Here is a 144,179-nt window from a genome sequence, read left to right as displayed (position 1 = left end):
GTGGCATTCTCTGCAGTTCTGTTTGTGACCGTTCTTGCTCTCACCATGTATACCTAAAAATCTGTGGTTTTGGATAATGGCGCTGTGTGTAGTGGTCCAAATTTATTTGTCCCTTTTCTCCACTTTAAGCCATACAAGTTAGAGCCCTGTTTTAACACTGTCCACAGAGTCCATGTGTACTAGTTAGACTGTGTTTGGCTACAAGCAATAGGACACTGAAAGCTTCAAGCAATCAGGATTTTATTACCCCCCAACAAGGAATCTGGGGTAGATTAATTTGGATAATAGCTCAGAGATACCATCTGGCCCAGATTCCTATTGGCTGCTCCTCCTTCCTCAACATGTGGCCTTAGCCTTATGGTGGCTGGAGGACTACTGCACTTCTCAGCTTCTGAGTCCACGTCTCAGGTGGGAGGGACACGAGCCAAAGGACAAAAGAGAGAACCAGCTTGCCTGTCTCCTCTGTAATGTGTTCCCAAAGCTCTTCTTGGTGATTTCTTCCTGATTTTCACTGGCCAGAACTGGATCATATTGTCAGTTCGGATAGAAGAAAGCCTGGGTAGGTGGGTGTTTGGCTTTCTGGATTTTCATGTGGTGGTTAGTCACTAAGTCATGTCCCTTGGTAACCATAAGTTTGTTTTCTATGTCTGTGAATCTTTTTCTATTTTTTAAATAAGTTTATTTCTATCATTTTTAAAGATTCAACATACAAGTGATATCATATGATATTTGTCTTTCTCTCTGTCTTATTTCACTTAGTATGATAATCTTTAGGTCCATGCATATTACTGCAAATGGCGTTATTTCATTCTGAAATTTTATTATTATTATTTTTATTATTATAATTTTATTTTATATTATTATTAGGGCTATTTTACTGGTATAGATATACTCCTCTAATTTATGTAATTATAATTCTGACATATTTCTAGATACTTTGGCAATCATTATCAAAAACTGATTTTTTTCTAGGCATCTATGATGGAGGCAGGATGACCATCAGAGCAGCCTTTGGTCTAAGATAAATTTAGCTCCATTTCAGAAAAAGTTGTAGAGCATGCTGATGCAGATGCTATGATTTGGCTACCCACAGCCACAGCCCACTGCCCTTTCCTTTTTACCCTCTATCATGAGAATCCAGGAGACCCAGGTTTGATTCCTGGGTCAGCAAGATCCCCTGGAGAAGGAAATGGCAACCCACTCCAGTAGTCTTGCCTGGAAAATCCCATGGACAGAGCAGCCTGGCAGGCTACAGTCCATGGGGTTGCAAAAGAATTGGGCACGACTTAGTGACTGAACAACAACAAGATAAGGAAAAAGAATCTGATGTATATGTATATATACATACATACATATACATATATTGGAGAAGGCAATGGCATCCCACTCCAGTACTCTTGCCTGGAAAATCCCATGGATGGAGGAGCCTGGAAGTCTGCAGTCCATGGGGTCGCTGAGGGTCGGACACGACTGAGCGACTTCACTTTCACTTTTCACTTTCATGCATTGGAAAAGGAAATGGCAACCCACTCCAGTGTTCTTGCCTGGAGAATCCCAGGGATGGGGGAGCCTGGTGGGCTGCTGTCCACGGGGTCACATAGAGTCCGACACGACTGAAATGACTTAGCAGCAGCAGCATATACATATATATATGACATATATATATGAGAGAGAGGACTGAATCACAGTGCTGTACACCTGAAACTAACACAACATTGTAAACTATGAGTTTTAAAAATTCATTTATACCATTATGCTATGTCTTGGCACAACACAAAAATGAGATTTAAGGAGAGAAAGGTGTTTCAGAGGTTATCCATATGTACTCTCTTCTTTTGCAGATGAGGAAACAGATTAGAATTTGAAGGGGGGACATGATTTTCCCAGGATCACCTCAGGGTGGGTAGCCGGAGCCCCTTCTCCTAGTCATGAGTCGCCTGAGAATAAGCCCCACATACCAATGTGGAGGATGCTGGGCTCTACATCTTATCTGGGAGTTATACAAACAATGTGTTGTATGAACTCTGTCTTTCTTTTCTTCCATACCTAGGAAATAATTTCATGCAACTACCGCCATTTCAATCAAGACATATCCTATTTATATTTTCATCAATGCAAATTTTGTCTTAAGGGGGAAATTTCAAAGCTAGAAGTGAGGAAATTCCACTGTTAGTGACTCTCTTAATGACAGCTAAAATATGCTCCATAGACTACATATCTACTTGCTAAAAATGTAAATAGGAACATCTTGAGACTGTTTATTTTTAAATATTGAAGATGCTAATGTCTTCCGTGAACCACAAAGTTAATACATATAATTTTTCTAAGCAATGTTTCCATAGTTACTTTAGATTCAGGATCAACTTTGATGTTCTCATATGCTCAATTTTTTTTTCACTCTAATAACTTTTATTATTGTTTTTTTTAATTAATTCAGCACCTGTATGATATGCCATCTAGCTTCCTGTCAGTTATTAAGCAGAATAATCATTACAGTTCTCTGTTTTCTAAAAGAATGATCCAAGCAGTGTCAAAGTACTAATTTCTCCTTTGACACATCCTTTTTTCTTTTTTTTTAAGCAAACTGATTCAATAGTCATTTATTTAAAATATGGCTATAGTCACTGTTGAGAAAAAAAATCAAAACTGTATAAATCGGTAATCTGGGTTCTATTCCCATGTCTGCCAGTGTAGCTGTGACCTCGATGGACTATGGTTGTAACTTCATGTCATTGGGTTTCAGTATTTCATCAGTAAATGAGATTAGCGGATAGATTGACTCAACTGTGCCCACAATCAGTGTTTCAAAGAGAATGATTTGTGTCATCTTTTGATCTTGAATACTGTTCTCATGGTGTCAATCCCAGAAGCTGAACCTCTTAAGAATTAAGGGACAGTAGACTTATTACTGGAATTAGACCTTTCACGGGGATCCCCAGGTGGCACTAGTGGTAAAGAATCTGCCTGCTAATGCAGGTGACGTGAGAGATGGATCCCTGTGTCAGGAAGATTCCCCTGGAGAAGCGAATGACAACCCATTCCAGTATTCTTGCCTATAAAATCCCACGGACAGAGGAGTCTGGCGGCATACAGTCCATGGGGTTGCAAAGAATCAGACATGGCCGAGTGACTGAGCACACAGACCTTTCACAATTGTGGAGAGGGAGAGGGCACTGGGTAAGTGATGGTCTCAAAGGGAGGCAAAAGACAACAGAGTGCCTGACCTGTTTACTTGAGAAGCCAAACACAGGCAGGCACAGAAGAAGCCAGCTGAGGGGGAGCTGTTGGAGGAGTCTATGGGAGAAGTCGATGGGGCCACAGCAAGTGCCTGGAGATAGACTTGGGCCGCAGGGTGAAAAGTTGGTCAACAGGGTGAAAAGTCAGGAAGGACAGTTGAAGAAGCAGCAGAAAAGAGTGAGTTGAAACTGGAACTGGCTGCCACCTCTGATCACAAAAGATCCAGAGAGGGAGGCTGCTGCTAAAGCCTACCCCTCATATTTTATACCCAGTTCTCTTACAGCCAATTCTAACCTGGAACCATCAAACAATGGGAGTTCTAGGAAATACAGCTGCAGTTTAATTAAGCTGATAGCAGAATGATTTAATACAAACCCTGCCCAATAAAGGGATGGGATCTTTGTTCTGACTCTCTCAACTATTTATTCAATCTTGCTATAGTCTACATGTTTTTATAATTACTCTCAAATCCTTGGTGCAGAAAGTTAGGTAATGAACACTTTAAAGAAGTATGGCTATGAAAACATCTGAGGCTTTGGGGACCATGTGGACAATCTCAAAGTGAAGCTTTTGGTCTAGAATTAACCTGACTGCCTGCTCACACCAGCCCCTCCCTCCTCACAGATGCCCAGGCTGTGGGAGGAAAGAGTAGGAGGTTCTGCAGAAATGGGACACAGAGCCAGACGGGGAGAAGAGGCAGTGGGAGGAAGTGGCAGGTGGGGATACAGGATTGAGAACGACAGAGAGGGAGTTCAGGATCAGGGAATAGGAGGTAGAGGAACAGGAAGAAGCAGAGAAGAATGATGAATGTTGGAGAAACGACACTGAATGTACATCTGGCTGATTGTAAGATTTACCTTGGGAACTTCTGTTTTCCATTACAATGAAATAGTTTATATATCCCAAGGAATATGAGTCACAAATATTTTTTAAAAATGATGCACTACACTACACTAAATGTCCACCACCCAGCTTAAAAAAAAGAATACTGCCCACAGTTGAAGCTCCATGGGTACCCTCCTCAGGCCGCCTTTCTTGACCTGGAAAAGAAGCTTCTATCCTGAACCTAGAGCCCAGAAATATGAACCTTTCAAAAACTACAAAGAAGAGTAAATGATGTGACTGAAAAGGGAATGGGTGGGGTTCCACTGAACGCTTCTTTCTCAAAAATTGTCATGGAGTTTTTGTATAGTCTGACCATAGTCCACTGGGTGGGCTGGCAGGGGTCATTCTTCTCACCTGATTAAAGTATGTTACACTTCAATGCCTTTTGCATTTTTCCCTCAGCAAAACTCAAGTCCTAGGGTTATTCCACCTAAGCAAGCAGAGTAACCTTATTTGAAAATAGAAACTGTCTAGAAATTAGAGACATTTGCTGAGATAGTTCTGGTATATAGAAACTCAGTATTTAATAGCCCCATTGAAGGCTGTTTCTTTGTTAATGATAAATTACCAGAACCTCCCTATAAAGAGGGATATTGTTCTGTTGCCCTTTCTGGGACTTCTAGATTAGTCTCTTTGGCTCTTTTTTAGCTTCTTAGGTCTTAAGCAGCCAATAAATAGAAGTCAGTCATAAGGAAGGGCTTTTCAGGTGTTCGAGGGGGAAGGTAAACCGCAGAGAGAAGAAAGGCAGAGGGAGCTGAGGCTGTGACTCCTTGAGGAAGGAACAATATTATGCAATTTTCAATCCTTCCCTGTGTCTTACACTTTGTCTGGCACAGAACCCTTTGTTGAATTGTTGAGCTGAAATGAAACAGACTTAATTGGTCAGCAAAGCCTCCACAGCTTTCTTGTTTAACCATGCTTTTCGATCATCTACTTTGATTCAACACTATTTCCGAACTGCAAGTGGAGTTGAAATCCACAGAGAAATCTTCCCAGCATCACTGTGTCTGCCAAAGGCAGTGATGACTCAGGAGTGGCTGCAGAGAGGGCCCATCATCCTTCAAGCCTCTGAAGATAATTGCCTCCAAAGGGTCAGAGTTGAGCCAGCATTTTCCACCCTACATCTTTGTACCCAGGTTGTCAGAATGCTCTGTAGTAAACTCCTAAGACTAAGTGGACACGGAGGAAAGTGGAGTGAGTGATGAGCAACCACCAACACCAGCTTGACTTGTAGGGAAACCGCAAACTGAAAGCAGAATATTCTGAGTTTGGGCCCCAAGTCTGCTGAGGTCAATGTGGTTATAGAGCAGAGCCAGTATCATTTTGAATCATAACTCTTTGTTGTGGGGAACAGGGCTGTGCATTGTAGCATGTATAGCAGCATCTTTGACTTGCATCCAGTAAATGCCAGTAGTGCTGCTCCCCATTCTCACCTCACCAAGTTGTGACAATCAAAAATACCTCTGCATGTGTGTATGCTAAGTTGCTTCAGTCATGTCCGACTCTTTGCATCCCTATGGACTGTATGTAGCCTGCCAGGCTCCTCTGTCCATGGGATTCTCCAGGCAAGAATACTGGACTGGGTTCCCATGCCCTCTTCCAGGGGATCTTCCCGACCCAGGGATAGAACCCAGGTCTCTTATGTCTTCTGCATTGGTGGGCAGGTTCTTTACCACTAGCCCCACCTGGGAAGCCCAAAATAGTTCTGCTGCTGCTGCTAAGCCGCTTCAGTCATGTCTGACTCTGTGCGACCCCATGGACAGCAGCCCACCAGGCTCCCCCGTCCCTGGGATTCTCTAGGCAAGAACACTGGAGTGGGTTGCCATTTCCTTCTCCAATGCATGAAAGTGAAAAGTGAAAGTGAAGTCGCTCAGTCGTGTCCGACTCTTCGCAACCCCATGGACTGCAGCCCACCAGGCTCCTCCGTCCATGGGATTTTCCAGGCAAGAGTACTGGAGTGGGGTGCCATCACCTTCTCCCAAAATAGCTCTGCTGCTGCTGCTGCTAAGTCACTTCAGTCGTGTCCGGCCCTGTGTGACCCCATAGACGGCAGCCACCAGGCTCCCCCATCCCTGGGATTCTCCAGGCAAGAACACTGGAGTGGGTTGCCATTTCCTTCTCCAATGCAGAAAAATGGAAAGTGAAAGTGAAGTCACTCAGTCGTGTCCGACTCTTCGCGACCCCATGGACTACAGCCCACCAGGCTCCTCCATCCATGGGATTTTTCAGGCAAGAGTACTGGAGTGGGGTGCCATCGCCTTCTCCCAAAATAGCTCTGGACATTGTCAAATGTTCCCTGAGGGAAAAATTCACCTCCAATTGAGAATGCCTGAGTATAGAATGTGTCTACAGCAGTTTTTCTCAAAACATTTTTCTAACCTATTTGTCTCTGAAACACCTGGTATGCTTATTAGAATACAGAGTCCCACAGACCATTCCAGAATCACTGGGACGGTAGCATTTGTATGTTTGATGAGTGTTCTAAGAAATTCTTATACACATAAAATTTGTACTGTATGGTTTTCACTAATATTTGAAATGGGGATTTGTTTTGATAATTCAATAATATTTGGCCTGTAACTAAAACTGGCTTAATGAATTTCCTTTAAATACAGGATTTTGGTTAAGAAGACATTTCCATGTCTCAAGGTCAGGGCTTGTTGATATCCTAACTAATCCTTGCATGGTCCCTTAACATATTTTCTAAAATAAAATGCTGTTGTCTATTTGGCTCTAACATTCCTTACCGCACTAGTCAACATCTCTCCTACTCTAGTTGCCCATCATATCCTGCAAATCCCCTACCACTGGACACATGTATGTAAATTTGGGCAGGGAAATTCCCTGTTATTATGAAAGAAACTCTGTAAAACTTAGTCCCATTTAGTTTTAAGGCTGCAGTCCATGGGGTTGCTAAGAGTCAGACACGACTGAGCGACTTCACTTTCACTTTCCACTCTCATGCATTGGAGAAGGAAATGGCAACCCGCTCCAGTGTTCTTGCCTGGAGAATCCCAGGGATGGGGGAGCCTGGTGGGCTGCCGTCTATGGGGTCGCACAGAGTTGGACACGACTGAAGTGACTTAGCAGCAGCAGCAGTGCATGGAAGGATATAAAAACAGATCTTTAAATCTAGATGAGATGTTTTCTGAGCTTTGAACAAAACTTAAACTTTGGAGACTAGACAATCTCTGGAGATACTTCTGTGGAGACCACTTCAGTCAGAACCTTCTTTGATTCATGGAGGCCAGGTGCTGTGTGCCTGATTAACTCGGGGAAGGAGCTTATGTTATGAGGCTTGGATGTGGCGGTTACTGGGAATGTAGTATACAGACATTCTTTTGGACATCGGAGGTTGAAAGCTGCCCACTAAGGTGTGGGAGAACTGAAAGTAGAACAAAAAGGCTCTAAAAGTTAACAGAGCCTGCCTTCCTTTTGTGCTTAAGGCTGACTCTGCCAATAATAACAGGTAACATTTGTGATGCCTTTACTGCATGTTTAATGGGTATCATCTCATTTAATCTTCTCAACAGCCCTAGGAGGCAGGCACTCTTCTTATTTCCTATGGCAGATGAGAAAACTCCAGTTTAGAGGTGGAACCATGACCTGGATGCAGACCTCTCTTATCAAATCAGTCCTCTCACTAGACACCAAAGAATTAGACTTGAAAAACACCCTGGAGGGAAGAGAGGTTCACAGGCTTCTGTGGGTCCAGCAGTCACTCTAGTATGTGAGCATGGCTTTTGATTTGGTTCACAATCGGGGTTTCTATTGTATCTGCATCATATCTGCCTGCCCAGATTGCCGTGGGTGGTGGGATGAAGGAGCAGAGCAGTCCCAGGGCTGAGGCAGGGACTGGAGGAATGCGAATGGGGTCAGCTGGACCATCCCCCAGGGATGGGCAGCAAGTCAGGCACCCCAGGGCCTGTGGAACAGAAGGCAGTTCTCCCAGAGGCTGCAAGCATGAGCAGGAGCTCTTCACACAATTCAGAGTCCTCCAATTGCTTTTCTTGTGCTCTGCCTTTCTGCTGGAGCCTTCATTTTGTGCCTTTCCCCTCTAAGACACCCTCTTTCATTTGAATTTACTCACTTAAAAATGGAAAGGAAATGAGGATGATTCCAACTGATTTTTCTAGCTCTGTGTTCCCACAGGGAAAGCTGTGTCTCTGGTTCTATGGAGACCCCAGAGGAGTCTGTGAGCTGCCAGTCACCACTGGGGAGAGATTAGGTGAGGGCTGAAAGGGAGTCAGCTGTCAGAGCCGAGTGTCTGAACAGAAGTGACTGCAGGCTTGGCTGTATTTAAAACGGGAGCCAGAGAGAGAACATGTGATGTTCTTATAAGACCACAGAATCTTAAACTCCATCAAGTGGATTAACATTAGAATTATTTATATCGGTATAGTCTGTGCCTCCCTGATTCAGTTATCTTTTCTGTCCTTTGTGTTCGCTCTCTCTTCTCACCTGGTCTGAGAAACTGGTCTGGAAAACTGGTACCTCCAGAGGCAGGAACTTAAGACCTTGACAAGGGGAGTTTTCCAGTTATCAGCACATCGTTACCTGGTTATCCTGCCGGCAATCCCCAAAGTCCCATCTCCTCAAGTCATGTAGAGAATGTCAGTCAGAACATAAAATTGAGATATATCTGTCTTCAGAACCTATTGTGCCCCTAAAGTAGGACATAGGGCTTTCTGGGTGGCTCAGTGGTAAAGAACCTGCCTGCCAGTGCAGGTGACACAGGAGATGTGGATTTGATTCTTGGGTCAGGAAGATCCCCCTCCGGAGGAAATGACAACCCACTCTGATATTCTTGCCTAGGAAATCCCATGGACAGGGCTGTAGTCCATGGGGTCAGTAAGGAGTCAGACGGGACTTAGTGACTAAACAATAAGACAAAAGTAGGACACACCCCAGAGAGGACCAGCACTGGCCAGAGGTCACAGACAGACCTGCCGAGGAAGAGGGCCACCCAAAGGCTCCTTTTCTCCTTCATCCTGTAAGCCACCTGCAAAATCCAAAATGCTGCGATTGAAGGCTTTTCTAGCACTTCCTTCAGGGTCTCTTGACACTTCAGGCTGGTGCACTTATGTTTATTGTTGGGGAGGATTTAGCTCAAATTAAACCACTAATACCTGTTTTCCTTTGCAAAGTGCCAATTGGTGGGAAGGATGAGCTTTCATTCCAAGGCTCTTGTGTCCTGTGCTGCATGAACTCTTCACTCCGTCAAGTATATTCGTGCTTCCATGTTTGGGATGCAGACATGCCCGTTACACAAGGAGAAAAATGCTTAAAGTCGAAGAGAAATATAGGAGGCAAAACCTGGCTTCCACACAGGAAGTGACTTGTTTTCTGCTCACACACACACATACACACACACACACACATGAAAGTGGAAACCTTAGTTTCCATTCATCCAGGAGATAGCAGCCACTACCAGGAACCCAGACACTGGAGCTTGCATTCATAAACCAACATGCTTTTAAAGAATCATATCAATCTTGTTTATTGCAAAGGCTTTGCTCAGGGAGTGTCCACTCTGAATAGCCACTTCAAAGACAAGGTGCTCCCTGTAAGAGAACTGAGCTAATTACATGCATGTCTAATTCAAATGATCTTTTATCATGATGACAGAAGACTTTGAAATCAGTTTGAGATTCTATGGGGATTTTCCATAATGTGAGCACAAAAACGTCACAGAGAAGCAGACCTAATTACTGTATCCCAACACTGGCAGTGTTTCATTGTCCTCCCCATGCCCCCTTATAGGGGAAGCACTGAAAGACAAAATAGAGTCTCTTAATTGTTGAGTTTCCAATTTTGGAGGAACGAGCAGGGACTCAGTATGGAATTCATTTTGTATGGCCCTATTTTCACATTTGGAGATATCCACTGTATCTGAATTATGGAATACAGTAGAAAAATTCAAAAGTTTGAATGTATGTCACCTAGGTGATCGCTATTTGTTTTGTTTTTTTGTTTCCAGTTTTTTTTTTTTAATTGTTGCTGTTGCTGCTAGTTTTAGCTAGTTCTTTGGGATCACTTTTCTTTTTTAAAAATTTTTATTGTATTGATTTACAGTGTTGTTAGTCTCAGGTGTACAGCAAAGATAACCAGTTATATGTACACATATATCCTCTCTTTTTTAGATTCTTTCTCCCTGTAGCCCATTACAGGGTATTGAGCAGAGTTCCCTGTGCTGTACAGCGGTTATTATTAGTTATCCATTGCATATATAGTAGTGTGTATATGTCAATCCCAATATTCCAATTTAAGAGCTCTCTGTTTAAAACTGTGCCGTTCGGCTGGACTAAAGTTTTCCTTCGATATTGCACAGTGTCCTCTGAGCACCTGGTGTGTAAAGACTCTCTTCTGAGTGCTCGACTTCACTAAACTTTGTCTCCTCAGCCACCAGGCATGAGGTATGGACACTTCTGAATTTAGTGGAGGTATTGCTCATTAGAGGACAGTCTAGGAGTCCTGGTGCACACAGCAGTGAGACCCCACAAAGTGACTCAATGTTAATGGTTCACTCTTGGTCCACATCCTTTCCCCTCTCTGCCCCCCACCCCCTGCAGCTTTCCCTGCCTCCTATCCCAGAGATGATAAAAACAGGTTTCTAGGAGGATTGTGCATCATTCTGTGGTACCATTGACATCCTTTGGCCAAAGAAAGAGAAGGGGCCAATTTTGTGCATGATCAGGATGGAAGATGCTTCCATGGCACGATTTTTTGTAAAGCCTAAGAGAACTATCATTTTAAAATTTATCAGTCTAATGGGTTAATCGTATATTTTAGAAGACATGCAGGATGAAAAGAACTTGAAGAAAGGATGCAGGGATACTGACATCATTAATTCAAGGGACCAAGAATCTATAATTTTGCTCCAGGCCATCTTTCAGAAAAGACTTTCTTCCACCCTTGAATCCCCCTAGGTGTAAGACAGTCTGCTTGATTTCATTGTTCTGGAAACTCTTTCTAGGAAAATCCTGATAACTGATACAATATTTATGACTTCTGATGAAGGCAGGAAAGATCAGAGACTTTTTCTCATGGACAATTCACTCTTGATTCTTTTTAATTTTGACATAATTCAGAAACTTTAATTCACTGTCTGTTGGGCTTAACTGATATCTCTGTTTTAAAGAATATATAAAGTTATACTTAATATTTATTTTCTTTTCCCTTTAGGGAGTTATACTAGACCTATTCAATCTATTTCCATATATTATATATGTATATATTCTAAATATTATATATTTCCATAATGATATATTATGTATGTTTAAAGTTATCATGAAAATAAGGATGCAAATACCAGGAACTTATTTAGTCAGCAAAAACCCATTGGACCGAAAAGCCTGGTAACATAGAAAAAAAGGACAGAGTTGTCTCAGAACACTTTTGTTTGTAATTCACTTACCTGAATACAGATCAGTAATAATACTTGGAAGTGGTGAACTGGTTTTCTAATAACAGCAATGAGAAATTTATGACTGAGACTTAATGTTTCAGGATTACCCTGCCCTTCCAACCATTGGAGACCAGCCAGTGCTACAGTGAAAACATAAATATTACAGTTGCCATGGAAACCGAGATCACCTAGGAGATGATTAATACCCATAGGGCTAACAGTGGAGGCTGCATTCACATCATTTCTGGCCAAATTAATCATGATCAAACAAAGAGCAACAAACACTTTTATAAAGGCACATAAGCCCAAATCCTCTTTTGCAGACCACTTAAGTATTATTGAAACGGAGCAAGACCCTATGGTCCTTGTCCCCTGTGTCCTCTGCTTGCCTTTTGTCTGTGGAAAAACTTTAGCCAAAGAATAAGTTTAATCGGAGAAGTGAGAAAATGCAGAAACAAAGAAAAACAGTCCAACAGACTAAATAATAATCATTTAATCATTAAGCATAGTCAAGGACCTTTAGTTCCTTCTCAAGGGCTTTAGATAATATTCTGAGCTAATCCTGTGAGCCGTGGTATACATACTGAAACCTCTATCCGGTAGAAGTTAACTACATGATGACCAGACTGTAGCTATGACACAAGCTGCCACAATTCCGAGATTTGACCTCAAGAATATGGGAACAAACTGATCCTAGAACTGAAGAGTAACTATACTTAAAACAATCAGAATGATGCTGATCAGACCAACGAAGAACAACTTCATGATGACTGTCAGAGTTAACGGTTCTGTTTCTAGACATAATCCCCCCACCCCCGCAACCAACTGGCTAGAAAAGCTCTTGACCCCTGATTTCCAGGGCAGCATAGAGGGTTGATCTTTTGACAGGCGTCTGTCCTTTCTCCCCTACCCTCAGTTGCCCACATCCAAAATAAAGCAAATTTCCCTTTCCACTAACCTTAAGTGGCAAGGAGCTGGACCCCACTTTTGATTACATTATCAAATTTTGTTCTCTATAAGTAAAGAAGTCTCCTGGTAAACAATTGTATTTCCATCGACTGAACAACTATTTTCTAGTTCAAATGTAGGGGGTATTTATTAAATGGTGCAGAAAAGGAAGTCCACCTCATAAAGGAAAACTCTCAAGCTTATTTTTCCTATTATTGTTTTCCTTTTGCTATGAAACCTCATCTTTTGAGAATCAGGTGAATTTAAATTATTATGATACTTGAGGTTTTAAAAAATTTCTGACTTTTCCAGAGGTTGCCCTGCTTGAGAGAACTTTACCAGAACCATCAAATACATGATGATGTTATCAAGAAAGTTTATTATGGAAATTATTACTGTGTAATAGTAATGTTCAAAATTCTCCAAGCCTGGCTTCAGCAATAAGTGAACTGTGAACTTCTACATGTTCAAGCTGCTTTTAGAAAAGGCAGAGGAACCAGAGATCAAATTGTCAACACTCACTGGATCATGGAAAAAGCAAGAGAGTTCCAGAAAAACATCTATTTCTGCTTTATTGACTATGCCAAAGCCTTTGACTGTGTGGATCACAATAAACTGTGGAAAATTCTGAAAGAGATGGGAATACCAGACCACCTGACCTGCCTCTCGAGAAATCTGTATGCAGGTCAGGAAGCAACAGTTAGAACTGGACATGGAACAACAGACTGGTTCCAAATAGGAAAAGAAGGGCATGAAGGCTGTATATTGTCACCCTGCTTATTTAACTTCTATGCAGAGTACATCATGAGAAATGCTGGGCTGGAGGAAGCACAAGCTGGAATCAAGATTGCCTGGAGAAATGTCAGTAACCTCATATATGCAGATGACACCACCCTTATGGCAGAAAGCAGAAAAGAACTAAAGAGCCTCCTGATGAAAGTGAAAGAGGAAAGTGAAAAAGTTGGCTTAAAGCTCAACATACAGAAAATGAAGATCATGGCATCCGGTCTCATCACTTCATGGGAGATAGATGGGGAAACAGTGGAAACAGTGGCTGACTTTATTTTTCTGGGCTCCAAAATCACTGCAGATGGTGACTGCAGCCATGAAATTAAAAGATGCTTACTCCTTGGAAGGAAAGTTATGACCAACCTAGATAGCATATTAAAAAGCAGAGACATTACTTTACCAACAAAGTCCTATCTAGTCAAAGCTATGGTTTTTCCAGTAGTCATGTATGGATGTGAAAGTTGGACTATAAAGAAAGCTGAGTGCCTAAGAACTGATGCTTTTGAACTATGGTGTTGGAGAAGACTCTTGAGAATCTCTTGGACTGCAAGGAGATCCAATCAGTCCATCCTAAAGGAAATCAGTCCTGGGTGTTCATTGGAAGGACTGATGCTGAAGCTGAGACTCCAATACTTTGGCCACCTGATGGGAAGAAGTGACTCACTGGAAAAGACCCTGATGCTGGGAAAGATTTATGGTGGGAGGAGAAGGGGATGACAGAGGACAAGATGGCTGGATGGCATCACCGACTCAATGGACATGAGTTTGAGTAAGCTCCGGGAGATGGTGATGGACAGGGAGGCCTGGCGTGCTGCAGTCCATAGGATCACAGAGTCAAACACGACTGAGTGACTGAACTGAACTAAACTGAAATAAAAAAATTCTTAACAGGATGTTGAGACAAAAAAAAAAGTCTTTGTCACTGGGCATCATTGGTTGAATATTAGAATGTCCTAACTTTAGAGGACAATAAAATTATTATCAATAATGTTTCAGTCATATATTCCTCTCAGAAATTTAAATATCAGAAAGAGAAATAATAACAGAAATAGTTGTGCTTTTCAGGTAAAGAAGACTACATTAGGAAAATAGTATTAAAATTGTTAATGTCAAAGATGATTATTGAGATGCCTGTAATTTACTTTATAGTACTTTCTCCTGGACAAAGTGATATTACTATAGGTATATTAATAGTGGTAAGTAACATGGCTTCTGTAGCAGATAATCTGATCAATCACAGGGTTTAATTCAATGAAGATTTTTTCTCAATCCCTACACAGTCCAATTTTAACTGTTCACTTCATCTTAATGTCACTATTTGGCTAAAACTCAGTTTTTTCCCTGTCTATGTAAGGAAAAACTGAGTTCTTCCCTATGTGTTTCTCTCCCCTGTGAGTTAACAAAACACTTTACTCCTGATCAACAAATCTGTGGAGGTTTTCCCCACACCAATAATTCTCTGCAACAACAGCCAAGTGTACTACAGTTTAACATAATTCTGAACCTATCTACCTGGAGATGGTGTCGGGTACCACAGGTAATGTCTCAGTCTTACAAGACCTCCGTCACCTCCCCCATACACACTTTGGATGCCTGTGTTTCTAACCAACCAGCTGTAGGTCAGAGGTTCCAAAGACCCCCCTGGGGCTCGACTAACTTGCTAGAGAAGCTCGCAGAACTCAGGGAAACACTCAAGCTTACCAGTTTTTGTAAAGAAATGATAAAAGACACAGATGAACAGCCAGATGAAGTGATATATAGGAAGACATCTGGGAAGGTCCTGAGTGCAGGAGTTTCTGTCTTCCTGGAGTCAGGCTATGTCCCCTTGGTGCGGATGTGTTCAACCAACCTGGAAGCTCTGAATGCCCCACTATGGGAATTTTATAGAGGTTTCTTCATGCAGCCCTGATCGATTATTACCTCCATTTTCACCTCCTTCTTTCCTCTCTAGAATATGAGGATTGGGGTTGAAAATTCCAAGCTTCTGATCATGACTTGGTCTTTCTGGTGACCAGTCCCCACCCAGGAGTCACCCAGGAACCCACCCAGAATTGCATCATTAGAACAAAAGATGCTTTTAGTGTTCTTATCACTTAGGAAATCGTAACACTTTAAGGAGCCCTGTGTCAGGAATAAGGTCAAGTCAAAGATAAATAGTAGACTAAGAGATGCTCTTAGTACTCTTATCACTTAGGAAATGATAAGGGTTTAAAGAGCTTGCTGCCAGGAGCTGGGAGTAGAGATCATTACCTATATTTCTTGTTATTGCAATTCACAAAAAAGTGTCCATGCATTTCATGTGTCTCCTTAAGGGGATCCAAAAAAAACCTCACTCCTAACAACCCATACACAGGACATATGGGGCAGAGAAACTTGTCAAATAATGCCAGAGGGATGTAGTCAGCTAAATCCAGAATGTGGAAAACAATATGGGGCAAATGGTTTATTTCCTTCAACAAAGAAATTGCAAGAGGGGAAAAAAGGAGAAATCTAAAGATTAAAGGAAGCTTAAAAGACACTATTCACTTGTAAGGTGTGGATCTTATTTGGATCCTGATATGAGGAAATTGACAGAAAAATCTATGGAACAACTGGCGAAATTTTAATATCAAGTGAGCATTTGATAATATTAAGACATTCCTGTTACGCTTTTGGTTATGATAATGATGTTATCAGATTAAGATGAGATAAGACTCCTTTAGAGATAAATGCTGAAACACTTACAGAAGAACTGGTGTTTCTGGGATCCGCTCCAAGGTAGTGTAGAGGTGGGGTAGTTGCGGTGAGATCTTTGCCTTTTTGTTTTTTCAGTCTCTAGAACCAACTTTGTTAACTAGTATTATGATATTAGAAAGGAGCCTCCATTGTTAAAATCAGTGGCTTTCTAAAAGCAAAATGGCTGTGAAAGATGAGCTCTTATTTACGAAATCTGTGATATTCAAGACAAGGAGATTGGCTGAAACATTTTGGAGTTTCTCCTACACTTTTATGAACAGGTTCTAAAGACTTGAGATACCTTTTATCTCATTCTTCATCTTTTACTCATAGGGATGGTGCCTGAGAATTTTATTTTTCAATATCCAAGATATTGATTCAGAAGATTCTAGCTACATCTGTTCTTTTACTGAATTGTAACCGCAGATGAGTGATTCTGAAAGTATAGTTCATGGGCTTGCCTGGTGTTCCTGTAGTTAAGAGTTTACCTTGCAATGCAGGGGACACACGTGTTCGATCCCTGGTCTGGAAAGATCCTACATGCCATGTAGCAAGTAAGGCTATGAGCCACAACTTCTGAGGGCTTGCATTGCAACTACTGAAGCCAGAGCAGTGTAGAGCCTGTGCTCTGCAGTAAGAGAAGCCACTGTAATGAGGAGTCTGTGCCCATGACAATGAAGAGTAGCCCCTTTTCATTGCAACTGTGAAGACTCACCACAGCCAAAAAACAAAAATACATAAATAATAAATACATAAACCTTTTTTTAGGGGAAAAAAGTACAGTTTGGGGACTTCTGGGGACTCTAGAGACTGGAAAGAGGTCCATGAGGTCAAAATTATTTCCCTGATAATAAGGTTCAATTTGCTTTTCTCATTCTCATTCTTTGATGAGTACACAGTGGAGTTTTCCAGAGACTCCATATGTGAAAGCATCATTGCTCTGAAAACTAGAGGGAGATGTCTTTATATTTATTTAAGTTCTCAGTTTTATCTTCCAATGCAACAAATAACCACAAATATAAGACACATAAACAAAATCTCTTTGGAGTCTTCAATAAATTTAGAGAATGTAAAGGATTCTTGAACCCCAAAAGTTTGGGAACCCCTTCTTTAGATAACCATGTCTGCCTTGAGTGAAATTATCATGGAGGATGTTGAGGGGGTTCAGGACATGCTACCCCAAAATATGGCACCTTGGTGTTTTAAATATCTTAAGATGGAGAAATTTGAGAAAATGGCAGAAACAGGCAGGTCACTGCGATATTCCCCACTCATATTATTTTCCCTGAAAGCAAGAGATAACTGTCCCATGTGAAACACATCCTCCTTGTTTCTGGAGGAAGGGGGAAGGATAGGGAATACTGAGCTGAGAAAGCTGAATAAACAAACTTGTTACTTTATCATTTACTACCCCAGTCCAAACCCCTTTGTCGTGTCAATTTTTCACACATTCATTGTTTCTTTGTCTAATAGGCTATGAAGGCTTCCTGCTCTGATCAGATCTTCAGGTGTCTTCATTTTCTGGTGAAGGTTCCCATGCATATATAAAAATGTATTAAAACATCTGTGCTTTTCTCCTGCTTGTCTGCCTTTGTCAGTTTAATTTCAGACCCAACCAAGGACTCTCAGAAAATGGAGGGACACTTTTTTCTGCTATGGTGTAATAGGAACATATATATTTTGGAAAAAATTTGAACTTTATCCAACTTACAGAACAGTTTTTCCTCTTATTTGCTAATTAATGTCTATCTTGTCACACAACTCAGTAAGAGACTTGCCTTCATTATAACTTGGTAGCAAGAAAGAGACTACTTGCTCGGATCTGTAGCTGTTGGTGAGAACTTCATGGTTATTTGTGCCCATAGCGGCTTAGATCCTCTATGTAGGAATAATGAAAACCATAAAGCTAATGCTCAGGAGACTTGGAATAGAGACTTAGGAAGTTGGAGGAAAAAATAAGGCGAAAGGATGAGAAGAAAGAATGGAGTCCAAACTCAAGAAGAGAGGAGGAGGAGTTTGGGGAGGGGCAGTTCTAGGTCCTAGAGGGAATGCGGAGGCTGTTCTAGGTCCTAGAAATAGCACGTATTCTGGGACTTCAGCTCCTTCATTCCCAGGAATTCCTGGACAAGTTCTCTGGTAGCTAGCCAGCCTGGCTTTTTCTTCTTGAAAAAGAAGTTTCCAGAAGAAGAATAGAGCCTGCAGAAGTATTATTTTCCTCTGCCCCAACTTCTTGCAAAGACTGGGATAATTCAACTGTAGAACCAAGACATTCATCCTACAGTTCATCAAAGTGTCATCAATTATTAATAGTTAAATAGCATAAATTTTCATTTTAGATCTTCTTCTTTTAGAAGCTCAGAGGCTGGAGGAAGTTGTTCCAAAGAGCCATGTGTAGAGATAGGAAGAGGAGAGTCACAAAGGCTGAATTGCAAACAGACATATACTACAAATTTCCTAGGATCCTCTTGGGTTGGGTCAAATAGCCCTCCTTGCCTGGCTTCTTTTTCAAAGTGTAGTTAAGACGATGCATTCCTCTGCTTCTCAAGTTTTGAGAATATTTTGCTTTATACTAAGGGACTTAAAAAAATTTTTTTTTAAGTTCTGAGAAGATCTGTCACTGAGAAAGAAAGAAACAGAGTATACTCAAATCCATTTAAGCGTAGGTGACATGACAATAATTTTTCAGTTTCTGGATCATCTCAGAAACAGTCTTTTCAAAACTGTTTGCATTTGGTCTTCCTGGTCTCATCCAGCCTCTTCACTCTGGGTCCATTGTTTCCACCTCCTCAGCCTTCATGCTGTCCACAGAGGGTGCTGTGCATCTGCAGGGCCAGAGCAGGCATCCAGAGTGGATGGTTAGTGTCCAGAGCAAGGTATGAGCTAAAGGTCACAGCGCAGTGGCTATTCCTGTGCAGCAAAGAGGTACTTGGTTATTTGAGTTTGTAAACTCCTTGAAGGTCAAACCATGTTTATTTTGCTTTGTTTCCATAGTACTAATCACAATACCTGGTGCCCAGTAGGCTCTCTAAAAGTGATTTTTGCTGTGTCTATCTGAGGATAGGATCATGGGAGATATTGCACTTTCTAAGTTATACAGTTTCTTCTTTTTGGGATATGTGTGTTTTTTACAATAATGACTGCAGATTATTTCCAAACCAGTAATGTCATGCAAATAATTTTAGATGTATGAATAATAGTTCAAGAAAGTCTTGAAAGCAAAGGTGAAGCAGTAGCTTGGGGTGCTCAAAGCTAAGGGAAAAACCCTAGACAATGTTGAGAGATTAAATAGACAGAAACTAATAAGGGGCACAAAGAGTAAGAGAAGGAGATGTGGAAGACAGAGCTCTGGTTGGAATCAGCATCCATTGTAAAATGAGTCAGAGAGGTAAATTCAAGTTATGCCTTGTGGGGCAGAAAAGGAAGAGCGCATGAGACAAGTTCAGTTCAGTTCAGTTCATTTCAGTCGCTCAGTCGTGTCCGACTCTTTGCGACCCCACGAATCACAGCACGCCAGGCCTCCCTGTCCATCACTAACTTCTGGAGTTCACTCAGACTCACGTCCATCGAGTCAGTGATGCCATCCAGCCATCTCATCCTCTGTCATCCCCTTCTCCTCCTGCCCCCAATCCCTCCCAGCATCAGAGTCTTTTCCAATGAGTCAACTCTTCGCATGAGGTGGCCAAAGTACTGGAGTTTCAGCTTCAGCATCATTCCTTCCAAAGAAGTCCCAGGGCTGATCTCCTTCAGAGATCAGTTGGATCTCCTTGCAGTCCAAGGGACTCTCAAGAGTCTTCTCCAACACCACAGTTCAAAAGCATCAATTCTTCAGTGCTCAGCTTTCTTCACAGTCCAACTCTCACATCCATACATGACCACTGGAAAAACCATAGCCTTGACTAGACGGACCTTTGTTGGCAAAGTAATGTCTCTGCTTTTGAATATGCTATCTAGGTTGGTCATAATTTTTCTTCCAAGGAGTAAGCATCTTTAAATTTCATGGCTTCAATCACCATCTGCAGTGATTTTGGAGGCCAAAAAAATAAAGTCTGACACTGTTTCCCCATCTATTTTCCATGAAGTGATGGGACCGGATGCCATGATCTTCGTTTTCTGAATGTTGAGCTTTAAGCCAACTTTTTCACTCTCCTCTTTCACTTTCATCAAGAGGCTTTTAGTTCCTCTTCACTTTCTACCATAAGGGTGGTGTCATTTGCATATCTGAGGTTATTGACATTTCTCCCAGCCATCTTGATTCCAGCTTGTGCTTCTGCCAGCCCAGCGTTTCTCATGATGTACTCTGCATAGAAGTTAAATAAACAGGGTGACAATATACAGCCTTGACGGACTCCTTTTCCTATTTGGAACCAGTCTGTTGTTCCATGTCCAGTTCTAACTGTTGCTTCCTGACCTGCATACAAATTTCTCAAGAGGCAGGTGAGATGGTCTGGTATTCCCATCTCTTTGAGAATTTTCCACAGTTTATTGTGATCCACAAAGTCAAAGTCTTTGGCATAGTCAATAAAGCAGAAATAGATGTTTTTCTGGAACTCTCTTGCTTTTTCCATGATCCAGCAGATGTTGGCAATTTGCTCTCTGGTTCTTCTGCCTTTTCTAAAACCAGCTTGAATATCTGGAAGTTCATGGTTCACGTATTGATGAAGCCTGGCTTGGAGAATTTTAAACATTACTAGCATGTGAGATGAGTGCAATTGTGCGGTAGTTTGAGCATTCTTTGGCATTGCCTTTCTTTGGGATTGGAATGAAAACTGACCTTTTCCAGTCCTGTGGCCACTGCTGAGTTTTCCAAATTTGCTGGCATATTGAGTGCAGCACTTTCACAACATCATCTTTCAGGATTTGAAATAGCTCAACTGGAATTCCATCACCTCCACTAGCTTTGTTCGTAGTGATGCTTTCTAAGGCCCACTTGACTTCACATTCCAGGATGTCTGGCTCTAGGTGAGTGATCACACCATCATGATTATCTGGGTCATGAAGATCTTTTTTGTACAGTTCTTCTGTGTATTCTTGCCACCTCTTTTTAATGTCTTCTGCTTCTGTTAGGTCCATACCATTTCTGTCCTTTATCGAGCCCATCTTGGCATGAAATGTTCCCTTGGTATCTCTAATTTTCTTGAAGAGATCTCTAGTCTTTCCCATTCTGTTGTTTTCCTCTATTTCTTTGCATTGATCACTGAGGAAGGCTTTCTTATCTCTCCTTGCTATTCTTTGGAAAACTGCATTCAGATGCTTATATCTTTCCTTTTCTCCTTTGCTTTTTGCTTCTCTTCTTTTCACAACTATTGTAAGGCCTCCCCAGACAGCCATTTTACTTTTTTGCATTTCTTTTCCACGGGGATGGTCTTGATCCCTATCTCCTGTACAATGTCAGAAGCCTCAGTCCATAGTTCATCAGACACTCTATCTATCTGATCTAGTCCCTTAAATCTATTTCTCACTTATACTGTATAATCATAAGGGATTTGATTTAGGTCATACCTGAATGGTCTAGTGGTTTTCCCTACTTTCTTCAATTTCAGTCTGAACTTGGGAATAAGGAGTTCATGATCTGAGCCACAGTCAGCCCCCGCTCTTGTTTTTGCTGACTGTATAGAGCTTCTCCATCTTTGGCTGCGAAGAATATAATCAATCTGATTTTGGTGTTGACCATCTGGTGATGTCCGTGTGTAGAGTCTTCTTTTGTGTTGTTGGAAGAGGGTGTTTGCTATGACCAGTGCGTTTTCTTGGCAAAACTCTATTAGTCTTTGCCCTGCTTCATTCCATATTCCAAGGCCAAATTTGCCTGTTACTCCAGGTATTTCTTGACTTCCTACTTTTGCATTCCAGTTCCCTATAATGAAAAGGACATCTTTTTTGGGTGTTAGTCCTAAAAGGTCTTGTAGGTCTTCATAGAACCATTCAACTTCAGCTTCTTCTGCGTTACTGGTTGGGGCATAGACTTGGATTACTGTGATATTGAATGGTTTGCCTTGGAAACAAACAGAGATCATTCTGTCATTTTTGAGATTGCATCCAACTACTGCATTTCAGACTCTTTTGTTGACCATGATGGCTACTCCATTTCTTCTGAGGGATTCCTGCCGCAGTAGTAGATATAGTGGTCATCTGAGTTAAATTCACCCATTCCAGTCCATTTTAGTTCGCTGATTCCTAGAATGTTGACATTCCCTCTTGCCATCTCTTGTTTGACCACTTCCAATTTGCCTTGATTCATGGACCTGACATTCCAGGTTCCTATGCAATATTGCTCTTTACAGCATCAGATCTTGCTTCTATTACCAGTCATATCCACAACTGGGTATTCTTTTTGCTTTGGCTCCATCCCTTCATTCTTTCTGGAGTTATTTCTCCATTGATCTCCAGTAGCATATTGGGCACCTCCTGACCTGGGGAGTTCCTCCTTCAGTATCCTATCATTTTGTCTTTTCATACTGTTCATGGGGTTCTCAAGGCAAGAATACTGAAGTGGTTTTCCATTCCCTTCTCCAGTGGACCACATGCTGTCAGACCTCTCCACCATGGCCCTCCTGTCTTGTGTGGCCCCATGGGCATGGCTTAGTTTCATTGAGTTAGACAAGGCTGTGGTCCTAGTGTGATTAGATTAACTAGTTTTCTGTGAGTATGGTTTCAGTGTGTCTGCCCTCTGATGCCCTCTTGCAACACCTATCATCTTACTTGGGTTTTTCTTACCTTGGACATGGGGTATCTCTTCACGGCTGCTCCAGCAAAGCACAGCCTCTGCTCCTTACCTTGGACGAGGGGTATCTCCTCAGCGCTGCCCCTTCTGACCTTGTATGTGGTCAGAACATGAAACAAGAGTAAACCATAAATACTTATCTCAGGCTCCGAAATGAAGAAGTGGCTCAGTGGTTCCCCAGGCATGCCATTTGATGTTGGGCAGAGGCAGGTATCTGAAGGAACAACATCTAGAAAAAAAGGCACACACTGTGGGAAACCTTGAAACAGGCAAATGCCTGTTGTGTTCAATGATCAGGAAGGAAAATGAATGGGTGTAGCTGAGCAAGCCAGGTAGTAATAGATGAAGATTGGAGGTATTTAACAAAGGGCAGGCTATGTAGGTCCTGCCAGGGTTGAAAAGCCACTGCAGGGCATGAGGAGACAGGTGACAAGATTCATTCAGCTGCCACGTGGAAAGCAGACTACAATGAAGGATGGAAGTAGGAAGACTAGTTATGTGAGTATTTCAGATTTCCAGGTGAGATATTATGATGAATTGAAACAGTGGAGGTGGGTATGAAATGTCAGGATTATAGATATTTTTTGAAAGCAGAGCCAATAGCATTTGCTGAAACATTGGATGTGGGGAAACCAGAGTCAGTGAAGGTGGTAAGGTTGTGAGTCCAAGCAATTGGAATGATGGAGTTACCAACAACTGAGAAGGGGAAGACTACAGACAGATCAGGTTTAGAGAGAAAAACAGGAGTTCAGTTCTGATATGTTAAATTTAATTTGTCTAGTAGGAATCCAAATGGAAAAGGGAGACTGTAGGAGTCATAGACATGAGATGGTTTAAAAAGCTATCTGATCACTAAGTAAGTGAGGATAGATCCAGAAGAAAGAAGAACCAGGGACAGCCCTAGGGCACTCCAGTGTTAGTGAAGAAAGGGAAAGACCAGCCATGGAGATTTAGAAGAAGGAGCTAATGAAGCAGGAAAAAAAAAAAAAAAAAAATCAAGATATGGTGTCCAAGGAACCAAAGATGAGGGAGAGAAAAACAGACAAGTAAAGCTAGCAAATTAATAATATGATGACTGAGAGTTGATACTTCCCTATTTTCCTTGCTATTACCTTGAACTAGGTCCCAAGGTCTTTCTCTCCTTGCTTCCAATACTTCCCAAACCTCTCTGCATATCACCACAAAGCATATATTCCAAGGAAACCTTCCTCAGTGTATTTCTCTTATTCTTAGGAGGTCTTGTCATGAGTCTAGAAACCAGTTCCTTGGCCTGGTTTTTGAAGTTACTGTGAATGTGAACTCTGTTCCTTTGCAACTTATCTTCTGTTCTCTTCAGTTCAAACTCAGTACTTCAGACAGGCCATGAGTCTTGCAGGCTTTATTCTTCCTGGTTCTAAATCTTGACCGTGGCTGCTATTTTCCTCTAAATGATTTTTCTTGAGATAGTTCTTTGTTTTATACAAATCCTTCAAAGTCTACCTCAAGCTGTTTCTTCCAGAGAGCATTACCTTCTCTTTGATATTCTTTCAGGGTGTTAAGGATAATGCAGTTCTCATAATTGGTTCCCAAGGCCATCAACAGCATCCCAAGAATGCAATATAAAATATTTGCATGTATGCATGCTAAGTCACTTTAGTAGTGTCCAACTGTTTGCAAAACTATGGACTGTAGCCCACCAGGCTCCAGGGAATTCTCCAGGCAAAAAAACTGGAGTGGTTTTCCATGCCCTCCTCCAGAGGATCTTCCCAACCCAGGGATCAAACCCATGTCTCTTTACATTACCTGCATTGGCAGGTGGGTTCTTTACCACTAGCGCCACCTGGGAAGCCCATGCAATACTTGAGATTTTTTTTAAAGTCAATTTCTTTACCTTTTTAATAAAATGAGTAACATCTGAATTTTTTCTCACATAACTTGGAAGAGGGATATTTGCATCTTAAATTTCGATTTTCCCATGCTTCTGGTATTCGCTGTTAGCTCACAGGTATAAAATCTCATTAAGAGCAAGTTTCTATTTCAGGTTTATATCTATGAAATGAAGATAATTTGCATGTTGAGGTAACGCTGGAATTCCTGGGAAACTTGAGAATGAGGAAGATGTGCCATACCAATCACAAGACCTTGGTAAATGGATTATAACCTATGGTTCTCTAGAAACACTAACTGCAAATGATCATTTTGACATATAAATTCATGAAATTGAATTATTATGTACACCAGGGAACTGCTCCATTGATCAAATGGAAATATCTGCTTTATTTCAAATAGAGCTTGGGCATTAAAATTAAAAAGCAAGTATATGGCAGACAGATAATAAAAAGTTAATTTTCTTTTTTTTTTTTTTTTTTAAAAGTTAATTTTCAAAAAGGCCATTGACCAGCTCTGCAGGTACTGAATTGCTTTTGCATTTCTAAAATAGCTTTTCTATGTTCTTTGTTTTTGGAAAGATAACCTAGCTTTTGAAATTACTTTCCTTATTCATCCTAGGATTAAAGGACCAAGAATTCCACTGGACTAATTCCTTCTTCACTTCTAGCAACTGGTTTACAGGCCGGTTCATGCTTTATTTTCCAGTAAATATTGAAACTTAAAATTTAATTTAAAGTTAAATTAAAAGTTAACATTTTATAATCACTCATGTATGTTCTCCCTTTCTTATCATAGGGTCTTTGGGGAACTGACCCTTAAGTGTAGGACACTGAAATATAACCTTTATTTTTCACTCATGAAAAAAAATTTAAATTAATTCTATCAGTGTCCGCTGGGATTCTAATAAGTACCAACACTGTGCAAGACTCTGAGGCATCTTGATGAATAAAGTCTGAAGTCTAGAAAATTAGAAATATTGAGAAGAGTCTACAAAGAATATGTTAAAATCAGTTCCAGAATTTCCCAAATTTTCCCATATATAAATAATTCAATGACATACCTGAATTGACAATAACTTCTATTCTGACCAAGAGTCAACTCTTGGTAGACTGTGGCAACAAGAGTGAAAGAACAAAAATAACAAACATAAAATACATATTTTGAGATAGCCCCATTTTCTCAGATGTTCTCTCTTTGCTTCTACTATGAACCCATGGCAGTGCTACTACTCTGTTGCAGAATGGTCAGTATTCATTGTTACCTCCCCTTTAACCTGTAGTCCAAAGAGGACATAACCATAACATTATGTTAGCGAAAGTAAATAATAAAATACACAGAGAACATAACCATAACATTATGTTAGCGAAAGTAAATAATAAAATACACAGATATATTTTAAAAGTTGAAAGAGAAGAATGTGAATAATCCACAGATTAAACACTAAATAAATATTTGAGGGTAGGCTATGCTTGTTGATGGCATCACTGACTCAATGGACATGAGTTTGAGCAAGCTCTGGGAGTTGGTGACGGACAGGGAAGCTGGCATGCTGCAGTCCACGGGGTTGCAAAGAGTCAGACACGACTGAGCAACTGAATGACTGACTGAGGCTGTGCTTGTAGGACTAGGCCCTTTTGGTATAATTTTATAAACACATAATAATTTTGTGTCAGAATTTCTTAGTGCATATCATTGCCAGACCTCTAGAGTAAGAAAAAAATGGTTTATATGAAATTTATTTTGGAAGCTGCTGCATATTTTGTTAGCCAATATAAAATACAAGGTAGTATTCACATGCCAAAGTGAATATATTTCACTTAGATTAGTTCATAATTTTTTCCCTGTCAAATAATAATGAGCATGGTACGCTGTACAGGACAATTATTTATAGCCTATATTGAATATGATCCAGTTTCTAAATGTTCTCCATATTTTTTGCTCATATATATTTTATTTGACCCTCTTAGTGCCCTGAAACAGTAAGAAACTATAATAGTGAACTCATAAAATGTAAGAGCCTTTGAAAGGTATTTCCCTAACTCTTCAGCTAACTGGCTGGAAAGTCAATATGCCGTCTCAAGATATTAACATTATAACTGATAACAGAAGGTAACACATTGGGAGTTCGGAAATGCTTTAAGGAAAAATATATACTTAACGAACACAGAAAATACCTAAGTGCAGAAAAAAGTGATTTTGTTTTTAGAATAATAATTTCTGAACATCTTCTAGTTATTGATGACTCATTAGTTGACAACCTCAAATTAATGATTAATTCGCAAACCCTGAGGGTGACTGATTCAAATGAGCTGTATAACAAACACTATTAATGTGTACTAAAATGTATTTAAAATCAACTAAGAATATTTCCTCACTACTTCAGTGATTAAAAATTATAAGCTTTCTTTTATTCCAAAATAAAGTATAAATGGAATGCCTTTTGCTGGGCATGGGTTTTTAATAAGCAGAAAAAACATATGGCATTTTCTCCTCTCCCCCAAGTCCCATACTTCTTCCTGCCCTCCTCCTTATCTTCCTGTCTTTCCTCTAGTACATGTGGTTTATTGAATATGGATGCAAATGACTCATTTTAGTTCCATAGATCTTGTTCAAAGATAAAATAATGGCTCAGAAGAGCTTAATGGCATAATTTTCATGGCAGAGTTACAAAGTTAATAAATCAAACACAAGAAGTCAAACTATAAAATAGGTATTGAAAATTCTCATTCCAAACACTGTGCTTTCTCTAATGTTAGTCTCTAGTATATCACCACACCCCCAACAACCCCTCCACACACTTCTAAGATGTAATGAAAATTTCAAACTATAGATTCTGGCTGAAATTTTAACCAGTTCTAATAAACCCAAAATCTATTCATCAGATTTTGAATGTATGTTTTTAAAAAAATCTTTAATTGGAGGATAATCACTTTAGTTTTGTGTTGGTTTCTGTCATACAAAAATGTGAATCAACCATAAGTATATATATATATTCCCTCCCTCTTGAGCCTCTTTTCCACCCACCATCCCACCCCTTTAGGTCATTACAAAGCACCAGGCTGAGCTCCCTGTGTTATACAGCAACTTCCGCTAGCTGTCTATTTTACACCTGGTAATGTGTAAAGCTACCCTCTCAATCCATCCCACTCTCTCCTTCTCCACCTGTGTCTACAAGTCCTTTCTCTACATCTGCATCTCTATTCGTGCCCTGCACACAGGTTATCAGTACCATTTTTCTAGATTCCATATATGTGCATTAATACATGATATTTGCTTTTTCTCTTTCTGACTTACTTTCCTCTGTAAGACAGACTCTAGGTTTGCCTCTCTCTCTCTCTCTCTCTCTCTCTCTCTCTCTCTCTCTCTCTCTCTGTGTTAGTTACTCAATTGTGTCTGACTCTTTGTAACCCCATGGACTGTAGCTCCCCAGGCTCCTCTGTCCATGGAATTCTCTAGGCAAGACTACTAAAATGGGTTGCCATTCCATTCTCCAGGGGACCTTCCCATCCCAGGGATTGAACCTGGGTCTCCTGCATTACAGGCAGATTCTTTACCAACTGAACCACCAGGGAAGCCTTATATATGTTCATTAATATACTCATCAATATATGATATTTGGATTTCTCTTTCTGACTTCATTCCATGTAACAAGCTCTAGGTTTGCCTACCTCAGTTCAACTAATTTTTTTAAAAAGCTGGATTTGATTTTAATTGACATTGATACTGGGAATCAGTAGTCCTGGATTCAAGTCTTGATGCTGCCATGAACTTGTGTGTTCCACTGTGCATTAACTCTTATGTTCTTATTGCTTCTTGATTTTAGATTTGTATGTTTCTATTAGCAAGTATTTTATCTTTTGTACCACAAATACTGGGACCTTGTCTAGATTGTAAACCATTACACTGCTAACAAAATCTCTACATCTAATTTCTAGAGAATACATGTTCCTGGAGAGTATATAGTGAAGTGAAATTCACTCAGTCGTGTCTGATTCTTTGAGACCCCAAGGACTATAGAGTCCATGAAATTCTCTAAGCCAGAATACTGGAGTGGGTAGCCTTTCCCTTCTCCAGGGGATCTTCCCAACCCAGGGATCGAATCAAGGTCTCCTGCTTTGCAGGCAGATTCTTTACCGGCTGAGCCACAAGGGAAGCCCAAGAATACTGGAGTGGGTAGCCTATCCCCTCTTCAGTGGATCTTCCTGACCCAGGAATTGAACCGGGGTCTCCTGCATTGCAAACAGATTCTTTACCAACTGAGCTATCAGGGGAGCCCTTGGAGAATCAATATTACTTGGTAATGAGAAGGAAATAGAAAATTAATACAAAATCTCAAACTACTAAGTAGTGAATTAATAGGGGAAGAGACAAAAATAAAAGTAATTTTCTCAAGCATTTGTGGTACAAAACAATTGCTGAGTCAACCAGTAGTAGAGGGAAGCAAAAAAAGAGAATAAATGAATTTTAAGATTATGGAAAAAGCCAACCTGCGGTGAGAATGACAAGATACTATGTACAGAGGTTTCCTATATCTTCTTTATGGCTTATTTTCTCTTTTCTTATACTATCTTACACACACACACACACACACACACATATATATATATATGTATATATGCATACATATATTTTACATACAGGTTTACTATATTTGTGTTTCAAGAATATGAATTGACCTATTAACACATGAAGGTTGAGTGATCAAATTCTGTCATGTTAATGAGCCCTATTCTTGGGGCAGGTTTGACTTTTATTACTAAAAAAAAAAAAAAAGTTTTAATTGAAATACAGTTCATTGAAAAAGCTGGCTTAAGACTCAACATTTAGAAAATTAAGATCATGGCATCCAGCCCCATCACTTCAGGGCAAATAGATGGGGGAAATGGAAACAGTGAGAGACTTTATTTTTGGGGGCTCCAAAATTACTTCAGATGGTGACTACAGCCATGAAATTAAAAGACACTTGCTCCCTGGAAGAAAAGCTATGACCAACCTAGACAGCATATTCAAAAGCAGAGACATTACTTTACCAACAAAGGTCCATCTAGTCAAAGCTATGGTTTTTCCCATAGTCATGTATGTATTTGAGAGTTGGACTATAAAGAAAGCTGAGCGCCAAAGAATTGATGCTTTTGAACTGTGGTGTTGAAGACTCTTGAGAGTCTCTTGGACTGCAAGGAGATCCAACCAGTCCATCTAAAGGAAATCAGTCCTGGGTATTCATTGGAAGGACTGATATTGAAGCTGAAACTCCAATACTTTGGCCATTTGATGTGAAGAACTGACTCATTGGAAAAGACCCTGATGCTGGGAAATACTGAAGGCAGGAGGAGAAGGGGACGACAGAGGATGAGATGGTTGGAGGGCATCACTGACTCAATGGACATGAGTTTGAACAAGCTCCGGGAGTTGGTGATAGACAGGGAATCCCAGCGTGCTGCAATCCATGGGGTCTCAAAGAGTCGGACATGACTGAGTGAACCGAACTGAACAGTTCATTTACAATATTGTGTTAGTTTCAGGTATACAGCAAAGTGACTCAAATATATGTATGTGTGCGTATATATATATATTTCAGATTCTTTTCCATTATAGGTTATTATAAGATACTGAAGATACTTCCCAGTGTTATACAGTACGTCCTTGTTCTTTATTTTATATATAGTAGTGTGTATCTTTTAATCCTAAACTCCTAGTCTATCCCCTCTTTATCTTTGGTAACCATAAGTTTGCTTTCTATGTCTGTGAGTCTGTTTCTCTTTTGTAAATAAATTCATTTAATAGATTTCACAAATAATTGATAACATATAACATTTGTCTTTCTCTGTTTGACTTCCTTCATTTAGTACGATATTCTCCAGATTCATCCATGTTGCTGTAAATGGCAATATTTCATTCTTTGATTTTTAAATTATTATATCAAGATGACATCAACTATTTTTAAAAAGGCACTTCAAATAAGTGGGCCTTTACGCCTGTGCCATCATCCTGGGAGAAAGAGCATATACAGAGAAACCAATTGAATTATTTCAGTTTGAATTCAGATCACAAAGGATTAAAACCATCAAATGGGGATCTAATATCAAGTTTATGTGCCTTATAATTGATACAATGTCTTAAACAGAATTACATGTAAGGTGGGTGAAGGGGAACAGGGCAATTCATTGAAAGTATGAGATAGAGTAATCTATGTATGGCTTTTAGAGAACTAGTGATTAAGACCTTTGAACAAGCTAAATACCGTAAAAGTTGAATATATTCCACTGGACAGGTCAATGTTTTAATATTTAAAACACTAAAAAATTTTGGCAAACTGGTGGATCTTTTTAAGAATCTATTCTACTTTTTTTTAGTTTTTCATGGTGTGTTCCCATAAGGATTAAAAAAGATTATATTTGTACTGCTAAAACAAGTAGCTAAAAACTCATCTTCATCTAGCAAATTGTTAAGTTCTGGCATAATATCCATTCTGAAACAAAGTTTCAGTAAAATGTTTTTCTTTTTACTGATTTCTACTGACTACCAACCAGTCCATTCTAAAGGAGATCAGCCCCGGGATTTCCTCGGAAGGAATGATGCTAAAGCTGAAACTCCAGTACTTTGGCCACCTCATGCGAAGAGTTGACTCATTGGAAAAGACCCTAATGCTGGGAGGGATTCGGGGCAGGAGGAGAAGGGGACGACAGAGGATGAGATGGCTGGATGGCATCACTGACTCGATGGACGTGAGTCTAGGTGAACTCCGGGAGTTGGTGATGGACAGGGAGGCCTGGCGTGCTGCGATTCATGGGGTCGCAAAGAGTCGGACACGACTGAGCGACTGATCTGATCTGATCTGACCACTGTTTTTTCTAAAATTATGTAGATAGAAACACTAATTTGAGCCTGAAAGGTTTTATAATTGATGGTTGCTCCTAAGTAACTATTGTGTTTTTTGTTATGTATCAAAATCAGTAATTCCTGCTTCAAAAAAGCTCTACTACTTTAGTTTAAATGATTACACTTACCTTATCAGTGTTGACATAAACCTAAAATTGATCATACATTGATCACATATGCCACATACGCTTAGGGCCATCTGCCATCACCTGGTATGAGTCTGCTTATGACCCTGCTTATGAGTTTGCTGGAAGAAGGAAATTGCAGTGCACTCCAGTATCCTTGCCTGGGAAATCCTATGGACAGGGGACACTGGCAGGTTAGTCTATAAGGTTGCAAAGAATCAGATAGAACTTACACATACACATATACATCTGGTAATTAGCCGCCGCTGCTACTGCTGCTAAGTCACTTCAGTCGTGTCCCACTCTGTGCAACCCCATAGACAGCAGCCCACCAGGCTCCCCCGTCCCTGGGATTCTCCAGGCAAGAGCACTGGAGTGGGTTACCATTTCCTTCTCCAGTGTATGAAAGTGAAAGGTGAAACTAGTCCACACAAAATCAGTGGGTTAAAAGAACATGTATGTACTCTCTTACAATTCATGAGGCCAGAAGTCCAAAATAATTTTCACTGAGCTAAAGTCAAGGCCAACCAGCAGGGCTGATTCCTAGAGAGGCGCTGAGGGCAGAATCCATTTCCTTGCATTTAGCAGCTTCTAGAGTTTTTCTCCTTGCATTTTTTGGCTGGTGGCTCCTCTCTCCATCTTTAAAGCCCAATCTTAGCATCTTCTGTTCTCTGGCTGCTTTGGTCATCTCAGCTTCTCCTCTGCCTCCTCCTTACAAAGACTTTTTCATAACACTGGTCGCACCTGAGTAATCCAGGATAACTTCCCTTGCTTTAAGATCCTTAATTTAGAGTTGTAAGTCCATTTTGCTATATGGGACATGGACATGTTTAAAGGCCTTTTATTCACCCTACCACAGGGGCATAGGGTGGGGGCAGCATGAAGGTTGAAAAGCTCTTAGGTGATACTTTCAGGCAGTAATAGTTTATTTATGTTGAATGTTCACTATGGGCCCATTCAAGCACCATCCTGGATTCTCTCTGAGCATTGAACCATTTAATATATAACAATGGATCTTTATCCCATGGCACCAAAAACCCTGGACGTTTAGAGATAGAAAGTACTTTATAGTTTATGTTCTTACTCATCTCCACTGCCCATTTGAGGAACGAAGTCTTGAAATAAAGGAATTAGTTAAAATTGTATTTATCAAGATGCAGAGATTAAGTGACTTATTCAAGGTACACAGCGGGGGTAACAATGCCATCGGGAGCATACTGTGTTCTTGTCATCTACTCCAGGCTAAGAACACTCAGCTTTCCTGCTTCTTAAGGGCACACCTCAGTTGATGGGCACACCCCCCAAATTCATATGTTCCGTCCTAACACCCTGTACATCAGAATGTAACCGTATTTGGAGACAGGGCCTTTTAAAATGTAATTAAGGTGAAATAAGGTCTTGAGGGTAGGGCCTGAATCCAACATGACTGGTATGGTCATAAGAAGACAGAGACACACTAGAGACGCACAGTGAAAGGGTGGACTTCTGTAAGCCAAGGAGTCCAGCCAAACACCTTGATCTTAGACCTCAGACTTGTGAGAAAATAAAGTTCTATTTTTTAAGCCACTCAATCTGTGGTATTTTGTATGGCAGCCTGAGCAAACTAATATAACCCAGATAGGCCACAGGCCTTAGAACATTTTTAAGCTGGAGGCAGCTAGTTCATGGTCCAGATTTACTAGAAGAAGACATGGGTTTACTAGAAGAAGACATGGAGTTTATGAGTAATCTGCAGTATTTGTAAAAGACTAAGGGAAATGTTCAAAATATAGTCTAACTAAAATTCCAGTTTCATGGCTTTGGGGTGGAATGACATCAAGTCAATATGGCAACATCAGCTACTTCACATTTATCGAAAGCTTTACTTGGCAATATGCATTTTTGATTAATTTAAAATAAAATTATTTGTTGTTTAATAAATTGATTTGTTTGGAAGTAAAAACTCAGGCTTTTTGATGGAGAGGAGATTGAACGGAAATCACTGCTTGAGCTCCCTATTCCTTTTTTTAAGTCTTCCAAGACCCATGCTGTTTAATCCTCTTCAAATTGCTAGAGCTCTTTCAGGGGCGAGCTGAGCAAATTATATTGCTTTAGTCATTTGTCACATCAGGGGTGTTGTGAGCCATTGTTTTCAAATCTAGGAGTATCACTGACATTTGCTGGATGCTATGTATCTGGTTATTTTCCTGAAAGTCAGAGAAATTTTAAGTGAAAATGATCCTCAGTGTTTTAGTCAGGGTTCTCCAGAGAAACCAAACCAATAGGAGATATTAACAGATATATATTTTTAGATATATATACATATATTTATTATGAAAGATTACCTCTGGAGCCAAGAAGTCCCACTATCTGCCAGCTGCCTGCAAGCTAGAGGCCTAGAAAAGCAGGTGGTAGTTCTAGCCCAACCCAAAGGCCTAAAAACCAAGGAGCCTTTGGTTTAAGCCAATGGTACAAGTCCCAGTCTGAGTTCCCAGGAGCACTGATTTCTTAGGGCAGGAGAGAATGATGCCCCAGCTCAAGTAGAGAGAGGGAATTCATCCTTCCTCTGCCTTTTTGTCCTATTCAGGCCTTCAGTGGATTAGATTATATCCATCTGCATTGGTAAGGGCAATTTACTTGCTCTACTAATTGAAACGGTAGTCTGTTTGCGAGACACCTTAATAGACACACTTAGAAGTCTGAACATCCTTTAGTCTGCTAACTTGACACATAAAATTAAGCATCACATCCAAATAACAAAATATCAAAATAGCTTAATTCAATAGATGGATGGACCTAGCTCATTAATCCAAAAATAAAAAAATTTTTAAATGAAAATAAAGAAGCCACAGTACCCAGTGCAGATGTTAGGGTATCAAGCGCCTTCAGTAGAATGTATCTGAAAGTTTGAAAAGCAGTACTTTAAGCAGAAATGTATTTCATTCAAAAAATAATAGCAAATGTATGAAGAGCACACACTTATATTAAGACTGGAGGTTTATTAAATGCTTTATCATAAAATATTAAGCCCACACTATTACAATACACAGGCTCGATGTTCTAACAAGTAACACTGTGCCTCAATCGAGGGAAGTTCATGATGCCAATACAAGGTGGAATTGTGGGGAATTACAAATACAGAGATATTTTCCTTTTCCTCTTCTACAACTGCAATACTGATGTTCAGAAATGTTTACACACTGAGAAAAACTTGTAAAATTTCCTGAGTGTTCCATTAAACAATTTTTTTAAATTAGGTTACCCTAATGGAAAACATGAAAATTTCCTGGTGGAAAATCTATTTTAATATTTATTATCTTCAATAACTGAGAACCATAATCCTAAATATTTATTATGCCATAAGAAAGTCTTTGGAATTATCATAAGGCTTTCTAGAACAAGATAAATTCCAAGGCAATGTACCAAGGACTAAATTTTATTCAACCACCAACTTAGTGATATGCAAAGATAAAAGAAAAGTCAAGGTTAGCTGATTTTCTTCCAAATAACAGGAACTAAGAAATATTAGGGGAAAACAAGGATGTAGGAATGAGTGGATATTAGATGAGGAGAGAGATGGCTAGGGAAAGGTACTGAGACTAGTTAGCATTTACTAGCATATATTTTCATTCATTAGTCAACATTTTCTTCATATATATATAATTATTTCAAGATAGCACTTCTAAACACTAAATTGGTTCATTCATTTTTCAACTCAGTTGCAAAGAAATTTCAATCCAGAATATCTAAAGTTAAAGCTAAGAGCATTTTGATACTTACCCCTAAGAATATCTGGCATTCTCAGCTGTAGCTCTTGAATACATGGTTTCTTAATAAAATATCACTAAAATAGAACTGATGTTGAAAAAATACAACCTACCTAGAGCTCAGGGTACTAGTCACAACCAACTTTACCAATTCATATCAGTTACTTACACAGAACTAAACAAGTTTAACCAATTCAATTATTTAGTTTGAACAGAAGCCAGATATTTTGCCTTTTAAAAATTTAACCAATCCTAAAGCAATTTTTCAGAAAATGACACCTAAGATTTGCATTGAATTTATACTTCCAGTCCACACTTTGGTACCCTGGCTTTTCTAAATTGGACACTTTGCTCTATGTGTGATCATCAAGATGAAAGAATATGATCATCGATCAAAGAATATGTTCATCAATGAAAAAACTTTAAAGTAAAGAAAAGGAACTTTAATTTGGATGGAAATACTTTGTATTCATATTAATAAAAGAGACCATGCTTTTGGAAAAAAATAAAATCCCACGTAGTATACAGAGTATTGCAATAGTAAATAATCCAAACATATAACCATCTCCATTACACAGTTAAGCAGCCAGGTCTAATATACTACAAACCATTTGATTAAAAAGGCTTGTAACCAAAATTTTAACAAGGAAACACCAGTGAAAATAGGTTTAAAATATATATATCCTTGTAAAATAAGATATGTTTTCCACATTAAAACCTTGTTTCAGAAGTTCCCCGCTTCAAGTTGTTACTCAAAAACTCATCATGTTCAAAACTCAAATTATTGTGAGATCTTGAGATCATAAGAAGCTTCTCCTTATTAGTAAAGTCTTTCTTGATTGCAGCCTGGGGCACAAGCAGCCTCTCCATTGGGTCCTCTTTGTTCTCTAGTTTCACATATCCTTTGCTGTTGCTTCGATCCAACCGAGGCCAGCTTGGATGTTTTCGTTGTTCTGCCTGAACGGTTAATGTGGAATGACCCCGCTCTAAGTCTAAGGATTTTGAGTGTGATGACAGCAAATGCAAGGATGTGTTGGAACCAAACTGTCTTCTAGCAGCCCCAGGAGACAAGAGCTGTCCAGCTCCAGGTCCAAGGGCCACAGAGGACTTGTACTGACTTGACAATGACTCCCCAACGGAATTATTCCTTGGGAGCATCAGACTGACTGGCTGGAAAGGCTGACTGGGATTGGGCAAAGGGACCATAAGGGAGTCCATTGACAAATTCCTTGACCTACTTTTGAGGTTATCAGCATCCTCAGTGATGTTATCTATACTGGGCTCATCAATCACACAATTATTAAGTTTGATCACAGGTAATGTAAAAGCGCTGATGGACGATGACACGATTGACTTGGTTTCACATTTCTTAGGGCCACTGGTTTTATCATCAGTTGTCTTGGAAGGAGGCGGATAGAGGCCACAAACAGAGGCAGAGCTGTCAGAGAGCAAAGGTGGCACAAGATGCCCAAAACTCTTACTTTCATTCACCACAAGCTCATCCTCCTCGACAGAGCTGTCCATCCGAAAACTGCTCCTGAAACCTGAAAAAGAAGCAATGGTATTTGCTGCCAGTCTCGAAGCACAGGAGTTCCCATTCTGCTTTACTTCCGTTTCTCCCATTAAACCAGTGTAGATGCCATTCATGTGTTTTTGCTCCTTGATTCTCAGAGTGTGGATGTCGATGACTGTGGAGTAGATGTCCCTCATGTGTATGATTTTGGTTTCTTTGTCACGGTTCTCGTGAAGAATGGCATTAGCACAAATGAAAATGAAAATGCCAATCCCCATTGTGAAAGGGCCAAGCATTTTCATTTTATCAGAATGCAAATGTTGCTCAAAGAAGCGAACCACTACACCGCCTTGGTTCCGGATGACCTGAGTTTCGTTTGTTGACAATGTCGTCTCAGCATCGATAAAATGTTCTTTTTGAGGCCAATATCCAAGGACTGCCATTGCGATTCCTACAATGGAGATAAGGACTCCTAAAATGAGGAAAAAACCAGATGGGGAATAAAGCCGGATTTTGCCTCGAACAACCACAACATCGGCCCGAGGTCGACGCCTGACTGGTTTCTTCTCCTGGGCAGCAGGCGACGGGCTAAGGTTGACATGATGCTGTGATCGGGCAGAGTCTTGCCTTTTCAAGGCAGCCAGGCCAGTTATCACTCCACCAGTTGCTATCATAGCTTGGTCTTTTATTCTGGAAAGAAGAGAAAACGATGATAAATCTGTGTTCTGAGGTACACTCATCATTTCAGCAAGTGTTTCTATATTTTTGTTGTTGCTGTTTCGTGTAATGCAATGGGGCAGAAGAATGTCTTTTTAATCAACATAATTTGGGTAGAAGTTTTGTTTATCAGCTAATATAAAATTCTAGAGATTTCCTTTTTTGGCTGAATTAGTGTTTCTATTATTAGGGAAATGTGAGCTCAAGGTACATTTTCCTTAAGTAACTTTATCAGTTAAAATTATATTTTATTGCTTAAAATTATAAAACGGTTTCCTGGCCACAAGATACACATATTCTTTTTCTCTCTCTCTTAAACACACACACACACCATCCTTCATTATTGTTTTAAAGAAATGAAAATACCCAAAACACCTAATAGGCCCCAAACAAACCTTAGGTTTACAAATAGAATACATTCCATCAGCTCACAGTTCTAACATTACTCTTGCAAAAGCCACCCATGAACTCTCAACTATCAAATTTAATTTCTCCTGCTCAATTCTCATCTTCCTGACTTCTCTGTTTCCATGATATTGCCCGAGCCCTCCTTTCCTGAAACTTGCTCTTGTCCAGCTTTTTTTATGATACTGTGTCTTCATGGCTCTTTCCTGACCTCACTGACTATTTCGATTTGAGCTTATTTTTCCTCACCTAAAAGTAGACAAGCTTCCCCCAAGTGTCCTGTCCGTGGCCATCTTCTGTTTATGCTCTCCCTTGGCATTCGTATTCCCTCCTACACCTTCCACTATTTCCTTAATGCTAATGCGTCCCAAGTCTGTATTTTGAACTGTAGCCTGAGTTTTAGTTTCACACTTCCAGCTCCCCATTGGGGAACATATTTACGCACAATCATGCTTCTCCAGCAAAGTTGAGCTCCCCTCCATCCCCTCCACACAGGCTGGACTCACCTTCTACCCACCACTTGACTTGTCCGACTTTTTCAATGGCCTCAGTTCTTGTGCTTGACTCTTCATAGCTACCTTTAAGTCCTCCTTTTCTTCTGCCTCTTATCCTCTAATCAGGTTCTAAATCCTAAAAATTTTCACTATAGAATGTCTCTGAATTCTACTCCTTCATTCCAATCCTATTCTTCCCAGCTTAGTGCTATTCTTATTAACACTTACTAGACTATTATAATGACCTCCCAACTGGTCTTCCAAACTCCATTTCTCTTCCTCCACAATCAAGCTTAGATTAATTATCTAAAAATATGGTTCTGAAGTTGTTTACAGAGTGGAAGAATAGGTAAAATATTCTCATTACTCACCAACGTTTTAATCTGGGTTTTCAGACCCATGGAATTTAGCTTCATCTCCAACTACTCTCTTTCAGTTACATAAAACTAAAACCGAATCATACTGCCTGAACTCCATACAATGTTTCTGAGACTTCATTAATAGTGTTTCATCTGTCTAGATCCTCTTTTATCTCTTTCACATATTTCACATATTATCCTCTGGCTAATCTATAAAGCTAATATTCCATTTCTTTATAAAGCCTTCTCTGGTTAAGCAAATCCCACATGAGTTCGTGCCTCAGAGCATTTTAGCAAATTTTCTATGGCACTCACCATATTACAGTGTCTTAGTTCTTCCACTACTTGTGGTCAAACATTAAGTTTAACTCTCATTTTTGTTACCAGAAATATTTGATATAATACCTTACACATAGTTAGTGTCAAGAAATATTTGCTAAAATGCTCAGTATGGGAATAATACTTCTCCTGAGATTTCTGTATGACCACAGGATTTTTGTACTAACTTTCCTAGTTTAAAATTTGAACAAATGTAATGCCAAAACAAAAAGCAACATTTTGTGAGTTGGTAAAATATTTGTCATTATTTGTAATGAATAGTTCTCAAGCTGCCAAATCTGGCTAGTAGAAAGCAGAGAATATTTTAAGACCCACAAGGTCTCTGGCAAATTTCTACAAGAGTTTCTTCGTGGTATCAAATTCTGTCTTGTGAAATCAAGCTCTCCTTTTGGATTTCTATTTATGATTTCTGAATTGTGTTTAAATAACATGGTGGTGGATGGTACCTACAGTTTTAGTTAGCTGAACAAGCTGGTGAATAAATCCATCCTTCATTGGAATTATAGCTTGGATTAAAATAGTTGAATGTTGGAAGAACAAACCATGATCTAACCCACAGCTCTAGCCTATGAAGTTTATCAAAGTATGCACACTACAGTTGAGGGCACCCACTAAACCTTGGGTAAAACAAAGCTGTGTCCATCTATGTTTTATTGAACCCAATACCAGTTCGAGTGTTTGAAAAAAAATGCTTAGATTAGATAACAGCCATCTAACTCAGTTATTTCCATTTAGGAGGATAAGGATTTCGTCTGAAATCTTTCTGAATAGAATGAAAACAAGGGCAAAAGGCTTGCATCTGGTTTAAAAGCAACCACGGTGAATTCCCACTCCATATACATTCCGAGTCCTCCCCAACTTGTTAAAACATTTTCTCCTTATGATGCCATTTTCTATTCCTAAAGTTGATAGAGGAAAGGGGGATGGAAGAGAAAAAAAAATATTTTGAGAAATACAGATGAGGAGAGAAAGCTGGAAAAGAGCAGTGGGGGACTGGGTTCTTTTAGGAAGAACCAATGCTGGTTAGCAGGACAGGAAGAAAAAGCACAGGCTGAATAACAGTGTGACTGAGAGAAGGAAAGAAACCTGGAGGAGTACAGAAATTAAGTCCAGAATGAGGGGAAAATAAAAGCTCACACAGTTTCTTCAGCCAGACCACCCTGACCAGCCAGCCAGAGGCACCAAAACGCCCAAGAATTAGCAAGTTCAGGTTGGATGTCAATGTCCTCCCTTGATTCCATTCAAAACAATTCAACACTAAATGAGCTTCTTTCAGGACTCAGAGCGCCAAAGTGACCCGAAAGGAAAAGCAAAAATGCGCACACTCAGTCACTGCTTCAAAGGGCTTGAAAGCTAATGAAGGGGCTGGTATATCTACATAGAACAGAATGTGATAACCCCTAGAATAAAAATTTCCATCAGGCAGGACTTTTACAGCAGGCTTCACACAGATGAGAGCATTCTAACATTCATCAGAGTGAAAGAAAGCAAGTGAATGGCATTTCAGATAAGGTCAAGAAAGAAAGAAAGACTAGGGAACAGAGCTCTGGCTGGCCTTAGCACACAGCACCAAGGGAGGGAACCAGGCTGGCCTAGAGAGAGACGGAGGGCCAGGTCTTGAAAGGTAGCAATAGTCATTCCCAAATGCTTGAATGCTAGACTCATGCTCAGTGGAGTTAGAGGAAGATGCAAAATACATTTGTTGTCATCTTAGGAAAATTAATCTCAACTTGTACATGAGGGGTTGATATTGGAAAATCACAGTTCAGTTCAGTTCAGTTGCTCAGTCATGTCAGACTCTGCAATCCCATGGACTGCAACATGCCAGGCCGCCCTGTCCATCACCAACTCCTGGAGTTTACTCAAACTCATGTGCATTGAGTCTGTGATGCCATCCAGCCTTCTCATCCTCTGTCATCCCCTACTCCTCCTGCCTTCCATCTTTCCCAGCATCAGGGTCTTTTCAAATGAGTCAACTCTTCGCATCAGGTAGCCAAAGTATTGGAGTTTCAGCTTCAGCATCAGTCCTAACAATGAACACCCAGGACTGATTTCCTTTAGGATGGACTGGTTTGATCTCCTTGCAGTCCAAGGGACTCTCAAGAGTCTTCTCCAACACCACAGTTGAAAAGCATCAGTTCTTCAGCACTCAGCTTTCCTTATAGTCCAACTCTCACATCCATACATGACTACCAGAAAAACCATAGAAACCTAGTGAAACTATAAAATCTAGAAGCAGTGAATACACAAGCCTCAGCAGCATCAAACTGCACTGTCAACTTGACCCAAAGTATTCAGTATACACAAAATAGCCTAAGTCTACTTGTTTATTTATTCTGCAAAGCCACATCTCCTCCATTCTACATTTTACCACATTTTTGGCTGGAGGTGAAGGGATGGGAGAATCGGGATCCTGTAAACTACAGCCTTCTTACCATAACAAATCATAGCATCCTTCTAGGTTTTAATAATAATAATAGTAATAATAGCTAACACACTGGTCACAGTCAGGCACCATTCTAAGTGTTTTGGTATAAGAACATACTTATTATCACAGCAGTTCTGGAAGTGGACACAATCTTTATGATCTCTATTTTGCAGATGAGAAAACTAAGGCTCAGGGAGTCTAGGTAAGTTGCCTAAGGTCGCACAGCTCAGAGGTGGCTACAAAGCCTGTGCTGTTACAGAATTTGAGATGACATGGGCCTCCACATTTGCTTTCACTTGAGGTCTTCTTTACCTGCCCATTTTTCTTATTTTGATTCCTGTTTCTATCAGAACACCAGACCCTAAAGAATGCTTTGTACCTTTAGAACAGTGATTGCAGGCTCAGTTGCTCAGTTGTGTCCTTCTCTTTGCAATCCCATGGACAGCCCACCAGGTTCCTTTGTCCATGGAATTTTCCAGGCAAGAATACTGGAATGGGTTACAATAGCCTTCTCCAGGGGGTCTTCCCAACCCAGGGATGGAACTGCATCTCCTGCATTGGCAGGATTCTTTACGACTATGCCACCTACGAAGCCCCCTTTAGAATGGTGACTATGAAACAACTGACTTCCATTTTCATTTTTATTGGGAATAGATGAGAGTGAAGGTGTGTCCTTGGGTGAGCATTGACCTCTCACATCTGTCTAGATCCCTTTCAGGACATGAAGGGGCAGACTCAGAACAAACCAATCACCACCCCAACTCTCCTCCTTTCTCTACCATCCTGGATAGAGTAGGGCTGGGACTTTTCTTAAAGATTCAAGTGAAGAAGTTTTCTATACTGAATTTCACTTTGTTAACCTGGGCACAGAGTTTGTTTTTTAATCTATCTCTCATGATCCAAGGCTTCACCCAAACTTCTGAAACTTGAATTACACCCTGTGAATTTCCACTCGAGACCTCCTCCTAGGTGGGCATTTTTAATTTATATAGATATTCATTCAAGTAACTAGTAAAACTTGGTATCTGGTACTATAGTAGATGTGGGCCTCAAAATATGCATCCTGGCCTGAAGAATATGATGATTAGCAGCTATTTTTTTAGGCGGTCATTCAACTAGTTATAAATAAGTCTAGCAAGAAAGTCAGTTACACTCGGTGCTTCCATATTCTCCCAAGAGATATGATTTTGTGAAATGACAAGCTGACAGATATTCTTCTGTAAGTTACCCAAAACAACAACAACAAAATTAGTTTGGGTTAACTTGTAGCTTTTAGAAAGGCAATGCCAAAGAATGCTCGAACTACCGCACAATCAAGCTGGTTTTAGAAAAGGCAGAGGAACCAGAGATCAAATTGTCAGTATCCGCTAGATCATGGAAAAAGCAAGAGAGTTCCAGAAAAACATCTATTTTCTGCTTTATTGACTATGCCAAAGGCTTTGACTGTGTGGATCACAATAAACTGTGGAAAATTCTGAAAGAGATGGGAATACCAGACCATCTGACCTGTCTCTTGAGAAACCTGTATGCAGGTCAGGAAGCAACAGTTAGAACTAGACATGGAACAGACTGGTTCCAAATAGGAAAAGGAGTACATCAAGGCTGTATATTGTCACCCTGCTTATTTAACTTATATGCAGAGTACATCATGAGAAATGCTGGGCTGGAAGAAGCACAAGCTGGAATCAAGATTTCCAGGAGAAATATCAATAACCTCAGAGATGCAGATGATACCATCCTTATGGCAGAAAGTAAAGAGAAACTAAAAAGCCTCTTGATGAAAGTGAAGGAGGACAATTAAAATAAATAAATGTCTATTAAAAAAAAAAAAAAAAAGCCAAGGAGGAGAGTGAAAAAGTTGGCTTAAAGCTCAACATTCAGAAAACTAAAATCATGACATCTGGTCCCATCACTTCATGGGAAATAGATGGGGAAACAGTGGAAACAGTGTCAGACTTTATTTTTGGGGGGCTCCAAAATCACTGCAGATGGTGATTGCAGCCATGAAATTAAAAGACGCTTACTCCTTGGAAGGAAAGTTATGACCAACCTAGATAGCATATTCAAAAGCAGAGACATTACTTTGCCAACAAAGGTCCATCTAGTCAATGCTATGGTTTTTCCAGTAGTCATGTATTGACGTTAGAATCGGATGGTGAAGAAAGCTGAGCACCAAAGAATTGATGCTTTTGAACTGTGGTGCTGGAGAAGACTGTTGAGAGTCCCTTGGACTGCAAGGAGATCCAACCAGTCCATCCTAAAGGAGATCAGTCTTAGGTGTTCATTGGAAGGACTGGTGCTCAAGCTGAAACTCCAATACTTTGGCCACCTCATGTGAAGAGTTGACTCATTGGAAAAGACTCTAATGCTGGGAAGGATTGGGGGCAGGAGGAAAAGGGGACAACAGAGGATGAGATGGCTGGATGGGATCACTGACTTGATGGACATGGGTTTGGATAGACTCCAGGAGTTGGTGATGGACAGGGAGGCCTGGCGTGCTGTGATTCATGGGGTCTCAAAGAGTCGGACACGACTGAGTGACTGAACTGAACTGAACTTTTAGCTATATATCAATTATCCTATTTTTCATCCTCAGTGTTCATAAATCAGTTACAATTTTGCTAGCAAAACTGCTAGCTATTAGGATCAGCAGCTTCAACTTCACACAACATGCTTGCTTCTTCACTTTGCAAACCAGGATGCTATTGGGCCATCTCCGGGCCTCTGTGATCATACCCATTCATTGGAGAGCTCAGAAATCATCAGTAGGAATTCAATCTTATTGGCTACCTTTCTTGCTAGAGATGCAGACTCTTGCATTGTTTCAGGGACTCCATTACCATCTACTCATCACCTTGAGCTCATATCCCCTCCAGACCATTTTTATTCTACACATCTCAGCCAAAAACTCTTTCTCCTTGACAAAGAAGATTTCTGCCTGTGTGTTACATTATCAACACTACACCATCTCATCTAAACATCAGGTTTATCCTCTCCTATTCTTGCTCTGATTGTAATTCTAAAAACCTTATTTCTGTTGTCCTTTACTCTTTTTTTTTTAACAAGTTTAAGCACGTCCTAGATTTGCTTTTCATAGCCCTAAATCCGGTTTTTAATATTTACACCCTCATGGAAGGAAGTTTATTCCTGTACACTTAGGTCTTCTGTTAACCATACTGACCTACTTTTTGACCACACATGAGCCTACTATCCACCAGATGTGATTCTAGATGTATTCATATCCTTATATCTGAGGAAGTAACTAGATTTGGAGAGTTAAAAGCTTTAGAAGACTCTGAATCCGGACATTCCTTCTAGCCAACTAAGAACCAAGAATGTTGTCTAAGATCCAACAATGAAGAAGCAGAAAACAAGACTGAAATTCAAGTTTTCTGACTCCAAGTCCAATGTTCATTCTTGGTTAGACGCCTTTTTTCTATTATTTTTCATGCTATCTGCCAAGGCCTCGCACAGTGCTTAGAATGTAATTAGTGCTCAGCAAGTTTATCTGTTGACTGTGAACTGCCTTGATGAAAGCTTAAATACAACTGAAATATGCTAGGTACTAGGGACACAAAGATAATAACACTCAGTCCCTGATTTCAAAGAGTATGCAGTCCAGTGGGAACACAGAGTATACATTTAAAATCGAATGAATGAACAGCTCTGATGAAGTTACAACAGAATGCTCTTCCATACTATCTGGAGGAATCAGGGAGGCTTCCAAGAAGCAGCAGCAGGTCATGGACACCTGGGGCATCAGTAGAAGTTTGCCACACAGATTCAAAGTCATCATTATTTCTCACTGTTTCACAAGGGTCCTTGCTCCATGGGTTTTCTTCATCTTCTCAGCTGAAGTCTGCCTATTATTTTAAATATACTTGATATCGCCTTACTTTTTTGTTTGAATTTTTATTCTTATCTCAAGGTTTAACAAGTTGCCAGACGGTACGGCTATCTGCCAAAGGGAAGTAAAAATTAATCTATGCTTTCAGGACCAAACAAAAGCATTATATAAAAACCCCATGTGGTATCCACAAATGTGACAGATGGAAATATTTTCTGTTCAAGCTAGAACAGTTTTAGGACTTTCTTCCCTGTAGAGACATTTGAAACTTTTTTAGAAGAGTATTTCTAATCTACATACTTCCCAGAGTTGAAAGAGAAAATGCCTATGGGTGACTGATAGCTCAATCATATTAAAGTTTAAAAAATAAGGATAGAATAGAAATCATTTTTTAATGTGTAGCATAATGGTTTCGCACGTGGACCTTGAAATCAGAAAGACAAGACTTTACATCCTTGCTTCATCACTTGATAGCCATACAATTTTGGACATGTTGTTTTAAATTTTTGTTACATTGGTTCCTCCATGTATAAAATGACAAAACCTGTCCTGAATAGAGAGGATACAGTACACTGGTGGCAGAAGACCCGAGGGAACTTGAATCCCTGCATATCGCTTAACAACTATCCTTGAAAAACTGGTTCATCTTCTTGCAACCTCAGTTTCCTTGCCTGTAAAATGAGGATAATACCGATAGGGTTGTTAATAGGCAGAGGAAATAATACAGTTCAGTGTCTGGGAGCTACGGTCAGCATCTGTGTCTGACTTTAAGATCTTCTTAGGGATAAAGCTAAGTTTTATACATACACACACACACACACATTTATACATGAAAAGGCTTCCCTGGTGGCTCAGATGGTAAAAAAATCTGTCTGCAATGCAGGAGACTTGGGTTCGATCCCTGGGTTGGGAAGATCCCCTGGAGGAGGGCATGGCAACCCACTCTAGTATTCTTGCCTGGAGAATTCCCATGGACGGAGGAGCCTGGCAGGCTGCAGTCCATGGGGTCGCTAAGAGTCGGACACGGCTGAGCGACTTAACTTTCACTTTTCACTTTCATGCATTGTAGAAGGAAATGGCAACCCACTCCCGTGTTCTTGCCTGGAGAATCCCGGGGACGGGGGAGCCTGGTGGGCTGCCATCTATGGGGTCGCACAGAGTTGGACACGACTGAAGTGACTTAGCATAGCATATGTGTGTGTGTGTGTGCGTGTATATATATATATATATATATATATAAACTGTCCACTATAGTGTTGGTTAAAATAACTTCTCAATGAACAGTAGCTATTATTATTAATTCGTTGTTCAATATTATTAACCCTTTCATTGCTCAGGTAGGCAAACTAAAAACCTATTTTAATATATTGAGTTAAATAATCAGTGATGGGTCACTGCACAGGGGAAGGAAATTATGACTGCAAGTTTGTTCCGGGATTTACAGTCAAAAACTATCTGAGTGGAATCTGTGTATTTTAGTGCTAGAAGCATTAAAAATGTGGTAGTTGCAAGAAGAGTTGAGTGTATATAAGAGAGAGACAGGTGGGAAATATACTACCAAAAGAATAAAGCATGATTTCCTTTTTCAATTCATTCTATTTGTTGAGATTTAGATACATCTGTGTCAAAAAATAATATTAGCAATAATAAAAACAAAGTAGACAAACCCAAACCAGTTCATCTGATATTTTTACTTATTTTAATGACACAATTAAATCAAACGCCTGAGTAATCTGATCAATTCTGCAAGCACCATTCTGTTCCCACTGGGACACCTGAACATAAAACAGACTGAAAATGAAGAATATGGGTTGGGAATATGAGAACTAGGGAAGATATTGATAGAAAGCGAAAATTCAAGAAATGTGAATTTTGTGACAAATTTAAGCTATGATTTTATGTACATTCTGAAGACCTTTGCTGGTCTGCCCTGGAGAGAATGGTTTCTTTATACTTCAGTTCAGTTCAGTTCAGTCGCTCAGTCGTGTCCGACTCTTTGCAACCCTGTGAATTGCAGCACTGCAGGCCTCCTGTCCGTCAACAACTCCCAGAGTTCACTCAAACTCACATCCATCGAGTCAGTGATGCCATCCAGCCATCTCATCCTCTGTTGTCCCCTTCTCCTCCTGCCCCCAATCCCTCCCAGCATCAGAATCTTTTCCAATGAGTCAATTCTTCACATGAGGTAGCCAAAGTACTGGAGTTTCAGCTTGAGCATCATTCCTTCCAAAGAGCACCCAGGACTGATCTCCTTTCGAATGGACTAGTTGGATCTCCTTGCAGTCCAAGGGACTCTCAAGAGTCTTCTCCAGCACCACAGTTCAAAAGTATCAATTCTTATACTTAGTATAGTTCAACTTCCACATGAATGCTGGAACTAAGGGGATATACAGAATTTTTTATAATTATCAACACGATACCCAGAAAAAATGTCACTTTATGGTCAAGTACCTTCTAAACATACAGAAAATGCTAAGAATGTAGAATGCACTTGGAAATCTATATATATTCTTTGTTACTGATGCTTCCATAACCTGCCGGCCTGACAAACTATAAAATATGGGCCTAAACCAATCATGAGCTGTGCAACAATGACATGGAACAATTTTCTCCAAGAGCTACAATCCAGGAAGCCCACAGAACACAAAAGTCTTCAGGAGGCCAAATAACAGCTCCATAATGAGCTGTTAGGTAAAACCCTGCGGAGAGACAGTGGGAGACATTTTCTGCAGGAACAGAAGATATCAGAACTTATTTTCCCCAAAGTAGAAATATACTTCTCACCCTGGACCCCAGTTCTTCAAATCTGAAAAAGTTTTTGTAAGGATTGTAATGACCCATGTTCACTGCATTTCCTGGCAGGATGTGGACTTGGAATTGGTATAAGGAAGCTAAAGAAATCACAAACTTACTAAGGTGCACGAAATTAGCTGAGATACTCCTGGAAAAAGAGCTGAAGTATCTAAATCACAAACTGGACCTTTTATATGGATTCCTCCTCTGCAGGAGAACATATCTGGTAATTTCACTTACAGGTAGCATGACCATGTTTTCGAAGACGGTTTTGGAAAGTGAGACTCTAAGTAGTAGTAATGTCCTTTCCAGTTATTTTAAATGCCTGGAAAATCCAAACACAGGCTGATATTCCTATAAGATGAGGGGGAAAGCTAGAGTGCACTAGGAAGTTTCAATTTCAGCTGCTCTACTTTGAAGCCAGTGTCTTGATACATCTATCAGCTTTGCGTGTGACACAGCTGTGCCAGTACCATTAATAAGGCAAAAGGTCTTAACTTCTTCTCTACTGTAAAGAAGGAACATCTCTCACTAGAGGAAAGTGAAAGTGAAGTCACTCAGTTGTGTCCTACTCTTTGTGACCCCAGGGACTGTAGCCTATCAGGCTCCTCCCGCCATGGGATTCTCCAGGCAAGAGTACTGGAGTGGGTTGCCATTTCATTCTCCAGGGGATCTTCCCGACCCAGGGATCAAACCCAGGTCTCCTGCATTCCAGGCAGACACTTTAACCTCTGAGCCACCAGGGAAGCAAAAACACCATTTAAATTAGAGGTGAGCCATGTCATCTTTCAGGCTTCCCAGGTGGCACTAGTGGTAAAGAATCCACCTGCCAATGCAGGAGACAAAAGAGACGCGGGTTTGATCCCTGGGTTGGGAGGATCCCGTGGAGGAGGGTACGGCAACCCACTCCAGTATTCTTGCCTGGAGAATCCCATCGACAGAGGAGCCTGGAAGGCTACAGTGTATGGGGGCACAGAGTCGGACACACACATGTCATCTTTTTAATCCTCAGTAACAAGATAGTACATCAAATTTCAGTAGCTCTAAGCTATGTAGCATTTTTAAAATCCTAGAAAAACACTAGGAAATAGTTCAAAGTCCATCATTCCCTCTAGAGAACTTACTTATTTTTCCCGTAAGTAAAATCTGAGCAAGAATGCCTTTCAGGCAAGATAAAAAGTGGTATGAAGAGAGGCCTTGTGAGGGATGGCAAGATCAAACTCCTCTTGACTCACACACACACACACACAAAGCAATCTATTAAGCCTGGAAATACAAAAGTCCTTCAGCATTTAGAGGATATGTAATCAGGAAGGGTTAATTTTGAATTCATACTGAATTTGCTTCTCTGACTGGATCCCTAATCTAGCCACTTTTGTTTTTGTAGGTATACATCATGGCCTGCCTCAAGGAGATAGCCTGACCCTGCCCACCAGTGAAGGATTGTATGGAAGTGAAACTAACACATCCCCCTGCCTGAAGTTTGCTGTTCTAGAAGTTATCTGTAAGAAGTAAATGTTTTTTTGTTTGTTTCCTCACCTCCCGTCTCCTCTCTGATCCCTAAAAGAACCATCCAGGCCTTGACAAGTGCTTATTTTGAGGCTCTAGCCTGCCATCTTCTCTGTCAGCCGGCTCCCAAATAAAGTCCTTTTGTCTCAATACCTTGTCTCAGATTTATTGGCCTACCCTGCGGTGAGTAGAGCAAGACATTTTCCATAGGTCCTTTAGAGAAAAGCTGCTAATGGTGTGTGTGTGTCCGTTGCTCAGTTGTGTCTGACTCTTTGCGGCCCCATGGACTGTGTAGCCCGCCAGGCTCTTCTGTGCGTGGGATTCTCCAGGCAAGAATACTGGAGTGGATTGCCGTTCCCTTCTCCAGGGGATCTTTCCAATCCAGGGATCAAACCCACATCTCCCACATTGTGGGCAGATTCTTTACCATCTGAGCCATCAGGGAAGCCTCTGCTAATGGTAAATGTATTTAAAGAAAAAAAAAAAAAAACAGAAGGCAGTGGAAATGCATGTAACTATTTCTATTTTCGTTTTCTTCCCCTTCTCCTACTTGTACAGGTTGGTGGCAGGCAGCAAGGGGAATTGGGGAAAACAGATTTTGAAACTTCCAGCTTCAAAAAGTACTCGGTGCCCAATCTGTCTTTCTCTCATCTTTATTTGGGAACTACTTGTGCTCAAGGTATTATAAAAACCCCACAGTACAAAGAGGAAATCTCTCCCACTCATGGTTTCTCTAGTTCCCCTTCCCAGAGGTAAGCCCAGTGTTGGATTTCTCATACTACTTTCCATAGAAGGGGGAGAATTTTTTCTCATTTGGTTTTTTAGAATTGATTTATACAAGCTGTTTATATGCCAAAGAAATCAGCTCTCTGGTAGTGATATGCTGGCAACCATAGTTAATTTATATTTTTTACTTTTTTTGATTGCATCTTTAAGCAAACAGAAAATATCAGTATGTTGATTGATGGCCTTGAGGCAGGAGGTAGATGCTGCCCCACCCCAGGGTAAAGCAATTGGAGATTCATTCCCTGTGGAGGAAACTCCAAGGAGAGAATAGCAGGACAATTAAGGGAGGTGGCTGGGCTTTGCCCAGACCACATAGTTCTCATTCTCAAGTCAGAAGACCTCCCTGACCACACATGCAGAAAGGCTCCTTGTTGGTCAAACGGGTGTGATGTCAAGAGATGCACGCACACACAAAGGAGGATCCTGAGATCTACCAAATATGGACAGAGCTGTGCTGTGCTCAGTCACTCAGTCCTGTCTGACTCTGTGACCCCATGGACTGCAGCCCGCCAGGCTCCTCTGCCCATGGGGATTCTCCAGGCAAGAATACTGGAGTGGGTTGCCTGCCCTCCTCCAGGAGATCTTCCCAACCCAGGGATTGAACCCCGGTCTCCCGCACTGCAGGGGGATTCTTTATCAACTGAGCCACCAAGGAAGCCCAGATATAGGCTGTGAACCAGGCAAACCAAAATGACTGGCCAAAGAAAAGTCAGAAGGAATGTCCCATATAAGTGATTTAAACTACCACAAGGGCACGTCTCTCCCTCTCTGTGTGTGCGAGTTCACCTGTGTCCTGTGTGACTATCCACAGGTACTATCCTCTCTTTTCCTCCTAGTAAATACCTGCTTCACTACTTTCCTCCCTTGTGGAAATTCTTTTCTGAAGGGCCAGGGCCCTTGTCACTGACCACTGGTCTAGTGGCTAGGATCTGGTGCTCTCTCCAACGTGACCCAGTCTCTGCCTGGAAAGCTAAGCTCCACTTCAAGCCGTGGCAGGTCAAGGCCCCTCATATGATCATTAGAAAGATCTTCAAGATTAGATCATATTTAAAAATTTTCCCATGTTTTCTTTCAATAATTCTATGTTCCAATTCTCTTCCATTTTAATTTTCTAATGTATCTGGAATTTCTTTTTGTGTAAGAACTGAGATAAAGATCTACTTTGTTGAACAGGTAACCAATCTCTCCTTCCTTGGTTTAAAATGCTACTTCCATCACATATTAATTTCATATATTTGTACTATATACCAAATCTCATGTGCATATGGGTCAAAATTAAGACTTACCATTTTGTTCCATTGATTGGTCTATTAATTTGCCAGAACCAAACTGATTTAATTAGCATTTGTATTAAAGTATATATTTGAATATCTGATAAGATTAGCCCATTCTCATTCTGTTTAGCCAAAAGTTTCTTGTCTATTGTTACATATTTTATGTTGCCTATGAACTCACAAATTTGGTTTTTAAAAATCTGGTTAGTATGTTTATGGGATCATGCCAAAGGAAACTTGGCTTTGTTATACCACTGCAACATTTTATCTAAAAAGTTTTATGTCATAGTTTTTTTTAAACATTGATCTTTCTTATTTTTTGTTACTTATTATTCCTTGGGTATTTTGTCACTGGATTTCTGTTGCACACTGGTATGTTTTCTGTCAGTATCATTTCTATCTTCAGGTAGCTGTTTGGATGTAGGAAGCCTACTGATTTTTATACATTAGTTTTGAACTAAGCTACTTCTACTGAACTTGCTCACTTAGTAATAAAAAAGAAAAAACTTTCCAGTTCATTCTCTTAGGTGTTCTAGAAATATAATTATATCATCCAGATATAGTTTAGCTTTCTTTTTCCCAAGTTTAAATCTCCACTCAGTCATGTCTGACTCTATGCAACCCCATGGACTGTAGCCCACCAGGCTCCTCCGTCCATAGAATTCTCTAGGCAAGAATACTGGAGGGTGTAACCATTCCCTTCTCCAAGAGTCTTCCCAACCCAGGGATCAAACCCAGGTCTCCTGCACTGCAGGTGGGCTCTTTACCATCTGAGCCACTAGGGAAGCCCAAGTTTAAACTTACAATTGCTATTACCTGTCTATATCCCCTACCACCCAGAGCACAAAGGCAAACAAGTAAACAACAGGATAAGTGACATCCTTGCCTCTCTCTGGTCTACTGAATGGGAACAACCACTGTTTCACCATTGAAGAATTACCAGTAGATACCTATTTTACTGAGTTTCTATCTAGAATTCCAGGAGACAAAAATTAATGGGTTCAGAGCTGGTGCTGGAGAAGAGAGACAGAGAAAATGGGCAAAAGGCAGAAAAGAAGGAAGAGAGAAAGGTGGGAAAGTGGAGGATGAGAAATGTACTGGGGGAGAAAACTATGGATTATTATTGCAAACATTAACTATCTGAAGGCATAAACAACTCCCGTATATTTCCTTAAAGTCCTTACTTTTTTTCACCTCTTTTAAAAAAACATTCATATAAGGACTAGACTTGTCCTCTGAGGGTTGCTGGGATGACTGAATCTTCCACAAATCCTGGCTCTAAACAGATTAGCTAAAAAGGGAAAACTGAGAATAATGATAGGCTACATGAAATGTCAGGAATACGAAAAAGACTGGAAAGAATGCTTAGCAGTAAAAATGATTCAAGAGAGACCTAACCTAAAATCAACGGAGCATAACACCGTGTTTCTAAAAACATTATACATGTGCATTATGATTTTCTACAGGGGCAGGGCATATTGGGATCACGCCTGAAATATTTTTAGCTTCAACTATCTGTTATACTTTAGAATGGTTTGCTTCATTGGTAGTTTCCTGTGAGAGATAGCAATTCAAGAGAAAAATGGACAAAAGACATTCATAGTCAATTCACAGAAGAAAAAATTCAAAAGTCCAGTTAACAACTGAAAAGGGCAGTAGGACGGAGGAACTGGGAGAGTAGGATTGAGATGTATATTACACTGCTGCTGCTAAGTCGCTTCAGTCGTGTCCGACTCTGTGTGACCCCATAGACGGCAGCCCACCAGGCTCCCCCGTCCCTGGGATTCTCCAGGCAAGAATACTGGAGTGGGTTGCTGTTTGCATGAAAGTGAAAAGTGAAAGGGAAGTTGCTCAGTCGTGTCCGACCCTCAGCAACCCCATGGACTGCAGCCTTCCAGGCTCCTCCGTCCATGGGATTTTCCAGGCAAGAGTACTGGAGTGGGATGTCATTGCCTTCTCCGGTATATTACACTGCTACGTGTCAAATAGATAGCAAGCAGAAAGTGGCTGTAGAGCACAGGGAGCTCAGCTCAGTGCTCTGTGATGACCTAGAGGATGGGATGGTGGGGATGGGTGGGAGGCTCAAAGGGGAGCAGATATATTTTACACTGATTCACTTTATTGTACAGCAGAAACTAACACAACACTGTAAAGCAATTGTACTCCAATAAAAAAGGGGGGGCAACTCAATAGTAAGTAAAGAAATGCAAACAAAAGCTACTTCAAAAGTAAAGTAGCTAATTGATAAACATGGGGGAAAAAAAAGAGGGATTAATTATGCCCCTTACTGGTGAGGTGCAAGAAAACAAACTCTAACAAGCTGGCATGAGAGGACAAATTGGTTTTTTTTTGAGGTTAATATGAGAATGACTTTCCAAAGTTCAAATTTTCTTTGTGATGCCCCCATTTCACTTCTAAGAAGACATCCTTTAGAAAGACTTGTAGAAGTACATAGAAAATCATGCATTCAGTGCCACGATAATAGAAAATGCTTGGAAACAACTTAAGACTCATCAACAGAGGACTGTGCTGCATCTGTAGAATAGAGTATTATTCAGATATTCAAAATGATGAACATGGACCAATAAGGAAAAACATTCACATCATATTTTTGAGATTTTATAACAACTGTAAGAGTAAGGTCCTGTTTACATCAAACATACAGATATGTGTTTGGATATGCACTGAAGTGATGTGGGAAGCAGCATCACTGTTAACAAGGTTTATGCTTGAAGAGTGGGGTTGTGGAGAATATGAAACAGAACACTCACTTTCTGCATATCTAATTATTCACCTCTGCATGAAGCATGCATTACTTTTATTTCATTTCCACTGTGGGACTCTAACAACAAAAAAGATCCTGAAACTTGGAAAACAGAGTAAAAGGTAGACCTGCTAGATCTTTGGGTAATTCAGTGGACTTGCTAATTTAAAAGCAGGTGTAATATAACCTTTGAGGCCAAAATGCAGAGCTTGAAAAAGTAGAAAATGGCTAAAATCACTAACTCGACTAAACCAGAAATTCAGGAACGAAAGGTTTACTTACAGTACATCACAATCTTGAAACACAGAAAACAATTCTACCTTTTCTGGCAACACCTGCATTTACTGGATACAAGGCAATATAAAGGATGAATTAAGAATTGGTGTCTGTCTTGAAGAAATTTATAATCTAGAATATTCTCAAGGATAATGCTGTGTACTGTAAAGAAAATATTTTATCAGGATTGATCAGCTATCTCTGTGCCTGGGTTATCCTAACTTATTCACACAACTCCCTTCTGGCTTTTGGAGGTGGTGTGTTTTGCTTCCTTTGCCCAAAGCCCAGTCCTTGCTCACAGCCTTCAGTTACTCTGACCTCTAGTTTTGACTCAGTTATGCAAATGAGCTTCTTACGGAGAAGCACTCTGAAACTTCAAAATTATTATTCTCATAAAGCATGCAGCCACCAAGGCTGGATGGAGATCTTTAGCTTCATTATGAGAGGGAAACTGGGCTGGGGGTCCGGAAAGGGGTCTTCCACTTAACCTGAGTTACATTCATCTTCTCCTAAAGATGATGGAGCAAGACTAAACTTTATTTAATTTTCAAACTCTGCAATGAACTCTCTCTTCTGTCCCCTCAATTTACCATTTCATCCTTCATATGCAGCACAGCTTATGTCTACAGAGACCCATGAATTATCCCAGTGCATGGGTCCGACTTGGCAGGTCCTTACGGCAGGAGCTATGTGGAAACCATTCATGCACTCAAAGGTTACCTCATATATGCCTTTTCCACACTTAATCTAATGTCTCAGATGGTAAAGAATCTGCCTGCAATGCAAGAGACTCAAGTTCTATCCCTGGATCGGGAAGAACCCTGGGAGAAGGGAATGGCTTCCTACTCTAGTATTCTTGCCTGGAGAATCCCATGAATGGAACAGACTGGTGGGCTACAGTCCACAGAGTCTCAAAGATTTAGACATGACTGAGTAACTAGTTTATTAATATTTACATTTAACTTTTCTTCAAGGCATTAACATCCTTGGGGCTTATTTAAGATGAGTTTATGCCAAGGTTGGGCTTTTTGATCAGTTCACTTGACTTCAATCTGAGTTTTAAAATGTCTTCAAGGGAGGGAGGCTCCAGAGGGAGGGGACCCATATATATAATTATGACCAATTCGCCTTGTTGTTCACAGAAGCCAACATAACATTGTAAAGGAATTTTCCTCCAGATAAATGAATAAAATGCTTTCAATCTTGATTTTTTTCATCAAAATCAAATACTAGTAGGGTTATAGTGGTAAATTTTCATTTGTGTACTGAGTATATATATATATATTTTTTTTTTCTATAGTTACATGCTTATACCACAGATTTTATTTATAGCTTCTTCAAGTTTAACCAGGCATAGGTTGGCTTATTCTCATATTGTCTCCTTAAATTCTCAATAACTGTGAAAAGCTGTTATCAATATCCCCATCATACCAATGAACAAAGAGTCCAAGAACACATGTAATTTATATGTAAGTTTTGATCCCTGGGTTGGGAAGATGTACATGGCAACCCATTCCAGTATTCCTGCCTGGGAAATACGGACAGAGGAGCCTGGAGGGCTAGCGTCCATGGGGTCACAAAGAATTGAACACAATTTAGCAACTAAACAACAACAACTGTTTTGTAGGATCTCCAACTCCAGTTCTGACTATACAACTTCTGTAGCCATGACATCACTTCCTGAAGAACTGGTTGTATCTTTAAAACAAAAACAGTGTAGAGAATTGATCACCCAGCTTATTCAGGATTTAGTGTCCTTTGCTTTAAACCATGTATTTATAGGGTGTCTGGATTATTTTGTTTTATTACTTTTTGAATGATGAAGAGGACTTTTCATCATTTCTTCTTAAAATCTGTGTAAGATAATGAAATCAAGTAATTAAGTAAATCAAATAACATTCCTAATTCTTCCAATTGAACACAGATTCTGTCCAGAGCTTCAAAGTAAATCTGACATCCTCTGTGCTCTCATCGGGCTGAGCGCCTGGAGCAGGAGGACAAGCAAGTACTGAAAAATGTTCTTGGCATGATGATGTGAGTATTCAAGGGGTCAAAAGGAGATAATGACCTTGGAGTTGGGGAGGAGAAGGAATGAGTAGGAGAGATTTCATAAAGAAGATGACCCTCAAGCTGTCTTAAAAGAAGGGAAGAGCAAAAGCAGACAGGCAGAGGAATTCCCAACAGAGGAAACAGAAGGAAGATAAGCCACAAGTGCACTTGCGCGAATTCAGACTGGCTGGAAGTTTAGACCCAAAAAGTATCACTTTCTGTCAGCAATTCCAAAGCAGAACACAGAATTCAGTGGTAACATACTTAAGCCTTGCTTGTTGGAGACACTAGTCACCATTATAGCTCCTTGCTTGACCTGTGATCTCAGATAGTAATTCCTTCTTATAAAAGACTTGAGGACTATGTCCTGCTTAAAAACTCATTTTAGGATTCATTCAGACTTAAATGGAATAAAGTTGACTAAACTAAACTCTATGGACTTACTGAGATCAAAGTAAATGTTAGTTAAATGGTGACTTTTTAATACTGATGAATCCCAGAAAGAGGGGGAAAAGGTTTATCCTGAATCTTTTCCAAGAGATCTGCCAAGAGGTTCAAATGAGTCATCTGGAGACTCTGGGGGAAAGGATGCAACTTGAGAACAAAGAATAAAAAATTTAAGATGAGAAAGGTATTAGTGTTTACTGAGTTTTTTTAGGAACTTTGTACATATCATCATATTTAATCTTCAGAAAAAGTCTGTGAGGGAGGAAAAACTGTACCATTTCACTGAGGCTCAGAGAGGGTAATTTGCTCAACAGCACACAGTAAAGAAGTAGAAAAGCAAGATTTCAAGTCCAGAGCTGTTTAGCTTGAAATCATGTGATTCCTTCTTCAAATGTACTGCTTGTTAACAGCAACAGAATTAGGGGAAGGAGGTCTAATTGGAAAGGCTGAGAGAAAACAAGGAGATAAAGGGGAGAAAGAAGAGTTTATGATCATGAATTTAGAATGTAGTGAGGAAAAATATATTCTTTAAAGAAAGAACAAAGTTTATCCTTTAAAGAAAAAATATGTTAAAGAATGAAATCATATGCATCTCTGAATTGAATGGCACAGTGGCATGCCCTCAATCACTTCCAAGTGTTGTGATGACAAAATGAGCTCAGCTTCTAACCTTTATAAGAACTAGTTACATAAAAATTATCAAGATGGTATGTGAAAAGTAATCAAGTTTCTCAAAACAAAAAACAAATACCATATCACCCAATGCATAGATGAAATAAAGATCAAATATTCCCCAAAGAAAGTAACAGATGGTAACACTCAATCTATTTAGTTTCTTATGTATCTCATTACTTTGGGGCATAATTTTTGGTATTTCATCTTTTTATTGCTACAGATTGGACTATCTATTTCCCAAACTGAAAAGAATATAAAAAATTGACTCCTATTTACCCTAAACTCATAGATAATATTTTAGTACCCAATCAATATAAAGACTTCACTTTTTACCTAAAGTATCAGATAAGAAGTATAAACCAAGGAAATATCAGCAAAAAGTTTTTTGCGTAATGTTTATACAAAAGTTTTTTCTCTCTTTCTAGAGGGTAATCTGGCAACATGGTTTTCTTTTTTCTTTTGACTATATTAGCACAATGATTTGATCTACTAATTAGGATACATTCACATAAATTATGTAGTCAGTTTTTAAAATGTAAAAAGTCATTTAATGACAGGAAGAAATGTTCAATAAATATGCTAATTAATATAAAAAGAAAAATGTAGTAAGCTCTCATTTATTCAAAAATATATTTTGTATACTACACACATACACCACTGGAGAACGAACACCAAAATGTACACAGCTGTTCTTAATTTACCAACTGAGGTATACAAATGCCCCGCTTGTAACTAGAGATATACACAGAGAAAAGATACACATAAAGAAAATACCCAGATAAGCCATCTGGAAAAAGTTGACTTTATGGTCTCATTAAATGTAACTTGTAGTTTACTAATTTATTAACAAACATTTTTTTAATTTAATTTTATTTTTTAAATTTACAATATTCTAATGGTTTTGCCATACATCGAAATGAATCCATCACAGGTATACATGTGTTCCCCATCCCAAACCCTCCTCCCTCCTCCCTCCCCATACCAAAGATCACTCAAAATCTAGACTTTCTTTTTTTCTGAGAATTTTATTTGCGTATTTATCTTTGACTGTGCTGGGTCTTCACTGCTGCACAGGTTGTTCTCTAGTTGAGGCGAGCAGGGCTACTCTCGAGCTGCAGTGTGAGGGCTTCTCACTGCAGTGGCTTCTCTTGTTCAGAGCTCTAGGGAGTGCCAGCTTCAGTAGCTGCAGCACGTGGGGTCAGTAGTTGTGGCTTCTGGGCTCTAGAGAACAGGCTCAATAGTCATGGCACACGGGCTTAGTTGCTCCGCATCACGTAGAATCTTCCTGGATCAGGGATCAAACCCATGTCTCCTGCATCGGCAGGTGGATTCTTTACCACTGAGCCACCAGGGAAGCCCCTGGACTTTCATTTCTTTAGGCTCACATGTGTCTTTATTCTTAAAAGTCAAATTGCTCTGTTGTTATGCCAAGCTCAACTTCAGAGTTACAACCATGAATTTAAAGCTTGAAGCAGTCAACTAAATGACAAAACTCCTTGTGCAAAATTGCAGACACATTAATTTTATCTTTCACCAATATACTGAAGTGATTCTTTTTTTAATAATTTCTAAAAGGCCGACGAGCTAATAAGCTAGATACCAGGAGTATAACAACAACAACAAAAATGATACATTTCTTAAATAATTAGTTAAAGGGCCCAAATGTTTGCTATAAGGAAACCATCCCTTTACTGACCAAATACAGCCTTCATATGAGCTGGGCAGGCAACTCCCTCAGATTTCTCTCTCTAGAAAGTCTTCTGGGATAAGACAGTTCACAAGAGTAAGAATTCATAATCCATAACAATCAAAACAACATTTGGGTAGACACATAAAATATCAGAAAGAGAAATAATCAGGAACATTCCAGTAGTTCAAAAGCAATATGAAAAAGCAAAACCAGTACCTGGAGAAAAACTAGCACTGGGAAATTTGGGGGCGGGTTGGGGAAGGAGCCCTGGAAGAGTTCAGATGGAGAAGTGTGCTCAACATAGGGCAGCATTAGTATAACTCATGAGCTTGTTAGAAATACAGATTAATGGGCTTAGTGCTACCTACTGCATCAGGAACCCTGGGGATGGGCCCAGCAATCTGTTTTCACAAGCCCGCTAGGTGATGCGGATGCTACTGAAGTTTGAGAGCCACTGAGATGAAGGGATTTTCTTAACAGACCCAGTCTTTACACAGATCAAACAGTGGCAGAGGACTGCTGACTATTTCTTCTAAAACAGATGCTTTTTCAGGGGTGGAAGGAAGCGGGGAAGGGAATGTTGTAATTAGAGAAATATGGCTTGAGGCAACAGTGTCCAGCGGTGCTGGAGGATAAAGAGACCCCACTTTTGTTTCCCTAATGGTCACCACCAGCCATGAGGACAAAAGAAATGAGAAAGGATAAATACAATTAGCAAAGGATTTCAGGGGCCCGGCACTAAGAAAATGCCCCCTTGTTCTCTCTTGATGCCCAAAATAGCTTTAATTGGGAACAATACCTTTGTTGTACAGTCCTTCTGTTTTTCACTCACAGTTAATGAAGACCAAGTTCCAGATGCTTCTGGGCACTGGGGACCCACACCCAAGGATGACAGAGTCTTCACTGTAGAGAAGTTCACAGGCCAGATCAACGCATTTAAGACTTAAGACCCAACTAACGCACAAAGTCATTTGTGCTAAAATGTAGCCAATCAGCCATCCATCACAATGACCCAAAGAGAGAAAGGTCCCCCCCAAGAAGAAAGGGAAATGAAGGAGGACTCTAAAACCTAAGAAGACCTATTTTTGCCTAAACGAATTTGACTATGATCTGACCTGCCTATCTTCAACTTGGAAGAACCCCTGAACCATAAGCAAGGCTTTGCAGCTTTACATTCAACTTTATATATCCACAATTTTAATACACATTACCTTTACAAGGAATGTGCAGAAACAGGGTTGGACACTCGAAAATGATGAAGTTGGCTCCATAACATGAAATGTATAATTTAAAATTTGTTATTTAGCAGTTTATAAATAATAAATATCCCAACTGGACAGAAAGAATAACTGACTACTGTAACATCTAAGTCATCCAAGGCCTGATGCTGAGTTTGTCCAGCACACTGAGGCATTTCCTTCATGCCAGGTTATGAAGGAATGTGTAATGCTTCCTTATGCAGCTCTATTTTTTCCCAGACACAGGGTTTATTTAAAAATTTTCATTTCAGTTCAGTTCAGTCACTCAGTCGTGTCCGACTCTTTGTGATCCCATGAACTGCAGCACGCCAGGCCTCCCTGTCCATCACCAACTCCTGGAGTCCACCCAAACCCATGTCCATTGTGTTGATGATGCCATCCAACCATCTCATCCTCTGTCATCCCCTTCTCCTCCTGCCTTCAACCTTTTCCAGCATAAGGGTCTTTTCAAATGAGTCAGCTCTTCACATCAGGTGGCCAAAGTATTGGATGTTTCAGCTTCAGCATCGGTCCTTCCAATGAACACCCAGGACTGATTTCCTTTAGGATGGACTGATTGGATCTCCTTGCAGTCCAAGGGACTTTCAAGAGTCTTCTCCAACACCACAATTCAAAAGCATCAATTCTTCAGCACTCAGCTATCTTTATAGTCCAACTTTCACATCCATACATGACCATTGGAAAAACCATAGCCTTGACTAGACGGACCTTTGTTGACAAAGTAATGTCTCTGCTTTTTAATACGCTGTCTAGGTTGGTCATAACTTTCTTTCAAAGGAGTAAGCATCTTTTAATTTCATGGCTGCAATCACCATCTGTAGTGATTTTGGAGCCCCAAAAAATAAAGTCTGACACTGTTTCCACTGTTTCCCCATCTATTTCCCATGAAGTGATGTGACCAGATGCCATGATCTTAGTTTTCTGAATGTTGAGCTTTAAGCCAACTTTTCACTCTCCTCCTTCGCTTTCATCAAGAGGCTCTTTAGTTCTTCACTTTCTGCCATAAGGGTGGTGTCATCTGCATATCTGAGGTTATTGACATTTCTCCCAGCCATCTTGATTCCAGCTTGTGCTTCTTCCAGCCCAGCATTTCTCATGATGTACTCTGCATAGAAGTTAAATAAGCAGGGTGACAATATACAGCCTTGACGTACTCCTTTTCCTACTTGGAACCAGTCTGTGGTTCCATGTCTAGTTCTAACTGTTGCTTCCTGACCTGCATACAGGTTTCTCAAGAGGCAGGTCAGGTGGTCTGGTATTCCCATCTCTTGAAGAATTTTCCACAGTTTATTGTGATCCACACAGTCAAAGGCTTTGGCATAGTCAATAAAGCAGAAATAGATGTTTTTCTGGAAGTCTCTTGCTTTTTCCATGATCCAGTGGATGTTGGCAATTTGATCTCTGGTTCCTCTGCCTTATCCAAGTCTATGTCCCGACCAGTAACGCTGAAGAAGCTAAAGTTGAACAGTTCTATGAAGATCTACAAGACCTTCTAAAACACCCAAAAAAGATGTCCTTTTCATTATAGGGGACTGGAATGCAAAAGTAGGAAGTCAAGAAGCACCTGGAGTAACAGGCAACTTTGGCCTTGGAGTACAGAATGAAGAAGGGCAAAGGCTAATAGAGTTCTGCCAAGAGAATACACTGGTCATAGCAATCACCCTTTTCCAACAACACAAGAGAAGACTCTACACATGGACATCACCAGATGGTCAACATTGAAATCAGATTGATTATATTCTTTGCAGCCAAAGATGGAGAAGCTTTATACAGTCAGCAAAGACAAGCCTGGGAGCTAACTGTGGCTCAGATCATGAACTCCTTACTGCCAAATTCAGACTTAAATTGAAGAAAGTGGGGAAAACCACTAGACCATTCAAATATGACCTAATTCAAATCCCTTATGACTATACAGTGGAAGTGAGAAATAGATTTAAGGGACTAGATCTGATAGAGTGCCTGAAGAACTATGGACAGAGGTTCGTGACACTGTACGAGAGATAGGACTCAAGACCATCCCCAAGAAAAAGAAATGCAAAAAAGCAAAATGGCTGTCTGAGGAGGCTTTACAAATAGCTGTGAAAAGAAGGAAGCAAAAAGCAAAAGAGAAAAGGAAAGATATACCCATTTGAATGAAGATTTCCAAACAATAGCAAGGAGAGATAGGAAAGCCTTCCTCAGTGATCAATGCAAACATACGGAGGAAAACAATAGAATGGGAAAGACTAGAGATCTCTTCAAGAAAATTAGAGATACCAAGGGAATATTTTCATGCAAAGATGGGCTCAATAAAGGACAGAAATGGTAGGGACATAACAGAAGCAGAAGATATTAAGAAGAGGTGGCAAGAATACACAGAACTGTACAAAAAAGGTCTTCATGACCCAGATAATCATGATGGTGTGATTACTCACCTAGAGCCAGACATCCTGGAATGTGAAGTCAAGTGGGCCTTAGGAAGCATCACTGTGAACAAGGGTAGTGGAGGTGATGAAAATCCAATTGAGCTCTTTCAAATCCTGGAAGATGATGCTATGAAAGTGCTGCACTCAATATGCCAGCAAATTTGGAAAACTCAGCAGTGGCCACAGGACTGGAAAAGGTCAGGTTTCATTCCAATCCCAAAGAAAAGCAATGCTAAAGAATGCTCAAAAATTTTTTTATTTAAGGGACACTAAAATAAAGTTCAAGTCATTATTATGAATAAAGTTTGTAATCAATGTACGTCATAACAGTCCCTGACATTTATTTAGTTCTTGTAAGGTATCAGGAATGAGCCTTATTATTTGCATCACTAAATGAATCCTCCGGACAACCCTAATAAATCCAGGTGGTGATCATTAGGGCTGTTCATCAATAGTTCACTTCTCTTTCAAGACCTATTGGCCCATTGTTGGATTTCATTGTCCCAACTCCATAATGTCAGGCAAGAGAGATGAATTGCCATGGTTTGTCAATGTAAGTGGAGAGATATATGCCTTTTTCTGGCAAAAACCTTTAAGAATCAGTGTGTGATTTGCTATGATCTCTTCCCCCCTTGGCCATGATGATTGACAACCTTCTAGATAAAAAACGTCAATCACTCCAGGTTCTCATATAAGGATGATGTGAAAGAGCTACTGGCCAACCCACAACTGACATGAATGAATGAGAAATACATTTTGTTATTTTAAATCATTGAGATTTGGGGACTGTTTGTTATTGTACATGACCTATTCTGGCTGATACAGATAGGTACTACTGTTATTCCAATGTTATACTCAGAGAAACTGAGGGGCAGATGAACTAAAAAATAACTTACTAAAACACACAGGGTTGGTGTCATTGGGAAATGTCTTTTTATTTAATACCTGATCCTTGGGCTTCCCTGGTGTTTCAGACAGTAAAGAATCGGCCTACAATGCAGGAAACTCAGGTTCGATCCCTGGGAAGGGAAGATCCCCTGGAGAAGGAAATGGCAAACCACTCTGGTATTCTTGCCCAGAGAATACCATGGACAGAAGAGCCTGGTGGGCCACAGACCATGGGGTCACAAAGAGTCAGACACAACACAGTAACTAATACACACACACACACACACACTGGCTTCAAAACCCAAAGGAAATTCATTAGCTGATTTCTCAAAGATTTCCCCCCTCCTGCCTCCAGTTCATACTTTGCCAAACTGATAAGTGATAATATCACATGACTAATAGTTGCTGTTCGCCAGAACCACAATTCAAAAGCATCAGTTCTTCAGCACTTAGCCTTCCTTATAGTCCAATTCTCACATCCGTACATGACTACTGGAAAAACCATAGCTTTGACGATATGGATCTTTGTTGGCAAAGTGATGTCTCTGCCTTTTAATACATTGCCTAGGCTTGTCATAGCTTCAGAGTCCCTTAGACTGCAAGGAGATCAAACCAGTCAATCCTAAAGGAAATCAACCCTTAAAATTCATTGAAAGGACTGATGCTGAAGCTGAAGCTCCAGTACTTTGGCCACCTGATGCTAAGAGCTGACTCATTGGAAAAGACCTTGATGCTGGGCAAGACTGAGGACAGGAGGAGAAGGGGAAGATAGAGGAAGAGATGGTTAGATGGCATCACCACAACTCATGACTCGATGGACATGAGTTTCAGCAAACTCCAGGAGATAGGGAACGACACAGAAGCCTGGCATGCTGCAGTCCATGGGGTTGCAAAGAGTTGGACATAACTTAGCAACTACATAACAACAACAACAAACAGTAGTTGCTCAGTTTTCTCTCACCTAAAGAGATTAAGCACATTGCCCACTGTGCCTCAGTTGGTATTGACCAAAGGAAAGATACCAACCAGGATGTATCTGACTAAAGCTTGTGATTTTACCACAATGCTACATTGTTTTTATGGCTAAGTGTATCCAGAAAGACCAAACATTTCTGGTCGTTAATAGCTGTGATCTTGAGATAATAATTTAAGTTACAGCTTCAGGTTTTTACTTGTATGAACACTTACCTCTCTTCTTCATAGGTTGCTATCAGCTAGGTTGTTTAAAGGGTTTCTGAACTAAACATCAATAGAATTAGAAGTAGTAAATAATAAAACTTTAGCTCTGAGACATTCCATGGTTTATGCATGGCTCTAAAAAAATGGAAGCAATAACTTTATATTCAGCTCTTTTAGAAGAAAAGCTTTTTATTTCCATTATTAGAGAAGAAAACATTTCTAAAATATAGTATTTCTTTCCAGGCTCCTCAAACAATATTGAACATAATTTAATTTTCTCTTGATGACTCAGAGTTGTTTTGCTTTGTTTTGATTATGAATATCAACTATGACATGGTTTTGTGTGATTCTCTGAAAGCCTTGTAAAAAGTCAAGGTTTTCCTGATGAGCTTATGATCAAGAATGGAAAATGACCTTCTAAAAGCATAATCATGCCACTAGGTGAATATGGTCAGTGCTGCCATGCAGTCAATTTCCGCAGAAGTCTGGAGGAGGGTGAGATGACTCTGCTGTCTGCTAACCCTGCCATTGGGAACAGTGGATTCCTACAACTTCTTTCTCTCTCCAGTTCCTGTTTGGGGCTTTGGTTTTAGAAATGAAAAAGCCAAGCAATAGGTGTATTGAGAGCAATCAAAGTTGGAATAAAGACTTTGAGAATACATACACTTTGGGCTTTATGACATCTTTCTTTTGCTTTATTCTTGATACATCTGCAAATTTCCAGTGAGTCTAAAATTATTATGTAATCATCCTTCATATTTTTGAGAGTTGTTTAGATGACTGGACTGAACAGCTATAAGAAAACGCCTACGGGAAAACAAATCTCTTCTAGATTTTACATTCCATGTGTATTCTCAAAGGGAATCCTTTTCACTTGTTCAGGGCTTACCAATATATTTAAGTTTCTTCATCTGAAAGATTCTTTCTATATGTATCCATACATTGCCAAGAACCCTAGTAGACATGACTGGTGATGATACTTTCAAATAAACTTTTAAAAAGCACCACTCACCTGGGCTCAAATGTTCATTATTTGATTTTTTTGAACTTCATTTGTCACAATTCGACATCAAAAGTAAATATCTGAGTGATATTCATATACGTCTTCCATTCATTCATTTTCATTCACTCAACAAATGCTTGCTGTGCATTCACGATGTGTCAAGCACTCAGCTGGGGTAAGGAATAAAATGATGAACAACTCAGACTTGATCTTCACCTCCTGTTGAATGGAAAAGCTAGACTTTGAATAAGTAATTATGTATTACATGTGTTAAGAAGGGGAAATGTAGGATGGCATGGAAGTGAATGTCATGGTGGCCTATCTTAGTCTGAGAAGTATAAGGATCTGACTTCACATTGAGACAGTGTACGGAAGAGAGGGGAAAACAGCACGTTCTAAGATGCTGAAAGGGTCAAGTACCCGGTTCTCGAAGAAATGAACAGAAGCAGTGGCACTCTGGCAAAGGGATGAGTGAAAAGGCAGTAGGGTCAAGATCACATGAAGTTTCACAGATCGTAAAGCTTTGAACTTTCCCTTAGGAGACAGAGTGAATGGGCTTCATGCAGAGACAGACTAGGATCATGCATGCTCAGTGTTCAACTGTTTGCGACCCCATGAACTGTGGCCCACCAGGTTCCTCTGTCTATGGGATTTTTCAGGCAAGGATACTGGAGTGGTAATACTGGAGTGGGTTGCCATTTCCTCCTCCAGGGGATCTTCCCAACCTAGGGATCAAACCTGAGTCTCTTACATCTTCTGCACTGGTAGGCGGATTCTTTACCATTGAGCCTCCTGGGAAGCCCAGACTAGGATCAGATCTGCATTATTATAAGATTCCTGCTGCTATATGGAAAGGAGGCAAAAACAGTCTTGGAAGAACAGTTAAGAAGCCCAACAGCAATCTAGGTAAGAGATGATCATAACTTGAACCAAGGTGGCAGCTATGGGATCAATGAATGGAAAAACTAAGAAGGCAGTTTAGAAGGTAGAATAAACAGATCTTGGCATTAGAGTAGATGTGGAAGGTAAAGGAGACAAAATTATCAAGACAATGCCCAGTGGCTGGCTTGTGCAATTAGATGTGAATGATGGCAAATTTAGAGAAATAAGGAACAAATGAAACGAAGCTGTTGGAGAGTAAATTTAAGTTTTGAACATGTTATTGGATCTTACATTCCTAAAGACTTATTGTTAATTCACAATGCATATACACACAGACATATACACATGATAATCAAAAGCTGAAAATTCAATCCATAAAATAAGCATGAGGCTTAATGACTATGAATCATAATAATGTTGTTTTCCTTAGTGAAATAGAATCTTGGCGTTTTGACACTAGTCAAATACTACATGATAAATGTGATTTTGGAACTAGTTTCTGTTCTCTTACAATATTATTTATTTCATAACTTGAAAGAGAATCTCAGTAGTAATTAGTATGGAATAATTGTGGAGCTTAATTTACTATTAAGAAAACAACAACCCAAAAAAGCTTGATTCCAAAATAAATGTCTTAATAAAAATCATTGTAATTATGACATTTAAAATGCAAAAAGAAAAAAGGCTGCAATGTCTATAAAATATTCAGTATATGAAATACTTTGCCTTGGAAGAAAAGGGAATTCAGTGTATTATTGTTAACCAAATATTTCCAGTTAATTTTCAAATGATTTGTTTCAATAAAGATGATAAATTTTAATTTCTTTACACACACACAGCACAGTAGCTCATTGACACATCAGATTGCAGTTGCCCTTTTTAAAAGCACAGTCTCAGACACCCTCCAAGAACTGTCTTGTGGGCAGTGGAAAGGAGACATCTAATGACACCTAAGTAGAGAAAAATAGATCTCATGAGCAGGAAAGGGGGGCACATTTATTATAATTATTTAGTAAACTACAAAAACGGGGTTCCAAGGAGTACCAATGTCCTTTCAAAAGTTAAGGATCTATTATGTTATGGCGACTTTGGCTCTCTTTTTTGCCAACTACTGACGTGTAGTTTTCTTTAAATTATAAAGAGCTGACTTCTTCACCAGGTAATGGTGCAATTCTTAATAATGAAGCTTGCTGTTGGTAAGTCAAGCACACAGAATTGAGAAGCACATACTAAATGGTTCATCCCTTTGGCTTCCAGTTTTATCCTGTCCTCTCTACAGGGTGCACAATATTTGTTGTTCCGTCACTCAGTCATGTCCAACTCTTTGCAACCCCATAGACTGCAGCACACCAGGCTTCTCTGTCCTTCATCATCTTCTGGAGTTTGCTCAAACTCATGTCCATTAAGTCAGTGACGCCATCCAACCATCTCATCCTCTCTCGTCCCCTTCTCCTCCTGCTTCAGTCGTTCCCAGCATCACAGCTTTTCCCAGTGAGTCAGTTCTTCGCATCAGGTGGCCAAAGTATTGGAGCTTCAACTTCAGCATCAGTCCTTCCAATGAACATTCAGGATTGATTTCCTTTAGTATTGACTGGTTGGATCTCCTTGTTGTCCAAGAGACTTTCAAAAGTCTTCTCCAGCACACTTTGTAGATATAAATTTTTTGGTGCTCAGTCTTTTTTATTGTCCAGCTCTCATATCCATACATAACTACTGCAAAAACCATAGCTTTGACTAGATGGACCTTTGTAGGCAAAGTAGCACAATATACTTCCAGATAATATTTCTTGAATGAAGATGAAGTCTAAAGAACTGGACTTGGCCAAGTGATGCTACAAGTCACTTCTCTGTGCTCATGAGTCAGAATTCAAGAAAAATAATGTGTGCACACACTGGACTGTGCAATGTACATATAAGGAATTATTTTATGGTATTTATGAACACCATTAATAAAAATTCACCATCTTTACTGAAATGAGTCTTATGAAAATTAAACTAGTAATAATTTGGTAACAATAATACTTTGAATTCTCTTTCCTTCTAAGGTTTCAAAGTGTTTCATATACTGAATATTTTATAGACACAGTCCCTTTTTTTCTTTTTTACATTTTAAATGTCATAATTACATTGACTTTTATTAAGATTTTTATTTTGGAAGCAGTTGGAAGCAACTTTAATGTTTTTTTCTTAATAGTAAATTAAGTTTAACAATTATCTCATACTGTCACTGAAATTCTCCTTTGAGTACAAAATAAGTAATATGTAAGAGAACAGAAATTGGTCCCCAAATCATACTCATCAGTAAGCATTTGGCTGTAGTATAAAGATACAAAGGTTCTATTTGGAACAAGGAAGTTAATGATATTTTAGGGAGATGATATTCAAAAGTTCTAATGTAGCAAAATATTTGATATGTTCTAGGAACAGAAAGAAGGCCAAGTGCTTGGGAATGAAGAACACAAGATGAAGCTAGAGAGATGAGCAGGGGGCTGGTCGTGCAGGTGTATATAAGAATTGTGGAATTTGTTAAGTGTGTTTAAGTGGGTTAGAAAGATGATCCAATATACAGACATCACTTTGGCAGCTGTGAGGATAATGAATCACAAGGTGGCAAGAATGGAGTAAGAAGCATACCAGGTGAGAGATGTTGGTGGGTTGGACTAGGCTTGAGACAGGAACTGCTGAAAAAAACAGAACAGACCACAGCATACACGGATCTATTCTCAATAAAAGAAAAGAAGAACCAAGAACATTTCCAGATTTCTGGCCAGGGTTGGGTGGGGGTGGTTCTGCCATTCACTGACACTGGAAAGAAGATTTGTGCTCAGAGGGCAGTATCAAGAGTCAAAAGTTCAGATACAGACATGTTGAGTTAGTCATTCCCTTCTCCAAGGGATCTTCCCAACACAGGGTTTGAACCTGAGTCTGCTGTACTGCAGGCAGATTCTTTATCTGGGAGTCACCAGGAAGCCCATGAGATGCCCGTGACACGTCAAAAGGCAGATGCCACGTAGGCACTGGCTGTAGGAGCATGAAGCACAGGGGATGCGTACTTGACATCTGCACTTTATGTCACAGGCATCTTAGTGCACAAGTGAACTAAAGGGTAGTCGAAAACAGAGGGGGTTTGAAGGTAGTTATAGGGTCAGGATCTGGGTTGGAAATATAAATTCCATGTCCTAAGTATACATTCCATGTGTAAAACAAAATAACTTAGACCTTTTTGTCTAATTTAAAAGGCCATAAAATCTGATGGAATGTAAATGAGGAACTCGCTGCTACTTGGGATTCTGAAATTTTCATCATGGGTTTTGAACACAAAATTCTCTGAAGACAACTTATTTCTAAGTAATTAAGCATGTGTACATTTTTGAGAAGATAAGCTGTAAATGTGTCCATTTCTCATTGATTGCAGACTTGATTAAACATCAGAGCTTTGCCTTATTAAAATATGTACCTTTACATTAAAAATAAATATTAAAAAAACTGACGCATGGAGACTCATACAATAATTTCTTTTCAATTATATGTTCCAGAGTCTTGGTTAAAAAATATGACTGCAGATCTTCCAAGTTTGGTAAATTATTAGGTAACTTCTAAATCCACACTTTAAAATGTAATTGAACTCCATTCCCCTTCATGAACAATTTATTTCTGAAGTCATTTGGTGAAGCTGAGCAAGACAGAAATCCACACAGAAGTAGAGGAACCATGATGGCCAAGAGTGGAGTACTGGATCCTGGTTAGGATGAGGATGATGTACATTCAGAGGGGTGGCAGCTCCAACCAAGGTGTCAAACTTTGAGTGGAGGAAAGAAGGCATCCCCACGGGAGGTAGGAGGGGCAGGTGTCCAGTTACAGTTTCAGAGCCCAAGTGAAGCAGAGTATTTCTACCTGGGGCTGTGACCCAGCACATGGTATCAGAGCCTGAGGAAAATGATGTAGGACTCCCTGTGGGAGGGGGCAAGATGGTCTGATGTGGGTGTTGAGATCCAGGCAACATGAGGAAGGAGTGTTATTGCACAGGAGCCCAGTGAAGAGGATCAGAGCCCTGATAATGAAGAGGGTGTCCCCAAGAGATAGAGTGGGAGCAGCAGTGATGAGAGATTATATACCTACTAAGAGGGTCTGTGAGCAGCAGCCAACACCCTGATAGCAATGAGCACACCCATCATCCTGATCTTAGTTTCTAAGAATCAGGGCTTCTGGGAAAATGGCTCATTTCAGAACTAAGGCAAGGAAAGTATAAGATGAACTCAAAACAACATGTGCTTTCCAAAAAAGCAAGGAAATGTTCAAAGAATAGTGGGGGTGTGTCAACAGAAAAGTCAGTTTGAATAAGCCGCTGCTGCTGCTAAGTCACTTCAGTCGTGTCCAACTCTGTGCGACCCCAGAGATGGCAACCTACCAGGCTCTTCTGTCCCTGGGATTCTCCAGGCAAGAACACTGGAGTGGGTTGCCATTTCCTTCTCCAATGCATGAGAGTGAAAAGTGAAAGTGAATTCGCTCAGTCGTGTCCGACTCTTCGTGAACCCATGGACTGCAGCCCACCAGGCTCCTCCGTCCATGGGATTTTCCAAGCAAGAGTACTGGAGTGGGGTGCCATCTACCACTAGCCAAATATGGGATAACTGAGCATCAAAATATATGATAGTAGAGATTATAGGGCTTCCCTGGTAGCCCAGCAGGTAAAGAATCAGCCTGCAATACAGGAGACCCTGGCTTGATTCCTGGGTTGGGAAGATCCCCTGAAGAAGAGATAGGCTACCCACCCCAGTATTCTTGGGCTTCCCTGGTGGCTCAGATGGTAAAGAATCTTTCTACAATGAGGGAAACCTGGGTTCAATCCCTGGGTTGGGAAGATCCCTTGGAGAAGGGCATGGCAACCCACTCCACTATTCTTGCCTGGAGAATCCCCATGGACAGAGGAGCCTAGCGGGCTACATGGGGTCACCAAGAGTCAGACACGACTAAGCACAGCACAGCACAGCAGATTATAACCTATTAAACCAGGTGACCATAATAACAAAAACTCACATATTTGTAAATTTAAAGATATTTGCGTAAATTCAAAGCACCCCGCACAAACTACTTATTAACTACAAATGAAAAACAATGTGAAACTTTACAATGACAGATACCTCTTTATCAAGGGATCAAAGTGAGCATCATTATCAAGAGATGAACTGAAATTGTACACTTAAATAACACAGTGAGAATACAGTGCCAAGAAGGGATCCAGAATAAGCCACTGTGGCATAAAAATGATTTTAAGCTAAAGCCATCTGAGTTTCTAAAATCCCTTATCTGCCTAAAAGCAGAGCCTCTCAAAAGAACTAAAAAATTCAATTGTCATAAATCCCATCCCTGGGAACAACTCCAATCTTCTCTTTCAGAAGAAGAAGTTAGTATTACAACCAAACAGTCACAAAACTATTATATATCCCATCTATTCTCCTAATGTCCACTTAGCTTTCAAAAAGTCATTTTTTCCTTAAGTGCTCTTTCTTTCTACTCCCCTTCTAGGAAGTTGTTTGTTCTCCCGGAAGTGTCCCTCTGGCTCTCCCCATTCCCTATCAAGATGGTATAAAAGCTCCAAATCCTAACTTCCTCTTTGAGTCATATTTCTTTCTGAACTCCTGTGCATACGTGCATTAAATTCATTTTTCTTTCCTCTTCTAATCTGTCTTTTGTCAGAACTAAAGAGGGTAAAGAAGTGATTTTCCACCCCCAAACCTGCTTCTTTGATATTCCCACCAAACCTGAATCTAACAAAGAAGCATCAGACAAACCCACACTAAAAGACATCCTACAATAACTAGCCTTTCAAGATCATGAAAGTCTGGGAAAGACTAAAGAAGCATTCCAGATTGAAGGAGATAAAGAGACAGGACTACTGAATCCAACACACGATTCCGGACTGGATCCTTTACTGAGATAACTGGCAAAACTTGGGTAAAGCCTGAAAATTAGATGGTGGTAATGTACCAATGTGAAAGTTTTGAATTCAGTGGTTATAATGTAAGTTATGTAGAAAATGTCTTTGTTTGTAAGAAATGCACATTAGAGTCCTTGAAGGTGAGGATATCATGCCAACAAGTTATTGAATATTTTCAAGTGACTTAGGAATAAATGTTCTTTGTACTATACTTGCAAAAATTCTGTAAGCATAAGATTAAAAAATAAATAAATAAACACTTCCAAAAATGGCACTGTTTTGCTTTATTGCCTTATCCACTTATCCCAACACGGTCCATTGCAGGTTTAAAACAAATTTCTAGTGTCAATGGGAGGTGCATTTTGACTTTTCCAAAACTTCCACTTGACAAATGCAGCCTCCCAACAGTAGCCAAGTCTACAATCCACTGTGGTTTCTCTAGAGCAACAGTGATAACCTATTTTTAGTTGAATAAGAAGGTCATGCCCCCCCAAATTCAATCTTATCAGAATTAAGACATGAGTTCATTAGCATTTCACTTGGGCTTTTGAAATAATCACTCTTCTCATGTTCATTGATTATAATTTAGCTTTGTTTAAGCAAGGAATGTGTCACATGAACAGGAACAATATCTCAATTGTGCATGGGTCTTAATACTATAAAATTATATCAAATGAAGTCCTTCTACCAGATAGACTTCCTAGTACTATTGAACAAATTCAAATAAATAGGAGATCTTTTGTCACATGGTTCATTTCACTTTTAAGCAACTACTATGTATTCTTTTTAAATGAAAACTTACTAGAAAATGCCCACAATTACAGTTATATCATTAGGACTTAATAGAGATATATATATTTAATGTAAAAGTTAATGTTAAAGACATTTAACATTTTATGATTTCACGTATTCTGAATACATTTGAATTTCTCTCAGCCTTTTAGTTGTTACTTACTGAAGAGATCTAAATGTATAAATTGAGAGCAACGCAGTACACTCAAAACCATGAGGTTGGTCTTCCATCCCTCCCTAAATCCTGAACCACACCAGGAATCCCCATTCACAGAGAATTCACAGAAGAGCTCTGATCACAGAGACACTTGAAAGTCTGCCCAGGAGATTAAATAACACTCAATTCTACAACTTAAACAAATTCACTTTAGTTTCAAAAATCTTGATATTCAGCCTAGCATTTTATTTTAAATAAATATAGTGCACAGTTTTGCCGTTAGTCATATTATATAAACTGCAATATGACAGACCTTCTAAAAACAAAAAGGTTAACGTACATGCTTTTCTCATGTTTGAAGATCACAATCTACTTCAAGAACATGATTCACTGTTTTTACTGAAAGTGCCTTTTTATTAAAGAAACAGAGAGGAATTGCTCTTCATCCATAAGGCATAATATTCCAGAGAGAAACAATGCAGCAAAAATCACACAGTGATTTGCTGTGATTAATCCTGTCTTCCCAAATGCTAGGTCATAGGCTTTTAAGATGCTAAATTATCTTCCTCCTTTATCTAACCACCTGCTAGTCATGAGATATCAAAATACTTTATAAGAATGACAGTCAAGAAAAAAAAAAATCTCTTCTGTCTGAAGCATTTCCTGTCCATCAACTCATTGAACTTGAGCCAATCCTGCCATGATGGGATGTGGGAAATACATTATTAAGTAGAACTAAGTAAGGCTGGCAGTTCTGCCCTAGTCCCCCAGAAGCCTGTCAGATCCCAAGTAGTTGTAATGATAAACTTGTGCAGAGAAGCTTGGCATGCCCGGGGGTCCAAACTGTCCTGAGATAATTTATTTAAGATTACCTCTGACTTCATAAAACAGTGTATTTCATATAAAGAAAGCATGCTAGTTCAGAGGGTAAAAATGTAAACAACCAGTTAAAGGTACATACTAAAATTTAAAAATAGGCTTTGAGGCATCATATGTCAGTTCATACTCTATGAAAGGCCAATGTCAAAACAGAATTAGAACTAAAAGAGATTATTGGGGAAAACACCTGTGACAGATAAAGAGGGAGGGTTCGAGAAGAAAGAGAGGAACCCACAGACCACCATAAACCCTTGGCACCATGAAAAGAAAGAGGATTGAATAAGAGGAGACTCATGTGTTCGGCTCTGAGAAAGTCTGCCAGCTTCACCTCAAGTGTACTGCTCACTAGAATGAGTCTGCTCTGGGCAGAACTAGCCTGGCCCCGGTTCCTTGCCATGCTCAGTCATCACCCCTGAAGCTCTGTGGGCATGCAGTGGCAAAGCAGAAGATATGGCACCTGAAGGCTGCTGACCAACTACTAATACTCCCACAGAAGTTCCTTCCTGAAAGCAGGTCAGAACAGCAACCTCATCAATGGCTTCAATGCAGAAACAATAAAACTAGCTAAACAGTACACATACACTTACTACACAAGCCTTTCATGTCATTCTGCTACTTGGAAAGCCTTTCAGGGTTTTCCCATTTTGAACATGATAATGTCCAAACTCCTCAGCAAAGCACATATGTTGCTTTGGGTTCTGGACCCTGCTTTCTCTGGTCAACTCCATTCTCACCTCTTCTCCATAAGCATCCCACCTGTGCTCTAGTCAGGCATATTCACTCCTGCTCCCCAAGTGCCACACACCCATTTTGCTTCTCTGACTCTTCTCAGGCTCCTTGCTTTCCTGCTGTGTCTGGTTCCCCAGCCTTATCCAAACCGCAACACCTGACAAATGCATACTGGACCATTCAGAGCCTAGAGTCAGAATTCAGGAAAAGTAGATTAAAAAAAAAAAATAAGAGGCTGGGATCAGAGGATGGAGGGTGGAGACTGGAGCAATGCTAGAATGAATCACGGGGTCTCAGAAGAGGTCTATCATAGACTTTTGCCAGTCCCATGCATAGTTGGAGAAAAATCCTTGAAAAATATCCACCTTGGCAGAAAACCTGGAACACTCTTTTTTGTGTGTCTCTCTGCTAAGTTTCTGAGGGATTCCCTGGTGGCTCAGAGGTTAAAGTGTCTGCCTGCAATGCAGGAGACCTGGGTTCTATCTCTGGGTCAGGAAGATCCCCTGGAGAAGGAAATGGCAACCCACTCCAGTATTCTCTCCTGGAGAATCCCATGGATGGAGGAGCCTGGTGGGCTACAGTCCACGGGGTCGCAAAGAGTCGGACACGACTGAGCAAATAGTAGTCTGCTAAGTTTCTACTTATCCTTCAAGAGTTCCACTGGGTCTGGAAGCCTGTGCACCTGCTTTATCTAATCGGTCAGAGCTCCTGCCTGCCTCTCTCCATCTACAGTACCGTACACATTGGAGCACTTTTTATATTGTACTGAGAATACTGTTTCTTTTTTCTTTTTTAATTCTATTGAAGCACAGTTGATTTACAATGTTGTGTTTCATTTCTGCTGTACACAAAAGTGACTCAGTTATACATATATATATGTATAAATTCTTTTTCATATTCTCTTTTATTATGCTTTATGCTGTGCTGTGCTAAGTTGCTTCAGTCATGTGTGATGCTTTGCCACCCCATGAACTGTAGCTCACCAGGCTCCTCTGCCCATGGGGATTCTCTAGGCAAGAATACTGGAATTGGTTGCCATGTCCTCCTCCAGGGGATCTACCCAACCCAGGGATCAAATCCAGGTCTCCCACATTGCAGGTGAATTCTTTACCAGCTGAGCTTCCAGGTTGTTGTTATGAATGTTCCAGCCCATTGTTATGAATGTTCCAGCCCATTGTTATGAATTATCACAGGATATTGAATATAGTTCCCTGTGCTATACAGTACGACCTTGTTGCTTATTCATCCTACATATAATATTTTGCATCTGTTAATCTCAAATTTCTAATGCTTCCTTCCCTTGTCCCATGGTCCATATCTACCTCCTTACTACCCTAAACTTCTCAACTACGTCTTATCAGGCTCTGTGTGCCTGTTCTTTGTAGTGGAAGATAGTTTAGTAACAACACAGGTTTGATGAATGAAATAAATTTATCATGTATTAGAACACAGATGATATGCAAATAACCCATCAATACAGTGGCTATATAAAAATAAAAGGAATTTCATAAATCAGGTTTGAGATGTAGTCTCTTAAATCTGCTCCAAAGGAAAATTGTCATACAGTTTGTGAGAATCAAGTTCCCCTTTCACATGAATCTTTATATACCTTTTCTGTTCTGTAAATGCCATTTGTAGGCCGATCTGCAATATAAACTATTTCTCTACTTTGATTTTTTTTTCTCCTCTCGATTGGCAGCAACTTGAGGGCTATCTCTGCTATTCATCACTTGCTTGCAGCCCCATGGTGGGTGGTGGTTCAGTCACTAAGTCTTGTTTGACTTCTATAGCCCCATGGACTGGAGCCTGCCAGGCTCCTCTGTCCATGGGATTTCCCAAGCAAGAATACTGGAGTGGGTTGCCATTTCCTTCTCCATGCAGCCCCATGATATTGACCAAATTGGGTATTTTCATGAACATAGGTGTAAAGGTATAATCAATGTTAAATTATTGAGATAATTATTTGAATAGAGATATTAGTAATTTAGGCAACAAAGTTCTTGGTTTTGAATTACCTAGATCATTGTTTTAATAATCTTTGCTAAACTTTGCAAATGCAGACAAATATATGTCTTAAGCACAATAATCCTACTAGTAATCTCCTGGTCTAAATGAGAAGACACTATTAATCCTGCTGCCAAACATCTGTGATATTTCAGAGTCTTGATAACTGTCACATTCCCAAGTGAACTGAATCCCTGGAAAAAAGAAAATATTCCATTAGAATTTTTTCCAATTTTACTTCTATCACTATTATTCAGAAGGTATTTAAAATATGTTTAAGCACTTTCTGATGCAAAGTTGTTTCTCCTCCTTCTCTTACCACGTCACCCACACTGTCTTAATATGAGACTTTAAGAGCATAATTATAATTCCAGGAGCCTTTTACATTATGTAAGGGAGTCTTTACGCCATCAATATGAAAATAAAAGGAATGCTTATTAAAATCAGGTACAGTGCACTCAAACCAAGAAAATCTGATTATACAGTCTTGGAGGCTTACATTTAACATTAAGTAGAAAAAGGGGGAAAAAAGAGTCTGTCGTGAGCTTTGTCATGAAGATTAAAGAAAAATAAAAACGTGCAGAAGCCAACCATCAAGAGGTCAAATGAAGCCTGGCTGGGACGCCAAGACATAGAGACAATCAATGTGAACTACTCTAAGCTTTTAGTCTTGAAGGAAAAGAGAAAGGACAGCAGTGAGAAATAGAGACACAATTAAGCAGAGGGTTTTGCCTTTCTGTTTAAGACAGAAGAGTTTTCTTTCTGGCAACAAAACTGACAAAGTGAAATAAAATAAGCTAAAGTCAGGGAATAAAAAGTGAGAAGTTACTTTGGAATTCAGGACATGCATCAGGTATAGCTCTACTGGTAATCATGTATGGATGTGAGAGTTGGAAATAATGAAGGCAGAAAGCTGAAGAATTGATGTTTTTGAATTGTGTTGCTGGAGAAGACTCTCAAGGGTCCCTTTGAAAGCAGGGAGATCAAACCAGTAAATCCTAAAGGAAATCAACCCTGAATACTCTTTGGAAGGACTGATGCTAAAGCTGAAGCTCCAATATTTTGGCCACATGATGTGAACAGCTGACTCACTGAAAAAGACCCTGATGCTGGGAAAGATGGAAGGCAGAAAGAGGGTGACAGAGGATGAGATGGTTGGATGGAATCATCAATTCAACGGACATGAACTTGGGCACTCTCCAGAGGATGGTGAGGGACAGGGAAGCCTGGTGTGCTGCAGTCCATGGGGTCACGAAGAGTCAGACACAACTGAGTGACTGAACAACAACAATGATCAGGTATAGAGTCTCCAACAGCACACCTGGAAAATGGAAATCAAATGAGAGAAAACTACGTGTTAATGTAAATTAATCTCACAAATGTGAGTGAAAAGCCCGGTTTCAGAAGATATTATCATTGCATTTATATTTTTTAAAGACTTTATATTTTATTTAAGGACTTCTTGTAGAATATACTTGTTGTTTAGTCTCTAAGTCATGTCTGACTCTTTTGCAACCCCATCCACTGTAGCCCACTAGCCCCTCTGTTCATGGGCATTTCCCAGGCATGAATACTGGAGTGGGTTGCCATTTCCTTCTCCAGTAGCATTTATATTAAATAGCATGTGAGATTATTACAAAAGATCTTTAAGGAGACATACATATGTGATTAAACTATAAAGAAAAAGGGTAAAATAATATAAAATTTAGGATATTGTTTGGAGGAGATAAAGAAGAGTGATCAGAGCACATAACTGTTCAGAAGTATCAGAAAGGATCTAGTGTTAAGCTAAACTAATTGCGTTTGTTATACAATAATTCTTTATACTGCACACACATTTTATATTTCTTGTGTATACATGTGGAATGTTGTCTATAGTTTTTAAAATCCAATATAAAGACAGAAATTACTTGGTTATGTTATATGTTAATGAAAGGAGCCAAGGTGAATGTTAGAAGTGGAAGCTATGAAAAGAAAAGGATAACCAGTGGAGGTGGACGTGGATCCCAGAAGAGAAATAGTTTAAGGGAAATAGATGGGGAAACAGTGGAAACAGTGTCAGACTTTATTTTAAATCACTGCAGATGGTGACTGCAGCCATGAAATTAAAAGACGCTTACTCCTTGGAAGGAAAGTTATGACCAACCTAGATAGCATATTGAAAAGCAGAGACATTACTTTGCCAACAAAGGTTTGTCTAGTCAAAGCTCTGGTTTTTCCTGTGGTCACATTTGGATGTGAGAGTTGGACTGTGAAGAAAGCTGAGCACTGAAGAACTGATGCTTTTGAACTGTGGTGCTGGAGAAGACTCTTGAGAGTTCCTTGGACTGCAAGGAGATCCAACCAGTCCATTCTGAAGGAGACCAGCCCTGGGTGTTCTTTGGAAAGAATGGTGCTAAAGCTGAAACTCCAGTACTTTGGCCACTTCATGCGAAGAGTTAACTCATTGGAAAAGACCCTGATGCTGGGAGGGATTGGGGGCAGGAAAAGGGGACGACAGAGGATGAGATGGCTGGATGGCATCACTGACTCGATGGACATGAGTCTGAGTGGACTCTGGGAGTTGGTGATGGACAGGGAGGCCTGGCGTGCTGCGGTTCATGGGGTTGCAAAGAGTCGGACACAACTGAGTGACTGAGCTGAACTGAGATGGACGAATGAACCTTTCAGGGAAGGGTCGACTATTCCCAGAAGTCAGGGAACGGTAGAAGGATGAAAACATGAAAACAAGCATGCAGTGGCTTGAAGCAGATGTGACTGCTGATTTTGCAAGTCAAAACCAGTCAAACATTGAAAATTTCATGTCCGTTCAATATTATTGTTCAATATGTGGAAAGGCTGTGGTACAGAGAGGTGGTAAGCATTGCAGGTTTGTCATCGGGACCAGGAAACAGGAGATGAGGACACCTGAGGAGGATGGTGTGAACCAGCACATGGAGAGCACAAGAGACTCCCAAGAGGACCTCGAGGCAGGGCTGAAAGCAAGCTCCAGGCTGCAAACCTCAACTGAGTAAGGGCAGTGATTTGGAAAGTTGCGGCGTTATCTCCAGCAGCCCTGAGCAATCCACTTGTCAGAGGTGGGTGACTGTTCACATGAATGTGAGTGCACATCCTTTCTCCCCCTTAAAATGACTCTCCTACCATGAGACAAAATCAGCTAATGGAAAGTAAATGGTATGAAGAAATCAAAACAAATTCTGCCATAGTGGATTTAAGTGAGTGGAGCAATTCTTCAAAGTTTCTTTTATAAGAATGATTCACTGAAAAACCATAAAATGACCCATGCGTTTGCAGTTCAAATATAAGCTATCAAAGATTATACATTTTTCTTTCAAAATTCAGTAATATTAAATATACATTTGCTTCTTCCAATAACACTAATCATGTAAGTGATCACCAGTGTAAATTAGCAGGGAAAAAAAGTCTTCAAATTAAAAAAAGAGAGAGAGCACTATGTCTGGACACCATTTATCAAAATAATAACAATAATAAAGAAGATTCCACTACTCAACTTGATCTAGAATTTGCTTGGTATGAAAGTGATACCTTCCTTGATCATACATTCTGTCTGAACAAGGAGAAAGGAAATCTGTGATATACTGTCAACAGAATTCAAATAAGTTATTAGTGATCACTACTCTTGAGAGTTCCTTGGACTGCAAGGAGATCCAACCAGTCCATTAGGAAGGAGATCAGCCCTGGGTGTTCTTTGGAAGGAATGATGCTAAAGCTGAAACTCCAGTACTTTGGCCACCTCATGCGAAGAGTTGACTCATTGGAAAAGACTCTGATGCTGGGAGGGATTGGGGGCAGGAGGAGAAGGGGACGACAGAGGATGAGATGGCTGGATGGCATCCCTGACTCGATGGACATGAGTCTGAGTGAACTCTGGGAGTTGGTGATGGACAGGGAGGCCTGGCGTGCTGCAATTCACAGGTTCGCAAAGAGTCGGACACGACTGAGTGACTGAACTGAACTGAACTGAACTGAATACAGTCACATGTCAGATACCTCTCAGCATGGAGGGGATCATCAGTGTGAGGAATTCGACAGATGTTCCATCCATGTATTTTTTGCAAATGTTTTTACCTGGTGCAGCTGCACCTAGTGATAGAAAAAGAGATGCAAGGCAAGGCTGCCAGTGACAGAGATAATATGAAATTAAGCTATGGCAGATTTGGAAGATGAAGGGTGCACTGATGGGTATTTATTTCTTTATACTTTCCTAAATTATATGATTTTTTAAAGGGAAAAGATTGCTGGGAGAAATATCAATAACATCAGGTATGAAGATGACACCACCCTTATGGCAGAAAGTGAAAAAGAACTAAAGAGCCTCTTGATGAAAGTGAAACAGGAGAGTGAAAAAGTTGGCTTAAAACTCAACATTCAAAAAGCTAAGATCATGGCATCCCATCCCATCACTTCATGGCAAATAGATGGGGAAACAATGGAAACAGTGAGATACTTTATTTTGGGGGACTCCAAAATCACTGCAGATGGTGACTGCAACCATGAAATTAAAAGACACTTGCTCCTTGGAAGAAAAGCTATCACCAACCTAGTCAGCATATTAAAATGCAGAGACATTACTTTACAAACAAAGGTCTGTCTAGTGAAAGCTATGGTTTTTCCAGTATTCATGTATGGATGTGAGAGTTGGACTATAAAGAAAGCTGAGTACTGAAGAATTGATGCTTTTGAACTGTGGTGTTAGAGAAGACTCTTGAGAGTCCCTTGGTCAGCAAGGAGATCCATCCTGTCAATACTAATATTCATTGGAAGGACTGATGTTGAAGCTGAAACTCCAATAGTTTGGCCACCTGATGAGAAGAACTGACTCATTGGAAAAGACCCTGATGGTGGGAACGATTGAAGGCAGGAGGAGAAGGGGACAACAGAGGATGAGATGGCTGGATGGCATCACCGACAGGATGGACGTGAGTTTGAGTAGGCTTCAGGAGTTGGTTAAGGACACGGAAGCCTGGCATGCTGAAGTCCATGGGGTTGCAAAGAGTCAGACATGACTGAGTGACAGAACTGAACTGAACTTTCCTAAATTATATGATTTTTTAAAGAGAAAAGTTGAGTATTATATTCACAAAACCATCACCAACAAAACAGCCCCCTCATTTCCTCTTGGGAAATTTGAACTTTTATCATATCTTTTAGAATAACTTTTATCATATCAATTTAGAATATTATTAATTTAAAAGAACTGGTAAAAATCCAAAATGTCTAAGGATTTTCTCAAAATTATAATACAATTCTAAGCAATAAAAATATATAAATAATGCAGCTAATACATGGAAACAATTTAAATGTCCATCAAGAGATGAATGTTTAAACAAGATGTGGTGCATACATACAATAGAAAACTACTCAGCCATAAAATATAAAAAAATAATGACATCTGTAGCAACCTTTATGGACCTAGAGGCTTATCATACTAAATGAAGTAAGTCAGAAAGAAAAAAACAAATACCCTATGATATCACATATATGTAGTATCTAAACTTAGACACAAATGAGCTTACTTACAAAATAGAAACAAACTCATAGACCTAGAAAACAGATTTGTGGTTTCCAACGGGGGACAGGAGAATGATGGAGTGGGAGTATGGGATTAGCAGATGAAGATAATTATATATAGAATGGATAAACAACAAGGTCCTACGATTTAGCACAAGGAAGTTAAATTCGATATCCTATTATAAATCATAATGGAAAATATGAAAAAGAATGTATATACATATATGCAAAACTGAATCCCTTTGCTGTACAACTGCAACTAACACAACACTGTAAATCAACTATACTTCAAAAATAAATTTTAAAATACATAAATGAAAAGTTGATACAAAAATTTTCCATAAAATTTTTAATCTTCTATATACTATGACCTGCCAATATCTGCAGAGCACCCACTGTGTGTAAGAAACTGTCAGTCCCATGACCATAAATGTCAGAAATACTAATAAATATAAAGTCTAAGAGTAGAGAACTAAGAAACTGTCAGTCCCATGAACATAAATGTCAGAAATACTAATAAATATAAAGTCTAAGGGTAGAGAACATTTTTTAAAGCTTTAGTTGTTTTATTAAGCCCCCCCAAAAATGTAACTCCAACAACCCCCCCAAAATGTAACTCCAACACCAAATGTCCTTTATCACCGTTTTCTTATTTAAATGTTAAAGTGTTAAGTTTTAGCCACTAATGACACCATCACAAGTTTTATATCCTTTCCCTTTTAATAACTGCTGTCAAAAAAAAAAGACCTCTTTGTTACGGGCTCTGGATTTTAACTACCATTATGTGCAGCATTTCCTTTAAATTCAATCACAGGACTTTCCTAGGTGTCCAGTGATTAATACTCCAGGCTTCCAATGCAGGGGATTCAAATTTCCTTTAAATCTAATCACAGGACTTCCCTGTGTGTCCAGTGGTTAATACTCCAGGTTTCCAATGCAGGGGGTTCAAATTTGAGCTCTGGTCAGGAAACTAAGACCCCACATGTTGTGTAGCACAGCCAAAACAAAATAAATAAAATAATGGGCTGTAAGGTAAAGGGCACTAAAATTTGAGTTAGAAGATCAGTGCTTAAAAGGAAAAAAAAAATTCAATCAGACTCTGATCCAGCTAGTAACCTTCTGGTATAACACAATCCAGTCAAGAAATGTGTGATGAGTCTCTTCTAACATCATTACCAGAAAAACCTTCCCCATCTCACCAGTGAATTTAAAAGCAATTGTTCTGAACAGATACCGTGTTCATTAACTTTTTATTTAAAAAAAAAAAAAAAAAGCACTTCCTAACATCAGGTTTCATAAGAGATTTGTAAAAATTACTTAATTAAGCATATAGGAGTCTCAGCCAGAACCTGAAATATTTTCTGAGCCACTTTCACTCAAATTAGTTGTTTATTATAATCACTCCCTCTGCAGAAACAATTTGTGAGCTCTGTTCTTCCTGAGTATGCCTTCACAAACGCACTATTAATGTTTCAGATAGTATAATAGAACAGACTGTCCAGGGCAGGCAACAGGAGCTGCTTTTCCACAGCCTCCAAAATTACAGATTGATTTTGACATGTTTCAGCTGGCTGGCGTTTCCACAAAGGGTTCCAACCACTTGGGAGAGGAGAAAACCACTGACATGACCCTTTTTCCAGGCAACTCAAGCTAGTTGCAAGAATTATAGCCAATCCATCGAGAATGGCTATACAGCTAGTCAGAATTGTTTTGGTGGGGAAAGGGGTAAGGTTTTCTCTTTTTTTCCCCATCCTACACAGAAGGAACTATGAAGATAAATTTGCTGTACCTAATACAATGTACCAAGTGACCAGTACTTTCAAAGCATTGAAATATAGGGAAAATAATGCAAGACAAGGAGAGAAGACTGGTATTCTGGCATAGGTTCTAGCACTGGCCAGCTGGGTGGCCTTGGGTGAGTCACTTAAGTGTTTTGGGGCTTTAACTTCCTTAGCAAGGAAATGGAGGCAATGGGGAACATGAATTTTCAAATCCTGACCCACTTACAAGTTTAGGATTCTGTGATTCACTCTTTACTAAAGGGTCATGAGACTTTTGCAAGAAGACAAGTAAATCACACATGATGCCCTATATTTGGACTTCCCTGGTGGTTCAGATGGTAAAGAATCTGCCTTCAATATGGGAGACCTGGGTTCCATTCTTGGGTGGGGAAGATCTCCTGGAGAAGGGAATGGCTACCCACTTACTCGAGTAATTTTATCTGGAGAATTCCAAGGACAGAGGAGCCTGGTGGGCTACAGTCCATGGGATCCCAAAGAGACCCAGCTGAATGACTTTTAACACCGTCTATTTACCCAGTACTATAACTTCTATTCCAAAGAGAACTTCCAACATCCCATACCTACTGCAAGCTCCAGGATGTAAACTCAGCCTTCACTCCAAAGGTCTGTGCGTACCATTTGACATCTTAACAAATGCATAAAAAATGCCAAAAAAATAAATTAGCAAGGGCGCTGTCAGCCAGACATGAAGCGAAAAGGATAATCTGTGCCAAAAAATGTCCTCCCTCGTGTAAAGAAACTGGTAATTGGAAGTAAGAGGAATCCCCCACCTCCAGGAACAGACTGTGCAGAGGCGGGGCGCCCCTGCCAATATCCAAACCTTTGCCAGAAGCAGAGGCAGCGTGGGGAGAGAAGAAAGCTCTTCCACCCCCGCTACTCCGACTATTTACAGGGAAGCATTCCAACTTCTGGCAGGAAGCTGCTGGCAGAAGTAAGTATTCCCTTCTGTAGGAGCGGAAGGGATTTCAGTGTGACAGATGTGCAACAGCAAAATCAGATCAAGTCTTGATAAAGGGTCTTTCTTGCACATCAGTTCAGCACTTCCCTTGAAACAGTCCCAGGCTTTACAGACTCTAGACTGGGTAGAGGGCAAGGGTGGTGGCTCCTTCCACACAAAGCAGTCAAGAGCCAAGTCTTCTGGGGTTGGTAAAAGGTTTCGGAAAAATGGACATTGACTTCAAACGCTAACAACTGGCTTGAAAATAGTTTATTGAATCCCGAAACACAACCAGGGATGTGATTCACTGCTATTTCACCTCAACGATGAAGTGGTGTACACATAACAGGAGTGGAAACTGCTTACATTACCCTAATTGAAGGCCAGCATGTGATACTCAATCTGTCAAACAAAAAAAATGAAGAGAAATCCTCCCCAAGAAGATGAGCTGACAATTCAAAAGATAAAACATGATTAGAGATTTTCCCAATATAATTTATAAAGGCACATATTTGAACAACAAAGAAATGCATTCCTTGACCCAACCAGAACAACATGGTTCCTTCAAGGAAATCATGGATTAAAATGGTTTATCGTTGCTGTTTAGTCGCTCAGTCGTGTCCGACACTTTTGTGACCCCATGGACGGTAGCTCTCCAGTTTCCTCTGTCCATGGGATTTCCCAGGCAAGAATACTGGAGTGAGTTGCCATTTCTCCAAGGATCTTCCCGATTAGTGACACTAAATGATGTTTTGGTCATCTTCTTAGTATTGAGAAAGTATCTTATGCTTCCCCACTTTACATGTCAGGTCTGAAAAATAATCTTCCTGAAAAAAGGATGTACTTTTACGCACGCACACAGAGGATGTGCTGAACATTCATACTTTTGATGCTGTTGTAATTATTAAAATCAAATCAGAAGAGTCCCGTTCCTCCCTGCAACCGGGCCCCTGTCAGATCAGGGATATTTCAGCTGCACCGAAGACTGCGTGGGCTTCCTTCCTTCTTCCCTCTGGAGCCTGAGACAGAACTCTAGCTCATCCCCGGCTATCTGATGATTTGAGGGGGCCAGCAGGGTTGCGGAGGAGTGGGACTGCCCATGGAGGTGCACAAAAGAGGCACTGTTCCCTTGCTCTGCCCAAATTCCCACTTCCTGGGCAAACACTGCCTGGTTCTGTCCTCAGCCAGCATTTCAAGTAGAGAAAGATGAAGGTTCCCGAAGAACCAGGGCTGCTTCTGAGGAAAAGATGGAGTGGACTCAGAAGCCTGGGACAGGTGCTCTTGCAGTCCAGGGGTTGTTCTCAAGGTTCTACCATGCCGCCCTCCAGACTTGGGGACCACATGTACCCCGCAGAGTGTCCATTTCCGAGCATGTGCTGTGCTCTGACCCAACCCCCTGGCTAATCCAAGGATTTGAGAGCCTCGGGCCACGTTGTGGGCAGAGAGTATTAGGAGGTAACATCAGTTGAGAGTAATCTCTTAGCAGAACAGTTTGAGTTAAAATAAAGGGATTGAAAAAGAGAGAGAGGAAAAAAAAAAAAAAAAAAGGACATGCTTTTAGCAGCAAACTAGTCAAAAAACACCTAGGTAGAAAATGACGAAACACTGGCATCTTTTGTGGCTCAGGCCATGTGATCCCAAGGCAGTCTGGTCCGCTGAACGCGATCTTTGATCAGGCTCTTTATATGAAGCTGTTACTGGCACGGGAGGCTTGGCTATGATGTAAAACATCTGCCCACTGCACATGTGCCTTTGATGTTTGAGCTGGTCATTTCTGGCCCCCAGGCAATGACGTGACCCCATTTGTTGAAAAATTACTTCATTTCTGTTGCCGTAACACTAGGTGTGTACCTTTTTAAATAGTACTCTATTGTAAGAAATGATTCACTTTTTCCTCTGAGGTTTCTCCCTCATGAGATCAAACTCCTTGAAAGCAGGGACAGTAAAAGAAGGTAGCATGCCTTAACCCCCAGGCCCCTAGGTATTCCACCCTCTATTATCTATTACAGATGAGCTTTTTCCGTCAAGGCTTCTAACTCGATCTCAGCTTTAAGATTCTGTATCTACTGGCCACTGTATTCTACCCATTAGAGATACCTACATGTTTTCTTCACTCTTAATTTTGCTGCTTAGTTCTGTCAATTTATTCTGATTCAGTTTTATTCCTGCAGTTCTATAAGGCTGCACTGGCTGATTCAGTCTTATGGAATCATAGCTTTACTAAACTATAAATGGTTTTTAAATCCTACTGTGTGCCAAGAGATGAGCTACTCGCTATAGAAACCGAAATGAATGAGAAATCAAAATGAGTACAATGTCAAAAAATCACAATTTAGGGAATTATGGGGCTTTGAATGAAAGATGAATAGATGTTAGCTTAACAAAGAAAAGAGGGAAAACAAGGAGGCAGGAACAGCTGCCAGAAAGGTATGAAAATATGAGTGAATCTGGCATGTTGGAGTTTGAGTGCTAAAGCATGTTGGGATACCACCCATCGTGAGCCTAAAAGATAAGCAGGTCACCGAGGGCCATCTACATCATGCTAGAGAGGCTGACCTTCATTATAAAGGCCGTGAAAGACACTAGGAAGCAAGACAATGAACGGACAAGCTGGAGATGAAACTGGAAGCAAAACGGCTGGTTTTAAGGACAGCTGTAATAATCTAAGCAAGAAAGGATCAAAACCTTCATGGAAGCCATTGCACTTGAAATGGATAAGAATGGACCATACTGAATAAAATGACAGGTGGGATTAACAAAAGGGATTCGTAGGGATTTGCTGGGTGGCAACAGGGAAATGGTAAAGGGAGGAGTAAGAGATGAGAATCATTCTGATTTCTCATTCATTTTGGTTTCTATAGTGAGTAGCTCATCTCTTGGCACATAATATGATTTAATAACCACTTACAGTTGAGTAATGTAAACATAAGTAAACATGGAAGGCATGTTTTTAGACAATAACAACACTTCGCATTTATTAAGCAGTTCAGGCAATATTTTTTAAGTGGCTTACATGCATTACCTAATTTAATCTTCTCAAGAACCCTGGAAGACAAGTATCCATTTATCAGATGAGGACAATGGTGCAACAAAAGGAGAAATCATCTGCACAAGGTCACTGAGTTATCAAGGAACAAAGGAAGACTCTGACTGCAAAGCCCTGCTCCAGAAAATGGACAAAGAAGTAAGATCATGAGTTCAACTGTACCCACATGGGGTTTTTGTTTCAGGAGTTTGTGAAATATGTAAGAGAAGATATCTTAGTAGGGCTAGGATACATGATTCTGGAATTCATTGGGAGGTTCTAAGCTAAGAATTTAGGAATCTTCAGGGTATAGGTGGTCTTTGGAACCTGGGGGTGGAAGGTGTTATGAAGTTTTTAAAAAGAGGTGGAGAGAAAGAGAGGAGGAGGAACCTTTGATCTCTGCCTGGACCTTGATGCCTAAAGTCTCAAGTAGCCAATGCCACTTAGAGTGAACACACTGAATAATTCTGTCAGCAATCAGGGCATGGGAAAAGGAAGCTTGAGGAAAAGGTGGTGGCACTAATGGTTTCAGAAACAAGGCTTGAGGTTTTGGTGAGTCCTTGCCCTTTTGGTCCAGAAGAAAACAAAAAATCCATATAATGAACCAATACAATTACTATAATTACTGAGTAGTTCTTTAAGTGCTTTCCTTTTCTTTCCATATTCAGTGTACTTCTGCCTGGTGTGGGACATGGGTTCAGAGAAAGACACAGTGCTGTCCTCTAGGGGTTGGCAGTCTGGTGGGGAGTAGGCACAGGCAAGCTGTTAATAATGATTACACCCTGGTGGCTCAGCTGATAAAGAATTCACCTGCAATGTGGGAGATCTGGCTTCTATCCCTGGGTTGGGAAGATCCCCTGGCGAAGGAAATGGCTACCCACTCCAGTATTTTGGCCTGGAGAATTCCATGGACTGTATAGTTCATGGGGTCACAAAGAGTTAGACACAACTGAGCAACTTTCACTTTCACACATTCGAGACTGTTGTATGACTGTTGTATACAGTGATTTTTCAACTGTGGGCAATTTTGTCCTCAGAGGACAAAGGCAACATCTGGAGATATTTTTTTATTGTTCAACTTGGTCTGCTCTTAAGGCTGAAGTTCCTGGCAAGAGGTGACTCAGTGGTAAAGAATCCATCTGCCAAGAAGGAGATGTAGAAGACGGGAGTTCAATCCTTGGGTCGGGAAGATCCCTGGAGGAAGGAAATGGTAATCCACTCCAGTATTTTTGACTGGAAAATCCCACGGACAAGAGGAGCCTTGGGGGCTACAGTCCAAGTGGTTGCAAGAGTCAGACATGACTGAGCACAGCACAGAAAGAGAAGTAGAGACTACAGACGTAACTAAACATCGTACAATGCACAGGACAATCTGCCACAACAAAGGATTATCTGATTCAAGCTATCAATAGTGAGAGGGCTGAAAAATCCTGTTGTAATGAGGGGGAGCAGACAAAATCCAGGGCAGACGGACAAAAACTCAAGGCTGCCTTGGAGGATCAAGCAACCTCAACACTGGAGCAGATTCCAAGAGAAGAAACTTGCCAGGAAATGAGTGGATATCTGATCTTAGTGCACCCATGTCCCTTGATGAGCAGTATTCCTTTTTCTTTTTTTCTACAGTCCCAATCCATTACCAGCATTTATTAAGCACTTACTATATGCATGGACAGAGGAGGCTGGTGAGCTACAGTCCATGGGGTTGCAAAGAGTTGGAAACGACTGAGAGACTAACGCATATGCAATGCAATCCCCCCATGATATGGAGGAGAAATATTCATAAGAAAGATGGGTTCACACCCTTAAGGGTATAAAGAATACTAACTCTTAGCAAGCTTTTTCACATCGTTCATCATTTAAATCTCAGAGTAATTCCTGTGAAGCAGGTAGTACTTGATGCACTTTGTAAATTCAGAAATGGCTCACTGAGATTAAATGACATACTTCAGACCACACAGAAAGTGGTGATGCTACTCCAAACACTGACACATCCTGATCCTCCTGCACCTTCTGCTCTCTGCATGACAGCACCCTGCAGGATGTGGGTCACACTCACCTGACATGACAAAAGACACCTATTATTTCACCAAAATGGGACACAGAAAGTTTGCTCTACAGCTACAGTGAAGAACTTCAGAGTGCTTCTTGGTTAAAACTAGATGACCGCGGGGGTAGGGGGAAGGATAAGTTAGGAGTTTGGAATTAACAAATACATACTGCTATACATAAAATGGGCTTTCCTGGTAGCTCAGCTGCTAAAGAATCTGCCTGCAATGCAGGAAACACCAGTTTGATTCCTGGGTCAGGAAGATCTGCTGGAGAAGAGAAGGGCTTCCCACTCTAGTATTCTTGGGCTTCTCTGGTGGCTCAGTTGGTAAAGAATCCACCTGCAATGTGGGAGACCTGAATTCAATCCCTGGGTTGGGAAGATCCCCTGGAGAAGAGAAAGGCTACCCACTCCAGTATTCTGGCCTGGAGAATTCCGTGGACTGTATAGTCCTTGGGGTCTCAAAGAGTCAGACACGACTGAGTGACTTTCACTTTCACACATAAAATAGATAAACCACAAGGACCTGCTGTATGGCACAGGGAATTATACTCAACACCTTGTAATAAGCTATAATGAAAAAGAATCTGAAAAAATATACATAGGTGTGTGTAAGTGTGTGTGTGTTACTGAATCACTTTACTGTACACCTGAAACTATAATAACATTGTAAATCAACTATGAAAGAAAGTGAAAGTGAAAGCCACTCAGTCGTGTCTGATTCTTTTTGACCCCATGGAATTTCTCCAGGCCAGAATACTGGTGTGGGTAGCCTTTCCCTTCTCCAGAGGATCTTCCCAACTCAGGGATCAAATCCAGGTCTCCCGCACTGCAGGCAGATTCTTTACCAGCTGAGGCACCAGGAAAGCCCTTAAATCAACTATATGTTAATGAAAATAAAATAAAATCTTAAAAAAGAACACACTAGATAACTGAGAGGTATAATAAGATCTCGTTTCTCCAAACAACTGAGATAAAATAAAATAAAATTATATGATTTATAATCATGTCTATCAGGCCTGAAATCTTATAATCAAAGAAAATTAAATTATAGTCAAAAATAGTTTGAAGGCTGTTGGGCATTTAATGTTTTACACTTTTTTGGAAACTAATAAAGCATTCATAGCATTACTTGATGAACAACAAAGAACAAGTTCCTTCACTTTAATAGAATATTCTTAGGTAGAGAATTGTTACTTCACATGGTCCAGTGAGAATCAAGGGAGAAGGTATGAACAAAGTACCTAGCAAGGTCCACAGAGTACATACTAACAAATGTTAGACATTTTCCTTCACAGAAAGATGAAGTTCAAGTTCTAAAGTGATTACCTCATACAGCCCTTTATATTTGGAAAGGCCACCTTTCACAGGGGCCATTACAGTGAAGCTGGCTTGGTGAGATGCAGTTCCTGCTCAAATGTGCATCCTAAGTTGCTTCAGTCGTGTCCGACTCTTTGTGATCCTACGGGCTGTACTGCCCACCAGACTCCTCTGTCCATGGGGTTCTCCAGGCAAGAATTCTGGAGTAGGTCGCCATACCCTCTTCCAAGGGGCTCTTCCTACCTCAGGAATCGAATGTGCATTTCTTGTCTCCTGCACCGGTAGGCAGGTTCTTTACCACTAGCACCACTTGGGAAGCCCAGTCCCTGCTCCTAGCTTTCCTTAATCCTGCTCTGCGAGCTTACACCTCCCTCTTCCCTAAACGGTACAGACACTGACATATCTACTTCCCTCATCTTTATTCTCAGCACAGGCCTTCACTGCCCTTTTCAAAATCTACACTTAGCATTCTGAACAGCACACTTCAGTAGAACATGCCCTGGGCTGGGAACCAGAAGACCCTTTCCCCACTTCTCAATCTGCTTCCTGCTTTCACTAATATTCTACTAATATCTCGCTGTATGACCAGATCCTAATTCGATTTCTTTGTTCTCCGATATGTAAAAATTAGATGAATTTATTAGAAGATTTTCTATAATCTATAATCTATGATAGACTATAGTAGTATTTTCATATTTTATTTTATTTTTATATTCAATATAAAATATTAGATGAATGATGAACAGGTTTTTTATAAGCATTTTTGTCTTCTCCTTAAATACAATGATCAGTGTTAAAATTATTGCCATTCAGTGATATGCTGAATGACATGAGTCATATGGTTTTGTAAACATATATACCTTTAATGGTTGATGTAACTTACAGAAACTGAATGTGCAATTTATGCTTTCTGTAAGGATACTGAAATGCTTCCTTTTTTTAGTCTCAGTAATTTTAGTGTTTATAATCGAGTGATTCAAGTATTTTTTAGGTACTGGAATTATTTTAAAGATCAAATATATGCTTACATATTTGATTTTTTGATAATTTTTATTTCAATAAATAAATAAATTTTATTCATTTTAATTTTATTTTATTAATTATAATTATTAATTGTTATTGATTATTATTATTAATATAATAAATATCATTATTTGATTTTTTAAACATAAAAATTAATTGCCTTTGTTTCTGGTAACAAGATTAAGAAAGCATGATTACCTAATCATGCCACTTACAAAAAAATTCATTAATAGGAAAAATAGAAAAACTATATGAACTTAGATTATGGAGTGAAAACACACGTCGCAGCAACAGATGCTGCACTTATCCAGGCAATGAGTCGTCACACTCTGAAGACATGATTAGGTCCCAATTTCCCTGAGTACATATATAATACCTCTCTTGAGAATGCATTCTGGGGATTATTTAATTTAGGAAATATCCAGGTAGCTAATTTCCTAATACCATTATTTAAATGTATTTCCTTTTTAATTTTTTTTCTTAAGGAGGAGATATCTGATCCTTATATTTGAAAGCATTTAATATAAAACTTTCTCTTCTCCAGAATAGCTCTAGTTCCTTTCGCATTTTGCAACATCTTAATCAGGCCTTATGGCTCACCTAAACTTTGATTTCCCTCATATCCCTCTTCATTTGGACACCACTGAAGTGGACACAGTAATCTCCATGGGCCATCCACGAGGGTACAGCAGAAGCTAGTTACTGACATTTAAAGTTTCACTCTCCTCTTTGCAGAGGGGAGTGTGCCTTTCTCCCTTCCACTCCCATACTACTCACTGTGAAAACATCCACCTGTGAGAAAAACTATTCAAGAAGCAGAAACTAAATTTTCAGTTCTCTAAGACACTGGCATACCTACTCCTCACATCTCTGTACCCTTTCCTACTTTTACAAAGGCAAACAGGATTTTTGAAACTTCCAAAGAGAAAACCCCCAGCAATTGGACAGGGCTCTGAGCTACTCTTGTCAGAAAGTTTAAACTTGAATATTCCCAGGGCTTCCCAGATGGCACTAGCAGTAAAGAACCTGCCTGCCATTGCAGGAGATGTGGGTTTGATCCCTGAATAGGGAAGATCCCCTGGAGCAGAAAGTGGAAACCCACTTCAGTATTTGTGCCTGGAGAATCCCCATAGACAGAGGAGCCTGGCGGGTTACAGTCCATTGGGTCACAAAGAGCTGGACACGACTGACAAGACTTAGCATAACACATTCCCAAGTCTGGCTGCCAAAGAGCCTCACATAATTGTTCCAAGAAAACATAGTTAAGGGTATGGAAACTGTGTTATGATTTTGCTCTAGAATTCCCTCTACAGATTTGAGTCCGCTCGGCTCAACCACTTGTAAACAAACTTGAAAAGTCACGTGGTTGAATCCACTCAAAACACGTAGGGTCACCTACCCTTTTATTTTTTTTTATTTTTTATTTTTTTTGTCAAGTAACTTTAATAATAAAACAATAGCAAGTAAACTCTTAAGACATTAAAGAAAGAACAATAAAAGTGGAGAGGGAGTTGATCTAGGGTTGGGATCCCACAACCCAAGTTGATCTAGGGTTGGCTTCCCTGGTGGCTCAGAGGGTAAAGCGTCTGCCTACAATATGGGAGACCCAGGTTCGATTCCTGAGTCGGGAAGATCCCCTGGAGAAGGAAACGGCAACCCACTCTGGTACTCCTGCCCGGAAAATCCCGTGGACGGAGAAGCCCTTAGGGGTTGAAAAGAGTCAGACACGACCGAGAAACTTTGCTTTTCACATTTTGGGATCCCACAGAAAAAATTATTATAGGTTTTGGTAAACTTAGACACTTGAGTCACCTACCCTTTTAAAACCCTTTGCAAACAAACATCCCTTCTGATACAAAGGAATTATGGGCTTCTAATGTATTTTTATTATAAATACAATAGGTCTAGGGGACAGTTACAGATAGGTAACTGCCCCTTCTTTCTTTTCATGCATTTCAAAGTCTTGCACCACCAACTTCACCAAAGATATACTATCACAAGATAATAGAAGAGGATCATAAAGGTCAAATCTTCTTATAATCGATAATTAAAGGGCCCTCTTCTACCCACTCATTTTAACAGCATTAAAGGATTATCGATGAATGAGCTGTGTTGTGTGACTGCCTTCATCAGAAAGGAAAGGTTTCCGGTTTAGAAATAGGTCCTCCAGAAGGGAGTGCCTGGGAATCCTTCAGGGGAATCTATAATAGGACTTGGCTTTCAACTGCTGCTAATGGAGAAATAGAAATGTTGACTTTTGAGCATGGTTTTAAATTAACAAGACAAAATTTGCAAAGCAAATTTATTATAATATGTTCCAAGGTCATATCTGCTGAGATTACATTTTTACTAGTTTCTTTTTTCTTTCTTTTTTGGATGGCGGGGGTGGGCAGTGAAAAAGTATTTCAATGCCAATGACCTAGAGTAGCTTTTAAAGACCTGTAGTTTCCTTTCTGCCCTAAAATGTTGATGTTCAGAAAGGACAGAGATTGGGCACTGTTATATCTGTAGTGGGGGCAGTAGAATTGGAATTCTCCAAGCCAGAATACTGGGGTGGGTAGTCATTTCCTTCTCCAGAGGATCTTCCCATCCCAGGGATTGAACGCAGATCTCCCACATTGCAGGTGAATTCTTTACCAGCTGAGCTACCAGGGAAGCTTGATGAGGCTAGAAGGCTTTTCTAATCACTTTCCCAGATTCTCTCTACTGTTCTGAAAAGATCATCGATTCCCACGTGCCAGTGCTTATGGCTGACAATACAAGATTTCCTCAGCGGCTGTAAACAGCAGACTGTAAATGTACACAATTAGGGCCATCATAGCTTGCTCTGACACACAGAATCTGGGTCCCGTGCAACTTTCATCTCCACCAAAACTTAGCCACTACCCTTTCAGCACAGAAGATTTCAAAACACCCAAGTGCCATGGATATTGCACACCTTTCCTCTGAGCTTTGGTGAAGAAACAGGACAGGGTGGAACTACTGTTTTACTTTATTAGAGATCATTTCAAGGATGGGAACCAAATCCTGCAGAAACCCCCAAATCTCTTTTAATACATTAGATACTGAAATACTTTCCCATACTTTATAGACATTTTTTACCAATGACTATACAGTCACTGTATAAACCCAGATACAAACACAAGTGAAATAAAAAATGATAGAATTCTAGATAATGTAAATTTAAAAGCCCTCTGCTCACAAATATATTAACAGTTTTCCTTAGAATAGCAATAGGATTTCAGAAAAAGTGGAATTTCTTCCTCAACTGAAGGATAATTTTCTCAACTGTTTATTTTGCATTTCAAAGCACAACCAAAGGGCAACAGGTCACCTTTAAAAACTCATCTGAAAATTCTTCTTGCAGTTTATTTATAATAATGTGAGATTACATAGTGTTATGAGTTCGTTGATGCTAAGGTTTTCAAAAGGAAAAGGACAGGCAAAATCAGTGGTTGAAAGCTTATAAACCTCCTTTAATCTCAAGCAGAACATAATGTAATTTTAAAATTACAGAAGTGCAAAGAAATTAATTTTTCCTTTCAACAATGAGCTTCTAATTAAGGGTATTTTCTTTTGGGGAGTAATGAGGAACAATCCTGCTAAAAAAGCCTCCCCAACAAAACAATCTGTAAACTCGTTTATAGAGTAAGTGTTTTTCCAGAGTAGTGGTCTATCTTTACTGTGTGTTAAAAGTATTTATTGGAGAAACTTTGATTTGGCAAAATAATACAACTGTTTTATATAATAAGGTTAACAAAAGAAACAGCCTGCCAAATCCCTGACAATAAACTGTTAGGAATTTAAAGGAACTCTGTTAGATCCTTGGAAGAATAAACAGGATATAAAAATAATCATAAAAAGCCACCTTCAGGGTGACAACAGCCCACCAGGGCCCTGACTTCAGCCCACACTGTCGCTCACTCCCCTCCAGGCACATGGTCCCAGTGGGGAGCCCTGGTCCCCATCAAACCTTGCAGTGGCTTAAGGCTAATGGAAATCCAAAGTTTTATCATGTGGTCTCTGTAACTGATAATTCCCTCAGAATGCATGCATGGAGCATAATGTTAACAAAGAAAATCCCATTTCTAGATAAAGACATTTTTCTTCCATATTTATATTCAAGAGATTGTATTAAACCTGATTGATAGTCTTCCTGTGTTTCTGTCTACCACTGGATGAGATGGTAAAAAGATACATCCTTTTACAAAAAAGATAATAAATCTACTTCAAATGTTAACTGTTGTAATATTAAAAGAAAAGCAAAAAATAATGCCAAAGTGTCTGACATGGTGAACCTTCTAAGAAGAGAAAAAAATTCCATCAGAACGCCTTAGGGAATGGCTATCTGCCCTCTGACAAGTTAACAAGCACAATCTGATCATCACTTTAAAGGTTAAGCTTCATTTGAAAAATACCAAAGTGTCCAATGATACAGCTGAAAATCATGCTTTTCTTTCCCAAGACTGCAAAGAAATTGCAAAGTTTTAAACATCAGAAGAATCAATATTTCCTTTTTAATTAATTAAAAACTATAATTTAGAAATGCAGGTAACAGACCATCATGTGGTCTTTAGAGAGGTATGTTTATCAAAACTTAAGTAACAAGACAGATATTTATAGTAAAATAAAATCTTTCATAAATAATAAACTTATTTTATATACATACTCATAAAAACAACTTATAATGTTGAGAAAGTAACTAAGAAATGATTTCTTCTTTTTTCACATTTTTTAATAAATTATTCCTATTGAATTCTTTGAGTCCATTGGCCCTCAAAATTTTAATATTTGTCAGAATTATTCAAAAAATTTTTAAATACATTAATAATCCTTTGTACTTATAATGAAGACAGTATTCACACTTTTGGATATTCATTTTTATCTCTATGCCAACAAAATGTGATTTACTGAAACACTAAAAATTAAAACTGAAGACATTTATTGGGTTTTGAACCTGACAGCTCATAATTTATTGATCAGTGTTTTCAGAGAGATCCAGGAAGTAATATCTACATACACAGCTGAGTTATGAACTATGTTTGGGAAGCAGATTATCTGTCACCGCCAGGCATACCAAGTGTTCAACTTTGAATTTTACTAAGATAGCTCCATGGATATTTCAAAACATCAAAATGAAAAAGGCCAAGAAAAGGCCTGGTTATCTATTATCATTTAATACTCTCCATCTGGCTGTGAGTTGGAATGCCAGGACGCCCAGACTTGCTGCCTCATACTGTTTCATTCGACTCAGGATGCCACTGCTGACTTCTCAGCTATGAGGAAAAAGTCAACCTCTAAGTCTAGGGTAGCTCTTCCTCTGAACTAGTTAATACCTTAGACTTGATAAGACCTGCCCATCAATCAAGGTGACATTATCCCACCTGATGCTACAGGCACCTCTGAACCCCTCAGAGCTTCTGTCTTAATTCAACTGAATTATACCATCCAAAAACTAGAGAGGAGTCTTAAACACAATAGATAGAATACCACATCTGGCCTTAAGGAGCTCACACCATTCATCAGGTAAGAGGGTGCACTTCTAGTCTGGAGTCCCTACGGGGCCAGAGCAGGTGCCAGGAGCCTGGCCACAGGAGAAACTTAATAGCAGGACCTTAGCAAACTTAGGAGAGAAACTTCCCTGCCCAGTGTATCTACTTTGCCCCTGCCCCCAGAAGAGAGAGAGAGAAGCTTCCTGGGGATGGGAAGGAGGTGCTTCTACTGTTTTTTTTTTTTTTTTTTCTGAAGAATAGTTGACTTTCCTAAAGGAAATTAACCCTGAATATTCATTGGAAGAACTGATGCTGAAGATGAAGCTCCAATACTTTGGCCACCTAATGCGAAGAGCCAACTCATTGGAAAAGACCCTGATGCTGGGAAAGGTTGAGGGCAAAAAGAGAAGAGGGTGGCAGAGCACAAGATGGTTGGATAGCATCACCAATTCAATGGACATGAATTTGAGCAAATTCCAGGAGATAGTGAAGGACAGGAAAGCTTGGCATGCTGTAGTCCACTGGGTCACAAAGAGTCAGACACAATTTAGCAACTAAACACAATAGTTCATACAATGTTGTTTTAGTTTCAGAATTTCAGGTGTACAGCACAGCAAAACAGTATTTTTATAGATTATGCTCCATTATAATTTATTATAAGATAATGGCTATAATTCCTTGTGCTATAGAGTATATCCTGGTGGCTGTTCTATGTTATACACAGTAGTTCGTTTGTAACTCTTCATGGCATACTCCGACTTAATTCAGGGCTGCAGCCCTTCTTGAGACCCCTGTCCACTGGTCTCCAAACTGCAAGTGCTCAAGCCAGTAATCTTAGAGCTGAAGTAGTTCCTTTTTTTTTTTTTTTTCCGGTAATATTGCTGGTGATAATACCACCAGTGGAAGAAAATAATTCCCCTTTCACTCTCCATTCAACTCTTTTTGTTGTCCTGAGGGAGACATTAGATCCACTTTTACTACTCATGCTCTTAGGTCTGCAACAGAGACAGCAGAGAAGTCACTCTTTATGTATCAGTTTTAACCGCTGGCATGAGCAAAGCATCTCAAAGGTGCTGGAAAGTACAACTACTCTCCCTGGAAAGGCAGGGGAAGACTACAGAAGAGGTGCAGTCAAAGTGTGTCTAGAATGAAAAGTGTTTCCCTCACCCCAAGAAAGAATTTCAGCTTAAGTAGCAGGCAGAGAAAACAGCTGTTTCACACAGAGCATATGTGCACACTGGGGCATGGTGGTGGGAGCCAGTGGAGAAAAAGGACAAGTAAAGGACTGGATTATCTACTGCCATTGGATACTCCCCCTCTTATGGGCTTCCCAGGTGGCCCAGCGGTAAAGAACCTGCCCGCCAATGCAGGAGACGCAAGGGACATGGGTTTGATCCCGGGTCAGGAAGATCCCCTGGAGGAGGAAGTGGTAAACCACTCTAGTATTCTTGCCTGGAGAATCCCATGGACACAGGAGCCTTTCAGGATACAGTCCATAGGATCGCAAAGGGTCAGACACAACTGAGCACGAGTTGAGGAGACAGCGCTCCCCCTCTGGCCTCATTCTGGAACGCTAGGGCGCCCACACTGGCTGCCTCATACCGTTTCCACTTCGTGCTTCCCCCTGTGCCAGACCCTTTACCTATCTCACCATTTATGACCCAACTACCTTTCTAAGGAGGTTACCCTGTCCCAGGCTAAGCAGAGTGAACTAAGACTCAGCAAGCTTAAGTAACCTCAACAAAATCACATGACTCTTGGGGGCAAAGTTCAAATTCTCCAGTGACTATCAGATTATCCCTGGCAATGGGACTCTTTTTCAAACAAAATCTGATTTAAACCAACAACCCAGATAATCAAAGGTTGACTGTATATTTAAAAATATCTTTGAACTGAACTGAACTTGAAGGGGAGCCACCTCAGCTACATAGCCAAGTTGTAGGGATTCTGGAATGAATGGAAGAGAGAGTGCAGATAAGACAGGGCATCCCACTCAGATATGGGAACCAGAGTATCAAAGGTTAACCTTTAATTAGCAATTCTCAAATCTCATTGGCTAAGCTATAAAAATAAAGGATGCCTTCAGTTCAGTTCAGTCCCTCAGTCGTGTCCGACTCTTTGCGACCCCACGGACTGCAGCACACCAGGCTTCCCTGTTCATCACCAACTTGCGGAGCTTACTCAAACTCATGGCCATTGAGTTGGTGATGCCATCCAACCATCTCATCCTCTACCATCCCCTTCTCCTGACTTTAATCTTTTCCACAATCAGGGTCTTTTCAAATGAGTCAGTTCTGCGCATCAGGTGGCTGGAGTATTGGAGTTTCAGCTTCAGCATCAGTCCTTCCAAAGAATATTCAGGACTGATTTCCTTTAGGATGGACTGGTTACATCTCCTTGTTGTCCAAGAGACTCTCAAGAGTCTTCTCTAACACCACAGTTCAAAAGCACCAATTCTTCAGTGCTCAGCTTTCTTTATAGTCCAACTCTCACATCCATGCATGACTACTGGAAAAACCATAGTTTTCACTAGACAGACCTTTGTTGGCAAAGGATGCATACCTGTGTGCTAAGTTGCTTCAGTCGTGTCAGACTCTTTGCGAACCTATGGACCATAGCCCACCACTTGGTCCATGGGATTCTCCAGGCAAGAATACTAGAGTGGGTTGCCATGCCCTCCTCCAGGGGATCTTCCCCACCCAAGGATCAAACTCGAGTCTCTCATGTCTCCTGCATTGGGAGGCAGGTTCTTTACCACTAGCACCACCTAAGAAGCCCAGAAATAAAAGATAAGAACCAAATAAACCTTTCTGGTACTTACACTTAAAATTTTAAATGGCACTCTCTTTCCACAAACTGCTTTTTAAATGGGTACCTCAACAGAAAAAAAAAAGTTTGTCTCCCGCTTTTCAGGAATAATATGCTGTAATGTGTGTCTAACATTGAACAAGACAGCTGAGGGACTGTCACTCAATTTACTGCAGTCATACAGAAAAAAGTGGCTGACATTCCAAAAGCACTGCACTTGTAGGAAAGCTACTGGAGTCCCCAGCACAGTATCCCATGGGCTGAGAGTTATCTTTCACTCAACTTCTGCACCAGACATAGTTATCCAAGGGGAGTCAACCTCCACAAATTCTTACAGAAGTCCTCTCTGAAGCTGAAAGCAGCCCTACTTCCCTCTTCAAAGATTATCAGCAATGGTTCACCCAAAGGCACAGATTTGGGGGGAAATTCTTTTTTTTTTTTTTTTTTTTGGTTAAGAGCAAGCAATAAGATGGATCATCAAATATAGCCAGCAAGTACATAGTACTGCTTCTTAGGACACACTGCTGTGAAGGTCTCATATAACTATAGACACTTATGCCAAGACACCTAAAACCATTGGTAGGCTCACCTTCTAAGCATTCAGGTAAGAAAAGAAAGGTGCCCGAGGAGGTCTGGAGGATTCTCACTGATCCAGGGCATCCTGAGCAAACTCCCCAAACACTCAAAGTCCAGGAGAGTTTTTTATTATATATTTTTCAATCATAGGTTAAGAAAGTACTATGGACATAATACAGGCTTCCCTGGTGGCTCAGTAGTAAAGAATCCGCTTGCCAATGCAGGAGACATGAGTTTAATCCCTCTTGGTCAAAAGGATCCCCTGGAGAAGGAACTGGCAACCCACTGTAGTATTCTTGCCTGGGAAATCCCATGGACAGAAGAGCCTGGTGGGCTACAGTCCATGGGGTCGCAAAAGAGTCGTAGGCGACTTAGCGACTAAAATAACAATGGACATAATAAGCACTACTAAGCGCTTTTATAAACTCCTCTTATAAATAAGGTTATTCCTGAATCTTAAACAGTCTTTTAATATGATGAAACATATTTTAAAAATGAAAAGACTACATTAGAAGATTAGAGAAAATGTAAATGTAGTTAATCCCTTCTAATCTGAAAATGCACGCACAGGATGGTTTTCAATTTTTGTACATTCGTTTCATGTACTACTAGTGACTTTCTACTGTGTCTTTTCCTGTAGGAAAATACAGGAACAAAGATATGATGCTCCCTCAGGGTCCACTGTCACATACAGGACGGGCTAAGCTCCCAAGGGGAGAGGCCAAAGGCAATCTCAATTAACAGGTGTCTTTTCTCTTCAGTTTTAATGAGCTAAAATGCATTTTAATAACAAGAGCCAGGGTAATCCTCTGAGTCTTTTGCTAGTTATCCAAGCAACTTGCTTTTACATGATATATTTTCCTCATATGGTCCTGGAAAAGAAAATAGCTTAAACTTCTATTTGTGGTTTTAAAAAAATGCCTATCACGTAGATAATATATTAAATATGATGTAGTAATGGTTTAAAATAAAGTCATAAAATAAATGTCCTAGGGAATGTAATGTACAGCATGGTGACTTACAGTTAATAACATTGTATTGCATATTTGAAAGCTGATGAAAGTAGTTCTTAAAAATTCTCATCACAAGAAAAAAAAAGTTGTAACTATGTGTTGTGATAGATGCTAATTTAGTAAGACTTATTGGGGTAAGTATCTCACAATACACACATATATTAAATCACTGTGTTGTCTACCCAAAACCAATGTATTACACGTCAATTATATTTCAATTTGTTAAAAGTATATATGCAAATACTTTACAAAGTTCAATGCTAAGTCACTTCAGTCGTGTCCAACTCTGTGTGACCCCATGGACAGCAGCCCACCAGGCTCCTCCGTCCATAGGATTCTCCAGGCAAGAATACTGGAATGGGGTTACATGTCCTTCTCCACCTACTAAATTGGAAGGCAGCCATGGAATTGATAGCAGAAATAGAAGAGTAATGAACATGATAATGATGAAACTGACCTTCAGATACGCTATTCTATCATCATTTTATTGTGAAGGTATGATTTGAGCATTTATTCTATTCTAATTTAATATCAACAACTATGCCCATGGAATAAAAAAAAAAGATTTTCAGTAACTTCTAATCTCATCTCACCCAAAACTTACAGGCTACTCTATGGTTGCACCGGTAGGTTAAATTGGAGAAAGAGACTGAACCCAAATCTTCAGAAAGGGCTCAGTAAGGAGCATGTGCAAACAAACTTTTTCACTAATATCATGTGACTTTCATCAATGACATCACACCCCTGGCTTTTCTCCTTCTTCCAGGGCTGCTATTAATACTTCTCTGTATGTTTCTTCGACTACCCTTTAAGGTGGAAATCCCAAAGCATGCTCCTCAGCCACCTTCTTTGTTCAGTCTCTATTCTCTGCATGACTTTATTACCAACTACAGGCTAAAGACTCTCAAATTTAGGTGCCCGTTCTAAATTTATCATCTAAGCTCCACACCCATCTGTCCAAACGCCTACTTGCCCTTTCCTCTGAGATATCTCACCTATAACTCAAATGTTATGTGTCCAAAACTGAACTCATGAACGGAACTTGGGAAAAGTCTTCCTCACCTATGTGAATGTTACCACCATCCCCGCTAAAGTCCTGGAGCATCCTGGACCACAATTTCCCATGTGCTATCAGTTACCAAGCTCCACTGGTTCTGCCTTCAAAACCTCCCTTTTCTCTCTCCACTTCTTTCATCTCTGCCACCACCCAATCCAACGCCCTGTTATCTCCTTTATGCATTCTTGCTTCCTCCAGCCCCTTCACCAGAAAACTCCTAGAATGATATCCAAATGCGATTCATTTGTCAACCCTCTTTTTCTCAAAGCTGGCTCTTTGGATTTCCACTTCCCTCAGGACACTACATGATGCCGCTGGCCCAGCTTACAACTTTTCCTTCCACTCTCTCTCCCAGGCTCACTTTGATCCAATAACACAACTTGCTCCCTGTTTCTCAAAAACAACCCAACTCCTTCCTTTTTCAACCTTCCTGCCTGGGTTTTTCTCTCTGGCAAGGATCTTGTCCAGACAAGCTCCTCTGGTCTCTGGTCCTATCTTAAGACATTTCTCAGGGGAACCTTCATTTCCCCTCTGACTCATGACCCTCTCTCCTAGCAGCCTGTGTCTTCATGTTACAAACCACACTTACTACTTATGACTTATTATTATTATTATTTGCCTCTATTACTATAGTACAAGCTTCCTGTTGCCCCTGTGAACACAGCTCCCTGTTCCCCCAGCATCACACACAGTCATACCGAGAACACAGCAGTTGTTCCATGGGCATCTGTTGACCAAACAAATGCTGATGTTTATGGGCATGCTTATGCTGATGCTGATGGGCATGCTCCAAGTCACTAACCCTGACAGTTCCGGTTCTTATTAGGTAGCTAATCTCAGGCCAAATTTCACATTGTTTCTCTTGCTTAACCCATGTGCATCACCCCTTTTCTCAAGAGTCAAGATCAAGAGGAGAAAGGCCTGGATTTTAATCTTGTATCTGCATCAAATACTTAGCAAGTGAACTTTAGCCAAAGTAGACGGGTTCTCCAGTCTTCAGATTTCTTACTGTATGAAAAAGTCTCCTCAGGGCACTGAATCTGTGAATGCATACTGTTTTCTATCCACAACCAAATTTTGCTCACACCCAAAGTAAAATATCCCCTTTGAAATTCTCTGGGTTATCCTTGATTCAAAGTCTTTGTCAATGGCACTCTCATTTGATCACATCACTTTCAAGAATCTCGAGTTGGAGTTCAGGCCCATCAGGCAGTGCATACGGGAGATGAACAGGCCTCCACTCACTGCATATTCCTTCCTGAAACTAGTTAATTCTATTAGGATTGGGCCTAACAAAGCTTCGGGTAGGTTAGGATCCTGGCAGGTGCTTCCTTGCGTCTCAGAGTAAAGTCCAAAGTTCCCTCAAGGTCCCAAGGCCCTCTATAAGCCCGTGCATTGTTTTAATCTCACCAGCCTCTTTGCTATTCAAACATTCCAAACTTACTCCCACCTCTCCTGCTGCCTCCTCTGGCCTTTGCACTTCCTGCTCTCAGCCTGGAGCTCTCCTCCCACCCAGACATTCTAATGACTCCTTCCCTCCCTTTCAATCACGTCTTTGCTCAAATTTCAGACCTGATCCCTGAGGCTTTCTGTGTCTAGGCTATTCTACCCGCCCCTCTACCCCCATCCCAGTGCTCTCTGTTCCTGAGCTGGGCTTCATTCTTCTTAATATTTGTCATTACAACTAAACACACATTGGCTGTCTCCTCCAACTGGAACGTAGGGATCATAAGGAGAGGAACTCGGCTTTGTTTTCCGTTATATAGCCAGTGTTTAAATGAGTAGATACTGAAAAAAATAGTTATTGAAAGAATGAATGAGTGAATGAACGAATAAAGCAATGAATAAGTGATGCTCTGCTAGCAACCAAGAAGGCAGCAGAGTCAAGAATCTGCCAATCTAAAGCTGCAGGAATATGTGGGGACTTCCCCTAGTGGTCCAGTGTTTAAGACTCTGTACTTCCAGTGCAGGGATATGGTTCAATCCCTGGTCAGGGAACTAAGATGCCATGTGCTGCACAGTGCGGTCAAAAAAATAAAATGAAGCTGCAGGAGTATGTGAGGGTCAGCAGGAGTGGAAGCCATGAGGTAGATCCCAAGGCTTGTGAGCCAAAGGGGGCGGGCTAGCGAGGAGGATGTTGCAGCCAGTGCCAAATGAACACTGAGTCACTGACAGCCGGGGAATCCCCACGGGAATCTCAACAGAAATGAGAATCAGGACGCAAATGGCCCTGTTACCTAAAGATGGAAGGCACATGCTGCCTTTTTCATCTTTGTCTTCTTTTCGTAATCTGTCTTTGAAAAAAACACTTAACCAAATTCTACTTCTGTGAAATAATGCACAGCTTCACTCACTACTCTCTCCTTTCCCCAAGCTTAGACTCAGGGACACTACCCAAAGATCATCTTTCAAAACTCTCCTCTTTGCTCTAAGTACTAACCAGATTGCCCACTGGACTGTGAGTTCCTATGCCTGTTAACTCCCAAAACTGACCACAATGGACGGCACTTGGCACACTCTCCATAAATGTCTGATGACTCAGAGAGGATATTTTGAACTCAATCTCCTGGAAGACACTGAGTTAAACATTCATTAACAAACATCACTAATTATATGCTATCATCATCTATACTCCATTCTGTGGGGGCTGGCAGAAGAGTTCTGAACAGAGGTTGGTTCAACAATTGGGAGATTCATAAAATAAATAAGGAATGTGCTTATTTTCACATGTGCTAAATAGAGTGTGAAAAAAACAACTGATACTAGCAAAATCTTTATCTAATGTGTGGACTTTGCAGAGATTTCCACCTATACTGTGTGGTGAGAGGTATTTAAAGAAGATAATTATAGCTATGTATTAGATATTTATATTCAATATTTTAACTGTTAATTTGACTCTAATTGAAAATCATTAATATTCATAGTACAGTTAACATGTTATCTAATTTTTTTCCAAAGATATTATTTGGTCTTTTCATAAAAATACTGTGATTTCAATGTGATTCTATATCCTAGGATGATATTTTACTGACAGTATAGAAGATTCATTATAACTGATTCAGCAAACATTTACTGAATGCATACCATACACAAGTCACTATGCTGTACTGTGCTTTGTTGCTCAGTCGTGTCCGACTCTGTGACCCATGGCCTGTAGCTTGCCAGGTTCCCTTGTCCATGTGGATTCTCCAGGCAAGAATACTGGAGTGGGTTGCCATGCCATCCTCCAGGGGATCTTCCTAACCCAGGGACTGAACCCAGGTCTCCCTCATTGCAGGCGGATTCTTTACCATCTGAGCCACAAGGGAAGCCCTAGAATACTGGAGCGAGTAACCTATCCCTTCTCCAAGGGATCTTCCAGACCCACGATTAGAACCAGGGTCTCCTGCATTGCAGGTGGCTTCTTTACCAGCTGAGCTACCATGGAAGACCCACTATGCTAGGAACAGTTGTTTTTTTTTAAAAAAGCTTTACATAAGAACTTCGTGGCAGACTCATTAAGCTGCTTATATTCTTTGGATAAATAAATATTTGTATTTATATTAAAAACTTTTTGAAGGGACTCATTTGAAAAGACCCTGATGCTGGGAAAGATTGAGGGCAGGTGGAGAAGGGGATGACAGAGGATGAGATGGTTGAATGGCATCACTGACTCGATGGACATGGGTTTGGGTAGACTCCGGGAGTTGGTGATAGACAGGGAGGCCTGGCTTGCTGCTGTTCATGGGGTCGCAAAGAGTCGGACACAACTGAGCGACTGAACTGAATGCTGTTTATGGAGGGTGATATACTGTTAAAGGTGGATATACTGTTTATGGAGGCGGTGCTAGTGATAGAGAACCAGCCTGCCAATGAAGGGACATAAGAGACATGGGTTCAATCCCTGGGTCTAGAAGATCCCCTGGAGGAGGGCACGGCAATCTACTCCAGTATTCTTGCCTGGAGAATCCCATGGACCGAGGAGCCTAGCGGGCTATAGTCCATAGGGTCACAGTCAGACACTAGTGAAGTGAATTAGCGTGTACACACATATGCGTACTGTTCATGGAATGTTTTCAGCCACTTAGTGATACAGGGCACACCTTGAACAGAACAACCCAAGAAGTTTCTAAGTGCGAATGCCACTTTTGTTCTCACTTCCAATACGATCATCATAGCGAGGAACTGCTTAACATTCTTAATCTCAACCCCTGTGGTTAGGTTTTTAATTTTTGGCTGCATCCTGTGGTGTGTGGTACCTTAGTCCCCCAAAAAGGGATCAAGTAAGCGTCCCCTCCATTGAAAGGCAAAGTCTTAACCACTTAGCCGGGAAACTCCCTCAACCCTATTTTTAATAAATGACCTCAAATATCATGCTCCCAAATAAAAACTTCCTAATGGTTTCCCAGTGCCCTGAGAATAAAGCCTACTTCCCCTTCCCAATGTGCTTCCTCGGTGGCTCAGTGGTAAAGAATCCACCTGAAATGCAGGAGCTGCAGGAGACGTGGGTTCAATCTGTGAGTTGGGAAGATCTCCTGGAGAAGGGCATGGCAGGCCACTCCAGTATTCTTGCCTGGAGAATCTCACGGACAGAGGAACCTGGTGGGCTACAGTCCATCAGGTTGCAAAAGGTTGGACACAACCGGACATGACTGAAGTGACTTAGCATGCGTGCACACACCCCTTCCTCAGTATGCAAGACTGGTCTTAGTTCAAATGTCTCAAACACAGAGAAGTCCTTCCTACCCTTCGATCTACAAAAACCCAGGCACTCTATTCATTAGATTTCCTTACTTTCCTCACAAGCACTTTCTACTCTCTGAAGCAGACCTGTCTTTCCCACTTAGACGTACACTCCACCACAACCTCTGTTTTGATGCCTACCATATCCTGTTACCAGCATGTAACATTTATTGAATCAATTATTAATTAATGAACTTCCTACAGAGCATGGGTACTTTGGGTACTACTTTATGCAAGCTATGAGGACTTTTATATGTCTCATCAGAAAGCAACCAATAAATGTTTAGGTCATGATTTCCTCCCCGTTTTTCTACATTACCATGTATAAGATGACCTCACATTTGACCAAAATGGGTCATAAATATGATTCAACAGCAACTACTAAATGAATCTCACTAAATAATGATTTGGTGAACAAATGAATGAAAACAATTTTGCTCAAAATTACTGACTGAGATCCACAAAAGAAAATGGAATCATAACACTATAATAATTTCCCCCTCCAACTCTTAGAAGAAAACCAGAAGTATTTTTATTGTAGTTGTAAATTATTTCTGCAGCAAAATAGCAGTTGTGGAAAAACTGAAATTGGAACTCAAAAACCACCTCAAACTGACTGCGGTGGTAAGTTCAATAGTTCCCTTGTAGTCTGAAGCAATGTTTTGGACAACAAAACTCCCCATGGAGGTTTGAGTAAGCTCCAAGTTCCTCCTTCTTGTGGAATAAAGCAAGGTTTATCACTCTGAAAACAAGACACTTTGATATGGTTGGCTAGTCTTTGGGAAAGGGAGTAAACCCAGAAAGTTCAAAATTCAGGATCTTTGCTTGACTTGTTTGGGGGGGGGGGGGTGGATCAGTGACTAAGAGGGCAGAGGGCTTTGGGGAGGGGGTATCTCTCAGGTGTCCACATGCTACATTAGGGCACAGCCGACCTCACATTGTACCCACCTGGGTCGCCTGCTCAGAGAACAGCATGAACAAAATAGACACAGACCCATGCTCCCTGGCTGACAGCCCCTTCCAACAGTGTAGGGACCACAAGCACAATGATCCCAAATGTTCCAGGAGTCCAGGAGTCCAAGCACCCAACCGCCAAACTACAGGACAGAGTTGGCAGAGGATTTTGGCCTGAAAAGTGGGGCCTTTATCCAGCCTCACCTTCACTAGGAGGTGCTCCACACAAAGGTCTGAAGAGTGCCCTTACAAGATGTGCCTGCCTGTCACTGGCTTTAAGAAATCATTCACAAACTAATGTTCTCTCTGTCATGGGCCCCTATCTGGATATTCAGGGCCACTCTGCGAATAATGTTTTTTAATGGAGTGACTCATCGCAACATCTGACCAATCACCATTCTAAAAGAGAGGTCTTGGTAACAAAGGAACAAAATCAGCAATTGGCAAAACTGCTATTCACTTAAGAAAAAAATAAGTAACCCCTCATGCAAGCAGGTGAGAGGGGATTTCTGTGCACTGGCAATCACAAGTTTACCTACTCTGAAAATCGGTTTGGCAGTAAGTACCAAAGGTCTTAAAGTATTCTTACTCTTTGACCCTGGAATGACCCTTCCATGGATCTTCCTTAAAGAAGTAATCTGAAATATGAACAAAGATTTCATCAAAATGCCAGTTATAATACCAGATATTTGGAAACAGCCTAAAGGTCCAATTTTAAGGGAATAGCTAATAAATTATGGTAAATCATGCAATCAAATATTATACAACATTAATAAAGCTTTACGAGAAGCTGGAAAATATTTAGGACATAAGGTTAAGCAAACAGAGCGCATTTAACTATGGAAAAACTTCATTAAAAATAAAGAAGAAAAATGCCAAAATGTTATGGGTACTTCTGGGTCATGGGATTATAGGCAAACTTTCTCCCTGATTTTTAAAAATACATAATGTATTTTCCAAAGTTTTCATTGGAAGCATGTATACTTTTATGATTAGAAATAATAACATCCTTCAGAAATGCTAAGTAACCCTGCTGCTGCTGCTAAGTCGCTTCAGTCGTGTCCAACTCTGTGTGACCCCATAGACAGCAGCCCACCAGGCTCCCCTGTCCCTGGGATTCTCCAGGCAAGAACACTGGAGTGGGTTGCCATTTCTTTCTCCAGTGCATGAAAGTGAAAAGTGAAAGTGAAGTCACTCAGTTGTGTCTGACTCTTCTCGACTCCATGGACTGCAGCCCATCAGGCTCTTCCATCCATGGGATTTTTCCAGGCAAGAGCACTGGAGTGGGGTGCCATTGCCTTGTCCGTGTTAAGGCTTAGATATGGTCAATTACATCCTCCAACCCCATTGAAGGCACACACACACACACACACAAGCTGTTAAGTGGTCACACCAGTAGAATACAGATCTTTACCTAATGGGATCATACTAATGTTAGATTGGTTAGGGTTACCTCTAATTTGTTAACATGTCTGACCTTAAATTCATGGGAATCCCAGGCTCCACCTTCATATCCATCCCTGTAGATGTGAGGGCCATAGATTAGTGCCACAAATCCACTGAGTTACATACCAATAACTCTCTCTAAGGGTAATAATAGGCATAGTTCATAAAGCACCCAGCCTTGTCTCATAATTACCAGATTGATCATTTTTAGTATGATTTAACAGTTCCCAGGAGCCTTTAAACCTAAATGACCATAGCCTGGTGTTAACCATGTAGATCCTCTCCATAATTGTGGGAGTTTTCCTTTTAATAAGTAACCCTACTGTATTACAAATGCTTGCACATGTATGTTCTCATTCTTTCACTGAGCTGATCTGATACTTGGTTTGCCAAGTGAGCCAAAAATGCATGCCTCTTCTATGCTAAGATCAGCTTAGAGAGAGGATGGAGAATCTTTGAATTCATACTGCATTTCAGCCCAAAGATGCTGATTCTCCAAACTGCAAACATACCTCAGCAGTTGCCAACCTATTCAGCACCTCTGTGATTAGCTCACTGTTGGCAGAAGAGCCTGCTTTTTCTCAGCATCACTTTCATCCCCAAAGCCCCTGTTATTCTTTACCCATTCTCATATCTCTACCAGTTTTATTTCAATGCATCATAATCACTGATTCACATGTGGTTTTCTCAATAGATTATAAGATTCTTGAGATCCTTGTTATCTTGACATCCCTGGAATCTTACAGGGTACCTAGTAAACAGTGAGAACTTAATAAACGCTGTTAACATTAAGTACAATTTTACAGAATAGGAAGAAAATCACCTCAATAACCCTGAAAGAAGTATTCACTAACAGGCTCCTATTGTAAATGGGTATCTTGGTCAGTACATAAAATCAGATACCCTGTGGAACGTAATTTCCAGTTTATGAAAGAGCACAAAAGTAGAACAGGCATCTGGGAGCTGGCCCTGGGGCTCTCTTGTTGGATGGAAATGATTTCACAGAGTATCAACACCAGATAAGGCCACTCTGTGACCGTGATGGATCAGGACAAAAAGAAGACCACTGTGTAATCTTATCTGAACACAAAAGCACAAATATCCAATCCCCTAAATGACCAGTAGTCTCCTAATCTGGCTAATGAGTGTTTGCTGCATCTTTGCCAATAATAGTGTTAGCCTCTCTAGTCTTGCTACTTCTAGATAAGACTTATTAAGATACAAACTCATAAGATTATTTCTGCTTCAATGCAAAGTCCTATTTCTTTAAACCCTCTTTCAAATCACTTACAAGACCAACTCCTATAATCACTCATTTCTAACATTTACTGCAATGCTCCATGTTTTCCTGGACTGTACATTTTCCTTCACTGTAACAAGTAGCAAACATAACCTGTTCAACTACAAGTCATTTCCCGGTGGTCTCTGGCTACAGGATATTTATAAGTTCCTGGTCATGCTACCTTGGGCTTCCCAGGTGGCTCAGTGCTAAAGAATCCACCTGCCAAACTGGAGACGTGCGTTCAATCCCTGGATCAGAAAGATCCTCTGGAGAAGGAAATGACAACCCGCTCCAGTATTCTTGTTTGGGGAATCCTATAGACAGAGGAACCTGGTGGGCTACAGTCCGTGGGGGTCGCAAAAGAGTCAGATACAACTTAGTGACGAAACAGCAGCAGCAGCATGCTACCTGGAAACCCCTTCTGTCACATGCTCATCAGAACTTGCCTCCTCTAGGAAGCCTCCGCTGATCTGTCTTCCAGGCTCAGACAGTTCCATTCTTTTTAGTTTCCATAACATTTATGTTCAACTGCTCCTAATAAGTTTGTACTTCATAGTACTGGCTAGCACTGTGATCTTGATCACTGTCTGAAAGATCCCATCAACTCTAAAATCATACTATTCTATTGTGCTGCTTTAACATTTTAAACATGACTGTCTCACTTCTCCAAATGAGCTATGGAGTCTCAAAAATATGTCTCAAATATTTTTTCTCATGTACCTTCTCATTCCCCTTCTTCTTACCATATGTATACACAGGTCACTGCACACAGCAAATGCCTACATCCAGTCAAATTTACACAGTGACCAATTTGACCTTGCATTTGTTGGGAAATGATATATCACTCATATTTCATCAGTAAATAACTCTACAAATATTTCATCATTTAGAGCATCTTCAAGTACGGACATTTATAGCTGGAGTGTATTCTACATTCTTGCGACATTGAGCATGTGCTAATGCTCTTCCTCTATGTATCTATTTCTTATTTATCATATTTCTGGGAAAAGTACCTGCATGTATAAAGGTAAATTCAGGCCATAGCAGCTGGCAAAGGTCCCTTCTCTTCAACTGAAATCAGTAACTAAAATTAAGCCCTCCAAACATCTGACTTGCTGACGTATCTATCCTGCGTAATGATAGAGATCCTGCACTGAGGGGAAAAATCTACTAGGTTATTGAGTTTTCTGCCAAAGCCAGATACAGTCCTGCTGGACAACTCTGTTCAGATGACCTGCTCTCAGCTCCCATTCAAATGTCTAAACGTTCAACTCACAGTCTCCCTTTCCAATCATATGCCTCTGCTGACTTCCCCAAGTCTATGGCCCAGAGTTGAAATTGACCTTGCCCTGCCGGAACCAGGATGACTCCCTGAAGACTCAGGATGAGATTGAGCTACAGATAGATTTCAGTTTCCATGACAGCTCCTTCAACTTCCAGTCTGGCTCCAGGAGCTCGGGCAAGTAATTTAACCTCTCTAAGCCTTCATTTCCTGGCTCAACAACCAAAAAAAAAAAAAAAAAAGCCACAATACATCTCCTCCCAGGACTCTAATGAAGATTTGGTGAGATTATGTATAGAAGGCACATGGCAGGTGCTCTACAAATGTTAGCTCTTTTTTCCCCAATAGTGCCTGACAACTAATAGAACTCCGTCTCCCTCTAAGGAGCTGCCCATGCTGTATTTGTATTGACTTCCATCATGAAGGATATTTAAAGCGAGGCAGATGGCAGAGTTCCTGGCCTCAGATCAACAATCAAGCTCTAGTTGTTCTATTGATCTGCCCACCTGTTCAACTTCCTGAGCTGTTCCTACCCACGTTCCTCGCCGCACCCAAATCCCAAGCCAAGAATCTATGCCTGTGCCTTTCTTACTCAGGCACTAAGTTTGCTACTGAACCCCGATGCTCTACCTCTTCACCCCAATAGCCTCCATTCCATCCCCTCTGTCTGGCCTGTATTCCTGGCAGTCTGGATGCCCATCGGATGGTCCAGTTTGGCACTCATCCTTCAATTTGGCCTGATGTACTGGATTTTTATCTTGACTTTGAGAGACAGTGTTGCATAGTTTAAGCACAGGCTTTTGTTTCAGATTGCCAGGGTTTGAATCCACTTAATGACCGTATAACCCTGAGCAAGTCATTTACTTCCCTTACTTTCTGTTTTCGCATCTTAGAGGGCTTTTACGAGTAATGGATGTAAAGCATGTAACATGGGACCTGGCACAGAAGTTAGGTCTTTGATAAATGTCAGTGCTACACATATAAAGGCTTTGCCCCCAGGATGTGTGGTGGCTACAGGACGTCTCTCGATACAGCCCGTTTGCTATGAACAAATGTACAACACATAGTCACTTCACCTACTGACCCAGCCTACCTTCTGGTCTTGTCCCTCCCGATTTGTTTTATCCTTCCAATACTTCTGTCAACACAAAGGCTCCCTAGTCCTCATCAGACCTTCATAAAGTTGCTCACACAAGCCAATATTTTATTGGGACCAATCATCTTCGGCCTCCTAAACGATAACCCTAATCTCTGCCCACTGCCTCCTCTCTGCCCAGTTCCCACAATCTCAACAAATCTATTTAAAACAATAGTTGTATGTTCATCACTTTACTTCCTCGTTCAAACTGTCACTGTGTCACTAGATCTTGTAATGCCCAAAATAGGGGGTCTCCAATCTCATGATCCCAGGATGACCAAGGCTTTTGAAAATAAAATCCCTAGGCTGAAAATAGGGCACAGGGTGTTTCCTAAAAGCACATGGACATGGATAAATGGTGGGTTCCTCACTCCGTAATCCTCTGGACCCTATTACCAAACTCTAGACATGGAAGGAATTATTTCATCTCATGACTTTGCCTTGGCTGGGAGGAAGGTCCCATTTCTGGATTTTGCATGGCCTTGGGCATCTGAGTTGCCTCTACACACAAACTTCACATCATTGTCCAGGAGGCTATCCCCCAAAAGGAGGGAGCAATCCTCCCCAGTAATAGACATGCTGTTTTTGATTGGCAGCCTCATAAGTTTGGAGGATCTATAAGCTCTTGACAGAACCGTCAGTCATGGTGCCCCTCCCAGTCCTTTGCCCCACTCCACCACCAGCACCACATACAAACAGGGTTGGGCACGCCTTCCAGTCCAAATCTATTTCAGCAGAACTCTTGGTTGGACACGGAGACTGAGTCAATGACCGCCAAGCACAACCAATCAGAGACCTTTTAGAAGACTTCCATAAATGGGACCTGGAAGAGACAAGTCTTCTCTTCTTATGGATCAAAAGCCCAGGAATGCAGGTTTGGAACCACCAATGCTCACCTTTCTCAGCATGTGAAACACATGGAAAGGGGCCTCAGAATGAAGCCGATTTGGAAAGAAGAGAAACTGAGAAATGGGGAGAGAGAGAGGGTGTGTGTTCCAGCCATGAGGCTCTGTGTTCCAGCCATGACTAAAGCAAAGTTCACCTTTGGACTTTCCAGTCACATGAGCCAATAAATATACTTTTTTTTTTTTTTTTTGCTTAACACAGTTAAATGTAGGTTCCTCGCGTGCATAACCAGATGAATCCTGATAACTCTCTTCTGCAGGAACACAGGGTAAAGGGGAGGGGACTTGACCTCCATTAGTGTACTTTATGTCTGGAGCAGAGTGACAAGGACACTGTAGAAAAGAACTTACATGTCCACATCTTCCCACTTTGCTCACGCTCCCATGAATTTTGTGTAATTTCACCTCTGGTGACAAAATTTCCAAAGAATAACTTGCTACTGGAACATATTCCGTTGATTAATAGTACAATGGCCCAAGAATGCCCATCTTTATATGAGAATTTTCTTTTTCCAATTGCACTCAAAGTTTCTGGAAGAGTCTTATCCATGACTGTAATACTCAAATCACCAGAATTCCTGCTGGGGATGGGAAGGGGAATGAGATGAGGAGGAAGCCCTGAACAGGAGTAATCAAACTAAAGATTAACAATCAGAATTTCAGATGTTTCAGGTCTTAATATCACAATTGGAGATTCTTAGCTTCCAGTATAGGCTTCCCCAGTGGCTCATCAGTAAAGAATTTGCTTGCAATGTGGGAGATGTGGATTCGATCCCTGGGCAGGGCAAATCCCCTGGAGCAACCCACTCCAGTATTCTTGCCTGGTGAATTCCATGGCCAGAGGAGCCTGGCGGGCTACAGTTCATGGGATCACAAAGAGTCAGACACAACTGAAGCAACTTAGCACGCACACATCTTCCAGAATATAACCTAAACTTTTCCTCATACATTTGAAACTCCACTAAAATCTGATGCCACCCATATTTCTGTCTCCTATTTACACAAGGTTTCCAAAGTGTGTTCTAGCTTCTCTTGTCTCTACAGATCCTGCAAAAAAGCAATGGAGCATACTGGCACAAACATGCTCTGCGAAATTAGTCCTGGTTTCATCACCTTTCTACTTGAATAACCTCTTGGAAATGTAAAGAAAATCAACTGCCATTATTTGTGAAAATTCACTGAAAACCATCAAGGACTAAGTGAATGTTGCTAATTCATTATTTTGTTATCTATTTTGAACTTGTAGAATCAGTGATGGGCCAGATGTTCAGTCTCCTTGACCTCCTACTATCATGGTCATTACTCTTTCCCAACGTCCAATGCAGTCTCCAGTCTGTCTTCTCCCAACCCAAACTCTGCTCACCACACCAGCCCCACCACATCCTGATTTCTCTTCATCATGCAGCATTCTACAAAGAGGATGAAAAGACCACAGTCCAAAGTCCTTGGTCTGCCAATGAGAGCAGAGAGACTGAAAAGCCTAGAAAGGTATCCAAGGCCACATAACCAGTATCTCAGCCAGGATAACAACTTGGGTTTTCCAGCTCCCCATCCAATGCCCTTGGAAATCCAGTGTGGACCAGACCCCTGATGCTCAAGGACCATTGCAGATGCTCAGTGATCTGACACATTTCCCAGTCCTCTCCCTGTCAGCCTGCAAACTCCCAGGAGGAGAGGCTAGTTTGCCACCAATCAGCAAACCTAGCACCATGACAAGGGTTCACGGATGTTTTCTGAATGGCTGGACACATACCAGATCTTAGCAGACAAAGCATATCTTAAATCCTGAAACAAATACCCTTGACAAAACTGCAAATCATATATCCCTTAATAAAATGAAGGGTCCATCTTAATGCAGACACATTTTTTCCATCTCTACACAAGTTCTTTTCCCAAACGTGCTTTGTTTGACTGAACTCCTCATGCTGTCTCTCATTTAGCGAAAGTAACATGAAATGAAATTTATTTTAGAATTGCCTCCTCTTTTAGACTCTACATTCTATATGATAAGTAATAGGTATTACCATGAAGACTTAATTTTATCGTCTACCAATTTTGTTGAAGAAACATAAAAAAGTGACATCTGTTCTTATCTTTGTTCTTATCTATTTTCTTAAATTTCTGTTCCTTTATGCTGAGATTTATCATGGGAATAAGAAAATTTAAATAAACGGTTTGAATCCTCTCCCCCTATATGCTAGTAGTTATCTTTGTCCAGTGAGCTGTTGTCAAAATGCTGAAGCTACAAAAGTTCAAGTATAGCAATCTCTTGGAATGTTCGAAAGCATCACTAGTAATTCCTCTAAATTGGAATAAAAAGAGCAGCCATGACACTTTACAGTGACCTTTCCTGAAGAATCCCTTCCAGAAAGCCTTTGGATATTACATATATTTCCCTGAACCTGACTCAGAAGCAACAGGTTAAATCTCTCTGTCAGCTGCCTGCAAACCATACAGATGCTCCCCACACAACTCTCTTTCACTGAAAGCTTCCCCAGCCTAGGATACAAAGGTAATTATAACCAAGGTTACAAATTATAGTTAAATCATCTCACAATAATGAGCTCTATACTAAGACTTCATTAGAGAAAAATCATTCCTAACACTTCAGAAGATATATTTTAAGAGTTAAAAAAAATCTCAAACATTAATTTACTTAAGAGAAACATTATTTTCTGTTAAAAACAACTCCTTCACTTAAGCTGTCTGAGAAGCATGAAACTAAAGTGTTTCATGCTTTAGTGGCTGCTTCTGTATAGGGAAAAAGCGGTGGAAAAACAAAGTAAGGTTTGAGAAGTTTTGAAGTTCAGCCTACTTTTCACAAAATGGTGATATGTTCCGGTATTGGTGGACAAATAACAAACTGAAGGTCATTTTACGTGTTTCTGTAATGCAAGACATGACAAGCCAGCAAAGTTAATAGCTTTCACAGAGCTGTTAATATTTGTTCATAATTTTGTAAAGTGTACACAAAAAGTGTACCTTAGAACTTGGTTTGACAGCAAAACCTAAAGAGTTCAATATTCTTACTGACAAATAAGAACAATTGTCGATTCCTGAAATGCTTTCTGTTGTCCACAAGTACTTTTGAAGGTCTTTAGAAAAAAAAAAAAAGGTAATAAACACTTAGGTCCAACATGCATAGTCCAATACCAGGCTAAGGTGTACTTGATCTGACTTTAGTGAGCAAATTATATATATGGGAAGCATCTGACTTTCTGGCATTGCCTATGCCTGGTACTGAAAAATGAATTATTCTGATTATATACACCATTCACACACACAGACACATACTTCTCAGTCGAAAACTAGTGGCAGTAAATACCCACAGAGAGCCTGTACCTACAGAATGTGAAATGCTGGCTTGGGCAATTAATTAGAGCAAAAGAATGATTAATGGAGCAAATCTTGCAAACGCTCAGCCCTTTCTCTTAAGGACAGATTATATACGGAGAAGAATAGCGCTGAATTGGGCAAATAATTGCTTCGCCTCTCCATTTTGTCTATGAAGATCCTACCACATACAGATTTTGCTTTAGGAAACCCTGACCACACTTTGCTTTTGCCAAGAACTACTATAAATTAATACTGTGGACATCTTTACAGAGAATGCTGACTCTGGAACGGAGACAAAGGAGGGTGTAGCTTGGAGAAACCCAGCCAGCCGCTCCAAGGCTCCGGGGTCCTGGGAGGCTGCCCTACACCGCTCCTCTTGCGCTCCGGGTACTGGGGAGTCCAGAACTGATGGCGGGTTTGGTTTATTCCCCAAACTTCAGGAGTCAGTGTTTATCCTAACTCTGGGGGCCGAGGTGGCGCGGGGAGGGAGAGGGTGGTGAAGCAGCGCCCCGTTTCAACTGCACCGATTGCCCACCCACCTTCCCATCCCTGGCAGCGTTCTTTTCTTCCCTCCTCACCTGTCCCGAGCGCGGGGCCTCGGGGGTCCAGTCGCCTCTCACGGCTCTCACTCCCGGAGCGGGTGGGACGTCGGGCGCCTCCCGAGCAGAGCGCAGGAGGCAGCGGGGTTGGGGGCGTCAGCAGAAACCTCCGCAGCCTTGGGCAGCCGCGGTCTCCCTCCCCATCCCGGCGGGGCTCGGGCAGCGGACGCGGCGCGGCCACCGCGGGCGGATGAGTCAGGCGAGGGGGCGGACGGCGAGGGCTGCCGGAGGGCCGAAGTGGGTGGGGGCGGCGGCCTCGGGGCTGGGGGCGCGCCGCTGGCTGTGCCAGCCGCGGGTCGCCGGGCCGCCGGCCGCAGCCATAGGGCTCACGGAGTCCGAGCGCTCCTGCCCTCGGTGGTCACCCGGCGCCGTGCGCCGGGCAGCGGACAGGGACTCTCAGCCGCACAAGACAAAAGACTCACGGGGGCTGAGAGGAGAAAAGTTTTCAGCAGTGCTCAGATCCCCACTGAACGGATCCCCACAGACCTCACGCTCCAGTCGCAGAAAGAGGAGTCTGGGGGCGGCGCGTAGGGTGCCGGGCGGGCTTCCAGGAGCGTGGCCACGCGATCGCGACCCGGGTGCGCGCGAGTCTCTCGCTGCCCACGACCGGTAGGAACTCCCCAGGCCCTGCCGCCCCCACTCTAGCCGCCAGCCTCCTCCTTGAGGATGCAGACAAAATCCAATCCCCCTCCCCCGGACTCCCAGACCCCAGGAGGCGTACCCTGGCCTCAAAGTTGTACTTGAAGTGCAGGGATCACCGCAGACAAAACCTATCGTTGGGAACAAAATACCCGCTTTCTGGGGCTCTTCTCCCTGCTGGAAGCCCAGAGAGTGGAAAAGAATACACCCACCAGCCAGGCGCGCCTCTCACTGGAACCCCAGGATTCGGAGCCGGGGTCCCACCAGCCCCTGCACCAGTGGGGAAGCCCCGGCTGATTCTGGGTATTCCTGGAGCCGACGCTGCAGGACTCTCGCTCCACGCCCCTCGGACTCTCTCTTATCAGACGCTGCCTGAGCTGGTCGGGGTCCCCCTGGCGGGCTGCGCGAGCGCTGCGCGAGCGGAACCAGACCCGGCGTCTACTATCAACACGGCCCTGGAGCGCCCACCCGATCTAGCACCGAAAAGAGCCCCGCGAGAGTGGCCCGATATGAGGGTCATGGGCAGGGCGGACGAGGGCGAACCGGATCTTTGAGAGCTTCGGTGAGCAGTACTTAGGTTCAATGTAAACGTCACAGCCAAGGAGGAGTATGGGTTAATCTTCCTTACCCTCAAACATCCAGTAAGTGGGGACTGTCCCCGATTCACAGAGAAGAAGGTTATCTGACGTGTGCGTGTGTGTGTGTGTGTGTGTGTGTGTGCACGCGCGCGCTCAGTCGTCCAACTCTTTGTGACCCCCATGGACTGGAGCCCACCAGGCTCGGTGGAATTTTCCAGGCAAGAATACTGACTTGGGTTGCCATTTCCTCCTTCAGAGGATCTTCTGATCCAGGGATCAAACCTCGGTCTCCGTGTCGTCTGCACTGGCAGGCGGATTCTTTACCACTCTGCCACCTGGAAAGCTGCTAAAGGTTATACTAGGTACCTCCTATTTGGCAGAGACCGAACTGGTGATTGTATATATGCAGGTCATTCAGTAAATAAAGTTTTATGTAAAACGGGATTACCAGATAGTCCACCCACGACCCTGCCATGTACAGAGCATACAATCCCCCAGCGCTGGGTGTAGGGTGTACCTGTGGGTCTCCTGAATATATTTAAGCTAATGACTGGAAGACAAGTATGGCATTCTAGTGCAGTGAATTTGTGTCTTTCAATGTGCAGTCTGCTGATTTCATTTTCAACAAAAATTTGTTTCTGGATGTGGGAAATGTACGAGAAAAAGAAGAGAATTCCATGAAAAACTTTAACATTAAAAAAGAATCTTGGATATCAGATTTGGCAATGAGGAGAGACTGCTGTAGAAATGGATTTCTTTGGTACACTTTTCCTGTCTTGACTAGAAGCATTGGGAGATTTGACACTTTTAGTAAAAATTTCACAATCAAAATGTTAAAAACAAAACTAAACACTAAAGGGGTTGGAAGTTGGGAGGGGTAGAGAAATGAGTCACCCCTGTAAACCATCTGTAAGTTTTATTTTTGCCCCACCTGTCTCTATACTCTTTAATCCACAGCCACCTGCTCAACTTGCTTAGGTGTTCTCACACATTTGTGCAGGCATCCCATTCAAGGGCTGTGATTCCAAGGGGCCTTCCTTTTAGTTGTAACCTCTTCAATTCATAACAAAGTATCTTGAAACCACATTTTTCTGTACAGCCCCTGAGAGATATTTCCTAATTATGTTTCCTAGTGGCTTCCTAGGAAATGAAGAATGGGCACAAGTGATCAAGATCATCAAACATCACATCCTAAGACAAGTAGTGGCACATTTAAAATGGTCATCTAACCATTTCACATTCTGTAAGACTGAACCTGCCTCAAAGATGAAGGCCTTGAAAGAGGCATCGGCACATTCTTTTGGTCATAAATACTGATGATTCATTTTTGAACTTAGATTTCAGTGATCCAACTTAAAATGAACTATGTAAGATCACCAAAGGATAATTATTTGCATTTAAAAGAATTACTATTAGTCCCAGAAAAAACAAGGATAAAATATTCTATAGAGGATTGTTTGTAATTCAGTAGACCAAGCAACTTCCAAGATAAATTCTTGGCATTCTCATAAACTCTTCCTTGGCATTGAGTGCTCAAAACAAACTCAGGTAAATTATTTAATCTCTGCTAATGGGCAGTATCTCTCCATGTTGAAAAAGAGCAGTGAAAATACCATGCCTGTAATGGGTTTTGAATTTAGCTCCATATCCTCCTTTGAGGTAATGGATGGCACCTCTCACCATCAAGCTGCACTGCACTTCACACATAATATTTTTGGCAGTGTCCTTCTGAGATGCATCAATTTGCACTAGAACAAGCCCGTCTTACAAGAGTGAGTAATGGGAGCAAAACAATCACTATAATTCAAATTCAACTAAATACTAATCGAGGGAAATGAACCCTCATTTCTCCCAACCCTTAAGTAGGAACAAATCTATTTCAAAGTATTCTGTATTTCAAAGTATTTTATTTACAAAGTATTTTTTGCAAATTAAATGAAGTAATACATGTAAGACTCTTTTAACATGTGACACAGATCCTCATCACATTTTTGGTTACACACACACACACACACACACACCCAAGCTTGTCTTAATGCTATTAATAGAGTAAGATGCTTCCTCTGGAATTTAGAATTAGCTTGAGAAAAATGTTGAAATATGCAAACCAACATTTTTGTTCTTGGTACACTACAAATGTACCAAGAATTTACAAATGTACCAAGTAAGCCCAATGGATGGCGACACATTTTAAATGAATTGATTTTGAAAATTGGAAGGGAAAAGAATAAGTATTCTTAAGTAGATCATGTAATAAGGCTAAGGGAAGACTGGTGAAGTTTATGTGGGATGGTACTCATTTGCTTTTGCCATTAATTGTAGCCCATAACATCTCTAGATCTGAGCAAAAATTCCTCAACCAGAAAATAAAAATATCTTCAATGGCAAACAAATGGAATTGTTTGCCAGATTCTTATCTAAATTACTCTGCTCCAGCTGTGAAATAGATTGATAGTCGTAAAGCCCCTGAGGAAGCTTTGCTGTCACCCAGAGTAGCCAGCAAAGTAAGGGGTAAAGAAGGACAAAGTCAAAGAAAATTGTCTATTTGAGTTTATCCTAAAAATATGGTATTAGGTAGAAAGAATCCAGAAGAAAGTAAAAGATAGCAGAAATATATTTAAAAGTAAAAATTTTAAATCATTTCAATTTCACTCTTCTTTTGAGTAGCATTTTGCTGTATTTTAAATTTTTCTCTCTCATTATGCATTGGCTAATAGTTGAGTAGATTTAGTGGCAGAAAGACGCTGCTAGTTTCTGTTCATCAAATGTGCAAGTTAGATATCTCAAATACATACTTTATAATATTGAAGCTAATGCTATTGCTTAAATATTTTATGAATTCCCTATTTGTCCTGATTAGATTCTTTCTACCTGAGGAGCAGTAGCAGCATCCCTTTTTAAATTGCAGAAGCAGATATGCTCTCTCCTTTCTAAAGCCCCAGTTCTTTCCTCTGGATATATTTGCACGTACCTAAAGGGTACGTACAAATCCAAGAAGCAGTTGTTTTTTTTTTTTTTAATAGTCTGTCTGTGCATTTTGTTACAAGAATCTACCCACAGAAGATATTAGAGATTTGAGAGAAATGGCAGAGGTGGCAGTGTGGCACGCCGGGTCCACTGTCCATGGTACTGAAACAGTCAAGCGGCATTAGCACCTGGCTACTCAAAGTGTGGTTGGAGGTTGGGCAACACTGACATCACTGAGGAGTTGTTAGAATAGTAGGATCTCAGCCCCAACCCAAACCTCTTGAATGATATTCTTCAACTAACAACATCTTCAGGTGATTAGTCTACTTGTTTAAACTTGAGAAGTGTTGCCCTAGGACACGATTTCCACCACCTTTGACTTCCCTGGTGCCCTGCTTATATCACCCCTCATTTCAGTTCTCTCCAGATACACACCCCAAATGTTGCTCTTTTAGCTACATTTTTTGGTTATGGTGGCGTGGTGTTACCCAGAGAGCACAGGCTTTGAATCAAACAACTAGGTTAAAATCTTAACTTGTACTGACCATTCTAAGCTTCATGGCTCTCATTCATAGTGTCAATAATTATAGTATGCCCTTATAATGCTGTTTTAAGAATTCAGTGATGATAAAATAGTATTTGTAAAGTATTTAGCCTGTTACATAGCAGATATTTAACATGTCTCTCAACCACTGTGTGAAGGATGCCTTCTTAGCATAACACTCCTAGGCATAGAGAAAATTTATTGTAAAACAGTTTAATCTCTGATTTCTGCTCAATTAAATCAACAGCATGTCACATACATATTAAATTGATAATATTTGATAAAATTGAAATTTTAAATGTACCAAATCTTTCAGTTTAGAGTTTTTACAACCGTAATTTATGATCTGGAGTAAAGAAAGATAATGTCTTTCTTGACAATTATATTAGATATGTTTTTTTATTAAATTTGAATGAGATAACTTGGCATTTTGATATCAAACATGTGTACAAATATCTGGATGTCTTAATTATACTACCAACAGAAATGTGCACATCACAGAGCTGACTTTGTAAACGTAATCATTTACAATTATGTATAGATCTTAATTAAGTTACAATGCTGGTAAAACAGAATGCAACTTAAATTGTGGTATTTAGAAGCCCTGAAGATACCCTTTCACAGATTTATTTTATTTTATTTTGCATTCTTTTTAAAATATTCTTTACTATTATGGTTTATTACAGGATATTGAATATACATTAGGACCTTGTTGTTTATCCATTCTAAATGTAATAACTCGCATCTACTAACCTCCAAACTCCCAGTCCATTCCCTCTCTTCTCCCTTTGAAAGGGGGAAGTCAATTCTCTATGTCTAGAGTCCTTTTCTGTTTTGTAGATAGGCACATTTCACACATTTATTTTAGAACACAAGGAAATATTGAAAAATTCATTTTTTGAAAGAAATGTCAAATTTGACCATCTGTTTTATTATAATAGTCATTTGATGAATTTTGACACTTAGGATCATTGCTCATTGTGCCACTGATGATCTGAAAACACCTTTTTCTATAAATGAATGAACTATAATGAACTTGAGCAGGTCAAATTGTCTCTTAGGCACTACAGTCAGTTTTTAAAGTTGCTAGAAAACAACCTTTAAAATACATTAGTTGTCATTCCTTTCAGCTCCTTCATTTTTAAATTTATGAACAGAAGATAAGTACCTGTCTTGGGATCATATAACCAGAGAGTGGTGGAACCATGGCCAGAACCCAAGTCTTCCTATTTCTATTTGGTGTTTATTCAACACTTGTAAAACATGATAATTATATGTTGGGGGCCAGAGTGAGGTACTCCGCCCGTGGCAAAGGTCATGAGGAAGGAGGCTGGACATACGCAAAGGCGAGATCGAGCCTCAGGAGTCCCCCTGGAAATCCTCGAGCATTTACCCCCATAACCAGAGCCTGCCTACTTTACTACTTTGTGCTCTCACCTACACCTCTGACTTCACGGGGGCTGTCCCCCACCACCTCTTTCGGAGAAGGAGGTTAACCTAGAGCTCCTAATCAAAACTCCTGGGCGTGACAAGAGTGTTTTAACCTACAAACTCCTCTGAAGGTTCTCTGGCCTGCCTGACAGGCTTGTCCGGCCACATGTGATTGCTCACAGCCTCCCAACTGTGAGAGGCACGAGATGCTTTAAACCTTCTAAAAACAGGTTCCTTAGAAAAGTTAGAAAACTATTAGTATAAGTATAATGGGCTGATTAGAAATTGTGTTGGTGAAGGGTTTTTCATTTGTTGAGCCAATGTTTGTTGCTAAGTCTCCATATCCCCTGCCCTTACACACATTAATGAATATATAGAAGAAATAAGTATTAACCTTTGGTATTAATCACGTTAGACCTTAGGCTAAGTAAATTCTTTCCTTAACTAAAACCCACTACACCCTCACCCTATAGGAATGTAACTTTATTTGGGTGGTGTCTGTTTTAAGAATAATCACCCCTGGAGAAATAAGTGTCCTGGTTGACTGACCGCTGTCACAAGGAGAGGGTCATAAATTGTCAGCAGGCCCCCTGGCCAGAAGATGATGTAACACCCCTAAGACCTCTGTATACATTTGTATGAAGCACCTGGCTTTGATAAAAGTCAGGACTGCTGACCCCACGTGACTTTTGCATAACATCTCAGTGTATAAAAGTAGACCATGGAAAATAAAGAATTGGGATCAGTTTCTCGAAATACTGGTCTCCCCATGTCTCTCTCTCTCTCACTCTGGCTGAGTCTCCATCTGGAGCGTGGAACCCGCCATGCTTACTAATTATGCCTGGGCTTCTAAGATCCGACCAGGGAGGGCTCAGTGTCTCCTCTCCTTTGGGAGAATGGAAGGACACCTGTGGCCTACGTAAGTGGTGCAAACTTCTTGTCTTGAAGTTTTTTTGGTCTCCCGCGTAAACCAAGCTACTCAGCCTCTTTTCTCCACTGAATTTTCCTATGGAACTATCCTCATTCTATTACTCTTTACATCTCTAATTAATATCTAATTGAAGCTATTGTATCCTGACCCTCGCTGACGCCATCCCCGCTTCGAACACCCTGGATCAGCCGGGGCTGGACCCGGGCAATTATACACTGTTTTAAAGTGCCAAGGGGATTGAGAAATGTCAACATATCCCTGAAAGTATATACATTTCCCTAGTCTTACCATACCTCCACAGCAAAGGAAACAGCCTTGTGATAAAATAAGCCGAACTTCAGTTTTAGTTTGTTCATTTCTTCATTCAGAAAATATTCACACAATGTATTGGACATTATATTCAGCTGCTACTAATTCACGTCAGTCATGTCCAACTCTGTGAGACCCCATAGATGGCAGCCCACCAGGCTCCCATCCCTGGGATTCTCCAGGCAAGAATACTGGAGTGGGTTGCCATTTCTTTCTCCAGTGCATGAAAGTGAAAAGTGAAAGTGAAGTCGCTCAGTCGTGTCCAACTCCTTGCGACTCCATGGACTGCAGCCCACCAGGCTACTCAGTCCATGAGATTTTCCAGGCAAGAGTACTGGAGTGGGGTGCCATTGCCTTCTCCGATAATGATACTAGAAAGAATATATTCACCCAACCATTAAAGAAGGAAGCCAGAAAAGGCCATGAATTACAAAATGCTTATATTTGCAATCAATCAAACACAAGTCAGACATCACAGATTCGCATCATAAATTAAAAAAAAAAAACAAAACCCTAGACTATAAAAGACAGAGATTACTAGTTGTATTTTCTTAGTACCAGCCAGTCTGTAAGATTCTCCTTTACCTCACTGAGTGGGTGATGCGTACATGCAGTGACACACGCAAACAGAGGGGGCTTATTTGATTGTTTCCCATAGGTTTTCAATTACCTTCACGATGCATGCAGTCAAAGCAAAGGAAAACTCATTTGGGAAGGGTAATTGCAAAAGCACCTTGCAGGTATTTCAACAGAGAAAGCTAGTGAAGAAAACTGATCAATATTTTTATCTCATACATACTCTTGCATAATTTTTGGACCAGAGAACTGGTCTGAAAAATGAAGGGATTCAATCTTGTCAGCATAGTGTGTGAGAAAGTGAAGCATCTTTGTGTCCATCATCCATCATTCAGCTAGGCTCCAATAAAAATGAAAGAGTCAGAGCTCTTTTCTTCATGTTTGTGACCTGAAATGTTTGGCATTTTCATAAGCATATGATTGTAGTATGAAAAGTATCCTAACTAGGATACAGAATGGTAATATAAAGTAAGGGTCATCAGAAATCATTCAGAAGCTATAGTTCAGAGACACTGACATACAAGATCTTGGTCTTAAAAGAAAAGAAGGCTTCAAAAGGTTGATGAAGGGGGAACAGGATTCAGATAAGGAGAACTGTGCGTGCAATTTCCAGAGGAGAAAACAGTATGGTACATCCAGAGGTGTGTCAGTAAAACCAGTGTGGCTGGAGTGTGGCAGTGAGCCAGAACTATCAAAGGGGGTTTGGAGAGACAGGCACAAACAGACCAGCTCACAAAGGGCCTTGCCAGCGAGGTTAAAGAGTTTAAGTTTTAACCCGGAAAAATTAAGGAACATTCAAATATTCCTATGGAAGCAGTGGTAAAGGGTGGTTGGAAGGGATGGGGGACTCAGAAGCAGGCAGATGAAGATGTTAACAGCTTGGGTAAGGGAAGATGACAAACTGAACTAGGATATTGGAAACAGGGATAAATTGGAGAAATTCGGAAAATAAATATCTTTATTTACAGTCTCTAGCTCTGATAGTGCATGATCACAGCAATGTGTTGCCTTTTCTCTTCATACTACTTCTGCTAAATAAGAAATGAAGACTAAGTGTTCATTGACTGTTTTCACCAGTCTAATTCTGTGTCCTCAAAAACATATGATTAGACTTCTCTGGTGGCACAGTGGATAAGAATCTGAATTTATCAAAAACTACATGCCAATACAGAGCATGCAGGTTCAATTGCTGGCCCAGGAAGATTCCTCATGCCACAGAGCAACTAAGCCCAAGAACCACAACTACTGAGTCTCCCAGCCTAGAGTCTGTGCTCTGTGGCAAGAGGAGCTATGCAATGAAAAGCTTGCATGCCGCAACTAGAGAGAGTTCCCCACTCACCACAACTAGAGAAAGCCCATGCAAAGCAATGAAGACCCAGTACAGTCAAAAATAAAATATAAATAATGAATAAAAGTGTATGATCTGTCCGAGTTAAAATTCAGATATATGTGTATATATATATATGAAAGCAATGGATTGCAGTATTGTCCCTAGTAACAAAAATATCACGGCGAACCTTCATGTAGTATTTACTATGAGAAAGGCACTATTGAAGCATTTCATATTTATTAATTCTTTGCAACAAGTTCCCAGATTAAATGCTAGTCTTTATCCATTTACAAATGAAATAACTGAGAATTAAGAAGGTTGAATAATTTACATAAGTTAGGAAGTAGAGGAACTGGGTTTATGAGCCCATGTGGTCTGTTGCCAGAGTCTGGGCTCTCAAGAACTACATTAGCTTTTCTCAGGGAAAACTAGAAATCACTCTGTGCTCATCACTGGTTAAATTATGATATATTCATATAATGTTTAATATCATATAGCATTAAACAGGAAAGGTCTATATCCAGCAATATGGATAGATATCAAGGAGACACTGGTAAGTGAGGAAAGAAGTTGTAGAACATCTCAAAAAGAGTGATCTCATCTTTGTTTAAAGTGTGTGTGTGTGTGTGTGTGTGTGTGTGTGTGTGTGGTATAAGGCATGAAAGGATGCATACTAAAATATTAGCAGAGGCTACTAGTGGGGAATAAAATCAAAGAGTGAAAAAAAGAAAGTGAAAGTGAAAGTCACTCTGTTGTCTCCGACACTTTGTGACCACATGGACTATACAGTCCATGGAATTCTCCAGGCAAGAGTACCAAAATGAGTAGCCTTTCCCTTCTTCAGGGGATCTTCCCAACCCAGGGATCGAACCTAGGTCTCCCACATTGCAGGCAGATTCTTTACCAGCTGAGCCACAAGGGAAACACTAAAGATTGAAAGGATTCTTCTTATTTTACACAATTTTGATCTTAAATTGTTTTATAGTGACCTTACATCACTTTTATAATAAACACTCAAAAAATGACAATAAAAACCATTGAGACCTTTCACTTCTCTACAACTGTGGACCTAACAGCAGAATGGATCTTACTTATAAATGATAGATTTAGGAAATTCACCTTCATATTTTCTTTTTTTTAATTTTATTTTATTTTTAAACTTTACAAATTGTATTAGTTTTGCCAAATATCAAAATGAATCCACCACAGGTATACATGTGTTCCCCATCCTGAACCCTCCTCCCTCCTCCCTCCCCATACCATCCCTCTGGGTCGTCCCAGTGCACTAGCCCCAAGCATCCAGTATCCTGCATCAAACCTGGACTGGCAACTCGTTTCTTACATGATATTTTACATGTTTCAATGCCATTCTCCCAAATCTTCCCACCCTCTCCCTCTCCCACAGAGTCCATAAGACTGTTCTATACATCAGTGTCTCTTTTGCTGTCTCGTACACAGGGTTATTGTTACCATCTTTCTAAATTCCATATATATGCGTTAGTATACTGTATTGGTGTTTTTCTTTCTGGCTTACTTCACTCTGTTTAATAGGCTCCAGTTTCATCCACCTCATTAGAACTTCTCCAAACCTGGCATGTACAAGCAGCCACAAATTTAAGAACCAGATTTCACTTTACAATTCATCAACTGAAATACAAAATGTCTAGAATCCTTTCTGAGATCTGCAAACTGGATTGAAAGCTTCCTGAGCTTTCATTCTATCTAAAAGGAAGTCCCAAGGAATCTTCTGCAAATGCAATCAAGCTGCAGCTTCATTGTATTTCCTTCTTGTATATGTGCTAAAGAATAATTTACTTCAAATGTGGAAAAAGACAAAGTAATGGTTGCCTAGTTTTCTGTTATCTTGCTAGCAAGAGCATTATCTACTTATATACTTTTCTGGTCCTATGGGAGAACAGAACTTTTTGCTATAATATATTTGAATAACAACCATCATATGATTAAAAAAAAAACAGAAAGTGATATGCTATTGCTTTTAGAGAAATAAATCCTATTAACTAGCCTTATCCCTAATTTAGCATTTCTTTTCCTATTAACAAGATAAACCCCCATTCTTCAAGTGTTTGTCAAATCAGCTCTTTTGTCTTCCTGTAAGCTTCTCATTAATTAAGCAAAAGTTGACAGGTGCCAACAAAAAAATTGAGAACAGTGCTTTCACAAAGTTTACCAAATACAATCATGAACAATGCTCTTTTACAGTGTTTTATAAAGTGTATAGTGTGACAGAAGGTTTTCCTTCACAGATTGATTAATTACCCAATAGAGAATTTGAAATTACTTTTTTAACCTTGAGAGAGAAGACATATTAGAATGTTGGAGCTCAAAGAGTTTAACTAGCCCAGATTCTGACATCTAATAAATGTGAGGCCTAGAAGAAGAATACACGTTTCCTGTCCATCAGAGAGACCCCAGAGAAACTCAAGAGGTAAGAAGTAGGTACTTCAACAACCTTACTATGCTTTTGCCCAGAGAAACATGAGGAAAATGGAAAATTAACATTTTAACCACCTCCAACAGTACAGTTTTTCAACAACCACAAACCCAAGATATGTAAAGTGTTAGTCCCTCAGTCATGTCTGACTCTTAGGAACCCCATGGACTGTACTGTAACCTGCCAGGCTCCTCTGTCCATGGACTTCTCCAGGCAAGAATACTGGAGTGGATAGACAGTCCCTTCTTCAGGGGATCTTCCAGACTCAGGGACTGAACCCTGGTCTCCTGCATTGCAGGGAGATTCTTTACGATCTGAGCCACCAGGAAAGTCCTAAACATATAAGTTATATCACAATTGATCCTTTTGGCTGAGGCCCATTAATATGAAAACTCTAAGAATCTCAGAATGAAGACATGCTGATATAGGTACATCTCGCATTCTTTGTTGCTCACAGAAACCATGAATTCCAAGCAAAATAAAAGGTCTACTCTTCAAAATGTTTAATTTCTAACTCAGTGAGCATGAAGATCCCAGACATCTTGCAATGATAAATTCTGAGAAGAGATTTTCATTTTCTTCAATGACCTTTTAGTATAGCTGTATCACCTTATCCCTGATTTCATGTTAGCATTGGTGTTGAAAGAACAGGCAATTGGGGCCCTTCTCATTGGAAATAATTTGTTTTCATAAACATGAGAATTGGTGGTTACCTGTGGCAGGGGTGGGGGTTCTATGTATAGTAAGAAAAGTCATAAAGCAAGCAGTTTCAATTCAAAACTCCTTAAGTTGTGAGTCATACTTGGGTTTTAAAAGATAATAAGGAAAACCGTGTGCTGAAATAATTTTAATGGACTTTTACTCATAAAGACTTAATATCTTTATTCATTAACATAGCTCCTTGACTGGAGTTGACCCCCACTTTTTCTTTCCCAAAATGACCATATTAATTTTTTTTTACCATATTAATTTTTAATCAGATCATTTTCTTGCCTAAAAACTTCTATGGCAGCCTATTACAACAAGATAAAGTACAAAATATTCAGCTTGTCCTAACAACCTAGTGTGTTTTTGACCTTTCTAGATTTCTCTGTTACCCAGGGCACTAATAGAACTGCCTTACTTATTGTCCTAATATTCAGCTTGGAACAGGGCATGATCTGTTACCCAGGACTGATACTGAGAATTTTCTAGTCCCTGTTATGATCGTCTATTCTCTGTCCTTTTTATTTTTGAGCTCCCTTTGTTCATATGTGAAGTCAAGCAGCCCAACTTCTTTTTTGTCATTTGGGGACAACTGATGAATTCTCACATCATTGCTGGGAAGGAGCCTAAAGCTCAGTTTCTGTGTTTACTCTTTCAAGGAACATGTGCCAAGAGCCTGCCATGAGCCAGGTTCAAGGACTCGAAAGCACTCTGAATGTTGCTTCTCCAAGGGGGTTGCTGGAGACTTGGAGTCTCTGCCTAGCCCCACCTCTTCAAAACAACTCAGGATTCTGCCTAAGGTTTGTCTCAGCCTAAGGGGTTCTTATTCACCAAGGTGAATACAGTTGATCAACCTAACACAGTTCTTCCTGTTTCGTCCCAAGCACTCCTTTCAAGATGAGGACACCCTCCCAGGTTGGAGAAGCTGTTTCCATGACTGTCAGACAGGAAATCCCTCAGTGGATGGCAGCATGTACTCATTTCCTATTGATGAAAAGAAACGGTGAGTATTTGAAATTTTGTCTTTTTCATCCCAAGGCCCCTTTTCACAACGCCTCTCTCCCTGGAGGGGGGCCCCCTATACCTCCATAATGCCTTCCTGTTCCCTTCAGGCTTCTTCCATCTTTCCCTGCCCTCTCCCCACCCAAAGAATTCACCTTAGTTCAGCAATCATTCATTAAGTGCTTACTAACTATTGGGCCACTTGATCATGGCCTAACGTTAAGAGATTTTAAGGAGATTGATTAATTTGACAGAAATGTATTCACAGCACAATTTTAGGTCAACAAAGAGTCCCCCTTTTCTTCATTTGTGTACTAGTCTGAGTTTGGGCTCAAAAAAAATGTGCAGAAATATTGATAGAGGAAATGCAAGGGGTGAGCTGGGCATAGTGGGGGCAGGTGTCCTGAAATGGCAGAAGGAAAATTTCCTAGGCCAAAGTAAAACTGACACAGTCTATCTCTGTTTCTTTCCTTTCCCCTTTTCGTTTCTCCCTTCCTACCTTCCTTCCTTCCTTCATTCCCTCCCTCCCTACCTCCTTGCTTTCTCCTTTCCTTCCAAATATGTATGTATTTGGAATGAAGTGTCAGTAGGGAGGGAATATCTACCAGAACCAGAGAAAGTCAGAAGCCAGTGTCTCTGGAGAAATATTGACACATAATACATTAAAAGAATAAAGTTGGATTACCAATTAGATTTCGGGATTTCATCAGTGTTCCAGCATATAGATGGATAGCAATAGATATGTAGCAAACCACTGGGAGCAAAAATAACAGAATGTCAGTAGTTTTTCTTATTGCTGCTGCTACTAAGTCGCTTCAGTCGTGTCTGACTCTGTGCGACCCCATAGACGGCAGCCCACCAGGCTCCTTCATCCATGGGATTTTCCAGGCAAGAGTACTAGAGTGGGGTGCCATTGCCTTCTCTGATTAGGGGTAAATTTATATATATATATATATAAAAACCAAATTTTCTGCAATGAACATTTGTTCCTCTATAATAAGAAAAGTAAATCATTAATAAGATAAGGAAAACAAAACCCAGAAATAGTTTCCTCCCTGAGTGTTGCCTGCTGGCATGGGAAGTCCAGCAAGCCCCTCTCTCAGGGGATTTACTGGGGTAAAGAGGTGCCATGGCTCTTCATTGGTGATTTCTTCTCAGGCTGGCATTTTGTCTCCTGCCTTTTCCCACAGAACTCCTGGCCTCTAACTTGCTCAGCCCCTACTGAGCCACCTGTCCTTTGCCCTCGATACTGAACTCTCCTCAGTGAATCAGCATTCATCCTCTGACCCTTAGGAGAAGAATACATGGACACATTTTGAACCTAACAGTATCAGAGAATTACGGCTATAGGATACATTTGGCTTTGTGGCGATACAGCTGAGACGAGCCCTTTATTATTTCTCCACCCGTACATTGGCATGTTATTTGGGGGCTGGTCAGAAGTTTCCAAAAAAGTCTTCTGTGACTAGAAAGCATCTCTTCATCTCTCAGTCATGACTTATAATACAGGTAATTCACTTAAGACTCCACATTGTGGAGATTTGGGGCTGACTCAAGGGGTGTCTAGGAGAATGAATGTTCATTGCAATGAAATATTTTCTAAGTTAAAAAGATTATTTGGCAAAATTCTGAGAGCTGCTGATAACGCATTGAAATTACCTTTTATGTCAGAATCAATATAAAATTTCACAAAAAAACCCAAAGTGCATAAAATCAATAACAATAATCCCAAAGTAATTAAATTCCATCATCATTTCCAAAAAATTAAGTCTTCTTCCAAAAAGCTTTCTAAACTTCCTTATTTGATTTTACTCTAGAAGAGTCAGGTTTTGTTCCTAGTAGTTTTGAATCAAGACCCTCTCTCAACATGGTCTGAGTTTTCTAGATTCACCAGCAACACTGCTTACCAAAGCATGGTCAATATTTACTTTTCTTTTATGCTCTAGAGATGAATATTTCTATAACTTTATAAAATGTTAATAATTTTGTTATTTCTACCTTGCAAGAAAGCTAGTTAGCTTCTTAGAGTAAGTCAAGAAGTGTTAAAAATTAACTAAAATGTTGAGTTACATGTGAAACTTACTACATAATTAAGAATTGGGTTAAATAATTTTCTTTTTTGATTTTTTAACAATAGAGTCTCAGATTTTAAGCTAACATTAAAGAAAAAGATCTATACATTTGCAGCATTATGGGACTCTGTCAAGATGATATGGCATTTCCTATCTTTAAAAAGAAAGAAATTCTTGCGAAAATCAAAACATGCCACGGTTTGCAGAGCCTCTAAAGTGAGTTTTAAAGAGATTATCTTTAATTAACCATGAATGTGATTGTAAGATATTAAAATTAATAGCCCAATTCTTAGCTAAAATTAATTGAAAATGATGCTTAATGCACAGGTTGCTTAGCAATTACATTTTTATGTTTTCATATTAATTTTCCAAAGTGGCTGCTCAGTTTATGCATGATAGCCAAAAACAGCTCATTAGATTCCAAACCAATGTTTTTCTGAGTTTGTAAGCAACATCTTGTTATAAAAAAAAAGGTTCTAAATCTCTGGTTCTTAGCATTTTATTGTCTTCATTATTATCTATTAGACACAGAATCAAATGAAAGCTATGCCTTCTCATTCCAGAAAAATACACATGCAATTATATCAGCAATTTTTCCCTATGCTTAGAGAGAATTCACTGTCAGCCTGATATCCTGCAGGACCATTCAATTATCCATAAACCTTGGAGGTTAAGAACCTTGTCCAAGAGTCAGGTCAAGGTTTTATGTAAGATCAAAAGGCATGTCTGTATCTTTGCTTTGTAAGAACTACTTCCATGCCAAGTTTAATCCATCGGTAGAATAGCAGGAATAGTTTATGAATATTTAATATTTATTGAGCTACATTTCTAAAGGTGTTTGTGTGTGGAAAGCACATAATTACATATTTTAATATTTCAGCCAGTCAGAAGGTTAGAGAAAGCAGAGATGACATAGTGAAATGCCATCTTTTCACCATTTATTTCCTGAAAAGCTTCCAAAAGATCATGTTTCAATGAGTTTAACAACGTGCTATGATACCAACCTAGATGGCACAGTGGTAAAGAATCATCCTGCCAATGTAGGGGATGCAAGAGACACAGGTTCGACCCCTGAGTAGGGAATATCCTCTGGAGAAGAAAATGGCAACTGGTTCCAGTATTCTTGCCTGGAGAATCTGATGAACAAAGGAAACTGGTGGGCTATAGTCCAAGGGGTTGCAAAGAACTGAGACGACTGAGTGAACACAATAGCAACAATGATACCAACAACTTTCCACTCATACATGCTCCCATCAACACCAGGCGATGTGCACCAATTCCAAGACCAATCCAGGTCCTCGCTCACGCAAAGATGAAAGTCACTCCATATGACACAAAGCTTTGACTGCAAACACACCACGTTCCTAGTCTGTGCCATGGAATCAATCTACAGCCCTAGAATATCTTCGTTCACCCATATTTATAATCTAAATGTCTTTGGAATTTGTAAGCCAGAGTGGGCTTCAACTAACTAGAGTGAGCTTCATTTGTTTGGCTCATTTGGTTTTCTTCCATTTCTTATCCAACAAATCTCAATAGGCTCTTAGGTGGAAAAAAAAAATACAACAAATAAAACTAAACTCTGAATTGAAAGCAAGAACTCGGCATATCTACTACATCTTTATTCTAAAAGTCTTTAATGTTTGACCATTTTGCATTGTCCATAGAATAGTCTAAGTTGTTAACCAACTGATGAATGCTGATGTCGTGTGTTGTGTTGAAGGAAGAATGATGGACAGCATTAGTTATCACCACTTAGCTTTCCTTTCTTTCTTGAAAACTGTCAAACAGTACACAAACAAATCTTAAGTGGGAGTTTGTGGTATCTAAGGTCGGTAAGGCTCAGTCATTAGAGGCACCTAAACCTTTGGTACAAATGCATTGGAAACCTTTTAATGCTTCTGGCATCAGCTTTTGCTTCCGGACAGATTCCACTCAAAGATGACACACCTTGTCTGTCTGGAGGCTTGACTTCATCAGGGAAATTAAACATCCTCAGGGGAAAAAAAAAAAAAAAAGGCTTAAGAAGCAATTGAACACAATTTGAAACAACATAACCTTGAACTTAATCATAAAGGATGCCAGATGGCCGGCTACAAGAGCAAGAAACTAAGGTGTTTGAAAGAAAGTCAGAATGATGTAAATATGTAATAAATATGATCAGAACATCAAATTTAATTGAATGTAGTGTTTTCTTCTTTTTTTTAAGAGATCCTAGGAATTTTTGTAGAATTACAAGATGAGGTTTGGAGAATCCATCCTGATTTCACCTTAAATCTTCTTTCTACTAAAATGATTAGTGTTTATGCTTAGCAGAGTAATGGCTCCTTAAAATATCTGTGCCCCAATGCCCTAGAAACTGTGAATATCTTATATTATATAGCAATGAAGAATTAAGATTGTGGTGGAGTTAAGCTTATTAATTAGCTGGCCTTGATAGGAGGAGTTTATCCTGCCTTATCCAGGTAACCCAATGTAATCACAGAGTCCTTGTAGGTAAAAGAGGATAGGAGAGTCAGAGTTAGAGAGAAATCTGAATATGCTAAGGCTCTGGCTATCAAGATGAAAGGGGCTACAAGCCAAAAAATGTTGAAAAAGGGAAGGACATTGATTTTCCTCTACAATCTCCAGAAGGAACCAGCCCTATTAACACTTTAACCCAGTCAGATTCATTTTGGACTTCTGGTCTCCAAAATTGTAATAAATTTATGTTGTTTAAATCACTAAGTGTGTGGTGATTTGTTACAGCAGCAATTGAGGGTGTAGGACCATGATTTATACCTCAGTATGTACCCAATCTTTAATGCAGAGCTGGTAAAACAATATGTATTCAATAATACAGATTATAATAAGTGCTCATGTAAGACCACTACTTTGCAGCATGTAGGAGAATACAGTGAATTTTTCCTCTGAATATTTTTGAATAGAAATCGCTATGAGATACCTATTTTACTTATGGAAAATGCACAAATACAGAACCAGCTATGAAAAATGTTACTTCAACTCACCTGGTATATCCTCTATAGTTGTAAGTAGTATTCTTCCTCTCTTTTGAAGAATAAAAATTTCCCAGAGATAGTCCCACATACTGAGCTGTAGCCCTTGAAGACAGCATGATTCAGTGATTAAATACAGACAAATCAAGATTCCAGTCCTGGCTCTTACCATTGTGTGTGACCTTAGCAATCTGAACCTCACTTTCATCCTCTGTGAAGCAGAGATGCTGTAAAATATTTCAAAGTTATTTTTTTAATTATTAAAGAGATAATTCATGTAAAGTCCTCAATAAATTATATTAATAAATGTTAGCTTTCAGTTTAATAGCCAAAGCATAGATATCTACTAACATGAGGTATTTGTTGATAATGTTGGTTACAAAGTCCCAGGTTTGATACTGTTTGAGTGAATAAAAGAATTCATGATTGTTTTACCTGGTTTGCTTAAGTCTATAATATGGGGTCGCAAAGAGTCAGACATGACTGAAGTGACTCAGCACACATGCGTGCATAACATGTAGAGAGTACACTGTTCTTCACTGAGCAGAACGTAGGTGAGGGTCCTCTCTCAGGAGGTTTCACTAATGGGCTTGTCTCCCTGGGGGTGATGGATGCAGCTGAGCCATCCCCTCCCCAGGTGCTTGTCCTGGTGACAGGTCATACACATCAGAGAGTTGCTCAGTCAGGTTCAGGGCTGGCCTCATCATCACTTAGTATTATTAATCTCGCTCTGCACATTGTTTTCCCTGTCTGGAATATACCTGCCTATGAGTGGAGAGAACTCCCAGCCTTGGCCTCATTTCCATCCCCGCTCCCTGCCCCTGGAACATGACAAATGCTGCTAAGTAGCTGCCGGCTGACCATTTGGCTTGCCTGTGAGAATAGAAAACCAACTTGAGAAAAACAGCAGCTGGGGGTCTGACCCTTTGCTACTGTTGGGCCTAGGCTTATCCCCTACCACCCAGAGACAAAGGTGATTGGTGTTTCCACGTGTTTTGGAAAAGGTTCTACATCTTTTAAATAAAAAGTGTTGATTGATAAGTGACGTGTCCTTTTTACAACTGAGCATGCATATCATGTGTCTGCTGATAAGAGCTTTGTCTACTGTTAATACAGCGTGGTTGTCAATAAGTCGCTGTGTGTCTCCAACGGCCACCCTGATGTGCAGTTCACTCTGGGAGTAGGGGAAGCTAGGCTCTCATTCTGGGTCTGTCACACATTGCATATATGGCTTTGAGTAAAGAGGGAGAAGCTAGCATTGTTGAATATCTTCTGTGTGTCGGTTTCTGGGTAAAATACCACGTGGGCACGTAAATCCTTTAAATCTCCCAACAATTCTATAAGATTGGTATAATCATTGCCATTTTGTGGATGAAGAAGCTGAAGCTCAGAGAGTCTGTAACTTGCCCAAGACCCTTGAATTAGTAAGCAACAGAATTAGAAAGCTAACTTAATTCAGCTCATTGTAAAGCCCCTGCAGTTTCTTCCATACCACGTGGCCTCTGGAACTTAAGTCATCTCATCCATAAAGTAGAATATATGGACTAGATGGGGCATCTACATTTTCTCAGTAGAGAACCACAAGAGGTCAAAATCCAATGCTAAGAAGGCCATAGTCTTTCTTATTTTTCTTTCTCTTCCTTTTCTTTTAAAAACATTTTCTTTAATGACATGCCCATGCCTTATTTAGAAGTGCTGCAGGATTATACACTGAGATAGTAATTTGTTTAAATGTGTTTCCTTTCCCCCTTCTTCTCCTACTGCCTGTTTCAAGCAGTGGGCAGGGCTATGCTCTTTCTACTCAGAAGACATGTGTGGCAGGTTGGAAAGCAGAAAACCCTTGAAATCAGAGAGTTTTCCTAGTTTTTGTAGATGCCTAAACTTATGATAAGTGCTCCAAGGATAGATGAAAGAGAAAGGAGTGCCTTTGAGGTTAACAGAGGGAGGTGGAAAGATTTCAACAGAAACGGAAAAGAACGGAGATCTGGATGCTGGAACCTGAGCAGAGCTCCAGGGCAGAGCCCCAGAAAAGTGACAGCTCCATGGAGGGGTCTGGATGTCCTCTGGTCCCATTGTGGCTAGGTCCCAAGCGTAGGCTTTGCAGCCTCCGTGTGGCTTAGAAACAGAGCACGTGGGCAAAAAGCCTGAGGATAAGATGACCACGTTGAACTGGGATGAAACAGTCTTCCCTCAATTTGTCATTACCACATACACTTCCTTGAATCTTAGTGACTAAGACTGAATTTCTCCCTTGTCTGTATAGGAGCTTAGAATAGATTTTATATGAATTTAAAATAATAAATAAGGTGGTATTTCCTGCCACCAGAGTTTATAGGCTGAATCACACCTGCTCTGCAGTATTGGATGTGACTCAAACATGAGTCAAGTGCATATGGAAGCTTTATTCAAACTTATCTTCCTGTTGTTTACAATCTGTCATAAGGTCCCCCTTTCACAGTGTAATTTTAAAAGAATTAAATGTAAGCTACTCAAAATTCTACACTAAATTATATTGAGCTTCCATTAGAATTGCTAATAGATCTAAGTCTATTTAACAATATAATTGCCAATAGTCACTCATGAAACCATCAGGCTGGAAGGGCTCAAGATGCAGCGCTAGTTCATACTTAGGCTACAACACACATTTCAGAATCTTGGCTACTTCTGGAGATAAAGCAGACCAATGGGATCAGGGAAGAACACATAGGCATGTGAGTAGTTGTGATCAACTTCTAAAGTCTAGATCTCAAGTGCGTGGTAAGAGCACAAGGTTTTCCCTTTATTATGCATATTTTATAACCTGCAAGTACATAATAAATACTTTTTTGCATGTATCAAATATATATTAAAATATCTTTAATGCTGAAAACCTCTACCAAAAACCAGGGATTGACATCTCCATTTGAATATGTAATGTGTCTCTCAAATTTAACTTGCCCAAATGTAAATCTTGCTTTTCCCTCCAAACTCTTCTTTACTCAGTCTTTTTCTTCTCAGTAAGTAGCACCACCTTCTACAGCATTGGTCACTCTAAACAAAAACAAAATTAGGACCCATATTTCATTGTCCTCTCCTTCCCCTTCCATATCTGAATTCTTACACTCTGTCTGTCAATAAAGGGAAAGGGAAAGTGAAGTCGCTCAGTCGTGTCCAACTCTTTGTGACCCCATGGACTGTAGCCTACCAGGCTCCTCCATCCATGGGATTTTCCAGGCAAGAGTACTGGAGTGGGTTGTCATTTCCTTCTCCAGGGGATCTTCCTGACCCAGGGATCAATCCTGGATCTCCCGCATTGCAGGCAAGACTATCTACCATCTGAGCCACCAGGGAAGCCCCTGTCTGTCAGTGAAAGTGTAAGTGAAGTTGCTAAGTCATATCCGACTCTTTGCGACCCCATGGACTGTAGCCTACCAGGTTCCACCATCCATGGGATTTTCCAGGCAAGAATACTAAAGTGGGTTGCCATTTCCTTCTCCAGGAGATCTTCCACACCCAGGGATTGAACCCAGGTCTCCAGCATTGTAGGCAGACGCTTTTACCGTCTGAGCCACCAGGGAAGTATTCTGTCTGTCAATTCTACCTCCTAAATCATTAACTTTGCTCCATTTCTACCACTACCATCTTAATCTGATCATCATCATATTTTGTCTGGGCTACTGCAGTAGTCTCCTAACTGGTTTCTTGTTTCCACTTTGACATCCCCATAAACCACCCTCCACATAACAGTCAAAGATACTTTAAAAAATAAGTCACACCACAAGTAGATCACATCAAGCTTCTGTGATATATTCTTGTCCAATACTTGTTACATAGTCCTCGATATGGTAGTTACTAAAAATATTTAATATCTATGGTTTTTCATATACAAATGTGAGAATTGGATCATAAAGAAGGCTGAGTGCCAAAGAACTGAGGCCTTCAAATTGTGGTACTGGAGAAGGCTCTTCAGAGTCCCTTGAACTGCAAGGAGATCAAGCCAGTCAATCCTAAAGGAAATCAACCTTGAATGTTCATTGGAAGGATTGATGCTGAAGCTCCAATACTTTGGCCACCTGATGGGAAGAACTGACTCATTGGAAAAGACCCTGGTGCTGGGAAAGATTGAAGGCAGGAAGAGAAAAGGACGATAGACGGTGAGATGGTTGGATGACATCATTGACACAATGGACATGAGTTTGAGCAAATTCTGGGACATAGTGAAGGATAGGAAAGCCTGGCATGCTGCAGTCCATAGGGTTGCAGAGTCAGACACAACTAAGTGACTGAACAACAACTATTCCATACAGATGTAGATACCAACTAATTTAATAAATCTGTACTAAGCCTTAGGTCAAGTTGACAATTTATCCAGCCTTTGTTTTGAGTCTTCTTTGATGCACAAGTTTGATGGCTATTTTTATTAAATTCATTTTCTTGAAATAGTTATCTGGTTTATTGTTCATTATAATTTATAATTTGCTAGCTACTAAATATGGATCTTCATGTTTCTTAGTCCTAAATTCTCTGAATTAAGCTTTTCTATTTCCTAGAGAAAATTGATGTCTTTCTTAAAGCTATAAATTTGAAATTAAATGATAAACTGAATTACTAAGTCTAGTTATAGAATCTAGAAGAAGGTAGTATCTTTTTACCAGCAGCTTTTTTAGAATCAACTGTTTATTTTCTCATTATAAAAAAAATGTTCTAATTTTGACTGATGTGTTTGATGGAAATAACTATTTTACAAGCCAATGTTTATTTTTCATGGTGAACTCAATTAGCTTATATCTATGCCTTTATACGAACTTTATGCTCCAGGGGTTACAAATTCAATCAAGGAAGTGAGACTACGATCCGGGAAAGAAAAGTAAAACATTTCACAACTTATGGAGTACAGACCAGGAGGAAAATATATCATGCTAAGACAAATGTTTTCCCATAAAAAGCAACAGTATCAGATAAATTATCACTGAATTATTTGTTTAGTGACCATAGATCTGTTTTTAAAACCAGAAGTAAATTATTTTTTAACTTGTAAATGAATGAATTCTTTATTTTTCAAACTTTAAACTTCTTATTTTGTGTTGGGGCATAGCTAATTAACAATGTTGTGATAGTTTCCGGTGAACAGCAAAGGAGGTCAGCCATACATATACGTGTATCCTTTCTCCCCTGAAACTTCCTTCCATCCAGGCTGGCACATAACATTGAAGAGAGTTCCATGTGCTATACAATAACAAAGTAAACTTAAAATATAATGGTCTCTTAGCTCATTATAATTACTACATTGTTTCCTCTGTCTCCACCAAAGCTACTGCCTGTAGTTGGATAACTTGTATAATTTACAAGCCAAGGGGTAAAGTAGACATTCACGTTGTAATCTATAGCACTAGTACCCATTCCTTGAATTGTGCAGTGCACAATACATACAACCGTATCCATTGGCCTGGACTATAGCCCTCTAGGCTCCTCTGTCTGTGGAATTTTCCAGGCAAGAATGCTAGAGTGAGTGGCCATTTCTTACTCCAGGAAATCTTTCCAACCCCGGGATCAAACCCCCATCTTTTGCATCT

General features: G+C 40.3%; 1 protein-coding gene across 2 annotated transcripts; it reads right to left on the bottom strand.

Annotated features, from left to right (window-relative positions):
* Positions 1–34,531: 34,531 nt before the first annotated feature.
* On the bottom strand, positions 34,532–120,886 carry TMEM200A (transmembrane protein 200A). Of its 2 annotated transcripts, none has more exons than XM_070796152.1 (2): positions 120,817–120,886; positions 34,532–37,522 (listed from the first exon to the last, which is right to left on the bottom strand). In XM_070796152.1, exon 2 carries the CDS (start codon positions 37,504–37,506, stop codon positions 36,031–36,033), a length of 1,476 nt encoding a protein of 491 aa, XP_070652253.1. In that variant the 5' UTR covers positions 37,507–37,522; positions 120,817–120,886; the 3' UTR covers positions 34,532–36,030. The 2 variants fall into 2 exon arrangements, with proteins under 2 accessions (XP_070652253.1, XP_019822983.1); XM_019967424.2 differs by lacking the exon at positions 120,817–120,886 and adding an exon at positions 120,075–120,568.
* Between the last annotated feature and the right edge of the window lie 23,293 nt (positions 120,887–144,179).

Source organism: Bos indicus, chromosome 9, assembly GCF_029378745.1.
Source record: "Bos indicus isolate NIAB-ARS_2022 breed Sahiwal x Tharparkar chromosome 9, NIAB-ARS_B.indTharparkar_mat_pri_1.0, whole genome shotgun sequence".
NCBI lineage: Eukaryota > Metazoa > Chordata > Mammalia > Artiodactyla > Bovidae > Bos > Bos indicus.
Note: the sequence above shows the minus strand (reverse complement) of the source record. Positions and strands in the feature narration are given on the sequence as shown.

Excerpts from the sequence above, each read along its gene's own strand:
- TMEM200A (XM_070796152.1), bottom strand. The coding sequence starts at position 37,506 with ATGATAGCAACTGGTGGAGTGATAACTGGCCTGGCTGCCTTGAAAAGG.